Below are 137,321 nucleotides of genomic sequence, written 5' to 3'. Positions count from 1 at the left end.
TGGCTTATTATATTTTTTGTCATACATACCTAATAGGTGTGTGTATATGTATATACACAATGCGTCTACATTGCATTGTTAATGTTTAATAAATAAGAAAACAACCAGCCATGTATCTACCAGATTAGGAAATGAAACGTTGCCATAACTGTTGAACGACCCTCTGTGTCCCTTCCCTGTATCTTTCTCTCTCAATCTCAACCACTATTCTGAATTTTGTCTTTATCATATGAATGTATCCTGAAAAATATATGATTTACTTATGTATGTCATTTAACTTTATATAAATGGGTACATGGCCTGTTTATCCTTACTCCTCCTGCACATCCTCCACATACACACACACTGCCCTGCTCACAGTAGGTGCTTGGACTAGCCTGGCCCTAGCGTGACCAAGAAAGCCTCTGTCTGCTCACCATGCTCCCCAAAGAATTGAAGAAGTCTGCTCAGAGGTTGGAGTTGGGTTCTGGCTAAGAAAAATCGTAGAACAAAACAGCTCAGGGCATCCAGCTGTGTCGCATGCCCATACTGCCACTCCAGGGGAGTCCCTTGTAGTCCCAAATCTGATCTATTCAGGGGGATAGTCCCAGTGGACTGTCTCATTACTTGAAGCTGGAGTCCCACTTTGGAGCTCAAAAGTGTCTTCTCTCAAGGCTTTTTCTGAGTCACAAGTGGCAAGTACCACCCCTTAATGACCTTGTACCCTCTATTAACCCAACTTCCACTTCCTTACACATTTCCCTCTTAAATTCCTGGAGAATTTATGACACATTTTAACAACCATTTAAACAATGCAAGCAGTTTCTGCAAACCTTAAGAGTGGCACTTTTCAAACTGTGGGCCATGAACCATTAGTGAGTTGTGAAGTCAATCTACTGGGCTCAGACCAGGATTTTTAAAAATTGACATAGAATTGAGCATTACCTGGTCAAGAAGCTAGGATTACAAAATATCAGCATGCGTTCCCGGTAGCAAGCGGTAAATATTATCTTGTGAAAGTTCACAGAGGGATCACCTTGTGGTTTGGATGGGCTCTAGGTGTTTGAGTGTCCATGACTGACCTTAACAATTACCGTAATCCCAGCCAGTTGCCATATGGTTGGTTCAGGGATGGACAGTAATCCTCGGCCTCAGCCAGTTAGGATGTGTCACTCCCTGGCCACAGTTGGGGGGACACACGTCCCAATTAATCCAAGGATCTGTCTCTTAGGGAATCCAACCAAATCCTTTGACGGGCCTGGAAATTTCACAGATAAATACTTTGGAGATGCCAAAAGTATTTTGGCATCTGGTCTGAAACACAAAAGGGCTATTCACTGTTCACCCCACCTCCATCCCAGGTCAAAATTTGCTGGGGAGGGAGGAGAGACCAAGAGCAAACAAATAAGACACAGGGTAATTTCCAAGTTACATCATCAGTAACCTACTTATAAAAGTCATGGTTTTGCTGCCCTAAAGAGAGCTTTGTAGGCAGCCACAGGTCCGTCTCAAGCTCCAGGTAATCCTAAGGAGTACTTTACATACTGGAATTAAATATATAAAAATATATTATATACTGGATACTTAGGAGGCTGAATTCCTAGGGAAACAGGGGTTTGGGAATCAGCTGCATGCCCATGCCAGGGGTGGGTGGCAGGCAGGGGAGCATTTGAGGTTGTCCAGGAAGGACTGTAAGTTGAGTCAAAGTGAGAAGATGTGGGACAGACCCCAGGGAGAGCAATAATGCTTGGGGATGGACAGAGAGAAGAGTGGTAAGAGAGAAGGCCGCCACCACCACACTTGTACTGTTGCATCGTGGTGACACAAACAGGAGCAAATTGTCCCTCCTGCCATCTCTGGCAGCCTGCCAAGACCTGGTCCACATTTGCCTGTCAGATTCCCAAGGCTTTTGGGATAGAGAACTGGGTAGCGGGAGAAGTGGAAGGAGGAGGCTACTGGATATGCGTTAGAATGGATAGAGGGCCTCTCGGAAAGAAGGAAGAGCATGGGGTGGCACAGGATACATTGTGAGATTTCAATGTAATCCTTCTGGCACCATTAACAGTTTTTCTTTTCAGTAAAAACTTATATGACTTTTTTGCGTGTGTGGGGAAGTCAGACCATTGTTTCTTTTGATGAAACATTATGATAAAGGGGGCTAGGAGGTGGTCCAGCTCTACTGGAGTTATGACACTACAATAGGTATTAATCATGTGTAGCCATCTCCCTCCCTATACTATGAGCTCCTAGAAGGAAAAAAGAGCTAGGCTAAAAGGAGGTGACCTGCCTATGTTTGAGAAGGAAAGAACAGTTGAGTGGAAAGATCTTATGCTGAAGTCTCGCCCCTCCGGGGATACCCGCCCTTCCCCCACTCAACTCTACCCATAAGGACTAGGAGAGAGAAAGCAGTGCGTCCAGGAGACCTGACCCCATACTGGCTTTTGGTTGGAATTGGGAGGAAGAAACCCACCTCAGAAATACTACGGAGTCATGCATAAAAGGAACTCTCAAATAGAGTGTGGAATAGAACCTTCCAGAAGCTGAGACACAGATCCTATAAGCTTGGTGGGTTTACAGCATTTTCTTCTTTCATTTCCTTTAGCGTCACAGTTAAATTCCTTTGGAAAGTACCACGCTGTCTCAACTATCTTAACGGAAATGAGGAAGGAGTCTGAGTTACATTCTGGAGTCTGAAGGAGGAGTCAAGAACTGTCCTCTGGGGCGCTGGGTGTGAGACCCCGGGGGTGGAGTTAGCCATGCTAGTGTGCTCTGTCCCCACCTGAGCAGCGCTCATCCAACGCTCAGCTCTCCAAAATCTCTTCGAAAAATATGTCCTAGCTTTTGCTTTTGACTTATACGAGATGCTTCCCAGAACCTGGCTCCTGCAGCCATGTGCCTCATCCCTCAGCTCAGCTGTGGAGCCATGAAGACACTGGGACTCCTCAAGAAACAACCCCTCCTTCCCTTTTTCTCAGAACTCTGAAGGTGGCCAGGGCCCTGGGAATGCCACATGGCCTGGTTCTGATGGGCTCACACAAGAGAAACAGCACTTGCCCTGGTGTGATTAGTCTGCAGAACCTCCCTCGTGGCTCTTGTTTGGTCCAGCAAGTTCGGTCCAGCTGACTGTTGGTGCTGACTGGGGACGTAGGGACCCTCAACCTCTTGGGGACAAAGTCCAGGGAGCATGTAGAGGAGTCAAAAACACAAGGGACCAGGAGGGCCTCCATGCCAGGTGAAGGGGGATCGGTTTTGAGCTGGAGTCCTGAGATTTAGGATGTGGAGTGACTGAAGCCTGGGGACTGGTTGGTGGAAGGCGGATGGTAATGATTCACCTTGGGAGCACTCACGTTTCCCCTGAAAGATGGGGGCAGAGGCCTGCAAGCAACAGCCGTGGGGCTTTGTCTGCATAGCATCCCTTCTGCTAATAGGAACCTGGTGAGAATTCCTTTGGGAAATGACTCCTGCCCAACCACCGGTGCCTTATGTGTCTGGCAGGGTTGCCAAACCCAATGGCCCATCCATCCTGATCTCCACCACAGGAAAGGGCAGGTGGCAAGGGCACCAATCACCATGCCCCGAGACCCTGGCTTCACTGTCTGGCACAAGGCAGTGGTTCTCCACATAAGGCAGTATTGCACCCCACAGCCCTGGCCTTGGAAAGGGAGGGGTGTGCAGTTTGGTGGTGGTTGTCACAATGACTGGGGAGCACTTTGGCATCTAGTGACTGGGGGTCCTAAACATTAGCAACTCCCAGGACAGTGCTCCATAACAAAGAATTGTCCTATTGAAAGGCTAGTAGCGTCTCTGTTGAGAAACCCTGACCCAAATGATGGGCACCTGACCCCAGCTGGGCCATTCAGAGTCTATCCCTGGGATTTTTTTTTTTTTTTTTTTTTTTTTTTTTTTGCGGTACACGGGCCTCTCACTGTTGTGGCCTCTCCCGTTGCGGAGCACAGGCTCTGGACGCGCAGGCTCAGCGGCCGTGGCTCATGGGCCCAGCCGCTCCGCAGCATGTGGGATCTTCCTGGACTGGGGCACGAACCTGCGTCCCCTGCATCGGCAGGCAGACTCTCAACCACTGTGCCACCAGGGAAGCCCCTATCCCTGGGATTTTGTTTCAGAACGTCTGGCAGGAGAAGGTGGTGCTCATCCCCTCTACCCCAATACTTGCAAGAGTATGTCTGCAGGAGAGAATGAGGACCAGGCAGAGAAAAGGCTGAGATGAGAGATGAAGAAAAAGAGAGCTTGAGAGCTAATGACATCATCTGCCCTTGTTCTTTTCTGGTATTTCAGCCAAGTTTTTCTTCTTTTGTTTTTTGCTTAATGCTTTTGAGTTGGCTTTCTCTTGTAAACCAAAGAATCTCCACTAGCAGAGGCTTTAGGAGGCAATGTTGCTCCTCCCTGGCCACAGGTGTAGGGGATCCAGATTTTAGAAAGCAGCTTTAACTCTCCCTCTAGTCTTCCCAAGCATCCCTCCATACTTTCCACAGATAAGGAAACAGATCCAGAGAAGGGTCAAAAAGCAATACGTCAAGGCTTCTGCCTCAGAGCTCGGAAAAAAACAGAACAGCCTACTCTTATTTAACGAGATCAAATCTAAGCTCCGGCTATTGAGTTGGGGGTGCGATTATGTCTTTAACGTGCCATTTGGCATTCAGGGGAATGCTGAGAGACACCAAGGGGAGGTTCACCAGGAAATTTCAACCTGGTTGGGGCCAGCATGGCTGCTTGGATCCTGTTGGTCTGGCTTAAAAAGTGGCATATTCAGATGGAACTGGAAACACGGGGCACCCAAACTGAAGGGCAGGGAATTTCAAGCCCACTAAGGCTCACCCTCCTTCATCCTAGTTTTTCCAGTTCAGGTAACTTAACAGGTCTGTAGGTTCTGCCATTTCCTTTGCAAAAGACCTTCAGAAAAGAGTCGGCATCCCTCTTGGGCCCAGAGAATTTTTAGAGGTTGCTTGTGGCCAAGATACTATAATTAGATGAATGGGATCCTTTGCCCTTGCCCTGTAGGTTGGAAGGAGTTGTAGGGCTGGTGCTTGCTGACTTGGGTGGAGGCTGCCCTGGGGGCTGTGGGCCACCTGCTTGCCTGTAAGTGCAAACTTCCATCCCGACCTGTTGGGAGATCTGACCCGTTGGAATGTCCATTCTCCACTCTGCCCCCCACCTTCCCACTCCCCGTCTCCCCACCCATTGCACAAACTTAAAAGTCACCGTCAGTTTTTTCTGGCACTGAAATAGTCTTCATTGCTATTGGTATCGAAGGGAATTCAAACAAAAGCTATTGGCAATACAGTACAAGAGAAATTCAGCTTCTGGTGTTATCTCCCCTTCTCCAACTGTGAGAACATGCTCACAGGCTGTCGTTCCTCCTCCCTCTTTCAAGCTGATGTCTCCAAATGCTTGGGTTACTTTAGGAAATTTTTGTAAGTGGTTTTTGAATTTGTTTTCACTTGAACTTTTGTTACAAATGCCCAACTTTAAACACACCAGAGACAGGGATTTATCCTCTACTGTTGCTGCTTTGGAGGAATTTGTTGAGGTTTCTTCATGTATGATTCAGTTTTGTAAATATCCCATCGATACTGAAAAACAGAAGTACTCTGCATTTTGCACAAGTGACCTTGTGTGTGTTGGTGGGGGTGGGGTGGGGGGGAGTGTGAGCGCTTACTCAGCCTTGGTATTTATCCTTGATTGTTTTTTGACTGCTTGATCTGCCACTTAGAGTTGTATTAAGCTCTCCCCAGTGCTGCTGTGTTTCTGTTGAATTCTCTCATGAAATGTGGGTGCTGTTTTTTGGATGTATAGTTCTAAATGTGCAAGTGAATTTGTATGTGTGTGTGTCTGTGTGCGTGTGTGTGTGTAAAATTAAACTTGTGCAGATCTCCTACAAAGAGGCCACATGGCTATGTGCTCCATATCTTCTGGCTTTTTTTTCTCTTTATACTTTTTAAGAACGTGTGGTTAAAGGGAAATTTGATCCAAGGGGAAGGGGTAGGGGCAACCTATTGAAAACCTTCAATTTGTCTTGCCCACACGGAATCTTCCTGGCTGACCAGGGGGAAAAGCTGGGCTCTCCCTGAGACAATGTAACTGGGTAGGGCAGACCAACCCAGAGGAAGGGTAAGCGACCTTAGCGAGGCACCGAGTCTAGTCAGGGCAGGCGCCAACTGAGGGAAGAGTGACACATGACCACGTGCAGACAGTCCACTCTGGAGATTCTAACAAGGAGCAAGACGCTTCCGCAGACGAAGAGAGAGCAGCAATGGGTACTTGAAAAGCGGAGGCAACCACATTAGGAGGTCCGTCTGCATGGAGCAAACACTCATCCACTGAGCTCGGTTTTGGCCAGAGATTCCAGTCTTGAAAAGGGGGTGATAAAAAGGAGTCTGGGCCAGACGGAGGGTGTAGGCAACACAGGTGACCAGTGCAGCAGCCTAGACTTGAGAACAAGGCAGAACCTAGTTATCAGCCCACTGGAGGCCGAGTCCCGGAGAGGGAGGCCGGGATTGCTTAACGTCCAGCTGTCTGAGAGCAGGACTGGTGCAAACAGAGCCACAGTCTGCAGCTTGGGACTGTTTCTCGGGGCCAGAGAGAAGACGGCTCCAGCCTGCTAGCCCCCAGCCCTAACTCACAGGGGCCAGGAGATTGGCATTACTTTTTGGCTCTCTTATGGGGTAAGGAGGGTGGTCAGGCCCAGAAGATGTGTCTCTGGGGAAAGAGGAAAGCAGGAAGGAGAGCTTAATGTACCTGTATCTGTCTTTGCAGATCAAGCAGTCAAAATGAGCAATGGTAAACTACCAGGATTAGATATACACACACACACACACTCACAAATTCATGTGAGCAGAAAGAGTCCACTTCTGTTTTCCAGTATCTGTGGGACGTTTACTTAATTAATCTAAATAAATAAATAAGTTCTTCAAAGCAGAGAAACTTTCCACAGAGCAATCCTTTGTCGGTAGCGTGTTTAAAATTAGACTTTCATAACAAAAGTCCAAGTGAAAACAAAACAATAAAAAACAAAAACAAAAACATTTTCTTAAAAGTAACCCAAGCATTTGGGGAAACCAGCTTGAGAGGCGAGTGGGGAGAGACAGACTGTGAGTATGTTTTTAATGTTTGAGAAGGGGTAGAGACACTGCCAGAAGCAGGGTTTTTCACATACTGTATTGCAAAACAGCTTTTGTTTGAACCCCTGTGAGACCTATAACAGTTACAACTGCATTCTGCTCTAACAGAAAACTGGATAGCGATTTTCAAGATGTCTGCAGGATGTTAGGTAGTAGGAGTTCCATTCCTGATAACTGGTGGATTGACCCTTCCAAGGAAAAAATTCTAAATGCAGAGGCAATATATCTTCCTAAATGCATTTATGAGCTGGCAAGAAAGTAAGAGAGTCTCAGGCAAAAATCCTAAGTGAGTACTAAGTGAAAGAAGGACTGCGCTGGCTGTGGCTCTGAGGGCATTGATTGAACCAGGTGGACTTGAGCTTCTGTTGTCGGGCCTCACAGAGGACAGAGAATCATGAAGTACAGAGACCAGGGCCATCCAAGGCCCCTAGACACCTCGTCCGTAAAGGTGAGGTGTCTAGGGGCTCAAATGTCAACCCCCAAATGTCTACACTCCCAGTTTGTGTAAATGGGAAATAGCTACTAACCCCATCAACCACCAGGGGGTTGCAAGACCCTAGGTGCTAAGCAAAAAAAGGGAAATTAATGTCATTACGGAGCCTGTGGGACCACAATCTGCCCCTCATGTAGTTTGAGGCTCAAGTTCATATTACCTGTGTGTTCTAAACAGTAAACAACAAACAACCCACGCCCCCCAAACTCAAGCCAATAATTTGTTAGGTTAATCTGAGACTGGTAGTGGTACAGGTGGCAAGAACTAGTGCAAATCCTTGATAGAGGAACCTACCTTTATCTCAGACCTTAAAGAATTTCCACAAATAAAATCTCAAGGAAATGCACAGCTTTCAATAAAAAGGAACCATCCTTACACAGAGGCACTGTAAATGAGAAAACAGACAGAAGAAATAGACCCACAAGAATTCAAATACTGGAAATATCATACACAAACAAAAGTAGGAAATAACTATGATTGCTATATTGTTTTTTTAAAAAGAACAAATTGAAAAACAAGGAGATATAAGGAAAGATCAAGCAGATTTGGAAAAGGTCCAAATATGACTTTTACAAATGAAAAATCAAATAAAGTGAAAACTTAATGGAAATGACAAACGATTAGAAAATGAAATTTAAAAATTAATTACAGGGAATTCCCTAGTGGTCCGGTGTTTAGAGCTCTGTGCTTTCACTGCCTAAGGCCGGGGTTCAATCCCTGGTCTGGGAATTAAGATCCCACAAGCTGTGTGGTATGGGCCCCCAACCCCCCAAAAATTAATTAATTCCACTTACAATAATGTACAAATTTACCTAGAAATAAATTTAACAAATGTTACAAAAGGCTTGTAGCAATAAAAACTACAAAACATTGTTGAGAGGAATTAAAGACTTGAATAGATGGAGAAATATACCATGCTCACAAATTAGAATAATCAATATTATAAAGATGTACATTCTCCCAAAATTGAGTTATAGATTCAATGCAATTCCAATAAAAATTCTAGCAGGCTTTTTGGAGATATTGACAAACTATCATTAAAATTTACCTGGAACTGTAAAGGTCTTAGAATGGGCAAAACGACATTGAAGAAGAACAAAGTTGGGGGGGTTACTCTACATGATTTTAAGACCTACCATAAAGTGTAGTAATCAAAACAGTGATATTGGCATTAAGACAGACAAATAAACCAATGTAAAAGAAAAGAGGATCCAGAAACAAACCCACAACCAAATGATTTTTGGCGAATGTACCAGTGTAGTTTTATGAGAAAAGAACATTTTTTTCAAGTCATGCATCGACCGAATGTCAGTATGGAAAATATTGAACCTTGATTCATACCTCACATCCTACACAAGAGTTAATTCAAGATGGCTCAAAGACTTAAATGTAAAAGCTAAAACTATAAAGCATCTAGAAGAACGTATAGGAGAATATCTTTGTGATTGAACGTAGGCAAATATTTTCTGGACAGAACACAAAAAGAACTAACTATAAAAGAAAAAGTTTAAAATTACTGCTCTTTGAGGATAACAATAAAATAACAGTCAGAGTGAAACTATTTACCATACACACATCTGACAAAGGACTCATATCCGGATTATATAGATAACGCCTATAAATTATTAATAAAAGACTTGGGTGAAAGACTTGGACAGACACATCATAAAAGATGATACGCAAATGAGTAACAAACACAGATGCTCAACAGAGAGCAGCGCTCAGCGAGCCTGCAGCTGCTAGAATTTGCAAGGCAAGAGTTCAGGAGAGAAAGGAGCTATGTAGGATGTTTAGAAAGCTGCATAGGGGGTCTGTTTGAGTCTGTGGTTGAATATTCATCTACGCACACAGGGAAGGAAACCCCACAAAGCCAGCAATAACAACTTTAGAGGAAAGAAAAATTACTGAGATGCTATAATGTTCTCAGGTAATTCTGAGCTCAGACCAGGTCAGGAATCATTTGAGCTCTCTCCAGCCAGAGTAGAGACACTTTGTTGAATATATAGAGCATTTAACAGAGATCCCAGAAAGGCCGTACCTTACAAGTGAGGAAAAATTAGTCTTAGATTAATGGCTACTTCGGACTTGTCCTAAAGGAGTTTTAAAATAAGCCTCAAAAGAATCAAATGAATCTGCAAGTAACCTAGCTCACTGTCAGAAAAATTTCAAGATTCTTTAAAGGAATACAAGAAAATCAAGCATGTCACACCCTAAAATTTGCAATGTCTGGCATCCAATAAAAAAAGTCACTAGAAATACGAAGCAGTAGGAAAATGTGAGCCCAAAATATCAGTAAACAGAAACAGACCCAGAAACAACAGAAATGATGGAGTTATCTGACAAGTACATACATTAAAACGGCTAGTATAGCTATGCTTCATATGCTTAGGGATATAAAGAAATATGTGGACGCAATGAGAGGAGAAATAGAAGATTTTTTAAAGAACCAAATGAAGCGTCTAGAGATGAAAAATTCAACAAAATAAAGCATCCAGATATGGAGCAACAGGACTCATTCATTGCTAGTAGAGATGCAGAATGGTATAGCCACCTTGGAAGACAGTTTGGCAATTCCTTACAAAACTAAACATACTTTCATCATATGATCCAACAATCATGCTCTTTGGTATTTACCCAAATGAGTTGAAAACTTATGTCCACACAAAAACCTGCACTCAGATGTTTACAGCAGTTTTATCCGTAGTTGCCAAAGCTTGGAAGTAACCGAGACATCCTTCAGTAGGTGAATGCATAAGTAAACTGTAGTAAGCCTGTAGAGTGGAATATTATTCAGTGCCAGAAAGAAATTAACTATCAAGCTATGAAAAGATATGGGGGAAACTTAAATGCGTATTGCTAAGTGGAGGAAGCAGACCTTAAAATACTACATATTGTATGATTCTGACTATATGACATTCTGGAAAAGGCAAAGCTATGGAAACAGTAAAAAGTCAGTAGTTGCCAAGTGATAGGGGGAGAGAGGGAGGAGTAGGCCAAGCACAGAGGATTGATACTATATCAATACTCTGTATGATACTATAATGGTGGATACATGTCATTATACATTTGTCAAAACTTACAAAATGTTCAATACCAAGAGTGAATTCTAATGTAAACTATGGACTCTGGGTGAGAATGATGTGTCATTGTAGGTTCACTGATTGTAATTAATGTACCACTCTGATGGGGGATATTGATAGTGGAGGAGGTTATGCGTGGAGAGGGCAGGAAATACATGGGAACTCTATGTAATTTTTGCTCAGTTTTGCTGTGAACCTAGAAAATAGGTATTCTTATTTATTATTTATACTTTATTTATAAAATATAAAGGCTATTGAAAAAGCAGAGAGAAAAGACAGATTACCTACAAAGGAGAAATCAACTAATATCTGATTTCATAAAAACAACAGTGGAAGCCAGAGACAGTGGGATTATGTCTTCAATTGTTGAGAGAAAACAATTATCATCCTACAGTTCTATATCCAGTGAAAACACTGTCCCATAATAAGGATTAAATATAGACATTTCAGTCAAACAAAACTAAAATTGTTTGCCACTAGTTAACTCTCACTAAAGGGAATTCAAAAGGATATACTTCAGGCAGAATGAAGGTGATTTGAGATGGAAAGTCTAGAAGTAAAAAGAATGAAGATCAGAAAAAGTGGTAAAAAGTGTATTCAAAAATGGCCACACTTATTCCCCTCTTGGTCTCCACGCCCTTTTGCAATGTGATTTTGCAGATCCTTTTATCAAGAGAGGGAGTCTATTTCCCCACCCTTTGAATCTGGGCTCAGCTCAATTCATGCCAAATCAATGGGATGTGGCAGAAATTATGTTGTGCCAGTTGTAAACTTCCATTCACTATTTTGGACCCCTGAACTGTCATGTTAACAAGTTCAGACTAGCTTGCTAGGATTAAAAACCACGTAGAAAAGCTGACCGAGACTATTATAGACCTGTTCAGCATCAAGTTGATCTGCCACCCGACAGCAGATTCATATGGGAGCTCAGCTGAGATCAGCTTAAATTTGCCTAGACCAGAAAAACTGCCCAGCCTATCCACAGTCTTGTGAGAAATAATACATGGTTACTATTCTAAGCCACTAAGTTTTGAGGTGATTTGTTATTCAGTTAGGAGCACCAAGAGTTAGCAATAGATAATAATGGTATAAATTGATAATGTCTTATGGGTTAAAAAATAAGATAGAAATAAAATATACAGCAATAGATAGATAGCATATGACTAGAGTTGAAGTGTTCTAGGGTTAAAAGAAAAGATGTTTATTTTTCTCATGTAATAAGAACTCCAGGGATAAGCATTTCAGAGCTGGTTCAGTTGCTTAAGGAATTTATCAAGGACCCAGACTGTCTCCATTTTTCTCTCTGTTATTATTAGCTATGGCCATCATCCTTATGTTCACAAGATGGCTGCTGCACCTCCAGTCATTGCAGCTGTGTTCCAGGCAGAAAGAGGATGAGAATATGATACGTCTGTCTCTTCTTTATGAGGAAAACAATATCTTTCCCAGAAGCTCTACCTGGACCTCTGATTATATTTCATTGGCCAGAAATCTGCCACATGGCGATATCGAGGTGCCAGAAGCCTGGGAAATTTTTAGTTAAGTGAACTGAAAATGAAAATGAGGATTCTGTTATAAAGTGAATGTAGCAGTGGATGTAGATTAGGCAACTAGCAGTCTCTGCTCTCTACTTAAGAGAAAACATCTTCCTTGAGGGAATAATACAAAATGAAAAGCAAAGCAAACAATGTACTTAGTATAGAGATGGAGAGGTAGCATTGTGCAGGGGACAGGGCACTAGAGTGAGAGTCTCCTAGTCCTGGCTCAGAAGCTGACTTGCTGGGGGACGGTACCTCATTTTCTTCCCCTTTAAATCACGACGTTGGAGTAAACAAACTACACATTTTTGAGGGCCTATAGAGACTGTGAAGGGAATTAACGTTTATGATAGATTCTTCATGTGCAAGAGCACATTTAGACCTTACAACAAATATATGAGTGTCATTATCCCAGTTTACACTGGGGATGTGAAATCTCAGAGAGATCAAGTAGGGTGCACAGATCCCACATCTAGTAAATGGCAGAGCCAGAATTCCAACTAGGGCCTGCAGACCTCCAAAGCCAGAGGCTTCCTTCGATTGCCCATTCGTTTCCAGAAGGTGAAATAAGCACATGCATTTTTATTTACTGAGTTTTAAGGTCACACTTCCTAAACGAAGTGTCTTTTAAAGCATGACCTGGTAACACTTCCCCTGGGGGTATTTATTACATACGCAGACTCCTGGACCTCCTTCAGATGAACTGGAGCAGACTCTCTAGGGCTGACACCAGGAATCTGCGTTTTAAAAAGCTCCCCTAGAGACCTCCCCGGTGGCATGGCGCAGTGGTTAAGAATCCGCCTGCCAATGCAGGGGACACGGGTTAGAGCCTTGGTCCGGGAAGATCCCACATGCCGCGGAGCAACTAAGCCCATGCGCCACAACTACTGAGCCTACTCGCCACAGCTACTGAAGCCCGCGTGTCTAGAGCCTGTGCTCCACAACAAGAGAAGGCACAGCAATGAGAAGCCCACGCACCACAACAAAGAGTAGCCCCCGCTCCCGCAACTAGAGGAAGCCCGCATGCAGCAACGAAGAACCAGTGCAGCCAAAAAATAAATAAATGAATAAAAATTTAAAAATAAAAAAATTAAAAGCTCCCCTAGTAATTTAGAGACATTTTAAATTGGAGAACCATGATTATAAACGTATAATGTATTGCTCCATTCTAATGTAGTTTATTTATAGATCAGTGGCTCATGGAAATTTCCTCCAAATATCAGGAAAATAAAATTTAAAAATAGTCTGTTTCTCCTTCCTGTTCCTTAGTTTCCTAATGAATATGCTCAATTCCATGGAAATGTGAAGAACCTGGAAGTATGTCATAGAAGATATCTGATTAATTGAGGCTCTGTAAGGCAAAGGCACGGATTACTGTGAATGTGAACGCTGATTAGAATCACACAAAGCTGGAAGGGGATGGGCAAAGGAAATGACGTTACTAAATATTTACTATGTTCCAGACACTATTCAGACACATTATGTCATTTAAGTGGTCTAAGACATGTGATTCGATCCCTTTTATTTATAAATGGGGCAGGTACTATTATACTTCCATTTTAGAGATGAAGAACTTAATGATGAGAGAAGAACAATCACTTGTCTGAGATGACTCATTCATTCATTAACTCATTCACACAGTATCTCTTGAGGGCTTATCTTAAGCAAGATATTGAGACCAGAGCAGCAAAAAAAAAGCAGTCTAGAGACCTCAGCTGTCACAAGGCCCTGACCTACCCACCAGGTCTCCACTGAAGAAACCAGAACTGAGAAAGCAGATTGGGGCTGAAGCCTGGCAGAAACAGGCTCCCTGGGCTTGGACTGCCTGCTGCAGGGAGCAAGAAGAAAGCTTCCTGCTGGTGGTCTCAGGCAGCCCTAGAGAGCAGGCGGTAACCTTGGTTCCAGCAGTAGCTGCATCCCTGGTTAGGTGGTTCAGTGTATGTATACCAGACCCTTACTTGCCCAGAGGAGAGGAGCAGGTGAGGGGTCCGATGAGAGAGAGCCTAGAAGTAGAATTTGAAAGGGAAGAAGGGGAGCCCCCAAATCTGAACATATCCTCTCACTAACCTTGGGAGATAGATATTATTTCCATTTTATAGATGAAGAAATGGAGGCTCAGAAAGGTTAACTGACTTTCTCAAGTAAATGTTCAAGCCAGAAGGGGAATAGTGCCCGTCTTAGACCTCAGCTCCAACACCTCCACCTTGCCCCTTTAATGCTCAGGAGGGAGGTCTTCACAGGGTTGTAAAATGCTCACCAAGTAGTGCTAAAGTAATTTACAAAGCGATACTAGAGGCTGGTTCTGATTCCTGTTACTAAGGTTTTTTTAACTCCAAGTTCAAATCGCACAGAAAATAAAATTTTCTCCCTGAAAGGTTCTGTGGAAAATGTTCTCTGTTCTATGTAACAGCCTCCTCATCTGTGTTTGTGTCTGAAGAGAGGACTAGTCTGACAGGAAGAGTGATAAATCTGGAGCTTGTTTTGGCGTCCCGGAGGAAAGGTGGGTGGAGCGTCTCACAGTAAATTAGGAATTCAGAATGAAAACGTAGCCGAGTTTATTTGGGTTTCTAGTGACACCTCAGAATTATTGTGCAGGCGTGTCAAAGGCGGCCCAAAGTAATGACTGCTCCTCCTCCGCCCCCGGGATGCTGCGTGCTAAGAAGGGGGAATGCCTCTCCTTTGGGGATGAGGGTGGGAACCTTCCCTTTCCCACCTGAATCAGGAAGGGACAAGAGGAAAGGATTGTGGTTTGGAGTCCAGTCTGGCTCTGCTGAGTTCCGGAGAGGGGCGGGAGGCAGTTCGGGGGCGTGTCTGAGCTCGGGATTTGAGGTCTGACGCCAGGATTTGGAGACTTTCTTCAGAATTTTTTTGGGGGGGTATCTATGTTTGGGGGTGGACGCTGACAGTGGGAGGAAACAGGAGACTGGGTCGTATCTGAAAGGCACTGAGGTAGGATCTTGGGGCGGGGGGCGTTGAAAGTTGAGGCGAGGATCTGGGGGGTGGAAGTTGAAGCCTGCCTGAAGGTACTAAGGATGTGGGTGAATGTGTCGGGTATTGATGGTGCAGGGCTGTGAATGGGAATCAGGCTCAGTACCAGATCTTAGGTGAGAAGTAAAGAGGCTAGAAGAAAAGAGCGTCGAGCAGCCACAGCCTTTTCCTAAAGCGACTCACACCCAGACACACCCATCGTCCCAGACACACCCAGTGCCCTCGGTGGCTGGAGGCAAGGCAGTACCGGGGCCGGCTAGACCCTGCTCCCACCGGGCCTTCTCCGAACTCCCAGCGGCTTCCACAGCTGCAGGGGTCTGGCGGGTCCCCCCAGCGGGGAGTCTGAGGGCGTGGCCAGCGGCCCGGCGCCCGCGGCTCTGGATTGGCTGCCCAGAGGGCCCGTAGGCGGGGCTCTGGGTTGGGTCCCGCTCGGCTGTTCGCAGACGGCGGGGAGGCGGGGCCGGCGGGAGCCCGGCAGCCAATGGATGCGCAGCCCCGGAGCAGTTACAAAGGGCCGAAGCGAGGCCGCCGCGGCGGCGGGGGAGGTGGGGCGAGGCGAGGTTTGCTGAGGCGAGGCGGCTGCCGGGCCGGGCCGGGCCACAGGCGGTGGCGGCGGGACCATGGAGGCGGCGGCCGCTGCTCCGCGTCCCCGGCTGCTCCTCCTCGTGCTGGCGGCGGCGGCAACGCTGGTCCCGGAGGTGACGGGTGAGCGGCGGCGCGGCGGGACTGGCGGGCGGCTTCGGGGCGCGCGGACCGGGCCCGGCCTCTGGCTCGCTCCTTCTCTTTCTCAAACATGGCGCGGGGCCGGGGGCGCAGGTGGCGGCGCCTGGGCCGGGGCCGGGCTTTCCTGCTCGGGCCGCCGCCACGCTAGCCGCGGATGGGGAGCGGAGGCGGGGCTAGGGCCTGGGTCCGAGCGCGGGTGGGCTTGCCCGGCAGCCCGCGGCCGCCCCGGCTGCCGGCTCTCCGGAGGAAGTGGCGTCGGGCGAAGCCGTCCGGGGTCGGGGGCTGCCCTCTGGGGAGCGAGTGGGCGCGGGCCGACGGCCGGAGGGTGTGAGGCTGGCCGGGACCGGCAGAGCTGGGACTGCTCCCCATTCCCCTCGGGGCGCTGTGTGGCGTTGTCCCGGGCACCGCACCCCGAACGAGTAGGTGCTCCAGGCTCCGGGGTCCCGGGAGGGATTGGGGTCCGAGGAGGCTTCCAGGGCGGGGTGTGAGCTCTGAGCCTCCAGGGCCTCCCCTAGCAGTGGGAGGGGGGGATGTGTGGCAGAGACCCCCGGGTCAGCAGGGCCGCCCTGGCCTTTGGCGCCGGCCTGACCCCGCCGAGAGGGGCCGCTTCTCCAGACAGGGGTGGCTTTGGAAGGGGAGCTACTGTGAAGCTTTGTGTGAGGACAAGGAGGCACTAACATGTGCGGAGTGCTTCTTCTTTCGTGCTTCTGGGGAAGTGTTGAAGTGAATCCAGTAACCAGAGGCTACAGATTGTTTTCGTAGTAGAAACTTGAACGTTTGCTCACTCTGCGGGGGTTTGGAATGTTTGAATGGAAATGACTCTGAATTGATCAAACGCTTTTATTTCCTCGAAGGAACATCGCTAGAGATGTTCCATTTCTTGAGTGACAGTAGTTTGAATCAGTCGTCTGTGTAGCTGGTTTTCGAGGGAGTGTTTCCTGCGTTTTCCAAAATATTAAATTAGGATGGGGTATGGTCGTCACCTACCTCGCGGAAGGAGAAGTGAAAAACTTTGTTAGCATCCAAGTTATAGTACTAGAAACTGAAATATAGAGCCTTAGTGTAAGCAACTAAGATAAAGTGAAAGTACGTTTCTGTGTCTGTAATTGAACACCAAATGTTTTTAAAACAAAAAATTCAAGACTTAGGGTGCCAATTAGTATTAATAGCTACTGTTTTTTAAGAGCTTACTATGATGCAGATGCATAAAGTACACCAAAGTACATTATCTAATCCTCACAACTAAACCCTTAGGGCTATGTGGCATTTGCCCCATTTTATTTATTTATTTATTTATTTATGTCTGTGTTGGGTCTTCGATTCTGTGCGAGGGCTTTCTCTAGTTGCGGCGAGCGGGGGCCACTCTTCATCGCGGTGCGCGGGCCTCTCACTGTCGCGGCCTCTCTTGTTGTGGAGCACAAGCTCCAGACGCGCAGGCTCAGTAGTTGTGGCTCACGGGCCTAGTTGCTCCGCGGCATGTGGGATCTTCCCAGACCAGGGCTCGAACCCGTGTCCGCTGCATTGGCAGGCAGATTCTCAACCACTGCGCCACCAGGGAAGCCCTGCCCCATTTTATAGATGAGAAAACTGAGGTGTGGAGAGGCTAAGTACTCAATTATTAAGAGCTGGAGTTAGTACACTGAGGGGTCAGTGTTTCCAAAACCTATACACCTTAATATATACACCTCACTGTCTGGCATAGCCCATTTTTCTTTTTTAGTCCTATAATAGTGATCTTTATTATTCACTTTTAGATTTTTGTCCTCACAATTAGAAAAACAGGTTGGCTTCTTTCTGACTCCTAGTACATTCCTTTTTTCTGGCCCTGCCACACAGTGGTATCTAAATTCCCCAACCAGGGATCGAACCCGTGCCCCCTGCAGTGGAAGTGCCAAACCCTAACCACTCCTAGTACATTCTTGGAGTCCCTACACACTGGGCCTACATTAGAGGAAACAATGGAGTTTTGACATTGGCCTGAGAAGGGGGACAAGATAAATGTGTGGACAGGTGGGAGAATCAATATAGTTATGCATCAAGCATAAGTAACATTTCCACACCACTATTAACTCAAGTAGCGTAGTTCACTCTTTTCCACCTAGCTTAGCACACAAAGTGTTCGTGTATTCAAGCATCAGTATTGGACTTAATAGATGTACAGAGTATTGCTCAGCCTATGCCCTGGAGGAGCTTACAGACTACCCTGGCATGCCTACAATACAAAGCCGATCCAGGAGCTATTACTATGCTTAAGCCTAGACTACCTCAATTGGTCTGCCTGTTCTCCTTGATTATGTTGATGTTTCCATTCATCCTTTCATATATTCTGAAGAAGCGCAAATGCTTTTTAAAATTTATAATTTGACTTCCTTTTTAAGAGTTTGCAGTTGTTCCTTATTGTCTCGGCATCAGTTTTGTATTTCTCTGCCCAGCTTCTGCTCTCTCCAACATAGATTTCTCTAGGGAAATTGGTTCCTTGTCCGTGGTACACAGTTTAGTACCACTATGTCTACATATATATCCTGTGTGAGAATGCTTCCTTTCTGCCATTTCATAACCTTTTCTTTCAAAACATGCCTAAAACCCAACTCTTATTTACATTAATGCCTCTTGAATGTTTTGTCCTTTCTTCATATGCAGCCATCAGTTTAGTCCTGCCTGTTACCCCTCAAATCCATTTGCTTTCCAGAGTTTCTCTCACCTAGGCTTTTTTATAGGCTGCTGCCAAGCTAATCTTCCTTAGCCATCCCCACAGAGGGTTTACGAGATTTCCCATTTGTATTCAGTGCTTAGAGCAGTACTTGAGGCTTATGATTAGGGCCATCTCTGTGTATCCAACCAGAGATCTCACATCCCACTACTGCAAACCCTCGATTCCAGCGTTTTCTATTTTTCCACCCACTCCACTTTTCAGCCTTTTCACTACATATTTAATTTTGCCCCTTTTGGGAGTGTGAGGAGAGAAGTTCTCAGTCCTGACTTCCTATACTGCTTTAGTTTGTGAACTCTTTATTTCCCTGAACTGTATAGAACTTACACTTTGTGTTGTCTGTTTCTACCATGTTGCACTGTTACTTAAAAATACTCTCTAACGTGTTATAAGTACCCAGAGGGCAAGGATCATGCCTTTTATTTCTTTTATGGTCTCAGAACCTAGCACTATGTTTTATATTCTGTTCCACTTAAATGCTTGTTGTTTAAATTAATTCTGTTTGACTTGAGTATTCCTTTAGTGTTTATACTGTTATATGTAAGTACAGTTTATACAATATTAATTGAGAATTCTGTGTACAATCAGGAAAAGTCATGTGATGTGGTAAAAGAAGCAGTTGGTTATTAGATTTGGTTATTAGCCCCAACTTCTAGATATGCAGAAAATGGGGATGATACCTACTTTGTCTAGTTTATGAGATTGTGAAGATCAAATGAGAAAATTGTATTGGCATTTGAGGTTGCTATTTTGTATTGTTATTAATAGGAGGGCTGATGTTCAACCAGCAATTCCCACTGGGCCACGTGTGTTTTGATTGGTTAGACATTCTTTCTGATTGGTTGGTACCACTGGGGTGCTAGTTGTTAATACTTTTAATATCACCCCTGCAGAGAGGCATCAGTATTCAAAGAGGGAAGTGAGTATTCTAGACTGAAGTGACTGGGGGAGGCTTCCTGGACACTTTAGGACTTAAACTGACTTTGAAGGGTGGCTAGAATTCAGTTGGGCAGAGAGGGGGATTTGATGAGTGTTAAGCTCTCTCTTTGTAAGCTGTGTCCCCCAGCTCCCCTAGGGCAGGAAGCAAAAGCTTCTATTGTCTGGCTGGCAAGTTACTCTTTATAGAGTTAATTTCCTTATTCTGAAATGTGGGGTTTGGATATATTAACCACTGTTATTTTTTCCCATATTCTAAAAATTCTCTAATATGTGACTGGAAACAGAAAGGTAATCTAAGTGGGATGAGTAAGGGAGAGTAATATAATGGGATGCCCACCAGGGCTAGGCATTCAAATGTTGATAGTCATAAATCACTGAGTTTACAGATGGAAAAGCATAACTCTAGAGATTAGGTGAATTTCTCAGGGTTGGGCAGAACCAGGACAGGAACTTTGATTTTTCTGATTCTAGATCTTGTGTCCTATATGGCAGTTTAAAATGTGAAGGATTTGGAGGGGGGAGGAACAGAGTTAATGGAGTGACTTACCTAAGTGAAGTTACCTTGAATTTCACAGAGCTTAAGAAAAGTGAGTTCTGAAAGTGGGAGGGAGGGGAAATAATTATAGGTTATAAAGTCCTCAATAGAAGGTCAGTACCTTTTTTATACTGCTGAAAAAAGGGCCTGGTGTAGTGCTTTTTTTTTTTTTTTTTTTTTTTTGCGTTACACGGGCCTCTCACTGTTATGGCCTCTCCTGTTGCGGAGCACAGGCTCTGGACGCACAGGCTCAGCAGCCATGGCTCACGGGCCCAGCCGCTCTGCGGCATGTGGGATCCTCCCAGACTGGGGCATGAACCCACGTCCCCTGCATCGGCAGGTAGACTCTCAACCACGCAGGGAAGCCCGTGTAGTGCTTATTGATCGAGAAAAGTAGGCTTATAGTAGTTTGGAAATTTTGGTTTAATTGAAGTGGGATGTAATTGAAAGGCCTTGTAGCACATGGTTAGGTTTAGAATTTTAGATGATCTACTTTGTTGTTGACATTAAATGGGGAGGAACTTCCCTGGTGGCACAGGGGTTAAGAATCCACCTGCCAATGCAGGGGACACGGGTTCGAGCCCTGGTCCGGGAGGATCCCACATGCCGTGGAGCAACTACTGAGCCTGTGCTCTAGAGCCCGTGAGCCACAACTACTGAAGCCCATGCTCCTCAATAAGAGAAGCCACCTCAATGAGAAGCCCTTGCACCGCAACAAAGAGTAGACCCTGCTCACAGCAACTAGAGAAAGCCCTGGCACAGCAACGAAGACCCAACACAGCCAAAAATAAATAAATTAATTTAAAAAAAGAAATTAAATGGGGAATGGACATGTTCAAAATAATGAAGAAGGAGATAAATCTTGTTCCTGTGGGGAAGGATGCTCCTGTGAAGACTTTTGTTGACAGCTTCTCCTAGGCCTAATTGAAACAGTTGCCTGAACTCAATGCTGTTCTTTAGTACAGTTGTATTGGATCAGATATGTTCATGTCTAATGAAGTGGGTTTTGAAAATGCCAGTATCCTATGGATGGCCCTTTTGATATGAGAACATGTCTTTTCAAACCACAGAATCGCCTGCACATGTCAAAAAACCTCATGCCTTTTGCTGTTCTTTCTTGGTCATGGCTTGCATAATGCAACTTTTTCTGAAAAGATGGACGCTGGTTTGATACCATGTGATTGGGTCACATCTTTGCCTCCTGGTTCTGGAATTGACAGCAGATGCTGGCATGTTTCTCAGGAATTTTCATGTCTTGTTACATAGAACTGGCTGAAAAAAACTTTTGGAATCTTCTCAAAATTTATAGTCTGTCTTGACCCAGCCTAACTGCAATACTTAGGATAATATTTAATGCATTATTTAATGTAATTTTCTCAATATCAAATCTAAGCAGTTTCCATAAACATTAAGATTTGCTGCTACGCTGAATTAGATCCAGGTTTAGCTCTACAGTTTTAGTCCAAAACTGCAAGTAAGTTTCTTATGGTTACCCTTTTTACATGTGAACTTAACGATTGATTGACTTGTAGGCTTTTTGCCTTAGACACTTTCTCAAACACTAGGTAGAGTAAGTCTGATTGGTTTTATGGGTCAAATTTTATAGATCACATCTGGCCTTTTGTAAAGCTGCTCTTTCATTTTGGCAATCTGAGAGCAATATACATTATACAGAATGATTTATAACAAAAATATTATGACTTGCAGGATGTACACACAGGTTGCTTTGACATTTCTGTGAAGGTTCAGTGGTCCTTGCATCATTTTATCAATCTGTAAGGAATATATTTTAAGAATGTGCTAGGAATTCTACCTGCCTTGTCTCATTTAATTCTCATAACCAGCCTTGGATGATAGTTGTGTAATAGTACAAAAGCTTCTTACTTTCGTACCAGTTAATTTCCAAAAGACTCTCTTTTTTAAAAAAAAAATTAATTAATTAATTAATTAATTTTTTTGTGGTACGTGGGCCTCTCACTGTTGTGGCCTCTCCTGTTGCCGAGCACAGGCTCCGGATGCGCAGGCCCAGCGGCCATGGCTCACGGGCCTAGCTGCTCTGCGGCATGTGGGATCTTCCCAGACCGGGGCACGAACGCGTGTCCCCTGCATTGGCAGGCGGACTCTCAACCACTGCGCCGCCAGGGAAGCCCTGTCGTTCATATTTTAATCATAAATACATTTGTAAAAGGAAGACACTGCTTCAGATGGAACAGATAGTGACTAACAGTAGTCCAACCACTGAGACTCAAATGATTGTGCATTACCATTGTGCATTACCATTAACTCCATCAGCCTGGGTAGGCAGAGTTGTCAGGATTTTGCTCAGATTGGAACTTAGTTTGTTCCTTTGAAAGTATGTAAATAGAAGAGCTTCTGTGTTTCCATTCTACAGACCAGGAAACTGAGGTCATGATGTTAATGAATGATGGAGCCTGTGTTTAACCTTTGCAGAGTGTGTACTCTTTCCTCTACATCATGCTGCTTTCATACACAGTAAATATCTTTTTTTTTTTTGCGGTTCGCGGGCCTCTCACTGTTGTGGCCTCTCCCGTTGCGGAGCACAGGCTCCAGATGCACAGGCTCAGCGGCCATGGCTCACGGGCCCAGCCGCTCCGTGGCATGTGGAATCTTCCCAGACCGGGGCACGAACCCGTGTCCCCTGCATCGGCAGGCGGACTTTCAACCACTGCGCCACCAGGGAAGCCCAGTAAATATCTTATAATGCTCATTTTGTCAGGAAGGTTTTCTTCCTTCCTTCCTCCCTCCCTCCCTTCTTTCCTTCCTTCTTTCCTTCACCATGCGAATATGCTTCAGCTTGTCTTGATTACAGTTTGCATCTTTGCAGCTTACTCAGATGCTTGCAGTCTTTCTTTGACGTTATATTTTTAGGTAATTCGAATCTCTCCAATGATTCTAATGATGGTTGATCCCTCACTATTTGTGTTGATTTATTTATATTCATAGCAAACTCTTTGCTTCTCAAATTAACATAGGCACAGATCTGAAAATTTGAATCAGAGAAGAGAAAAAAGCTATCATTGTCCATCGTTAACATTTTGGCTTATTCTATCCCTTTGCATTTTTTTGTATAATATAATCATTCTTTAATCATTCTGTCTCAATAGTTTATCAAAGCTAAATAAATATGTTTTTAAGATGGCAGAGCTTTGGCTTGTAGAAGAAATAGCTCATTTAATCTTAGCAAATATTTAGTAATGGTCAACTCAGTGGGAGGTATAGAAAAAGACGCACACTTGCTTTCAAGGAGTATGATGCTGGGGAAATATGAATACAGATTCAGTAATAGCAACCACAGGGATTGCTCTCTAAAGGTGATAGGACTTGATCTTGTGCCTTGCAGAATAGGTAGGGTTTAGAGAGGATAAGGGGCAGAGGGAAAGTACTCCTAGGTAGGGGAGGATGATGTGAGTGAAGAAGGAGCATGCTAAGTTTAAAAATTTTAAGGGGAGGAATGGAAGTTCATGATTTAAAGGGTGGGCTCAGAGAATTATGAACCTTGAAAATCAGGAAAAAGAATGTTTAATGGAAATGGAGTAGGGTGGCTACCTAGGAGGTTTTGGAGTAGGTATGATGGCCTTGGGAATGGAGTGAATGGGTGGCTCTGTGACATTTTAAAGAAGTAGGAGCAGCTGGTAGTCATGCCTTTGCATGGCTGTTGCCTTGCCTGCAGGCTCTTGGCTTCCTCCCTCACCTCTTCTATGTCTTTGCTCACATGTCACCTTTTTCTCAAAGAGACTTACCCTGACCACCCTTTTGTAATTGTCATTACCTTGCTTTGCTTTTTCTTTCTTTTTTTTTTTTTTGCGGTACGCGGGCCTCTCCCATTGCAGAGCACAGGCTCCGGACGCACAGGCTCAGCAGCCATTGCTCACGGGCCCAGCCGCTCTGCGGCACGTGGGATCTTCCCAGACCGGGGCACGAACCCGTGTCCCCTGCATCAGCAGGCTGACTCTCAACCACTGCGCCACCAGGGAAGCCCTGCTTTTTCTTTTTTTTAACACTACCTTCTGAAATACAGTATTTACTTATCATATTTACTTATTTACTATGTTTATTGTTTCTCTCTAACTACTAGGATATAAGCTTCATGAAAGTGTATATCTTTGTTTTGTTAATCAGTGTATCTAGAGTGCAAAGAAAGTGCCTGGTGCATCGTAGGCACTCAGTAAATATTTGTTCAATGGCAGTCAGTGGCTCTTAACTGTAAAAAGGTGGAGTACAAAAGTTAAGAAGGACTCTATGAAGTAAAAAAAGAATGACTCCAGGATTTTTATACCTATATAATGCCTTTAACTAGTAAGGAATTTGGTGAGAGAAAGATAGAAGGGTAGTGAATTCTGATTTGAGCATGTTGAGTTTGAGGTGAAAGTAGGATAGGCAAGTGAAATGGTTCAGTAGGCAGCAACAATATAAGACTGGAACATGGTTGGAATGGGAGAGGACCTTAGGCAGAGAAATGATTATCAGCATTTCCTTCCACCCCATTCTTTTGGATTCTCATGCCCCGCAAACCACCTTAAGTGGAGTATTTATTTTGATCCTGAATTCCTGGCTTAGATGTGGAGCCTTGCTCAGTTCACTGTTAGATTCTTCACTCCCTGTTGCAGGTCCATGTTTTGTTACCCACCCCCACCCCCACCCCCAAGCCAAAGAAGTATATATTCAGAATCATTTGTGAACTTCTGGTTCTACTGAAATTGGCCTTTAGGCTATGCTGCTTTCTCTGCAGTAATATGACTGACTTCCTGGGAATCTGCTCTGGTTCCTGGCTGAGGTACAAGAGAGGGAGTTTCTTGTTTGAGGCCTGCATTTACTCCACTGGCTTCACGTCACGGTTGTGACGTTAATAGGTATTACCTTACTGTCTCTTGGAGCTTCCTGATGGCAATATTGTTAAACGCTTTTCATGCTACTGTTTTTCTCTGTGAACCAAACACTGGTGCACTTGTACATATCTCTAGACCATCTTTATTTTTCTCTTTGGATTGATCTAACTTATTTGTTTTCCTTCCAATTTTGAAGGCATTTAAATCATGTGACTTGGTTGCCAGAAATGTAATAAAATCTTTATGGGAACAGGTATAAGAGCCCCCACATATTTGTCTGGCATTAGATTCTAATCAGTGTGTCTCTTTGTCTGGCATTAGATTCTAATCGGTGTGTCTCTCTGGGACTCACTTTTCGCAGGAGGATAACACCTAACTTAAATGATGATTGTGAAAATAATATGTATCAATAGTAGTGTTTATAGAGTACCTAGCACATAGCCTGATACTGATAAATATTCAATAAATGAGACATACATTTAAATAAGTGAAGAAATGCCTTTTGGAAGAGGAAATACATGTCTGTGTAATGAAGAACTATGATTAATTGGTAGACTGAGAGGCAGATTTCACTCAATGTAAGAAAGGACTTTGTATCAATGGGAGCTGTCATGAAGTGGAACATTATAAGGTGTTATGTTCCCTGTCACTGGAAATATTCAGGCAGAGGTGGGAGGCAGAGATAACCTTCTGTCCAAGAAGTTGTAGAACACATTTCTTGCATTAGGTGAGAGGATGGAATTGATTATCTCCAAGCTCTTCTTCTATCCCAGAATTCTGTACTTACAGGTGTAGTCCAGGCTTCCTTGCTCATTGCTTTTAGCCAGCATACAGGCTCTCAACTTCCCTAGCATTCACGGCTTCAAGATGAGCACTGTTTTATAACTTTATCTTATGGTATGGGAAAAATTTATTCAGGCTTGGCTTGTCCTCTGGCCATTTTCTATAAAAGAATTTAGGACGCTTGAAATAAAAATATATGCAGTAAGACCAAAACTAGTGATCAGAAGGATAAGAACCAATAAGTAAAAGAGGAAAAGAAAGAGAAAAATTAGCTATAACTTTTACCTGAGGAAAGCTTTAGTAGTTGAGCACAATAATTAACTTTGAGTTTTCCAGGATTGAGGGCAATAAGGGAACCCTGAGAGTTTGCATAGATCTCATTGCCTGTTGTTGAGAACACATGAGGAGGCTGCCACCTTCCTTAATAAAATGGAGCCCCCAAACACGAAGACTGCAATGCAGGGAGAATTTCCAAGTGTTAAAAGAGTTCCAGGACCTGGCAGCCCTGATTCTTGTTCTCAGCCTTCCTCTTTAATATGTTTGAGGATTCAGTTTAGTGCTGCTGCTACCATTTTTATTCTGTACTCTAAGGACACACTAGTTTTACCTTAATGCCAGTGAAACAGCTGGTATAAGGCTGGAATGTTTAAATCAAGCTATCCTAAAAGCTATGGATAGAAAGCAACATAAAACTATTCATTCTGGTTTACAAAGACTCTGTCTTCAGGTCCTTATCTTTTGGCCTGTCTCCATTTGGCAGACAGAGTCTGAATACTGCCACCAAGTGAACTGAGCCAGACATCTACCTCTTTTCCCACAGGCCCAACTCAGCAAGGTCCAGAGTGTGTCTTTGCTTGGGTTTCCTGTTTGAAGAACTGCCTCCTTTCTGGGTGATGAATTATGGGAATGATGACTTCCTTTAGGAGAGACTGCACTTACCTAGAGAGCATATGTTGGTTGTATAGTAACCCAATATTCATATGAAAAATACCCACGTATGTTACCATAAAGGACATTCTTTGGTTAGAGACATGCTTATTTCACTGGGGAAAACAAGTTTCTCTCTGCTCTTGAGCATAATCTATTATAGAAATCTTTGTATAAGGGGCATTGGGAAAAAAGTGAAGAATTTGGGTTTATCACTCTCCATGACTTGAATGAATTCACTTGCCTTGCGTATTCTGCAGTTGCAGAGTTACTTTAGGCGTGTTCCAGTGTTTCCTTGTTCTAATCAACAGGCTGAACCTCCTTATTTTTGTTCACTTGCTTCAGGATAACCATTCCATCTAGATTTCCGAGGTGTGAACCTCACTGATTGCATAATAGTGTATATTTATAGTTCTAGGACACCTTGTACAGGCATCCTGTTACATTTCTACAATATAAGATCTTTAAATATGTATGGAAATAACAAATAGCTCCCATGCAGAAAAGCAAAGACAAATTTTTTTTTTACTAGAAATAAGGACTAATATACATATATCAGAGCACTGAACATAGAGTAGATAAACCTGAAGAGGAATATAGAGATAAAAGCAGTAACGGTGGCTTTTCATTTATACAAACACACAAACCCTTACCCTCTCTCTCTCCTGTCTCTCTCCCTCTCCCTCTCTCTCTCTCTCCCCCCCCTCTCTCCTCTCTCTTCTCTCTCTCTCTCTCTCTCTCTCTCTCTCTCTCTCTCTCACACACACACACACACACACACACACACACACACACACACAATGTGTGTATGGGGCTTTTTTTTTTCTTGATGTATTCATTCCCAAACCAAACTATAATGTGCTCTAATTGAGTCTCTTTGTTTAGCACATGGCTATTGATTTGAGTACTTTCTCCAATTGAAAAACTGACATTTAAATTTTGTTATTCAGTGTACAACTGATTTGAATAAAACACCAAGATTGTGTATTATAGATTTCCTTCAACAATAATTATATGTAATTATTTTACCAAAATAAACAAGTTAAAGTAGTTTTAGCTATTTTATCTCATTTCACATTTGGGGAAAAAATTACAGACCAGGGATAGAGTTTGCTCTTGTTTCTCAATGAGGAAAGCTAATTTCTGATTGCTAGTTCCAGCTGGTTCCACCAGAGAAGTGTATAGTTGATGCTAGTAAAGAGCACTGAGCATGTGGAGAGGAAGCGCAACTGGAAATAGGTCAGGCTGGCCACATGCTGCTAAAACAGGTGACAGTTTTCATGAGTGTGGTATCTCAGAAATTTTAAGGAACCTGTGAAGATTAACTGAGTTTATGCTCCTAAATTTGGAGCATACTTCCTGGCACATAGAAAACATGAAGTAAATGATTGTTATTAAGAAAATTGTTTTTTATAGAATCATAGTATTTTTAGACTAGAAAGGACCATGAGACCGTGATTATCATTTTGTCTAACGTTATAAGTTAGGAAACTGGAGCTCAGACATTACGTGGTATTTCAGGATAAGCAGGATAATTTCAGGATAATAATTCAGCTAATGACTGAACAGGAATCCACTCCCTCCTCACAATTTTATTTAGCATCCCTTTTCTGACTCAAGCCTCCATTAGGGAGAATGATGTTTTTAAAATCGCCTAACTTTGTGGAAGATTTCTTTAAATACTATCAAATCAGACCCTAACAGATGGATGCATAGATGGATACATAATGATAAAATCAGTATAGCAAAATAGTAGCAGTTATGGAATTTAAATGGTGGTTATAGAGGTGTTCACATTTCTGTCAATTTTTCTGAATGTTTGAAAATGTTCATAATATAATGTTGGGGGGGGACTAAAAAAAATCTATACCATCTCCTCACCCCAGATATGTTTCTATTACTGATTTCTTTGAACACAGACCAACCAGCGGTACTTGCTACAGCCAAAGGAAATAAAACAACTGGGGGTCCAGGGCCCTCTGGCATGCACATTCTAGGCCCTTTCCTTGACAGTCTCCAGGGATTGAGAACCACAGGTCTGTTTCAAGTTTTTCTGTCCTTTTCTTTCTTTTCTCTATCCTTTTTTTAAATTACAAGTGATAGTTGTGCATTGCAAATTTGAAATTCCCTACTCACCAACAAACAAGCCAATTAACACAATTAGCACTATAGGTGACTTTCCTATGAACAAAGGCTCTATTTTTTTTCTTTCTATTGTTTTGCTTTCTCCCTTTCCGTGGTAAATTTTACTTTTGTTCTTTTCCTTCTTATTTTTAATGCCTTTATAATCTTGAGTATTTCTATTCTTATATAATCTTTCTCCCCAAGATCACAATTGTTTCTTCCACCTTATCCTTTAAAAACAAAACAAAAACAAAAATGTGGCCACATAAATATTCTTTTAGCTGGGGCCTTTCCGCCCTTTCTTATATATCACCTAAGTTTTGTCAGATCCAGCCTACCCTTGCCTTGTGATGGGAGAAGGCGAAGCAGGGAGTTTCAATAAATTGGGTTTTAGGACTCAGGCAGAAACCTTAGGGGATACTCTTCAAGGGTCAGCAGACTCAGAATTAGCTGTGCATTGCAAACAGATGGTATGCCCTAAGGAAATAGTTGCTCTAAGCAATTGGGTCCTTGCATCTAATTTAGCTTAGAGATCCTGGAACAGGGAAAACAAGTCTCATGAAGCAAATGAGTATAATCACCTATGAACCATTATAAACCATAGCTAGGGCCTAATAACTATTAACTTATGTATAGACGTCATAACTGTGCCGCCATATACACATGCTGCATAATTCTGTACAACATAATTCTGTGCTGTATCTTCTATTCTCCAAAGGATAAGTAACATCAAGCCTTAGCAGACTCTAACCAAGCCCCTGCTAGAGGCCTTCTTCAGTAACCAAAATGGTACTAGTAATTGGAAAGCTGAATTCCTAATGCTAAGTCTTGGGACGTCTAGATTTTGAGGTCTGAAAACTTTTAGGTTGATTACAGTACATCCCCAAGCTCCAGTTTTTATATACACATAGTTTAGTCTTAAAAGGGTAGTGTTCCTCAAAGGAGTTCAGACAACCCTAGCTGCTTGCATCCTCATGCCCCAAGGGAGGCCATGGATTCAAAGGTTAGAAATATTGTAACAATATAACTATTATAAAAGCGTCTCATTTTGAGTGGGCTTTTCTGCCCTTGCTTGGTTTAGTTCAGGTTTCTCTAGGAGACTGTAACTAGAATTGAACTGCTTTCTTTGACTTTTTATTTGACAAGGGAGATGACCATTTCAGACTAGGGAAGGCAAGAAGGTTATAGCCTGTGTAAGTTGTGGTTCACCAAGTCTCAGATTTCTAACAGTATCTATCATCTTCCTTTTGGCTAAATTCTGTTATTTTTTCCTTTGTTTTGCAAAGGGGTGGGAATGACATAAAGCTAAATACCAAGAGACTCAATTAAGAGTAGAAAATGTGATTGCTTCTGTGGAGCGGGAAATAGGAAGGGTTGATTGTTCAGGAGTTGTTACCTTTTTTTTTTTTTTTTTGGTAACAGTCTTGTAGAACTATTTGACACCTTAAACTCTATACATATACAACTTTGATCAAAATAAATCTAAGTTAAAAAAATTAATGGTAAATATATGGCAGTTATAAATCCATGAGTGCTTAGTAAATATGAAGGATTGAATTCCCCTGTTGAAAAGACAGACTCTTAGATAGGATTAATACAGACACAGAGGCCTGCAGTCTAACAAAGTTTTTCAAGAGACACTTAAAGTGACATCAAAGGTTGAAAGAGTGGAATAGAAAAAGGCAAATCTGACCCAAAAAAAAGTAGGTATGATAAGATTAGTACCTGACAAAATAAAATTCAAACTACAATAGCATTAAAGGGAAGAAAGAGATGTATTATATTTTATTTTGATAAGAGGTACCATCTCTTAAGACATGTCATGAATCTTTATGCAACTAATAAAATATTGTCAAAATATGTAAGGCCAGAATTGTTAAAAATACAAGAAGACATTGATAATTTCACTGTTTGTAGATTAAGAAAGCAGTGCTTGAATAACATAATAATAAATAATGTATTCCAATTTCATAATCATGAATAATATTTTTGCAAAATAATTCTGCAATTTTCCAGGAAATTGATGATTTGGAAGTCTATAAAGAAAGGTCAGATTAAAAATTAACAACCAAAAAAAAAAAACCAAAATAAAAAATGTATCTACTTGGAAATGTAAGATTATTCTTCTAAATAATCCTCAGGTTAAAGAAGAAATTACAATTGTAAATTACAAGCCATTTAGAAATGAACAAGAGCATATCAAACCTAGTGGGAGTTTTGCTGAAGGAGTACCCAAAGGAAAATCTGAAAGTAAGAATATTCAAAATCAAGCCATAGACCAAGTAAATACAAAGAAAATAAGGATTTAGAAACAAATTAAAAAAAACAGATATGATACATAGAACCCCAAATCAGTTCTTTGTAAACACATTATTAAAATAGACAAATATTTGGTAAATCTAAAAACAGAAAGACATGGATAGAAAAATGGCAAAGGAGAATGGTGTCTTTTTGTTGAACTGTAATGTATTTTAATGTCCAATTTCAGTTTTTTTCTCTTTAAGGTTAGTGCTTTTTGAATGCCATTTGATTAATATTTCCAGATTCAATGTCTTGACAATGTTTTTCTGTGTTTTCATCTAAAAGGCTTCTTGTTTTACCTTTCACTTTGAGATGCACAGTCCATTTGGAGTTGATTTTTGATTATGGTACGAGATTTTATTTTATTTTTTTCATTTTAAAAATATGTATGCCCAGTTGACCCAGTACTATTTGTTGGTAACGCCTTCCTTTTCCTAGTACACTGTGTTGTCACGTGTACTATAAATCAAGTAGTTGTATATGTGAGTCTGTTTCTGGAATCTCTATTCTATTTCATTGGTCTATTTGCCGTTGTGCCAATACCACACTGTCTTAGTATTATAATGTTATAATGGGTCTTGATATCTAGTAGTTAGGTTTTCCAAAAGCATTGTTTTTGAAGATTGCTTTGGCTGTTCTTGGGATGTTTTTCCACATAAATTTTAGAATCACCTTGTCAGTTCACACACACACACACACACACACACACACACACACACACACCCCAACCTGTAGGATTTTTTTTTTTTTTTTTTTTTGCGGTACGCGGGCCTCTCACTGCTGTGGCCTCTCCCGTTGCGGAGCACAGGCTCCGGACGCGCAGGCTCAGCGGCCATGGCTCACGGGCCCAGGCGCTCCGCGGCATGTGGGATCTTCCCAGATCGGGGCACGAACCCGTGTCCCCTGCATCGGCAGGCGGACTCCCAACCACTGCGCCACCAGGGAAGCCCAACCTGTAGGATTTTGATTTGATTTTGTTGAATGTACAGATCACTTTGCAGAATATTGACATTTTTACAGTATTGAACCATCTAGTGAGGAGGCTGGCATGTTTCTCCATTTATAGATAAATACATTTTATTTTATATTTTTCATAATGTCTATCAAGTATTGTTTTGAAGCTTTCGCTGTAAAGGTCTTACATGTTGTTTTTTGTTAGATTTATTCCTAGACATTTGATTTTGGGGGATGCTTTTGTGAATGATAATATTTTATAATTTGTGCTTTCTATTTGTTGCTGGTTTAAGAAAAGGCAATAACTTCTTTGTATAGTGACTTTGCTTTATCTTGAATAGGTGTTGAATTTTATCCGTATTTTTGTTTATGTGATCTATTCACATTTTCCTAAACTGCCTAAATAACTCTCTTATTCCTGAGTCTACATACAATATCTTCGTATATCACCGCCCTTGAATGACCTCCTTTCCTTTTTTAGCCTTCCATAAGCCTCAGTTGAGATGTCATCTTTGAGATAAGTCTCCCATTTCTGTACTGCCTCTGCACTTTGTCCATATTGCCCTTTATCAGTTGCATGTTTGTTCTCCACATTACATTGTGAGCTCCTTGAGAGTAGGAGTCTCATCCTAATCATCTGTCTTCCTAGAGGTGTGTTCTTTCTTCCTTCACAGATGACAACACAGTGTTCTTTTCTGGTAAAAGGTGTTCAGGCCTTATTCTCTGCTTCTAAAATTACTAACTACACAGGCCTTCGCCTCATATCTTCAACTATGGCTCTAGTAGGTCTTTTGCCTTTTGCTGGCCGAGGTGAAACTCTCCTCTGCCCTTAATTCAAAGGCAGCTGGTGGGTGGTTCCCACTTCATTCTCTTACCACAGTTCTGTTTCATACGTCGTTCCCCTATTCCAGAATGATATGCTACTTTCATTTAGGTTCATCACCATATCTTGGTATGTATGCAACCAACTCACAATGTCTCCTACAGCCACTCTTGCTTTCCAGAGGGAAAGGGTTGAATCCTTTGTCTTGTTCTACTTGGGAGAGATCACCCTAGATTATCTAATAATCCTTTTTTTCTTTTTGTGCTTTTAGAATAAATCTAGATTACATTGGTATAACTTTTAGGGCACTCCTGTTTACTCATCTATAAAATAAAGGGTTAGGATCAGGTAATTATCAGTTGCCTTCCAGCGTGAACATTTTATGGTTTAATGAATTATGATTCTTTATCATTTGGGGGTATTACATATAAATGTGTATACTGGATGTGTCCCAACACTTTGTTAATTTGGGTTGGAACTGAAAACGTACTTCCCTGTAGGTATCTCTCACATGCTACAAGAGTGAAGTTCTTGGGTTAATAACCCTGTTCAAGCAGTCACATTGCTGAAAAGCTCTGTATGGATATTTGTGAATGGAGAGAGAAACAGCTACTATGAATGCTCGCTTAGTGCTGTATGTGTGCATGTTTATATTATATTGTGTCAGTGTTGCCTCCTAGAGCTGTATAAAGGTTTGTGTTGGTTCTCTGTCCAGCATCTAGAACAGGAACTGGCACATTGTAGGTATTAAAAATACTTGTTGAATGAGTGCATAAATGAATTTTTGAGCATTTTATTATGTGCTAGGCACTGTTACTAAATCTTCTGTTATCTCATTTAACCCTCAAACCTTCTGAGATTGCTATTGTTATGCATTTAGGAAACAGGCTCTAAAAGTTAAGCAACTTCCTCTGAATTACTTAGAGGCTGATTGGCAGAGATAGGATTCCAACTTGTTTGTTTGTTTGGTCTCTGAATTTCATGAAAAAATGAAATGAATTACTCTTCTCTTGTAATACCCACTAGTCAACATAGAATCCAGTGAGAAACTGTATAAAAGTGTGTTTAGATTGGGGAAAATAAGAAATTTATTTATTTATTTTTTAGCACTCCCCATCATAAATACTAGTTTGTCCATTTTTTTCATGGGCTAGGGTGAGGCAGAGTGCACACATCTGCTCTGTATATTAACATACCCCCTCAACTCATTGCAGTGGAACAAAAACAAGAAGATCACCTGATAGGAATGGAATTATAATCACTTTGTATACAGCTTTAATAGTAAGATCATTCCTTTGTCCTTAAACATACTTCTATGAAGTGTCAGCTTTAATGGCTATATAGTGTATAACTTACAATTGTATCATAATTTATTCTGTCATTGCCCTGTTGTCACTCATATAGGTTGTTTTCAACCATAAAATGCTGTAACAAACATCTGTGTGCTTATATCTTTGCTATCATCTATTGTTTCCTTAGACTAAATTTTAGGAAGTAGAATTAATGAATTAAAAGATATAGACTTTTTTTGTGTGTGTGCGGCACGCGGGCCTCTCACTGTTGTGGCCTCTCCCATTGCAGAGCACAGGCTCCGGACACACAGGCTTAGCGGACATGGCTCATGGGCCCAGCCGCTCCGCGGCACATGGGATCCTCCCGAACCGGGGCACGAACCCATGTCCCCTGCATCGGCAGGTGGACTCTCAACCACTGCACCACCAGGGAAGCCCGATATAGACTTTTTAAAGGCTCTTACTATATCTTTGCAAATTATTTTCCAGAAAGAACAGTTTGAAATTGACAATCCTTAGGGTTAAATATCCTGAGTTGGAGTTTTGAAGACAAGATAGGGAAGAGGGATGGAGCACAGAGGGGCATATTAAACATTTTTTATAACTTTGAAGAGATATAATACAGTCACATTTTTCAAAATTCAAAATGTGTAAATGGATTTATAGTGAAAAGTCTCCTTCCACTCCTATCTTCTGGGTACCCAGTTCCCTTCCTTGGAAGTCAGTGTTACCTGTTTCTTTTATATCCTTCCAGGGAGATATTTTGTAATATTTGCAAGCCAGTATATGTATGCATTTTCCTCCCTCCCTCCATTCCTTCTTCCTTCCTTCCTTTTTCTAGCACAAATGTTACTATCTCTGTGATGACCTAGATGGGTGGGATGGGGTTGTGTGGGAGGGAGATCCAAGAGGGAGGGAATTAATGTATACATATAGCTGATTCACTTCACTGTACAGCAGAAACTAACACAACATTGTAAAAAATTATACTCCAATTAAAAAAATAAAATTTATATTAAAAAACAAATACAGTGTTGTGCACTATGTGGATTTTCACTTAATATGTCTTCAGGTAAGTCTACAATGTAGTACATAGAAAACATCGTATTTTTGTGTGTGTTTGTGGCTATATGATCTTCCATTTCATAGTGGTACCATTATTTTACCAGTTCTATTGATAGATGCATAGGAAAGATTACAGTCTAGTATAACTGATTAGGAAATTAATAACCTATTATGTAAGTAAATGTAAGCCACTTTACACATGTACAAATTTATCTATAAGCTATTTTCCTTCTGGGTCAGAGGGTATGTTCATTTGTAATTTTGAAAGTGTTGGGTTGTCCTCCATTTATATGATGAGAGAAGTTATTCTGGGCAATAGGATATTTTACATCAAATGGGCTTGAGAGGTACCTACATGGGAATTTTGGACAGTTGAAAGGAGAGCACTGAGAATTGGGGAAAGGATTTCAAAAATGAAGGTAGTAAGGGATAAAAGAGAAAATTTGCTTGCTTGGCCATTTTATTGAGGACCCTGCTAGTAGCAACCAGCCACATACTAAAGAGATATTCCTTGGATGTTTTTTTAAGAAACACATACTAGATCTCTCCTGTGTGCCAGGATCTAGGGATGCAGAGATGCTTAAAGCATTAAACTAGTTCCTGACCTGAAGCAGTTCATAATTTAATGGAGGAAAAAGAATAAACGATTATAAAATGAGGTGCACTGCTGTAGTTATTGCACCTTGAAGATGTTAAGTTGAACTAGGTCAAAAAATGAAAACATGGATATTTAACATTTGATGTAACTTGTAAAATAATAGAATCTTACTATTTAAAGGATTGTTGAGTTTTGGACTAACTTTTCATTTATTACAGAAGATCCCTACTTCACGAACTCTGGCTGTTGGTCATTAAGCCTCTGCTTAAATATCTCTAATGACAGGGAAGTCATAACCTTCTGAGCAGCCAATTCCATTGTAGGGAGGAGCTGTAGTTAGGAAATGATTCTTTATGAAACAAAATTTACCACATCCTGACCTCATGATTTGATTTAGTATTGCAGTAAGATAAATTGACTCAGTTGCTACATCTATAAAATGAGATTGTCTTCACAGCGATGGTATCTTTCAGATCAAACTTTGCTGAATTAATTCTTTGATTCTCTGACTCATTTACATGGCAGATTGATATTCAAGTAACACTTACTGATTAGTTGTTATATTGGACATTTGTGGGATTTTGTGCCCAGTTCTCCCTCTGTCTCCCCCATCACCATGGCTACAGTTAACAGTAAATGTTGTTGACTCTTTTTAAATCTGTTCTTAAACAGATTCCCCAAATCTACTAAGCAATTATCCTGCACTTGTGCAGTTTATTTTGAACCTAAGTGAAGGCCTTTGTAGTAATTGCCCCTATTAAATCTCATCTTGCCATTTAGGCAGCCTTTTCGTAGTGTGCTTTTCTCTGATAACAGTTAACATTATATCAGCTAATTCTGTGGAGCTTTGGAGACTAGAAAATGGAGGTATTGTGAAAATCAAGTGATTGAGAATTTCAAAGTGCCCTCATTCATTTGTTGAATTATATAAATTATTCTTCTTAAGTGCTTTAAAGGTGACAGAAGTAAATGGAATTTATCTGAAGAAATGTTTGGATAAGTCAGGTTTTTGTTTTGAAGCCCAACATTTTGGAGTGAAATGTTATCCAGACTAAAGGAGAACTTACTTTCACAATGTATGGTGCTGTTATGTTGATAAGCTTGCGTTGACATTACTGCTGCAGAGCAACCCAGAGGGTGTGGAGTTAAGAAGAACCACTGAATCCTTTGAGGAACAAAGCCCTTAGCAGCAGGGTTTTGGCCTTGTTTATAGAGATATGCAGCATATTTTAAAAAGAGGAAGAGAACCTATGTGGTTCCCTAGACTTGGAAGAGGGAGAAGAGGAGAGGATAGGCCTCCTTGAGATGGGAGTGGAGAGAAGAGAGAAAGGTGGTTTACTCAGAGAAGCTTGAGTAGACCAGTAGACTAGATGGTAAATTGACATTAGTACTGGAAAGGATTTAACTTTGAACTTTTGCCTTTGCCTTTGCCAGCAATGGCGTGATCTTCTGCTTTTAAGCTAGCTAAGCGGACTGAATGAAAGGCATTGTGCGTGTTAGTTCCTTTACCTGTCTGTTGGTGTGTATTTGTTATATTTGGAAATACTGACTGTGCTGTAAAGAATAACTGTGCTGTAATAGACAGGGTAAGGGAAAGAAGTGTCGTTACCAGCAAAGTCAGAGTGGTGAAAAGATTGGAATCCAGTGTCTGGTGAGAGCAGTCTTCATCCTCCTGTTCCTTTTTAGCTGCTGATCTGTCTTATGTCTTAGCAAGAAAAAACCTCTGAATCCTTCCAGGGGCCTTTTTTATCACAGGTACTACTCTTGGAGGAATAGTGCTGTATTTGGTTTTGAATGTGTTGACTCTGCACTAACAGGTAAGACAAAGTACGCCCTGGAAGGCAGTTAGAAAAGGAGTTTGGAGCACAAGTGCAAGGAACGGGGAGTTTAGAGACAGATGTGAGCTGCAGCAAAGGGCTGAGTGTGCTGGTGGGCGCAGTGTCATGTGACTGAGACAGAAGGTTGTTAGTGTGTCTCATGTCCTAAAATATTTAGAAAAGGATGAATTCAATCAAAAGGGCATCACGAGTGAATTTCAATGAGATGTTTCAGTCTAGTTCTTGTTGGGAGAAGATGGGTGATGGAAGGATAGAGAGACCAAATAACAAGGGTTGAAAAAGGAGAGAGTATTTAAGGGTATGCCTAAAAAGAAGGGTAAGTTGTATAGACACTCTAGGCCTGGGAAGACAAAGTTTCTGGTACTAATTTTTATTTCATCAACAAGGCTCATAGAAATGCCTGTTCCATATAGTATTCACAGGCTGTCTACCTCTCCACTGTCAGATATAAGGGCTCGTGAATCAACCCTTGGTAGCCCTGGTATTATTAGGTAGAAGTAATAATGCCTTGATATGTGACTGCTGGATACACTGAAATGAAGGAATCATGGAAATTTCCTTTATAGGTGGGACCAAGAGCCAGAATCTCAACTTGGAATTTATCCCTCTGATACTAGAGTATAGTGAAAATGATAACCCCAGGGGTTCTGCTCTTTTTACTCTTCCCACTTCCCTTGACAGCTAGATGTTTGGTTTCTGACAGTCCTTCACGTCACACCAACATCTTCAAACTCAATAATTCTATGATCTATTCTGCAGTATTTGGAAATTTCTACTGCTAATAATTGTATTCTTGGCCTGGGACTGACAGTTTTCTGTGAACACAGTAACTTTTCATTGCAGTGCTGAATCACAGAGAAATCTTTGTGAATACATTTTAATAGGAATCAAGCTTAAGTTAAATTTTAGTTGCAGGAGAGCTACCAGTGCAAATAGTTAAAGTGATAATTAACTGAGTAATACCTTCCATGCATAGGCAAGTTCGCACATGCATAGGTTGTAACAAGTACATCATGTCTTACCTTTCTGTCTAGAGGCTAGAGTTTTGTGTTTTGTTTGACCTTGATTGTGACACGAGTGCAGATTTCCAAAATGTTAAAGTGTGGGAAAATGTGCATCTTAGAATTGAGGAAGCTGTGGCTACTAGTCGAGATTGGGGCACAGAAGCAAAAGGTGGCTAAGGTAGGAGAAAGGCACTAAACAGGGAGTTTAGTTCTTACCTTTGCAATCAAGCAGAAAAGTCAAAGGAAGCTGTACTATTGAAAAGTTTTGAGTTACTTCACATATGGATACCAGTATAGAAAAGAACCACATATACTTATTCAGGTTCATGATGATAATTTACTCACATCCACCTTAGGCTGGGTAGAATATTGTTATAAGTCATTTTGTACTCCTAAGTTTTGGTTTCTTCATTAATAAAATGGTAGAACTGCATTAGAACTAGATAACTTTCAAGGTTTTGTGTGGTTCTGTCAGTCCAGGATTCCACAGTGGAATTTAGGCACTACATTTGGGAATAGGTGTTTCTTTGGTGGCCTACAGATAAAAATCATGTTTGGAACAATGCTATGTATTGTACGTGATAATTCTGTATGTTCACATAATTTATATTAGTTTCAGAATATGTTAATGTATCTCATTTGATAATCTCAATGAGATGATGAAATAGGTCAGGAAGGTATTATATTCATTTTGCTGATGAAAAACCATTGTGGTTAGCATATTGAATAGTTATTTAAGTTTGATGATCTTATTAACACTTGAGATACTAGTCACGAGGATGAAATCTTGCCGCTGAGGAAGAAAACCCTGTCAAAACAACTTCCCTACCTTCATCTATCTGGCAAATTTACATATTCTCCAGTTCTGACTTGAATATCCTGCAAAGCTTTTCTTGATCTTTCTTATACCTCAGCATATTTGAAGCACTTTGATCAGCCTGCTCAGGACTCTGGATTTGAATGATCTGTTTAATGCCTTACTCATTCACCCTAGTGAACTCCTTAACTCCAGATACCTTACACCCCACAGCCTACATAGCACCTGGCATATAGAGATGCTCAATGAAAAACTGCAGAATGAAATGAAAGAGCCCAGTTGATGGGCTGGTGTTAAAAGGGTGCTGTGGAGGAGGGGAAACTTGGGCTCTGGGGTGGGAATAAGACATCTTGTATACTTTTTTTTTTAGATAGAAATTTTGCCCTGTACATGGATTTAAAAATTAAAAAAACAAAACAAAACAATAACCTAGTTTAATAAAAGGGAGGTAGCTAGGGATCAGATCTATTAATGAAATAATTTTGGATTTTTAAATAATGGGAATTAAAGCTCATGAATTCATAGGAATTTTTAAATTTCTGTTTTATTTTTTCCCTAAACTACATTACTATATCATACACATTTAACAGCAACTTTATATTTAATTAAGACTGATTTAGAGTACTGCAATAGAATTTTTAAATTCCCTCAAGAAATAAACCCGTACCTGGTTAAGCACTGTGTTATATGATGTTTTTATTTATCTAGAGACCTGTTCTTCTTATTGAAAGACTCTTGTTAAGAGAAGCCCTTTTTTAGCACTGACTTTCTCAAACTTGCCATAATGTAATGACCCCTTTTAAAAGAAAAATACAAATGTATTTTTCATAGTAGTTGTATAGACATGAAAGTAGATATAAAATCTTTGTTTTTGGCTCATTGACAACTATAAACCAAGTCTGCAAATTAAATATAAAGACAATTATACAAAGCCAAAAAATTCAAATTAATACAGTTATTCAGTGTGACGGATGATATTTAGGTTTCACAGTAGAAAAAAATAGCCTTGGGTTTGATTTCATTTTAAATCTGTTTCTATATTTTAACTTTAGTGATACTGAAAGCAGCAAGTGCTGATTCTCAGATGTAATGTTGTGCAAGGTGGTATTAATTTCTGCAAGGCTTTGTAAGTTCAGGTTTATCAGACCTCATACCTAACCAAACACTTGCCCGCACACATTCCTCAAATACCAATTTTAATGAGATGTCAACGGTTACGTTCACTTGCTGATGAGGTTAACATTATGACATTATTGAAATCTTTGTTAAATGGCTCTATAACACAATTAATGCTGGAAGTGAGAATGGAAAAATGTCATTGCATACTTAAAACCACATTTACTGCTAATGAACTTTTGCAGATTGTACTACAGAGGTGGGACCCATGTAATACTTGTAGCGTGTATTTGGTATTGGCTTTTGAAAATACCATGAATATACCATGCCTATATCACCATATGCTTTGATGATTCAAGTTCCCTGTACTTTTCACTCTTTCAATTACAATTACTATGAAACGCTTGCTCGTAGAATGTGCCATGAGGACATTTGAAGGAGATCTTAACCTAGCTGAAGAAGCAGCAGTGAAAGCCTACTGACAGTACTTGTTTAGATAGCAGTTACTCATGATCCAGAATGTTTATCATTCATCTTAGATTATCTTTTAAATAAAAATATTAAAAAAAATTTGGGGGGCTTCCCTGGTGGCACAGTGGTTAAGAATCCGCCTGCCAATGCAAGGGACATGGGTTCAAGCCCTGGTCCGGGAAGATCCCACATGCCGCAGAGCAACTAAGCCCGTGTGCCACAACTACCGAGCCCGCGCCCTGCAACTACTTAGCCTGCGCTCTAGAGCCCGTGCTCCAGAACAAGAGAAGCCACTGCAATGAGAAGCCCACACACCGCAATGAAGAGTAGCCCCCGCTCACCACAACTAGAGAGAACTGACAGCAATGAAGACCCAACGCAGCCAAAATTAAATAAATAAAATAAATAAATTAAAAAAACAATTTCTTTGTACACAATTTTAGACTCCCCTTCTTCTCCCAACATATTTGTGACCTCCTGTTTGGGAAACACTGCTTTGGCAAAAACAAAAAATTTTTTTTCTTTTTTTTTTTTTGGCTGTGCTGCACAACATGTGGGATCTTAGTTCCCTGACCAGGGATGGAACTTGCATCCCCACTGCAGTGCAGGCACCCAGTCTTAACCACTGGACCACCAGGGAAGTCCCTGGCAAATATTTTTATTTCTTTTAAAGAAATGTTTTTTATTTTATCTTTTTACTTTATTTATTTATTTTTGTTTGTTTGTTTTTGTTTTGTTTTGTTTTTTGCGGTACGCAGGGCCTCTCACTGCTGTGGCCTCTCCCGTTGCAGAGCACAGGCTCCGGACGCGCAGGCCCAGTGGCCATGGCTCACGGGCCCAGCCGCTCTGCGGCATGTGGGACCTTCCCGGACCGGGGCATGAACCCGTGTCCCCTGCATCAGCAGGTGGACTCTCAACCACTGTGCCACCAGGGAAGCCCCTTACTTTATTTTTTTAACATCTTTATTGGAGTAAAATTGATTTACAATGGTGTGTTAGTTTCTGCTGTATAACAAAGTGAATCAGTTATACATATACATATATCCCCATATCCCCTCGCTCTTGGGTCTCCCTCCCACCCTCCCTATCCCACCCCTCTAGGTGGTCACAAAGCACCAAGCTGATCTCCATGTGCTATGCGGCTGCTTCCCATTAGCTAGCTGTTTTACATTTGGTAGTGTATATATGTCCATGCCACTCTCACTTTGTCCCAGCTTACCCTTCCCACTCCCTGTGTCCTCAAGTCCATTCTCTACGTCTGCGTCTTTATTCCTGTCCTGCCCCTAGGTTCTTCATATCCATTTTTTTTTCTTTTTAGATTCCATATATATGTGTTAGCATACGGTATTTGTTTTTCTCTTTCTGACTTACTTCACTCTGTATGACAGTCTCTAGGTCCATCCACCTCACTACAAATAACTCCATTTCGTTTCTTTTTATGGCTGAGTAATACTCCATTGTATATATGTGCCACATCGTCTTTATCCATTCATCTGTTGATGGACACTTATGTTACTTCCATGCCCTGACTATTGCAAATAGAGCTGCAATGAACATTGTGGTACATGACTCCTTTTGAATTATGGTTTTCTCAGGGTATATGCCCAGTAGTGGGATTGCTGGGTTGTATGGTAGTTTTATTTTCAGTTTTCTAAGGAACCTCCATACTGTTCTCCATGGTGGCTGTATCAATTTACATTCCCACCAACAGTGCAAGAGGGTTCCCTTTTGTCCACACCCTCTCCAGCATTCACTGTTTGTAGATTTTTTGATAATGGCCATTCTGACTGGTGTGAGGTGATACCTCATTGTAGTTTTGATTTGCATTTCTCTGATGATTAGTGATGTTGAGCATCCTTTCATGTGTTTGTTGGCTATCTGTATATCTTCTTTGGAGAAATGTCTATTTATGTCTTCTGCCCATTTTTGGATTGGGTAGTTTGTTTTTTTGATACTGAGTTGCATGAGCTGCTTGTAAATTTTGGAGATTAATCCTTTGTCAGTTGCTTCATTTGCAAATATTTTCTTCCATTCTGAGGGTTGTCTTTTGGTCTTGTTTATGGTTCCTTAGCTGTGCAAAAGCTTTTAAGTTTCATTAGGTCCCATTTGTTTATTTTTGTTTCTATTCAATTTCTCTAGGAGGTGGGTCAAAAAGGATCTTGCTGTGATTTATGTCATAGAGTGTTCTTCCTGTGTTTTCCTCTAAGAGTTTGATAGTGTCTGGCCTTACATTTAGGTCTTTAATCCATTTTGAGTTTATTTTTGTGTGTGGTGTTAGGTAGTGTTCTAATTTCATTCTTTTACATATAGCTGTCCAGTTTTCCCAGCACCACATATTGAAGAGGCTGTCTTATCTCCATTGTATATTCTTGCCTCCTTTATCAAAAATAAGGTGACCATATGTGTGTGGGTTTACCTCTGGGTTTTCCATCCTGTTCCATTGGTCTATATTTCTGTTTTTGTGCCAGGACCATACTGTCCAGGTTACTGTAGCTTTGTAGTATAGTCTGAAGTCCAGGAGCCTGATTCCTCCAGCTCCGTTTTTCCTTCTCCGGATTGCTTTGGCTATTCGGGGTCTTTTGTGTTTCCATACAAATTGTGGAATTTTTTGTTCTAGTTCTGTGAAAAATGCCATTGGTAGTTTGATGGGGATTGCATTGAATCTGTAGATTGCTTTGGGTAGTAGAGTCATTTTCACAATGTTGATTCTTCCAATGCAAGAACATGGTATATCTCTCCATCTGTTTGTTATCATCTTTAATTTCTTTCATCAGTGTCTCATAGTTTTCTGCATACAGGTCTTTTGTCTCTTTAGATAGGTTTATTCCTAGGTATTTTATTCTTTTTGTTGCAATGGTAAATGGGAGTATTTCCTTAATTTCTCTTTTAGAATTTTCATCATTAGAGTATAGGAATGCAAGAGATTTCTGTGCATTAATTTTGTATCCTGCTACTTTACCAAATTCATTGATTAGCTCTAGTAGTTTTTTGGTAGCCCCTTTAGGATTAGTAAACAGTGTAAACAGTGACAGCTTTATTTCTGTTTTTCTGTTCTGGATTTCTTTTATTTCTTTTTATTCTCTTATTGCTGTGGCTAAAACTTCCAAAACTATGTTGAATAATAGTGTTGAGGGTGGACAACCGTGTCTTGTGCCTGATCTTAGTGGAAATGGTTTCACTGTTGAGAACGATGTTGGCTGTGGGTTTGTCATATATGGCCTTTATTGTGTTGAGGCAAGTTCCCTCTATGCCTACTTTCTAGAGTGTTTTTATCATAAATCGCTGTTGAATTTTGTCAAAAGCGTTTTCTGCATCTACTGAGACGATCATATGGTTTTTATCCTTCAGTTTCTTAATGTGGTGTATCACATTGATGGATTTGCATATATTGAAGAATCCTTGCATTCCTGGGATAAACCCCACTTGATCATGGTGTATGATCCTTTTAATGTGCTTTTGGATTCTGTTTGCTAGTATTTTGTTGAGGATTTTTGCATCTATGTTCATCAGTGATATTGGCCTGTAGTTTTCTTTCTTTGTGACATCTTTGTCTCATTTTTGTATCAGGGTGATGGTGGCCTTGTAGAATGAGTTTGGGAGTGTTCCTCCTGCTGCTGTATTTTGGAAGAGTTTCAGAAGGATAGGTGTTAGCTCTTCCCTAAATGTTTGATAGAATTCGCCTGTGAAGCCATCTGGTCCTGGGCTTTTGCTTGTTGAAGATTTTTAATCACAGTCTCAATTTCATTGCTTGTGATTGGTCTGTTTATATGTTCTATTTCTTCCTGGTTCAGTCTCGGAAGGTTGTGCTTTTCTAAGAATTTGTCCATTTCTTCCAGGTTGTCCATTTTTTTGGCCTACAGTTGCTTATAGTAATCTCTCTAATCTTTCTAATTCTATTGATTTGAGTCTTCTCTCTTTTTTTCTTGATGATCTGGCTAATGGTTTATCAATTTTGTTTATCTTCTCAAAGAACCAGCTTTTAGTTTTATTGATCTTTGTTATCGTTTCTTTCATTTCTTTTTCATTTATTTCTGATCGGATCTTTATGATTTCTTTCCTTCTGCTAACTTTGGGGTGTTTTTTGTTCTTTTTTCTCTCATTGCTTTAGATGTAAGGTTAGGTTGTTTATTTGAGATGTTCCTTGTTTCTTGAGGTGGGGATGTATTGCTCTAAACTTCCCTCATAGAACTGCTTTTGCTGCATCCCATAAGTTTTGGGTCATTGTGTTCTCATTGTCATTTGTTTCTAGGTATTTTTTGATTTCCTCTTTGATTTCGTCAGTGATCTCTTGGTTATTTAGTACTGTATTGTTTAGCCTCCATGTGTTTGTATTTTTTACAGATTTCTTCCTGTAATTGATACCTAGTCTCATAGGGTTGTGGTCGGAAAAGATACCTGATATGATTTCAGTTTTCCTAAATTTACCAAGGCTTGATTTGTGACCCAGGATATGATCTATCCTGGAGAATATTCCATGAGCACTTGAGAAGAAAGTGTATTCTGTTATTTTTGGATGGAATGTCGTATAAATATCAATTAAGTCCATCTTGTTTAATGTATCATTTAAAGCTTGTGTTTCCTTATTTATTTTCATTTTGGATGATCTGTCTATTGTTGAAAGTGGGGTGATAAAGTCCCCTATTATTACTGTGTTACTGTCGATCTCCCTTTTTATGGCTGTTAGCATTCGCCTTACATATGAGGTGCTCCTATGTTGGGTGCATAAATATTTACACTTGTTATATCTTCTTCTTGGATTGATCCCTTGATCTTTATGTAGTGTATTTCTTTGTCTCTTGTAATAGTTTTTGTTTTAAAGTCTATTTTGTCTGATATGAGAATTGCTACTGCAGCTTTCTTTTGATTTCCATTTGCATGCAATATCTTTCCCTCCCCTCACTTTCAGTCTGTATGTGTCCCTAGGTCTGAAGTGGTCTCTTGTAGACAGCATACATACACGTCTTCTTTTTGTATCCATTCAGCCAGTCTGTGTCTTTTGCTTGGAGCATTTAATCCATTTACATTTAAGGTAGTTATCGATAGGTATGTTGCTATTACCATTTTCTTAATTGTTTTGGGTATGTTATAGTAGGTCTTTTCCTTCACCTGTGTTTCCTGCCTACAGAAGTTTCTTTAGCATTTGTTGTATAGCTGGTTTGGTGGTGCTGAATTCTGTTAGCTTTTGCTTGTCTGCAAAGGTTTTAATTTCTCTGTCAAATCCGAATGAGATCCTTGCTGGTAGAGTAATCTTGTTTGTAGGTGTTTCCCTTTCATCACTTTAAATATGTCCTGCCACTCCCTTCTGGCTTGCATAGTTTCTGCTGAAAGATCAGCTGTTAACCTTATGGGTATTCCCATGTATGTTTTTGTTTTTCCCTTGCTGCTTTTTTTTCAATTGTGAAAAGATATATGTATTTTTTACATCTTTATTGGAGTATAATCGCTTTACAATCATGTGTTAGTTTCTGCTTTATAACAAAGTGAATCAGTTATACATACACATATGTTCTTGCGTCTCCCTCTCTCCCATTCTCCCTATCCCACCCATCCAGGTGGTCACAAAGCACCGAGCTGATCTCTCTGTGCTATGCATCTGCTTCCCACAAGCTATCTGTTTTATGTCTCGTAGTGTATATATGTCCATGCCACTCTCACTTTCTCACAGCTTACCCTTCCCCGACCCCATATCCTTAAGTCCATTCTCTAGTAGGTCTGTGACTTTATTCCCATCTTACCCCTAGGTTCTTCATGACAGTTTTTTTTCTTAGATTCCATATATATGTGTTAGCATATGGTATTTGTCTTTCTCTTTCTGACTTACTTCACTCTGTACAACAGACTCTAGGTCCATCCATCTCACTACAAATAACTCAATTTCGTTTCTTTTTATGCCTGAGTAATATTCCATTGTGTATATGTGCCACATCTTTTTTATCCATTCATCCAATGATGGACACTTAAGTTGTTTCCATCTCCTGGCTATTGTAAATAGAGCTGCAATGAACATTTTTGTACATGACTCTTTTTGAATTATGGTTTTCTCAGGGTATATGCCCAGTAGTGGGATTGTTGGGTCATATGGTAGTTCTATTTGTAGTTTTTTAAGGAACCTCCATACTGTTCTCCACAGTGGCTGTAAAAATTCACATTCCCAGCAGCAGTGCAAGAGGGTTCCCTTTTCTCCACACCCTCTCCAGCATTTACTGTTTCTAGATTTTTTGATGATGGCCATTCACCACTGTGAGATGATATCTCATTGTAGTTTTGATTTGCATTTCTCTAATAATTAATGATGTTGAGCATTCTTTCATGTGTTTGTTGGCAGTCTGTATATCTTCTTTGGAGAAATATCTATTCTTCTGTACATTTTTGGATTGGATTGTTTGTTTTTTCGTTATTGAGCTGCAAGAGCTGCTTGTAAATTTTGGAGATTAATGCTTTGTCAGTTGCTTCATTTGCAAATATTTTCTCCCATTCTGAGGGTTGTCTTTTGGTCCAGTTTATGGTTTCCTTTGCTGTGCAAAAGTTTTTAAGTTTCATTAGGTCCCATTTGTTCATTTTTGTTTTTATTTCCATTTCTCTAGGAGGTGGGTCATAAAGGATCTTGCTGTGATTTATGTCGTAGAGTGTTCTGCCTATGTTTTCCTCTAAGAGTTTGATAGTTTCTGGCCTTATATTTAGATCTTTAATCCATTTTGAGTTTATTTTTGTGTATGGTGTTGGGGAGTGTTCTAATCTCATACTTTTACATGTACCTGTCCAACTTTCCCAGCACCACTTATTGAAGAGGCTGTCCTTTCTCCACTGTACATTCCTGCCTCCTTTATCAAAGATAAGGTGACCATATGTGCGTGGGTTTATCTCTGGGCTTTCTATCCTGTTCCATTGATCTATATTTCTGTTTTTGTGCTAGTACCATACTGTCTTGATTACTGTAGCTTTGTAGTATAGTCTGAAGTCAGGGAGCCTGATTCCTCCAGCTCTGTTTTTCGTTCTCAAGATTACTTTGGCTATTTGGGGTCTTTTGTGTTTCCATCCAAATTGTGAAATTTTTTGTTCTAGTTCTGTGAAAAATGCCATTGGTAGTTTGACAGGGATTGTATTGAATCTGTAGATTGCTTTGGGTAGTAGAGTCATTTTCACAATGTTGATTCTTCCAATCCAAGAACATGGTATATCTCTCCATCTATTTGTATCATCTTTAATTTCTTTCATCAGTGTCTTATCATTTTCTGCATACAGGTCTTTTGTCTCCTTAGGTAGGTTTATTCCTAGATATTTTATTCTTTTTGTTGCAGTGTTAAATGGGAGTGCTTTCTTGATTTCACTTTCAGATTTTTCATCATTAGTGTATAGGAATGCCAGAGATTGCTGTGCATTAATTTTGTGTCCTGCTACTTTACCAAATTCCTTGATTAGCTCTAGTACTTTTCAGGTAGCGTCTTTAGGATTCTCTATGTATAGTATCATGTCATCTGCAAACAGTGCCAGCTTTACTTCTTCTTTTCCGATTTGGATTCCTTTTATTTCCTTTTCTTCTCTGATTGCTGTGGCTAAAACTTCCAAAACTATGTTGAATAAGAGTGGTGAGAGTGGGCAACCTTGTCTTGCTTCTGATCTTAATGGAAATGCTTTCAGTTTTTCCCCATTGAGGACGATGTTGGCTCTGGGTTTGTCTTATATGGCCTTTATTGTGTTGAGGAAAGTTCCCTCTATGCCTACCTTCTGCAGGGTTTTTATCATAAATGGGTGTTGAATTTTGTCGAAAGCTTTCTCTGCATCTATTGAGGTGATCATATGGTTTTTCTCCTTCAATTTGTTAATATGGTGTATCACGTTGATTCATTTGCGTATATTGAAGAATCCTTGCGTTCCTGGGATAAACCCCACTTGATCATGGTGTATGATCCTTTTAATGTGCTGTTGGATTCCGTTTGCTAGTATTTTGTTGAGGATTTTTGCATCTATGTTCATCAGTGATATTGGCCTGTAGTTTTCTTTCTTTGTGACATCCTTGTCTGGTTTTGGTATCAGGGTGATTATGGCCTCATAGAATGAGTTTGAGAGTGTTCCTCTGCTATATTTTGGAAGAGTTTGAGAAAGATAGGTGTTTGCTCTTCTCTAAATGTTTGATAGAATTTGCCTGTGAAGCCATCTGGTCCTGGGCTTTTGTTTTTTGGAAGATTTTTAATCGCAGTTTCAATTTCAGTGCTTGAGATTGGTCTGTTCATATTTTCTATTTCTTCCTGATTCAGTCTTGGCAGGTTGTGCATTTCTAAGAATTTGTCCATTTCTACCAGGTTGTCCATTTTATTGGCATAGAGTTGCTTGTAGTAATCTCTCATGATCTTGTGTATTTCTTCAGTGTCAGTTGTTACTTCTCTTTTTTCATTTCTAATTCTATTGATTTGAGTCTTCTCCCTTCTTTTCTTGATGAGTCTGGTTAATGGTTTATCAATTTTGTTTATCTTCTCAAAGAACCAGCTTTTATTGATCTTTGCTATCGTTTCCTTCATTTCTTTTTCATTTATTTCTGATCTGATCTTTATGGTTTCTTTCCTTCTGCTAACTTTGGGGTTTTTTTGTTCTTCTTTCTCTAATTGCTTTAGGTGCAAGGTTAGGTTATTTATTCGAGATGTTTCCTGTTTCTTAAGGTAAGATTGTATTGCTATAAACTTCCCTCCTAGAACTGCTTTTGCTGCATCCCATAGGTTTTGGGTCGTCGTGTCTCCATTGTCATTTATTTTTAGGTATTTTTTGATTTCCTCTTTGATTTCTTCAGTGATCACTTCGTTATTAAGTAGTGTATTGTTTAGCCTCCATGTGTTTGTATTTTTTACAGATCTTTTCCTGTAATTGATATCTAGTCTCATAGCGTTGCAGTCGGAAAAGTTACTTGATACAATTTCAATTTTCTTAAACTTACCAAGACTTGATTTGTGACCCGAGATACGTTCTGTCCTGGAGAATGTTCCATGAGAACTTGAGAAAAATGTGTATTCTGTTGTTTTGGGGTGGAATGTCTATAAATATCAATTAAGTCCATCTTGTTTAATGTATCATTTAAAGCTTGTGTTTCCTTATTTATTTTCATTTTGGATGATCTGTCCATTGGTGAAAGTGGGGTGTTAAAGTCCCTTACTATGAATGTGTTACTGTCGATTTCCCCTTTTATGGCTGTTAGTATTTGCCTTATGTATTGAGGTGCTCCTATGTTGGGTGCATAAATATTTACAATTGTTATATCTTCTTCTTGGATCGATCCCTTGATCATTATGTAGTGTGCTCCTTGTCTCTTCTAATAGTCTTTATTTTAAAGTCTATTTTGTCTGATATGAGAATTGCTACTCCATCTTTCTTTTGGTTTCCATTTGCATGCAATATCTTTTTCCATCCCCTCACTTTCAGTCTGTATGTGTCTCTAGGTCTGATGTGGGTCTCTTGTAGACAGCATATATACGGGTCTTGTTTTTGTATCCATTCAGCCAGTCTGTGTCTTTTGGTGGGAGAATTTAATCCATTTACATTTAAGGTAGTTATCCATAGGTTTGTTGCTATTCCCATTTTCTTAATTGTTTTGGGTTTCTTTCTTTCTTTTTTTTTTTTTTGCGGTACATGGACCTCTCACTGTTGTGGCCTCTCCCGTTGCAGAGCACAGGCTCCAGACACGCAGGCTTAGTGGCCATGGCTCACAGGCCCAGCCGCTCCACGGCATGTGGGATCTTCCCGGACCAGGGCACGAACCCATGTCCCCTCCATCGGCAGGCAGACTCTCAACCACTGCGCCACCAGGGAAGCCTGGGTTTCTTATTGTAGGTCTTTTCCTTCTCTTGCGTTTCTTGCCTAGAGAAGTTCCTTTAGCATTTGTTGTAAAGCTGGTTTGGTGGTTCTGAACTCTCTCAGCTTTGGCTTGTCTGTAAAGGTTTTAATTTCTCCATCAAATCTGAATGAGATCCTTGCTGGATAGAGTAATCTTGGTTGCAGGTTTTTCTCCTTCGTCACTTTAAATATGTCCTGCCAGTCCCTTCTGGCTTGTAGAGTTTCTGCTGAAAGAAGAGCTGTTAACCTTATGGGGGTTGCCTTGTGTGTTATTTGTTGTTTTTCCCTTGCTGCTTTTAATATGTTTTCTTTGTATTTAATTTTTGATAGTTTGATTAATATGTGTCTTGGCATGTTCCTCCTTGGATTTATCCTGTATGGGACTCTCTGTGCTCCTGGCCTTGATTAACTATTTCCTTTCCCATATTAGGGAAGTTTTCAACTATAATCTCTTCAAATATTTTCTCAGTCCCTTTTTTTTTTCTCTTCGTCTTCTGGGACCCCTAATTCAAATGTTGGTGAGTTTAATGTTGTCCCAGAGGTCTCTGAGACCATCCTCAATTCTTTTCATTGTTTTTTCTTTATTCTGCTCTGCAGTAGTTATTTCCACTATTTTATCTTCCAGGTCACTTATCCATTCTTCTACCTCAGTTATTCTGCTATTGATCCTTTCTAAAGATTTTTAATTTCATTTAGTGTGTTGTTCGTCACTGTTTGTTTGCTCTTTAGTTCTTCTAGGTCCTTGTTAAACTTTTCTTGTATTTCCTCCATTCTATTTCCAAGATTCTGGACCTTTACTATCATTATTCTGAATTACTCTTCAGGTAGACTGCCTATTTCCTCTTCATTTGTTACGTCTGGTGGGTTTTTACCTTGCTCCTTCATCTGCTGTGTGTTTTTCTGTCTTCTCATTTTGCTTAACTTACTGTGTTTGGGGTCTCCTTTTCTCAGGCTGCAGGTTCATAGTTCCCGTTGTTTTTGGTGTCTGCCCCCAGCAGGTATGGTTGGTTCAGTGGGTTGTTTAGGCTTCCTGGTGGAGGGGACCAGTGCCCGTGTTCTGGTGAATGAGGCTGGATCTTGTCTTTCTGGTGGGCAGGTCCACATCTGGTGGTGTGTTTTGGGGTGTCTGTGGCCTTATTATGATTTTAGGCAGCCTCTCTGCTAATCGGTGAGGTTGTGTTCCTTTCTTGCTAGTTGTTTGGCGTAGAGTGTCCAGCACTGTAGCTTGCTGGTCGTTGAGTGGAGCTGGGTCTTAGCATTGAGATGGAGACCTCTGGGAGAGCTTTTGCCATTTGATATTACATGGAGCTGGGAGGTCTCTGGTGGACCAATGTACTGAACTCGGCTTTCCCACCTCAGAGGCACAGGCCTGACACCCAGCCGGAGCATGAAGACCCTGTCAGCCACGCAGCTCAGACGAAAAGGGAGAAAAAAAGAAAGAAAACAATAAAATAAAATAAAGTTATTAAAGTAAAAAATAATTATTAAAAATAAAAAAAATTAAAGAGTAATTTAAAAAAAACAAGAGAGCAGCCAAATTGAAAAACAAATCCACCAATGATAACAAGCACTAAAAACTATACTTAAAACAAAACAAACGAAAAAAGCAAAAACAGACAGAACTGTAGGACAAATGGTAAAAGCAAAGCTATACAGACAAAATCACACAAAGAAGCATACACACACACACTCAGAAAAAGAGAAAAAGGAAAAATATATATATATCATTGCTTCCAAAGTCCACTACCTCAATTTTGGGATAACTCATTGTCTATTCAGGTATTCCACAGATGCAGGGTACATCAAGTTGATTGTGGAGATTTAATCCGCTGCTCCTGAGGCTGCTGGGAGAAATTTTCCTTTCTTTTATTTGTTCGCACAGCTCTTGGGGTTCAGCTTTGGATTTGGCCCTGCCTCTGCATGTAGGTCACCTGAGGGCGTTTGTTCTTCGCTCAGACAGGACGGGGTTAAAGGAGCTGCTGATTAGGGGGCTCTGGCTCAGGCCAGGGGGAGAGAGGGGTACGGAATGCGGGTTGAGCCTGCGGCGGCAGAGGCCAGTGTTACGTTGCAACAGCCTGAAGTGCGCTGTGTATTCTCCCAAGGAAGTTGTCCCTGGATCACAGGACCCTGGCAGTGGCAGGATGCACAGGGTCTTGGGAGGGGAGGTGTGGTTAGTGACCTGTGCTTGCACACAGGCTTCTTGGTGGCTGCAGCAGCAGCCTTAGCGTTTCATGTCTGTCTCTGGTGTCCATGCTGATAGCCGCGGCTCGCACCCTGAAACAATGGTCTCTTGCTTCTTAGGCAGTTCCAGACTTTTTCCCGGACTCCCTCCCGGCTAGCTGTGGCGCACTAGCTCCCTTCAGGCTGTGTTCACGCAGCCAACCCCAGTCCTCTCCCTGGGATCTGACCTCCAAAGCCTGAGCCTCAGCTCCCAGCCCCCGCCCATCCCGGCGTGTGAGCAGACAAGCCTCTCAGGCTGGTGAGTGCTGGTTGGCATCGATCCTCTGTGTGGAAATCTCTCCGCTTTGCCCTCTGCATCCCTGTTGCTGTGCTCTCCTCCATGGCTCCACAGCTTCCCTCCCACCATACCCTGTCTTAGCCAGTGAAGGGGTTTCCTAGTGTATGGAAACTTTTTCTCCTTCACAGCTCCCTCCCAGAGGTGCAGGTCCTGTCCCTATTCTTTTGTCTCTGTTTTTTCTTTTTTCTTTTGCCCTGCCCAGGTACGTGGGGAGTTTCTTGCCTTTTGGGAAGTCTGAGGTCTTCTGCCAGCATTCAGTAGGTGTTCTCTAGGAGTTGTTCCACATGTAGTTGTATTTCTGATGTATTTGTGGGGAGGAAGGCGATCTCCACGTCTCACTCCTCTGCCATCTTGAAGGTCTCCCTTGCAAATAATTTGCTGATCACTGCCTAGGAGTACAGGATTCAAAGATGGGAAAATAAAACAAGTTTTAAATCTTGGCCCTTCTTAATGTAATGAGAGACACTTTAACGGCAAAGTGTAAATAGATTGATTTGTGCTAACCTAAAGGTATGCAAAGAGGGCTATGGGAAAAAATTGAAAGGAGTCACCCAGTTGTCTTATGGGTAGGGGAGAGGTTTAGATCACATCATGGAAAAGATCTTGTTTGAATATGGTCTTAAAAGATGAGAGGGTGGTTTCAAGTAGGCAGAGAGATAGTATGTGTAAAGACCAAGGTCATGAAAGACATGATTATCATAATAATGAGATTTGTATGGCCCAGGATAGCATTTGTAATGTGAGCAATAAGTTGGAACCCCAAAGTAGAAGTTTTCATTGTTAGACCCACTGTTTAGCTCTTATTTCATATACTCTAAGGGAGCCATGAAGATCATAGAAAAGGGAGAGGTATTCATGGTAGTATTTTTATATATAGCGATTACCATAGTGTATTGTAATGTTCTCCTTCACTGGTTGTTGGAGTTACTCAAGGGCTATGACCATGAGTTATAAATTTTTGTATACTAAGCTTTTGGTAGAGCAGCTGTTAAAGCTAATGCTTAGAAAACATTGGTTGAATGACTAATCATGAGTAAAGAGGATTCGGGAGAGAATAATGACAATCTCCTGTGGTGGTTTTAATTTTTTGTGGGTGATAGACCACTTTGTGGTTCTGTTGAAAGCTATAAACCTTCTCCTTGAAAAGGTAAATACGTACAACATTTGGCCTACAGTTTCATGGGATCCTTGTATCCCTGAAGCCAGTCCGTGGATTCCTGGTTCAGAATCCCTCCTTAGGAAATTATACCCAGGGAACCTACAATCACTGCCAAACCTCACCATGAATAAGCTACTGTCTCTTTTAACAGTCTTTTAAATGTTAGATTATAACTGTGTCTTTTTCTTATAATTTTCTTGAATTCTCTTCATGCTTGGGAGGATTTAGTTTAAAGAACTGAATTATCTATGGAGAAAGAAAATAATTTTTATAATGATTGAGGTAAAACTTTGCTGGTCTGTAAAGATAATAGACAAGCATGCTAATTAAGCTAGCAACCAGGAAGCAGCTGCTTGAGGCAATGCTGATGTTCCTTGAGTTTGGGTTTAGCAAGTGAGTTAGGGGTCCTCAGGACCATCCTCTAGCTTGATGATTTGCTAGAAGAACTCACAGGACCCAGAAAAGCTGTTATACTCATGGTTTTTATTTATTACAGTGGAAAGATACATATTAAAATCATCTAAAGGAAAAGGGACACCTCATGGGGCAAAGTCCAGGAGAAACCCAGTACAAGCTTCCAGCTGTCCTCTCCCAGTGCAGTAGCACAGGTGCACTCCATAGCTTAGCAATGATGTATGACAGCACATGTGAAGTGTTGCCAACCAGGGAAGCTCACCAGAGCCTTGGTGTCCAGGGTTTTTACTGGGGCTCAGTCACAAAGGGTTTGCAGCATTCTTATCAGGGAAAATATTTCAAGGTGTCAGAGCTCATCTCCCAGGAACTGGCCAAGGGCCAGTCCTGAAGACAGGCCTTTCTTGGGGATGTGTAAGGTTTGAGCAACTTGGGCCTGCTGAGTGAACCCTTTCCTGCACACCAAGTTAGCTGTTCAGAGTTAGCTAGCTTTCTTCTGGCCTGCCCGCCTAGCCACTCTTTTTCTAGTTACAGTAGGCCTCTCATCACAGATGGCCATTCTGCAAACCTGGACTCTTCCCTTTCCCTTACCAACATGTAAAGTTTGATTGGACTCAAGGACATATGTGTGCTTTGTTGTTTCATGAGATCCTAGTGATCTGTCACTCATTCAGCACTTTTTGAATGTTGCTGTGTACCAGGCCTAGTTTTAGATGTGGATCATGAGGGAGAGGAAAAAATAACAGTTCTGGTAAGCAGTGTATGCTTTGGGGAACACTTAATCTTGTTGGAGCTTAGTGAAAGGTTGTGTGTGTGTATGGGAAGGTGTTGGTGATAATTAGAAGACTTCCCTTAAGTTGAGTATAAATATCAAATAGATAAAAGTGGGCATGGAGCTAGTGTTTCTCCAGTCATTTCTGTAGCCAGTTGCCTGTGTGATTGGAGCACATATGTATTGTTACCTTGCTTATGAGAAAGTACCCTAATCCTAGTTAGAAGATACATGTCTTTTGGGGATTTGCAAAGGAGAAAGGAATGTCTGGCTCAATACAAATCTATTTCCATTACTCCATTACCATAAACTTACCCTGACATTTCCAACCTACAGTGAGGAGGTGGTAGTATTTTCACATTGCTCCCCAGTCGGGGGAATATATGAATGCCTAGTTTTGGACCAATAAGAATAAGTATAACCTTTATAAATTTCAGTGTACTTTGTTTCAAATGGGAGGGCAAATGCTTGCCTTACATTGATGAAATTGCACGTAACAGTTTTTCTATACTTGGAAGCCAAAAGTTTTAGGAAAAAGCCTGGGTCCAAATTTCAACATGTTTGGCTCCTACATATGTGTGCTTCTTAACAGAATTTGGAACTTCTCAGGTTAACAAAGAGTTTGGTTTTTTGAACAGAGCAAAGAAATTGTATAATTATAATAGAATCAGGAATGTATTAGTACAGAGAATATGGGATAATTTAAAATTGTTAACCTTGAGAATTTTTTCTGACAGGATCTTTTCTTTCCCCCCCAGCATTACAGTGTTTCTGCCACCTTTGTACAAAAGACAATTTTACTTGTGTCACAGATGGGCTCTGCTTTGTCTCTGTCACAGAGACCACAGACAAAGTTATACATAATAGCATGTGTATAGCTGAAACCGACCTAATTCCACGAGACAGGCCATTTGTATGTGCACCATCTTCAAAAACTGGGTCTGTTACTACAACATATTGCTGCAATCAGGACCACTGCAATAAAATAGAACTCCCAACTGTTGGTAAGTTGTTGTATAAGTTTTTTCTTGATACTACAAGAAAAGCTCTTAGACTCTATGATTTTAGAGCTGGAAGGGATCTTAGAAATTGTCTATCCCAGTTTATTCAGTATAGAGGCAAGAAGTAACTTGTCCAAAGTAGTAGAGTTATAAGGGTAGCCAAGATCCTGACTCCTGCGTGTGTGTTGAGAAGGTGGTTCCAAGATACTTTCTCTGAGGTCTGTTGTGCCTAAAAGGGTAGCCTCTTTAGAGAATACTGATAAAGCCCACCATAGCAATATGTCCTCAGAGTGAAATTTTTTCCTTGTATAATGCTCCAGTCTTTTAAAGCAGTCAGTAATGGGAGGGAATTGAGAACAGCACTAAACAGTCCAGGTGCCTTCATTTTGTAATATCACCTTGCCTTATGATCTTTATGTATAAATTATTATATACGATTTCTAGGTTTTTGGTCCTTCACCATAGTTTACATTTTAAAATGTCCTGGAAGAGCCAGGAATTTGAAAGCTTCATAAATGCTTAGGATTAGATTAATTTTAAGGTTCTGATTTAAGATGCCAGTCTAAGCTCATCTGTTTAACTCTTCTGACACTTTCCCCAAATCCAAAATACCTACTATAATAATCAAAGGAATACAAAAATGAGGAAAACCTATATTAATGCTAAGAGAATTAATGGAAGAAATGCCACCCACTTGCCTATAGTTGTGAGGAACTCTGCAGTTTATAGTGCAGATTATAACAGACTAGTGAAGAACTGACTAACTATAGGAAAACAAGTAGGTGAAAGACCCTCTTGCAGAATCCCACCAATACCTTAAGCTGAGGGGCTGGGTGTGAGGCTAGGCTACAGGGGCAAACTCTCAATTCTCCTTTAGGAAGCACCTGCTTTCAGTGCTCACTTTCCACTCAGAGTTGGTCTAGGCATCATGCTAATTAAAGTAGGAAGCACTGCTGTAGCTCAGAGGAAAAGGGCCAGTCCTGCCAGTTGTAGAAGGAAGGCAGTCCTCCACCTAGTTCGAGTGATAACAGCAAAGTAAAACCAAATCTTCAGCATGATAGAGAAGGTCCCTGTGGCAAAGCTCTGTCAGACTGTAATTTTTCTTTTTTATAGGCATCTGCAATTCTAATATGACAAGGAGAATGATAATTCCAGAATTTCCCATTTCCATTATTTGAAATAGCTTGAAATATCAGAATGGAGACTCACAAAACCTTATGAAGAGCTCACTTTATTTTTAACGCTAAAATACACAAGTACCTCATTCCCAGGTCCCTGATAATCAGACAGCAAAAAAATTTATCAAATGGAAAGATTGCATGGTTCAAAAGAAGTGAACTGAACTGGATAAATGAGAGTAGATGTCATCCTATGAAATACACTTACAACATGTTAGGGAAGAACTTTCAGACAGTCCAAGGTCTGTTTTCAGTTGTTCACAATGAAATGAGAACATTTCACAGTTGTTAAGATCGCTTTCAGATGAAAAGCTCAATTGATGAATTATTTTTAAAAATGCAGTATTGAAAGTGAACAGCAGACTGGATGTTGTAACTTTATTGTCAAGTGTGAGACAAGCTTAAAGCAAGACAAACTTGAGAAATTGTGTTACAATTCAGAGAAAAAGATAGTTGGTGAGCAAATTAAGAGACATAAAGGACAGATCTAGGTGATCCAATATGCTTAGCATAAAACCAGAAAAAGGCAAAAGGACAGAAGAGAGAAGAAATACTATGTAAAATTAATGAAAAAATACTTAACCAAATATATATAATGAAAAAACTATCAGTTTTCAAGAATAAAGAAAAATTGTGCACACATTCAGTACAAGTGAACACTGGTTACCTATAAAAGGAAAAAAAAAGTTCAGATTTTTTCCTTTTTTTAAATACCAGAAGGCAATGGAATATCATAACACTGCTTGTTACCCAAAATTCTTTAGATGAGCCAAGATTTTTCATATATAAAGGCAACAAGCATCTTTAGATAATTAAGTATTCAGTGTATAAGGACCCATATACTCTTTCTGAAAGGAATTACTAGAATTAGGATTCTTTATCATATGAAATCAATCCATATAAAGATCTCAAGAATGATAAAGATGTGATGTGAAAGAAAGGGTGGTGAGCCATGAACCAGCATGTGTCAGAATGAATGCCAAAATAGCTGTAATTAATGTTTCTGAAACAATGCAAATTGTTAATTGTTAAAAGAGATTATAAAAAAAGATCTTTAATTAAAAGTCTAAGTGATTAAAATAAACTAGAAAGTATACACATGCAAACTATTAAAAAGAGGATATATTTTTGCATGAAAAAAATTGGTGGAGATATATACACAGGTGAGTTTGGGGGGATGGTGAGGCTGTAGTTAATTTTTTTTTTAAATTTTGCTCATCTGTATTTATATTTTTTAATTTTTTTTCCTGCTATGAGCATATACTAGCCTTGGAATAAGAAGATAAGACAAACTACTTTTTAATAAAAAAGAAAAAGAAGACAATGACTTAAGAAGAAATATTTAATGGGAGTTGTTCCAGATTATTGGTTCTTCTATTAGCGATCTGACAGGGCTAAGGGGGGTAGGTGGTGGTCCTACAGTGTTTGTGGTAGCTGGCCTTGTTATTTAGGGGATGGCTCAAGACTTCAGGAAGACTAAGTGGATTTTCATAGCGATCATAAAAGGAGAGCCAATGGGAGAAGATTAAGTGCTTCACTTGTTACGGGTTTGAGCTTTATGAGCTGCTGTGATGAGGCTCTGACTAATGGTAGTAGTGGCCAACTGCAGGAAATGTGGAGGATTTAGGAAATTGTGGATGCCACCTACAGTGTTATTGTTGTTGATGTTTATTTCACTTGAGGCCCTTTTCCAGGAAAGCCATCATCTGGCCTTGGTCCTGTCGAACTGGCAGCTGTCATTGCTGGACCAGTATGCTTCGTCTGCATCTCACTCATGTTGATGGTCTATATCTGCCATAACCGCACTGTCATTCACCATCGAGTGCCAAATGAAGAAGATCCTTCATTAGATCGCCCCTTTATTTCAGAGGGTACTACGTTAAAAGATTTAATTTATGATATGACAACATCGGGTTCTGGATCAGGTAATGTATTTGTTTTTTTCTTTTTCCTAAGATGTCTTTTTAAAATTAACTGTGTTATTTATTAGTTGGCTAAGCCAGTTGGCTTAGTATGTTAAAACTTGGGATAGTGTGAATACTACTCCAGCTTTGAACCTAATAAAGGTCTTTAAGCTAGGTCTGTATCTGACTCTGGCTAGTTTAGTAAGGACAAATAAAATTGACTGACTTATTTGAGCAGTAAAAGTAAGTCACCTTCACATTTGTGTAACTTTCAAAACATTCTCACCTTCTCATGACTCTGTGAGAATAAGGACAGTTATTCCTCTGTAGCTGAGGCCGAAGTTCACAGATGTTCAAATAATCTGCAGTTTACCCATTCTCTTCAGGACTGTTTAGCAGCTTTATTTTTGTATTGAAAGCAGGCATGACAGAGAGTGTGTTTGGAATTGTGAAGGTTATTTGCTTTTTCAACATTAAATTGCTGTCTCTGGCTCAGGGCTAGTTTTTTATTAAACTAATGAATTTTTAGTCATTTTCTCACTTTAGAAAAAAGTCTGACCACCTTGTTATTTAATATAGCTTTATGGATCCATGGCTCTTCTGATATTTGCTTTTCTCAGTTCTCTTTGCTTTTTGTGGGATCAGAAATAGATTATCTAATTACCTGAAGCAAATTTTGGCATAGCAGTCAGTGCTTCATATTTAAATCAAAAGGGAATTTAATTTTCACTTTTTCTTACATGTGCTTTGGAAGGATACTAAGAGAAGATTCCTATCCTCTACAGTATTGTAATTTGACACTTAATGCCTAGCCAGGAATTAAGAGATCTAGATTCCAGTGCAAGCTTTGTCATTGATTGGCTGTCTGATCTTGGTTAAACCATGTTTTCTCCTTGGGCTTCTGTTTCCTCATCAGAAATATGGGACAGATACTGTTGATAATAATACTTAAAGTGGTTTGTTAGGACTTTTAAATGAGATGTACTGTCCTTTAAAAAGTATAAATTAACTTCAAATAAGGGCTAGATTCATGGATAAAAAGATTTAAAAATATATGTATAATGAATTTTATAATCAAGTGATTAAAGGAACTTTATTGGTTTTTTAAATTAATTAATTTTAATTTTTGGCTGCGTTGGGTCTTTGTTGCTGCGCGCAGCCTTTCTCTAGCTGTGGCGAGCGGGGGCTACTCTTCATTGTGGTGGCTTCCCTTGTTGCGGAGCACGGGCTCTAGGTGCGTGGGCTTCAGTAGTTGTGGCACGCGGGCTCAGTAGTTGTGGAGCACGGGCTTAGTTGCTCCATGGCATGTGGGATCTTCCCGGACCAGGGCTCGAACCCTTGTCCCCTGCATTGGCAGGCAGAGTCTTAACCACTGCGCCACCGGGGAAGTCCCTGAAGGAACTTTAAAGCAGAAATTGTGATTGGGGGAGGAATATGACTCTGAAGCACAAAATCTCACCTGATGATACAGAAAGTTCACATAATGACAAGTGTCTTTAAGGGAATGAAGGTATATTCATGTATATATATGTATGTTTATTCATTTAAATATGAAGAAACTGACTTCATGGCATAAAGTTTTCTTCTGTAGAATTTGGCCGTACATATTCAGTAAGTGAGTTCTGCCCATGACTGCTAGGATACATACAGGCTTACGGTGGAGCCCGGGTCTCTTAAGGCAGCCTTTAGGGATCCCTGTGACTGTTGTGAGGAGGGAGGCAGTGACTGGCTGGATTGAGATGGAGCAGCCTTAGTACTAAAGATGTGACAGTCTTTGGGCAGGAGTGGTGGAGGAGTGGAGAGAGATTATTTTAGGGTTCCCCTTTGATTCTGAGTTAGTTCAAAGGGTTCCCAAAGAATATCTGGCTCATTCTAGAAGCTAACCTGGACCAACAAAATATGATAAGCAAGGGCCAAAGTCACAGAAAATTAGGGTGGCTTTAGATCATTTGGAATTAATCCCTTGGACCTGCTCTCTTGTTGCCACACTTACACCCAGGGAAATCAAAGCAGCTCCTGCCACTTGGCACAGTGGTATGTATCAGGCCTCAAGGAGAGCAAGCCTACCTAAAGGATTAAAACAAATTGCTGTCTGGATGGCAGTTTGTTTCTGAATAAGAATATATTTATTTACCTTTTAAGATACAGACGTGAAGTAAAGAATGGAATTGTAGTAAAGAATGGAATTGTTCTTTTTCCATTTTATCTATATTTCTATATATGTCAGGGACCCAGCTCTATTGTTGAAAGCTTCTCTCCCTCCTTTTATGCCTCCTTTTACACCCTGCAAAAACTTGTCTGCATTGTTTGCCAGCTCTGTGGCTTTGGGCAGTTAGCTGATGTCTCATGCCTGAGTTATTTCGTCTTTAAAATGAAAGTAATGAACCCTGCCCAGTGTACATTACTGGATTGTTGTGAGGTTCAAATGAAACGAGATGTTTGTGTGAAAGCACTTAAGCACTTGGTAGATTGTAAAGTTATATCCAAATGACAGGTGTTATTCTTATTGAAAAGATATTTGGAAAAAATCTGATATACAGTATGAATTTGCTGCATTTTACAAAAAAACTAGTTTAAGGCCTCCTTCCCTGTCATAGTTTATTCTGTGTTAATGGCTTTCAGATTTATCCAGACAGAAGCTATCTTCTGTTGAATGACAGCAGAAAATTCCATTGCTTTTCCTTCTATTTATTATAAAGACTGAATGCCATTTCATGAATGGGACTCATGCCTCTGAGTAAGTCAAATGTCTGTGTATAATATCCTTTTTAGTTCTTTCACTCATTGAGGAAAAGATAAAACATTTTATGTTATGAATTCAAATGTTTATTACTCAGTACTATGACCATAATTGAGGAAAGGCCCTATCTCTCTCTTTCAAAGACTGTACTTTTAACTTAGGAATTGCAGGGAGACAATGGAGAGATGTGTTCTGGAACCTAGCTCTAAACTTAAAGCTAATCGTATCCCTGTTGCATTTATTTGAATCACAGGTTGTGCATGTGCCCATATTTAAGCTGTCATTAGATTGCAAAGTATGTGGGAACACGCAAACATGTGCCAGATTTATTTATTTGGTTGTGCAGGGTCTTAGTTGCGGCAGGCAGGCTCCTTAGTTGCGGCACATGGGCTCCCTAGTTGTGGCACTCACACGGGATACAGCTCCCCAACCAGGGATTGAACCCGGGCCCCCTGCATTGGGAGTGCGGAGTCCCATCCACTGCACCACCAGGGAAGTCCCCTGTGTGCCAGTTTTTGAGAGTGTGCATCTCTTAGGCCAATGTTTATTATGTCTCATTCATGCTTACGATCTCTTTAATGCATGCATGTCCTTCAGGTCTTATTTTTGTTGTGCACTGCATGTAAAGGTGCTTGGACCCTGTTTCCCCATTGAAGTTTTCGCTCAAGCAGTTCTAAAAGGTACAGAAGTAAAGCAGAGAATATAGAGATCTGAATTAGGCCTGTTTATTTTTGTCTTTAGAAAAAAACTATTACTTTTTAAAAAATGCTCAGATTTTCATGTGGGTTATGGTAACCAAATACAGATAATATGATAAATCTAGATTTGATTTTTAATTCTAGTTCTGCATCTAGAATCCAGTTGTGAAGGGGAAGACAAAGACTTTCTTTGTCCTGTTAGGCTTTCTCGACCCTGCGTGAGTCCTGAATGTGTCAGGCATTTTCAGACTTCCCATTTGCTATTCCCTTTCTTCTTTATTCCCTGCATTTCTAACTTCCAGATCAGCCTCCTGAAATGAACTCTTAAGTATACTTTAAATCTTTAAGTACATGGTGTGGCCCTGTTCAAAGGCTTTAAGAAAATTTTGTAAGTTAGTGTCTACTGTAAACAACATAATTAGGAATTGGTTATTCATAATACAAAAGAGCTCCTTGACTTAAATAAGGATTTTTCACAGATTTATTTTTAACCAGTAGTCTCCTTATAAAAACAATTGTTTACAATTAGACTGCTAACTACTTTGCAGGAAGTACGGAGGATGGATAGAGCAAGGGGAAGGAAGGATCTATTTGAGAAACTTAAAGATGAAAAGAGACAACTTAAAGATTTAACATTTGGATTTATTAGTATTTCACACCAGAGAATCAAAGAGACCAGATAATTTTATTTACTTCCATTAGTTTAATTTGATCTAGCAGGCAATTCAAGATAGATTATAAGTGACACCAATTTATGTGTATTAGACTAAAAATACTGTAGAACACGATGTACACTGATATTTTGTCAGTGTCAGTATAATTCGACAGTTCTTAGTCCATGGGGAATTGGACTAGTCCCAAATATAGTGTTACTTAAATTTTGTAGGTAGTTAGTAAATACTTTTATGTAAATGAAATAAGTGTGGTAATATTTAAAACTATGTATTTTATAGTAAGGTAAGTTCAGTTAGTGAGAAAATTGCCAATGTTTCATCACCAAGGTAAGTTACTTGGCATCTTTCCTTAAGATATTAGTGTTGCCTAGGCAGCCAGTTCCTGGCACGTAAATTGGTAAATTGCTTGCCTTGAAATGGTTTCTGTGATAATTTTTACTGATTTATTAAAAGTTAGACCAGAATTTACCTCTTCATTTCTTATGCTTACACACTTTTCTCCTCCTTTTCTCCTTACACACTTTTCTCCTCCTCCTTACACACTTTTCTCCTCCTCCTTTTGTAAAACTGTTACCAGACTCATCTTTCTGAAATAAGATTTTTAAATTATTTCTTTCCAGTCATGAAATGAATGGAAATGTTTACTAGTTCCTCTTTCACCCACAGCTCTCATTGGTCATCTTGAGCCGGGCATTCAGTACTCTTCACATTCTGGTGCAGCTTCTCTTCTACTGTTTTACTACATACATATTTTTTTTTTTTTTTTTTTTTTTTGGCAGTATGCAGGCCTCTCACTGTTGTGGCCTCTCCCGTTGCGGAGCACAGGCTCCGGACGCGTAGGCTCAGCAGCCATGGCTCACGGGCCCAGCCGCTCCGCGGCATGTGGGATCTTCCCGGACCGGGGCACGAACCCATGTACCCTGCATTGGCAGGCGGACTCTCAACCACTGCGTCACCAGGGAAGCCCCCCATACATCCTTTTTCTGCTTATCTATCTAAGCTGGTTCCCTAAACATGTATCATCCATTTCTTCTACTTTTGCTTGCATATTCCTCCTACCTAAACACCTTACCTCCTTGTCTTCTTCTTTGTCCTATCCCTTCTGTAAAGGACAATCTAAATTCAGCTTATCTTTTAAAGCCTACCTTGACTCTCTAGGCAGGAGTTTCTGGATTCTTTTATTGTATTTATTATTTTCCTTTTATCATGAATTATTGTTTTTGCAAATTTACTCTATATTTCCTCAGTGAGATTGTAAGTTCCTTTAAGGAGTTAAACCTTTCTGAGTCACTCTTTTAACGCCTATCGTGGTGTTAGAAACAGGTACCGATATTGGTTGTTTGTGTCGAATACTATTTATTTTTATCTTTAGGTTTACCATTGCTTGTTCAGAGGACAATTGCGAGAACTATTGTGTTACAAGAAAGTATTGGCAAAGGTCGTTTTGGAGAAGTTTGGCGAGGAAAATGGAGAGGAGAAGAAGTTGCTGTTAAAATATTCTCCTCTAGAGAAGAACGTTCATGGTTCCGTGAGGCAGAGATTTATCAGACCGTCATGTTACGTCATGAAAACATCTTGGGATTTATAGCAGCAGACAATAAAGGTGAGTAACATTTGCTTCTCCTTTGAGTGTTACAAAATATACTTAATCCTTTCCACAAAGAAGACTATTAAACATTGTCATATTTGATGAGAAATGGATGTTTGTAATATAAATTAGACCTATTAAGTAAAATAGAATATATTAGAAGCCTTTAGGAACAAGAACTTCTTAAAGATTTTCTTGACTCTTGACAACATGCTCCTAAACCTCTAATTGCTTTATAAAATGTAAAGAGCTATTTAAAAAAAGGTTACATGCTGTTGTTGTTTGGTTCTGGGAAGTTAGTTACTGAGGATAGTCATAACGTAGAAAAAAAATTTATCAACTCTGGTTGCCCAGAGTTTTGAGATAGGCTAGAGCTCATATGTTTCCTTTTAATCTCTTCCTGACCATTAGGGCATTCTAATATTTCTTAATGACCTTATGTATAGGGAGAGTAAGAATAACTTCTCAGTGTATTCTGTGTTTAAATTGCTAGGCTAAATAGATTAATCTTTTAAGTAAACTCACTTAAATAGAGAAATGGTTTCTCCAAAACCACCTTGCCCTTAGTAACCATGTGGACCTTTTCTTGCCTGTGGTACACAGGTGCTTGAGGCCTGGGGGCAGATGCTGAAGCAAGTGAGGAAGCCATGTCAGTAGACAGCATGAGAGGTGACTGTGAAAAGTGAAAAGTGACTTCAGGCTGCACTTCATTTACTTTCCTGGCTTCAGTTATTATAGTAGTGCCCACAATCGTACCTTTATAGCTTTTGTCAGAGGCTTGTATTGGGTTGGCCAAAAAGTTCATTTGGGATTTTCCATGAGATGTTACAGAAAAACCCAAATGAACTTTTTGGCCAACACAGTATTACAACTCGACTCTCATCACACCCACCCTGAGTCAAATGTATTTCCCAGCTTTCCTATTTTTTAAAAAAAAATGCTATCATCTTTTTTAAAGGCCATAACCATAGTCATCTTTTTACTTCTCTCCCTTCCCATTTTCTTCAACAATGTTTATTTCTTTGAAATATTAACAATGTTTAATCTGTTTGTGTTCATGGGTGATTTTGATTTTTCTTTTTGCTTCTCTGTATTTTCAAATTTATTTACAACAAACATTTATTACTTGTTTTTTTAAACTTTTATTTATAGAAAATTTCCAGTATATAGAAAAGCAGAGAATAGTATAATGAACCCCCATCACCCAGCTTCAACAATTATCAGCTCACTGCCAACCATATTTGAGCTCTGATTCCACCTACTCTGCCCCCTCTGAATTATTTGAAGCTAATCCCAGATAGCATATCTTTTCATCCATAAATATCTGTTTGTATCTTTAGATTATGGGGAATCTTTTTTTGTGAAACATAACAATACTACCATTGTCAATTTTTTAAATGCCATCAAATATCTAGTCAGTTTCACATTTCTGCAGTGGTCTCCCCCTTTTTTTTTTTTTTAACAATTGGTTATTCACTTTAGGACCCATTGCATTTGGTTGATATTTATCTTAAATCCCTTAAAATTACTAGGGTTACTCTTTGTCTTTTTCTTCTCGGAGTTTATTTGTTAAAGAAACTGGATTGTTTGTCCTATAGGGCTTATCATTAATTGAATTCTTATAGTATCTCTGAACTTGCTCCTTGTATAATTTGAAAACTGGTAGTTAAAATTAGAGACTGAATCTGATTATTTTATTGGTTTCCTGAAAATATATACGTTCTACATATTCTTTCTATTGCATCAAATCAGGAGGTGTATAAGTGTGATTATCTGCTTTTCGTGACTTAGGGGCGGTGATGGATGTAAGCAGGGATTATCAATAGATACTACCAATTCAGTATTACTTAATTTAAAAACAAAACAAACAAAAGCAGTGATCATAGTCTGACCAAGTCCTTAGTTTTCACTTTCTTCTGTCTTCGACACCATTTAGCTTCTCCCCCAACCCTTAAAACAACCTTTGTTTTCTGTGACTCTGGACTTTCTTATTTCTTAATAGGTGTTTTTGTTTTCTGAAACTCTTCTTAATACATATGAAGGCTCTAATTCTACAAATAGTAATTTCTCCCTCAAAGAACTTACCCACATTTTTGCTTTCAAACTCAATGGTAGGTAGTGGTGACTTTCAAATATACATTTTGAGGTTCAACCCTTACCCAGGCCCAGCATGTTTTAGGCTTCTTCCAAGTTGTAAACACACTAACTGACACAAAATGTTCCTGCTGCTGTGCCCTGAACTCTTCCCTTTTGCTCAGGCAGCAGCCAAGCTGTTACTGTCATCTGGAGGTTACCATGGGAACTGACAACCCTGCTGGCTTTTCCCTACACCTCCTTTCTTCTTTGTCAGGGTTAATGGACTTTGCCTAGAACCTAGCCCCTCCATCCCCTATTCCCCTTTTCTTTATCTTTCTCATACTGATTTAGTTAATTCCACCTTAGACAACCCTTTATGTGGGCATAGCCTCTAATATGTCCTTCTTCCTTCCACCTCTCTTGTCACTTACCTCAGAAAACCTCCCATTCTTCCATCTTGCTGTGTTCCTATTTATTTCTTGTATTTGTGAGCCTTTCTGAATTCAGGTATGGTTAATAAGCATGCAGATAAAGCTAGTGATGTACCTGTATCAAGGAAAGGTATAAGTTTGAACAGAATCAGTTTACAAAGTTTATGAAGAAACAAGTTGATAAAGAACTAGTATCATGAATATTTAAATCCTTTCGAAAATACCCAGAAATCTCCTCCAGAATCTTCTGAAAACATTTCATTCCTTAATCTTTTCTAATCAGAATTGCTTTCTTTCAATTAACAACCTTCAAAATATAGAAATTGTTTTATGTCAATCAGTTTTTCTTTTGTTTTACAACTAATGGGGAAGTTCTTATGTGCCATGCATTGTACTGAATGCTTTTTAAAAATCTATTATCCTATTTTTAAAATCTTCTTAGTAGTCTCACAAAGTAAGGTATTCTTGTTGTGTAAAAGAAGGAACAAAGGCTCATTGGTTAAGAAACTTGTCTGAGGTCATGTAGTCAGTGACAGCCAGGCCCTGATTCCAACCCAGGTCAGAATGACTCCAAGTGTGCATCTTTTACTGAATTGTCCTGCCTCCTAGTATTGTTGTAATATTTTTGCTTTCATGATTTTGTGAAATATATGACTTGCCAGCTACTCCTAGGTTAAATTGGCTTTTGTGGACCAGCCTAGCCTAGAAGCCCAGCCAGAACCTTTACCATGATTCTCATGGGAACATACATTTCCAATTCATGTACTGGCTTACAAATGAACTTTTGGAAGGACACATATTCCTAGTTGTTGAGGTTCAAAATCACCTTGTGTAAAACTGCATTCAGTCCTAGCCTTTTCTCCTCATGACATTTTTAGCTCCTGTCTCAGCTTCCCCATGTGTCAGTGATACCACTATTTTTATATTTTTCTAATCTGGAAACCTTGGAATTGTAATCTTTTCTGGCTTCTTTGTGAACGGTACACACAGTCTGTTTGTCATTAAAGCTTGCAGTTCTCATTTAAGCTCCCTTTCAGTTTCCAATAATATTCCATTCCCACTATAGCCACACTAGGTTCCAGGTACTTCTCATCTTCTTCCCTCCCTCCTCCCTTGTTTCCCTCCCCCCTTCCAGAAACAATCGTTGAGCACCTAACCTGAACCAGGCACCTAACTTGAACCAGGCATTCCTCGAAGCATTATCCCAGCCCTGCTACCATCTGTGTGGACTCAACATCACCATTTTTTAACTATGATTCCCTCTCTCTTGAATGGGATTAGTTATCCTTGCCTTATCTCAAGATTAAAGGGGCTTACTTTAAGGATCTAAAGGATACATACGTGAAAGTATAAGAAAACTGAAATATAAGAAAATATGAAAGAAATATATACAAATTTGAGGTACCAACATATTGCAGTTGTGTGATTCAGGATTGAGTAAAAAATGATAACTTTTGAATAAATCATAAATGTTCTATAGCCCATCTGAAATATTGTTATTCTACTTGGCAGACAATGGTACATGGACTCAGCTCTGGTTGGTGTCAGATTATCATGAGCATGGATCCCTTTTTGATTACTTGAACAGATACACAGTTACTGTGGAAGGAATGATAAAACTCGCTCTGTCCACAGCAAGTGGACTTGCCCATCTTCACATGGAGATAGTTGGTACCCAAGGTAACTCAAAGCAATCCTGTTATTTAAGCTTTAAATTCCCATGGATCTAATGTCTGTTCAGAAAATTTTTGCAAGAAGTCAGCTTAATTGGAGATATTTAAAATGAGTTTTTAGATGAGAATATTTTACCTTTCTGTTGAAAATCTAAGGTGGAGTTATGAATCTGGGAATTTGTTCAGAGATTCTCCAGTCATTGTAACAATACTGATATTTTTGTAAGTTCTTAAAAGTAGTAGCGTTTAGTCTTTCTTGTGATTTTTGAGGATCTTGATTTTGGAATTTAGTTTATGTGCAGTACCATATGAAATGTGAAAAAGCTTTGTAAACATCAACATGCTCCATAAATGCTATCTGGCTATCTAATAATTATATTTGACCCTAGGATAAGGAGACTGCATGAGACAGTTTTACAGTTGAAAAATTGAATACTAAGTTTATGAAATTTTTATGCTTTGATTTTGTGCCATATAAGATATCAGATGCCAATATATTCTCTGCTGTAATGATTATCCACTTGCTACCTGATGACTCCCCCAACTCCCAACTTTACAACACACATGCTGTTTTACTATCTCAGCCAGCCCCATCTTTGTAAATTTTATTATTGTTGATTATAATAGCTTTATTGAGTTATAATTTACCCATTTAGTATACAATTCAGTGGGTTTTAGTATATTCACAGAGTTGTACAGCTATCACCACAATCAGTTTTAGAACATTTTCATCATCTTAAAAGAACCCTGTAGTTCTTAGCAGTCATTCCCCATTTCCCCCCAAACTCTTTAGCCTTAGGCAACCTCTAATATACTTTCCATCTCTATAGATTTGCTTATTCTGGACATAGCATACAAAAGGAATCATACAATATGTGATCTTTTGTGACTGGCTTCTTTCTCTTAGTGTATTTTCAAGGTTCAGCCATGCTGCAGCATTCATCAGCAATTCATTCTTTTTTATGGCTGAGTAATATTTCATTGTATGGATATACCACATTTTGGGTATCCATTCATCAGTGATGGACATATGGGTTGTTTCCACTTTGGGCTGTTATGAATAATGCTGCTATGAACATTGTTGTACAAGTTTTTGTGTGGACATGTTTCCAGTTCTCTTGGATATATACCTGGGAGTGGAATTACTGGATCATATAGTTACTCTAAAGATTTGTGAAACTGCCAGACTTTTTTTTCCAAGTGCCTGTACTATTTTACATTTCCATCAGCAGTCTCTGAGGGTTCCAAGTTGTCCACATTGTAATTATTACTTTTTAATTTTAATTATTTTTAAATTATTTTTAAAATTTTATTTTTTTCATTTTAGTGAGAAGACTAAATAAATAGATTAAAATACATAGTCCCTGCATAGTACAACTTTTTCTAGTGGTATTAAGGTATTATACATTTAGTGAGTACATTCCAGTTGATAGACAAAGGAAGTGATTGAGATTCTTGGTTTTTGAATTCGAATATCAGTGACTAGGATTCCTGTAAAAAATTCATAGGGTATCAACAAACTAGTATCTTTAACCCCCAGTCTTTGCATATTAGACTTATATTTTTTGAGCATCCATTTTCTTTGAAGAAATGTAATTTCAGCAACTTTTTGTGTAATGATTCCCTTAAGGTGGTTTAGTAATGGCTGAGGTATTGCGGTGATGGGGGTTGAAATGCTTCGACACTGGGATGGGAGGAGAAGCTTTTGAACCTAAAGGTGAGATTTGTGATTGGTATTACCCTTTAAGCAACCATGTTTAATCTTTTTCTTTCTTTAGGAAAACCAGCCATTGCTCATAGGGATTTGAAATCAAAGAATATCTTGGTAAAGAAGAATGGAACTTGCTGTATTGCAGACTTGGGACTGGCAGTAAGACATGATTCGGCCACAGATACAATTGATATTGCTCCAAACCACAGAGTGGGAACAAAAAGGTATACTTATGGCTACACAGTGATTAATATGTTCTGAAATTGACTTCTTTTCCTTCTCATTTCTAGATACATATTTTTTCTGAAACTCGACCTTGTACTTTATTAGATTGCTCACAGGTAGAAGATCTCATGGTCTTGCCTGCTCTGAAACCAAGGTTACCTGACTTAAAAAGGTAACTGCTGATGAAAGGTGGCCTTTCCAGAAAATATTACCGTTATCATAATAGTAGCTAATGTTTATGGGGTACCTACTATGTGCCAATCTTTTTTTTTTTTTTTTTTTTTTTTTGTGGTATGCGGGCCTCTCACTGTTGTGGCCTCTCCCGTTGCGGAGCGCAGGCTCCGGACGTGCAGGCTAAGCGGCCATGGCTCACGGGCCCAGCCACTCTGCGGCATGTGGGATCTTCCTGGACCGGGGCATGAACCCGTGTCCCCTGCATCGGCAGGTGGACTCTCAACCACTGCGCCACCAGGGAAGCCCGCCAATCATTTTAATGGGTCTTTTATGTATATCATTTATTGTTCTCTACAAATGTTGTGCTGTAGTTAGCCCAACTGTTTTCATATTTTTATCTCCTGAAAACATGCCTTTCTCTCTTCAAACTTTCCCATGTGCTGTATCCTAGAGCATAGTTTCTGCTTTTATTTCCCTAGCTTGTACTTAGTCTTCCTTTCTCATAGAAATCCTTTTCTGGACTGTTAGATGTCCTTGGCAAGGGCCCTCACTGCATGCTGAACTTGGACCATTGAGGCACTTAGCACATTATAACTGTCCATTTATTTATCTGTATATTCCATTGGATCATAAGCTGCTTGAGAGCAGCCTTGTATTCCCAGCATCCATTTGTGCCTAATACATAGTAAGTCCTCAATAAATATTTGTTGAGTCTATGAGTACTCAAAGGACCTAATTAGGTAGGTATCACTACCCTCAATTCAGAGATGAGGAAACCGCCTTGTGGAGGTTAAGTAATGTGGCCAACCAACCTCATGGATGGTAAGCTGAAGAGCCAAGATTTGAACCTGGGCCTTTCTGACCCAAAAGGCTTTGCTCTGTGTATCACACAGCATTTGCCACCACATATCTTCAAACTGCTACCTTGGACTTGAATAGAGCCAATGTTCTATCTCAGTCATATTTGTGACTTATGGATTCGACAGGGACTCTCAGATCTCTTGACTCAGTGTTCCAGGCAGTGGTTGCTGCAGGTCTTTGTGAGTCCAGGGACTTTTGAAGCCTCAGAACTGTGCAAGGTGGTATCAATAGGAGAACTGGCATTCATTTTTATCTATTATTTTGTTCCCTGGAGTATGTCTTTGTCTTTCCTTTTATCCTGTATTAGTGAGAAGACTTCTAGATTAAAATATAGTACATAGTACATAGCCAAGTAGGTGGTGTACATTAGGACACCTAGGATAGTCAGTTATTACTTGTGGGTCATTGGAAACTTAGATCATAAGGCAGATAGCATAAAATTGCTGTTTCAGCTTTTCATGGGATTTGGTTGACATCATTAATTTGCAAACTAGTTGGGATATTTAATATTTTTCTTGAGTCTAATATGATCTCAGTTATGTGTGGAAGCTTGAGCTTCAGAGATCAGACCCAGGGAGAGGACAGGGGTGGGCTGTGTAGAAACAGTCTGAAGGGGCTGGAGGCTGGTGCAACTGACTGCACCTGAGGTTATACACAGAGGAAGCCTGGGCTGCCTTAGAGGCCAGGTGCCATTGTGTGGGCAGTGCATGAGGGGAGGGTTGGGACCTGCCATTACAGCCTTTTTCCTGGCATGAGCTCTCAGGCAGCAGGACACAGCCTACACAAACTCCTGGAGCAGTCACAATACATACCCCACCCCTCCACCCCAGGCTCCAGGAGCGATCGATCGTGAGCTGCCTCTGCTCCCCTCATGCGCTCTGGGGGCACACGTGAGCTGCCACCACCACCAACCCCAGGACCAGGCATCCGCCGCCACATCTGCACACCCTCTTTCAAGGGGATAACTGCCAGCACATGCTGAGGAAAGAGGTGACAGGCGTCCACCTGCAAGGTGGTGACTTTTGGTGCAAGGTGACAGGCCCTTGCACCAAAAGTATTAAACCCACACAAGGTACACAGGGACACCCCCACATATAAACAGTCTTCCAAGATCACCATCAATAACTGTTTCTCCTAAACTCACAGAATAAGAAATACAAGTAAAGTGAAGAAGCAGAGGAACCACTCCCAGTTAAAAGACCATTAGAATTCCCCTGAAAGAACAAACAATGAAACAGACCTCTTCGGTCTAGGGGACACTGATTTCAAAAAGGAAATCGTGGAAATACTGAAGGAATTAAGAAAGGCTATCAACAGAAATGCAGAGTACTATAAAAAGGAACTAGAAACCATAAAGAGGAACCAAGAAAAATTAGAAGAAAACTCACTTGTTGAGACGAAAACTAAAGGCAATGAATAGCAGAATAAATAATTGAGAAGAACGAGTAAGTGAACTGGAAGATAGAATATGGAAATCACCCAATCAGGATGGCAGACAGACAAATGAAAAAAAGAGACCTATGGGATAATATAAAGCATGCCAATCTAGGCATAATAGGGATTCCAGAAGGGGAAGAAAGAGAAAAGGGGATTGAAAATGTATTTGAAGAAATTATGACTGAAAACTTCCCAAACCTAAGGAAGGAAACAGATATCCAGGTACAGGAAGCACAGAGGGTCCCAAACAAGGTGAACCCAAACAGATCTACACGACGACCTATTATAATAAAAATGGCAAAAAGAGAGGATTCTAAAGGCAGCAAGAGAAAAACAAAGAGTTAATTACAAGGGATCCCCCATCAAGTTATCAGCTGATTTCTCTACAGAAATGTTGCAGGCCAGAAGGGAGTAGCAAGATATATTCAAAGTCCTGAAAGGGAAAAATCTGCAACCTAGGATACTCTACCCAGCAAGATTATCATTGAGAATAGAAGGAGAGAGAAAGAATTTCTCAGACAAGCAAAAAACTAAAAGAATACAGCAGTACTAAAGCTATCCTAAAGGGAATATTGAAAGGTCTTCTCTAAATAGAAAAGGAGTAACAGTCTATAGGGAAGAGAAAATCACAATTGGAAAGCAAATTACCTAAATAAGCCAGTACACACACAGAGTAAAAAAAAAAATTCTGTGAAAGTAATGGTAACCACAATGAACAGCAAAAGGATGAACATGAAGATGTAAAAGAGGACATCAAACTCATAAAATGTGGGGAAGGAGGGTAAGAAAATGTAGATTTTTTTTTTTTTCATTTCCTAGATGTGTTTGAGCCTGTATGACTACCAGTCTAAGGCAAGTAGATATAGGACGGGGTTAATATATTTCAGAAACAGAGTAAACACAAATCAAAAACATATAGTAGATTGACAGAAACAAAAAAGAAGAGAATGTCAGTGTAATACAAGAGAAAATCATCAAATCACAAAAGGAAAAATAATAGAAAAGGACAAAGAAGAAATATAAAATCAACAGGAAAACAAGGTCAAAATGGCAATGAATAACATATCTATCAATAGCTACTTAAATGCCAATGGACTAAATGCTCCAATCAAAAGACAGAGTGGTAAGCTTCTGCACAGCAAAGGAACCCATAAACAAAACAAAAAAACAACCACAGAATGGGAGAAAATATTTGCAAACTATGCAATGGACAAGGGCTTAGTCTCTAAAATTTACAAACAGCTCATATGGCTCACTATCAAAAAAAGCAACCCAATCAAAAAATGGGTGGAAGACCTAAATTGATATTTCTCCAAAGAAGACATACAGATGGCCAAGAGGCACATGAAAAGATGCTCAGCTAATTATTAGAGAAAAGCAAATCAAAACTACAATGAGGTATCACCTCACACCAGTCAGAATGGCCATCATCAAAAAAATCTACAAACCATAAATGCTGGAGAGGATGTGGAGAAAAGGGACCCCTCCTACAACTGCTGGTGGGAATGTAAATTGGTACAACCACCATGGAGAACAGTATGGAGGTTCCCTAAAAAAACTAAAAATAGAACTACTATATGATCCAGCAATCTCACTCCTGGGCATATATCCAAGAAAACCATGATTCAAAAAGATACATGCATCCCAATGTTCATTGCAGCACTATTTAAAATAGCCAAGACATGGAAGCAGTCTAAATGTCCATTGACAGAAGAATGGATAAAAAAGATGTGGGGTGTGTGTGTATTCACACACACACATGTATATATACATATACACACACACACACAATGGACCATTAGCCATTAAAAAGAACGAAATAATGCCATTTGCAGCAACATGGATGGACCTAGAGATTATCATACTAAGTGAAGTAAGTCAGACAGAAAAAGACAAATATCATATGATATCACTTATATGTGCAATTTAAAAAATGATACAAATGAACTTATTTACAAAGTAGAAACAGACTCACAGACTTAGAAAACAAATTTATGGTTACCAAAGGGGAAAGGTAGGGGGGGAGTGATAAATCAGGAGGTTGGGATTAACATACACAATACTATATATAAAACAGATAATCAATAAGAACCTACTGTGTAGCACAAGGAACTCTACTCAGTACTCTGTGATAACCTATATGGGTAAAGAATCTGAAAAAGAATGGATATATATATTAACTGAACAACTTTGCTGTACACCTGAAATTAACACATTGTATATCAACTATACCCAAGTATAAAATAAAAAATTAAATTAAAAAATAATAAAAATATACTCTCTCTCAAAAAAAGAGATCTCTCAATATCCTGTGGTAAACCATAATGGAAAAGAATATGAAAATATATATAAATATATATGTATATCTGAATCACTTTGCTGTACAGTAGAAATTAACACAACATTGTAAATCAACAATACTTGAATAAAATAAATTTTTTTAAATAGAAAAAAAGAGTGGCAGATTTGATAGAAAAAAACAAGAGCCTACAATATGCTGCCTACAAGAGACCCACTTTAGGGCAAAGGACACACATAGATTGAAAAGTGAGGGGATGGAAAAAGATTTCATGCAAATGAAAATGAAAAGAAAGGGGAGGTTGCGATACTCATATCAGACAAAATAGACTTTCAAACAAAGCCCATAAAGAAAGATAGAGAAGGACACTATATAATGATAAAAGGATCGATACAGGAAGAGGATTTTATACTTGACAACATATATGCACCTAATAATATAGGAGTACCTAAATACATAAAACAAATACTAACAGACATAAAGGGAGACACTGATGGGAATACAATAATAGTAGGAGACTTTAACCCCATTCACATCAATGGATATATCTTCTAGACAGAAGATCAATAAGGCAACAGAGATCCTAAATGACACAATAGAACAGTTAGGCTTAATTGACATTTTCAGGACATTACATTAAAAAAAAAACAGAATAAACATTCTTTTCAAGTGCACATGGAACATTCTCTAGGGTTGACCACATTACTAGGGCATAAAACAAGCCTCAACAAATTTAAGAGTATAGAAATTATCTCAAACATCTTTTCTGACCACTGCAGCATGAAACTAGAAATCAACCACAGAAAAGAAATGAGAAAAAAAAAAAAGATTACATGGAGACTCAATAGCATGCTACTAAAAAACCAATGGGTCAATGATGAAATCAGAGAGGAAATTTTAAAATACCTTGAGGGACTTCTCTGGTAGTCCAATGGGTAAGGCTCCGCACTCCCAATGCAGGGGGTCTGGTTCGATCCCTGGCCAGGAAGCTAGATCCCACATGCATGCTGCAACTAAGAAGTCCACAAGCCGCAACTAAGTCTGCATGCCACAACTAAAGATCCTGCGTGCCACAGCTAAGACCGAGCGCAGCCAAAATAAATAAAATAAATATTTTTAAAAATACCTTGAGACAGATGACAAAACACAACCATACAAAATCTATGGGATGGCAGCAAAAGCAGTTCTTAGAAGTTCATAGCAATACAGACCTTGCTCAAAAAACAAGAAAAATCTCAAACATCCTAACCTACTACTTAAAAGAATTAGAAAAAAGGAAAAAGGAGAACAAACAAAACCTGAGAGCAGAAGGAAGGAAGTAATAAAGATCAGAGGGAAAAATAAGAGATTTTAAATAAAATAGAGATTTTTTTAAAAAAATAGAAAAAAATCAATACAACCAAGAGCTGGTTCTTTGAAAGGATAATCAAAATTGACAAACCTCTGGCCAGGCTCACCAAGAAGAAAAGAGAGAATCCAAATAAAGTAAATGAAAAAGGAGACAGACATAACAACTGATACTGCAGAAATACAAAAAACCATAAGGGAATACTGTGAACAATTAAATGCCAACAAATTTGACAACCTAGAAGAAATGGACAAGTTTCTAGAAACATACAGCCCACCAAAACTGAATCAAAAAGAAATAGATACATACAGCTGATTCACTTTGTTGTAGAGCAGAAACTAACACAACATTGTAAAGCAGTTACATTCCAATAAAAAAATAGATAATTTGAACAGACTGATCATTAGAGGTGAAACAATCTGTAATTTAAAAACTCCCTACAAACAAAAGTCCAGGACCAAATGGCTCCACAGGTGAATTCTACCATACAAAGAAGAACTTACATTGATCCTTCCAACTCTTCCAAAAATTGAAGAGAACACTCCCAAAGACACTCTATGAAGCCACCATCACCCTGATACCAAAACCAGACAAATACACCAGCAAAAAAGAAAATTACAAGCCAATATCATTGATGAATATAGATGCAAAAATTCTCAACAAAATATTAGCAGACTGAATCCAAAACACACAAAAAAGACCATACACCATGACCAAGTGGGATTCACTGCAAGTTCACAAGCATGGTTCAACATTCACAAATCAATGTGATACACCACATGAACAAAAGAAAAGACAAAAACTGCATGATTGTCTCAATAGATGCAGAAAAAGCATTTGACAAAATTCCATTCATGATAAAAAAAAACTCTTACCAATGTGGGTACAGAGGGAACATAACAAAAGCTATTTATGACAAACCCACAGCCAATATAATACTCAGTGGTGAAAAGCTGAAAGCCTTCCCACTAAAATCTGGAACAAGACAAGGATGTCCACTCACACCTCTTTTATTCAACCTGGTATTGGTAGTCCTAGCCACAGCAATCAGACAAGAAAAAGAAATAAAAGATATCCAAATTGGAAGGGAAGAGGTAAAGTTGTCATTATATGCAGATGACATGATTCTACATATAGAAAATCCTGAAGACTCCACACATCGATTACTAGAACTGATAAGTGAATTCAGCAAGGTAGCAGGATACAAGATTAACATACAGAAACCGGTTGCATTTCTTTACACTAACAATAAAACATCAGGAAGGGAATGTTAAAAACAAAAAACAAAAAACTTTCAAAATTGCACCCTCAAAAATAAAATACTTAGGGGCTTCCCTGGTGGTGCAGTGGTTGAGAGTCCGCCTGCCGATGCAGGGGACACGGGTTCATGCCCCAGTCCGGGAGGATCCCACATGCCGCAGGGCGGCTAGGCCTGTGAGCCATGGCCACTGAGCCTGCGCGTTCAGAGCCTGTGCTCCGCAATGGGAGAGGCCACAACAGTGAGAGAGGCCCGCGTACCGCGAAAAAATAAAAAACAAAATGCTTAGGAATAAACCTGCCCAAGGAGGTGAAAGACTTGAGAACTCTAAAACATTAATAAAGGAAACTGAAGATGATTCAAAGAAATGGAAAGATATCCCATGCACTTGGATTGGAAGAATATTGTTAAAATGGCCATACTACCCAAAGCAATCTACAGATTTAATGCAATCCCTACAAAATTACTCATGACGTTTTTCACAGAACTAGAATAATCCTAAAATTTATATGGAACCATAAAAGACTCAGAATTGTCAAAGCAATCCTGAAGAAAAAGAACAAAGCAGGAAGCATAACCCTCCCAGACTTCAGACAGTACTACAAAGCTACAGTAATCAAAACAGCATGGTATTGGCACAAAAACAGACATATGGATCAGTGGTACAGAATAGAGAGCCCAGAGATAAACCCACACCACTACAGTCAGTTAATCTTCGACAAAGGAGACAATAATATACAATGGAAAAAAGACTCTCCTTCAGCAAGTGGTGTTGGAAAAGTTGGACAGCTGCATGTAAATTGATGAAGTTAAAACACACCCTCTCACCATACACAAAAATAAAACTCAAAGTGGCTTAAAGACTTAAACATAAGACATTACACCAAAAACTCCTTGAAGAGATCACAGACAAAACATTCTCTGACATAAATTACACCAGTGTTTTCTTAGGTCAGTCTCCCTAGGCAGTAGAAATAAAAACAAACAAACGGGACCTAGTCAAACTTCCAAGCTGTTGCACAGGAAAGGAACCATTAGAAAAATGAAAAGACAAGCTACAGAATGGGAGAAAATATTTGCAAATGATGCGACTAACAAGGGCTTAATTTCCAAAATATACAAACAGCTCATACAACTCAACAACAAAACAACCCAATCGAAAAATGGGCAGAAGACCTAAATGTGCATTTCTCCAGGGAAGAAATACAAATGGCCAACAGGCACATGAAAAGATGCTCAATTTCACTAATTATTAGAGAAATGCAAATCAAAACTACAGTGAGGTACTACCTCACACCAGTCAGAATGGCCATCATTAAAAACTCTACAAATAAAAAATGCTGGAGAGGATGTGGAGAAAACAGAACCCTCCACTGTTGGTGGGAATAATGTAAGTTGGTACAGTCACTATGGAGAACAGTATGGAGAAAACTAAAAACAGAATTATCATATGATCCAGCAATCCCACTGCAGGGCATATATCCAGAAAAAACTAATCAAAAAAGATACATGCACCCCTGTGTTCATACCAGCACTATTTAAAATAGCCAAAACATGGAAACAACCTAAATGGCCATCGGCAGATGAATGGATAATGAAGATGTGGTATACAGATACAATGAAATACTGCTCAGCCATGAAAAAGAACAAAATAATGCCATTTGCAGCAACATGGATGCAACTAGAGATTATCATACTAAGTGAAGCAAGTCAGAAAGAGAAAGACAAATACCATATGATATCACTTATATGTGGAATCTAAAATATGACAAATAATCCTATCTACGAAACAGAAACAGATTCAGGGACAAAGAGAACAGACTTGTGGTTGCCAAGGGGGAGGGCGTTGGGAGAAGGATGGAGCGGGAGGTTGGGGTGAGCAGGTGTAAGCTATTATATGTGGAATGGATAAACAACAACGTCCTACTGTATAGAACAGAGAACTATATGCAGTATACTATGATAAACCATAATGGGAAAGAATATTTAAATAAGAATATATATATGCATAACTGAATTTCTGTTGTATAGCAAAGTGATTAACACAATATTGTAAATCAACTATACTTCAATTAAAAAAATTTATTTTTAAATTTAAAAAACAGCAGAAGCATAGTGAAAGGGGGAAAAGGTCAAAATTAATATTGACCCTCCCCCCACCTCCCCACCCAGGAGTAAAAGGAAGTTTATGAAACAGTTTAAAAGTAATGTCACTATTACATAAAATAAAATGCTGACTTCTTTTTTAGGTACATGGCCCCTGAAGTTCTAGATGATTCCATAAATATGAAACACTTTGAATCCTTCAAACGTGCTGACATCTATGCAATGGGACTAGTATTCTGGGAAATAGCTCGACGATGTTCCATTGGTGGTAAATCTCTCTCCCCTCCCCCAACATTTTGTCATGAACAAGTGGTTCAAGAATTGCCTTTTTTATTGAATGAAATTGTTTACCCAGTGATCACTGAGAGTGCCAGAAAAAATGAAAGAGATAAATGACATGACATGCTTTATCCTAGTGTATAGTTTTATCCTAATACACAGCTTTATTCCAGTGTAGTCTTTTTCTATTTCCACTTGAATTTTGGGAAGCAACAGAAACCAACCCCTTGTTATGTTGCAATATAGACATTTAGAATGGATGACTACTTGAGAGGCCACCCAGGAAGCTATTTCTAGCATGTACCTGAGTCAGACTGATTTTTTCCCCCTGAGATTATGGTTATTTTCTCAATCTTGAGAGCTGGAAATTACATATACAGAATACATATACTGCGTTGCATTACTTTTTTAAAGTAAGTTTGTGTTAGACTGAGCACTTTCAATGTTTACTTGAGAAATAGTCTCTTATCCTTGAGGACCAGGCTCACCAGACTAGTGCCTCAGGGTTTTGAGGCAGTGAGGGGTGGAGTAGCAAATAGGACAGGTTATTGACAGATGCAAGTAGAGGAAGGGACTTGCACCTCAGGCTTGCCTTGTAAGATTCACACCTTAGTGATAGAGTGTGTGTATCCCCGTACCAACTGAGAGGCTGTGCACTTGTAGAATAAAAGGTTTCATTTCTTGCACATTAGGGTTCTGGGAGAAAATCTCGTCATCACAGCTCATAGTTAACCATCATTAAAATAGCCTTTGCTGATCCCATGGCAATACTTAGTTTCAAGGTGTGGGCTCAGTACTGACTCAAGGAGGTGGGTTGTTGATGGAGATGTGGATGAGAGACTGCAGTCTGTAAGCTGTGTTCCATTTACCTCATTTAGTAATGGGACACTGTAACAGGACTCTCAGCTGTTCTTTTTCTGTCTGGTCAAAGAATGCTCTGACATTATCTGAGTAAATCCTTCAAAATAGATTTTTTTTTCTCTACCAATGTAGGAATTCATGAAGATTACCAGCTGCCTTATTATGATCTTGTACCTTCTGATCCATCAGTTGAAGAAATGAGAAAAGTTGTTTGTGAACAGAAGTTAAGGCCAAATATTCCAAACAGATGGCAGAGCTGTGAAGTGAGTATTTATTTTGGATACTACACAGTTCTCTAAACTGCTTCTGGTTAGTAAGTGGAAATTTGCTACTTTAAGGAAAACAGACATTAAGAATCCCCATTCCTTTATTTTTCATGGCTGTTAAACCAGTGAGTAAAAGTAGAATAATTTGTTTTTTATGTTCAATTTTAAGTATATTGAAAGGGCTGTGGAACGTTTTCAGTGGCCATTAGTGTATCAGAACAGTGTTTAGATCTGCCAATGAAACAAGCCTCCTACATTTTTAATTAAAGCTTCCCTTCAATCAGGGCAGCCCAGAATAGTGGGATGAGTGCTGGATGGAATTAGGAGGCCTGTATTCTAGATCAGCCTGGCTACCATTTCAGAGTCTGACTTTGGGCAAACCACTTCTGTTTTCTGGACCTTAATACGCCTTTTTGTAAAATGAGGGATTTGGATGATTATGAAGATGGTTCAGATGATTTTACATTTTATTCATCTCACTGCCCATATGACTATTCACCAGGAATTTGGGGAAAGTGCTTTACAGCAGTGCCTGAGCTTTTCAATCCCAGCTCTTACAAAAAGTTTTAGAAATATTTTTGTAGTTGTACCTTTAAAGAATTCATAAGAAAAATTTTATTTAATCTGTCCTTAATTGCTAGCTGTTACTATTATAATACTATTATAATATTGGTGAAACAAAGCATTTCCCTCCAGATTTGATGTTTTGTAGTTTAGGAAGAATAAAAAGCTGGTTACTTAAGTAGTTGATTTTACATCTTAAAATAATGTAGGCCTTAGTAGACACCTTTGACATCAAGAGAGTTCCTTGGCTACCTCCAACCAAATCAAGTATCCAGGCCCAGATAAAATATATTGTGTGCTCACAGAATCTGCATGTTTTAACGAATGGAATTGGGCTAGATCTTGTCTTGTAAAATTTGATCTTGATACTACAAAGCAGTTACAAATTGGAATTACTCATGTACTCATTCAGTGATTAGAGCAGATTAGTATTAAACAGATGGCTTTTTAAGCATGAAGGAGAGTTAGCAGTTAACATTAAAAATGCACATGCAATTTGCACTTACTCTCACAGCATGCTGAATTAATGCCATCACTGGCATTTTTGTTTTTTTCTCCATTTGGCTAGTTTTCTATGTACTTATCACTAACTCAATCTTTCACTTTTCTAGGGTTTTACAAATCTCTCAATAGCTGAAACACATCAAGAATTTGAAACTGATAGGATACCTACAGAAGTATCTTCAGAACCGTCTGACTTTTTCCAGTCTGGACTGGTTGTTCTCTAGGCCAGCTTTCATCTTGGGATATCCCTCACCTTTCACCCGTGATTCCCTTTGCCTCTTTTATGGTGAATCCTCCTTCCTGGATCCCACATCTTCCTGTTTCTTGGTTTGCTCATTTTCCCCCTCTCTCAGCTCTCTGCTCAGATGTTACCCTGTCAGTGAGACATTACCTCTCAACCTATTTAAAATAGCACCTTCCTTCCCTGGCATATTTTATCTCCTTCTCTAAACGATGTTTCTCCTTATCACTTACCATTGACAGTCCATGTATTTTGCTTATTTATTAATTATATGCTTTAGCCTTCTAGAATATCAGCTTTATGAGAGCAGAAATTTTGTCTGTTAGTTCACTGCTGTTAGTTCCCTAACACCTAGGATGGTTATCTAGTAGACTATAGGCACTCAGTTTGTTGGATGAATTCATGTATGGGCTGGGCCCTTGGTCATTTTTATCTGGAAACAAATGTTCATTTCTAGGGAATTTTCCTCAAGTATTTCCTTGATGTGTTCCTTTCCATTTTCCTCTGTTCTTTTTGTTCAACTCTGGTTATGAATGTAGATGTCCTGAACAGGCATTCTAATTTTCTTATCTTTTCCCTCCTATTATCCATCTCTTTGGGGGGTTTTTTCTCAACTTTCTGGGAGATGTATCAGCTTTTATCTTTTGAGTTTTTTATTATTATTATTCAGGTTTATCTTCTAGTTCTGTAAAGTTTTTCTAAAACCAAACAAAACCCAAAAAATTATTGATAAGTCCAATATCAGTGTTTTCTTTTATCTCTTTGAGGATATTAATGATAGATTGTTGATACTGTCTTCTTTCTATACACCTTCTGTTTTCTCCAAGGTGCTTTTTTCTGTTTTTGTCAACTTCTGCATTTCATATTACTTTCCTCAAATGTTTGATCAAGCTCATACTCTTCATGTATAAAAGGGGCACTGAAAGCTGATGGGAAGCTTTGTGCACACGAATGGAGCTTATCATCATCAACTGTGATGTGAGCGTGATGTAACTGGGTTGCTTCCTTGGGGAACCACTGATGTCAGTCTCTTCAGGCTTTTCCTCTTGGGCGAAAGACTCTTCCAGTCTCTTACCTGGAGGATTATGTAAAGTCAGTGGCCGTGTTTTCGGAAGAAAGTTTATGGTCTTAGCGTTCAGTGTGTTGTCAGTGTGGAACTTCGCCATGTTCCCCAAGACAGAAATCTCAGTTCTACTCTCTCAGGTGCGAACCTCTCGACTTCTGCTGGGGTGGGGGTAGGGCAGTCACCCAGCTGTGTGAGGTTGGGCGGGGGGCGGGGGGGCAGCTATCTGGGGTTCTAGCTCCTTTGGCTGATCCTATTTTTAGCCTGAACTCCACCCCAGGGGTACTTGATGCAGTTAATTCCTCACTTCTGGGGGGCATTTCATGGTGAGTCAGGTTCCTTCTTTGCCTTGAACAACTCTGCTTTAGTATTCAGCCTTTTCAGTCTACAAAGTAAATCACCCCTTGTCCATCTGCTTTCCAGCTCCTGGCACCAGTACCCTGTTGATGGGTATTTAGGTCATTTCTACTCACTTGCTATTACAAGTAATGCTGAAACAGAAATACTTGTATATATGTTATTTTAAAAGAAAATTAACAGGTAAAGATTATTATCCAAATCAGTGAAAAGTGGTGCATGCGTTAATGATCTTTCTTGTCTTTTCTTGTAGGCCTTGAGAGTGATGGCTAAAATTATGAGAGAATGTTGGTATGCCAATGGAGCAGCTAGGCTTACAGCTCTGCGGATTAAGAAAACATTATCACAGCTCAGTCAGCAGGAAGGCATCAAAATGTAAATTCTGCGGCTTTGCCTGAACTCTACTTTTTCTTCAGATCTGCTCCTGGGTTTTAATTTGGGAGGTCAGTTGTTCTACCTCACTGAGAGGGAACAGAAGGATATTGCTTCCTTTTGCAACAATGTAATAAGGTCAATTAAAAACGTCCCAGGATTTCTTTGGACCCAGGAAACAGCCATGTGGGGTCCTTTCTGTGCACTATGAACGATTCTTTCCCAGGACAGTTAACAAAATGTTGTGTGGTCTACCTTTATTTTTTATTAACACAAAACGTTTTTTTAAATGATTGCTGGTCTTAACTTTAGGTAACTCTGCTGTGCTGAAGATCATCTTTAAGGGTAAAGGAGCTGAATTGCTGAGTTATATGAAACATTTCTTATTTTTAAAGAAAGTGATTTACTCCTGGTTAGTACATTCTCAGAGGATTCTGAACCACTAAAGGGTTTCCTTGATGCAGACTTTGAATGTACTGTTCTATAATTTTCAGGATCTTAAAACTAACACTTATAAAACTCTTATCTTGAGTCTAAAAATGACCTCATATAGTAGTGAGGAACATAATTTATGCAATTGTATTTTGTATATTATTATTGTTCTTTCACATATTCAGAACATTACATGCCTTCAAAATGGGATTGTACTATACCAGTAAGTGCCACCTCTGTGTCTTTCTAATGGAAATGAGTAGAACTGCTTAAAGTCTGTCTCTGTGTGTTAAAACGTGTAGTGTTTTAATTCAAAAGTTTATTTACCTGGATAACCCAGACTTTTTCTGTTTTGTTTTTTGGAAGAGTTTTTCTGGTATGTCATTTGGTATTCCATTTTGAAAATGCCTTTTTCCTACCAAAATGTGCTTAAACCACTAAAGAAATGAAGTGGCATTAATTGGTAAATTGTTATCATGGTCATGTTTGAATATTCTCATGTCACGCTTTTGCATTTTAATTGTGTTGTCTAAGTATACTTTAAAAGAATCAAGTGGCACTCTAGATGCTTATAGTACTTTAATAATTTAAAATCTGTAGCATACAGACTAATTTTTCTAAAGGGAAAGTTTGTCTAGCTGCTTGTGAAAAGTTGTGTGGCATTCTGTAAGCCATTTTTTTTCTTTATCTGATCAAAGACAGTGTTATTTTTTTAAGAAATGAGCTACGTTTAAAATTAGAATATGGTTAATGTTAAATGATAGGCCTTTTTCTTGGAAGGTAAAGGTAGTTAATAATGTGGATAACAGTGTGTGAGAGAGTCACATTTGTTGTGTAGGAGTCAATGTTCTGTGGATTTTCTGTCTTTGTACCTAAGGTTAGAGTTAGTGTGGTTTTGAGGTCTCACTACACTTTAAGGAAGGCAGCTTTTAATTCAGTCTTTCCTTCTCTGTGCAGATACTGCAAATGCCTAATTCACATGGTTATGGAATGAATTCGGTGCACCCTTGATATTTGGGAAAGTGGTAGCTAAGGAATATTCTGAGGAGAGGTTCTCCATTTACAGATGTTTTTGGTCAAATTAAATGTTTAAGGCAAATTTGTCATGGTCTTCTCACATTAAGTTGAAACTAGCTTATAATAACTGGTTTTACTTCCAGTGTTTGTTAGAAAGTCTGCAAGATTTTTACAGTTTTCGAAATCCTCTTTATCACTGTGATCTTAATCTGGGGGTGGGGGTGGGGGTGGGGAACCTATCATAGCTGTGAGGCAAGACGTTCACCTTATAGTGCTATCAATTTCCTGATGAAAGGGTCAGAATAACCTGTACAGTATTTTGGTAAGAGATAGTGGCCACTTATGCTGACTGAGCTGCATTCTGTTAATGTCTTATCTCTTATACATAGAACAAATCTGAAAGACTATTTGGTCTTAAAGCCAAAGTAATTTCAGAATGAATGACATATTACATAGGAATTTAGTGTCAATTTTATGTGTTTAAAAACGTCATGAGGAAAATATGTTTAGAGGTTAATATTTTGAGTCCAAATTTGAGGGGTTTTTTGTAGTTACCATGATTTCATCAAAGCAAATGAGTGAGTTTGAGAGGTTTGTTTTTTGTAATTGTGTTATATTTCCTGTTTATTAATCTCTAGCTCTGTGATCAGGTACTTTAAAAAATTTTTTTGGCCATTTACAAGCCTACCAGATCTGCTTTATGAAATCCAGGGGACCAATGCATGTTAATCACTAAAGCTATTTTTATATAATTTTAAGAACATACCAAAAGTTCTCTGATTTAAAGTTGTGATACATGATTTCTCACTTTCATATAAGGTAATCAACTTTTGCTGAAGATATTCTTCATTAAGTCAAAAAATAAGTTACAATTTTACTGTTCTTGCCTAAATGGATAAAATGTACTTTTGATGAATCAGGGAATTTTTTAAAAGTTGGAATTTAGTTCTAAATTGGGTTTACATGTTACTCTAGATAATTCCATTTTCTTGGCTAATGATGGTTTGATAACCCCAATTAGCTAGTATTGAAAATGAAAGTAACTTAAAAGATTTATAGATCATGATTACTGTGGCTATAACTGCAGAAAAATTTGAGAATGAATTTTATTATTTAAAAACACAAACCTTTGTTTATACTGCCTATCTTCAGATGCTCACTTTCCAAGTTTCAGCTTGGCTAAAATATACCTTCAGGCAAATTATCTGTCCACGTCCACTTTGTTAGTGTCCCCAGAGGAACGGGGATGGGGGTCGGGTATGACCTAGTGGGGTGTAGACATTCCTGGTCCTTTCTTAATATCTCAGCTCTCTCTCTCCCAAACTGCCTTCCTGCTGGTCCCTGACTCAGATTGGGATGGCAGCAAGGTGGTAGCTGTGGCAATGAAGCGGTAGCCAGTTGTATCTTCCATAGGACAGGGTAAGGTCCAAAGAGCTGAGCCTCTAGTTATGCTGTAATGATAGTGTTCAGGAAGTGCCTCGAGTCAGGATACAGTGCCATGGTCATCAGAAATTCCAAATTTCAGTTCTTAAGAACTTTCATTGGTCACTTGGCCATTTTGCAGCTCATACATGGATTACCTTTTTTTTCCTCCTCTACATTAAAGAACTGTCACATACAGAATATTTTGTAAAACAAGATGGCAAAGTGCTAATTAAAATGCACAGCAAAATTAGTATTCCATTAGACATGTCATATCAAGAGTTTATTTTCATGCCTGCACTGAAAGAGTGGTTGTAAGTAAACTGTTTCTTGACCATGGCAGTGTTCTGGCTCCAGATGGTAGAGAGTCCAAATACTGGTTCTGTCACAGCTTGGCAGAAATTGCCAATTCAGATGTTTTTGAGAGTCTAAAGAATAGCTCATGACATGTACTACAGCTTCTTGAGTGTTTTGTAATGCTGGGATGCCCATGGGCCCTCTCTCTAGAAATGCTGGACTTCTAGGACATTCTGAGGATTGTCAGTACATTTAAACTTTTCAACCCTATTATGCAGTCTTATTTGTAATTGTAAACTTTAAAAAATGTGGTTAATAACATTCAACCAGTTTCTTAAAGCTTAAAAAGAACTTCAGTGAATGTTTTCATTTTTAAATGAATTTTGTGAATTGAATATCATGAACCATGTTTTGATATCCCTTTTTCACATTGTGCCAATGGAATGGGGTGTTTGGTATTTCTTTATATGTCAAGGAGATGCTTCAAAATGTCAATTGCTTTAAACTTAAATTACCTCTTGAGAGACCAAGGTACATTTACCTCATTGTATATATGATGTTTAATATTTGTCAGAGCATTCTCCAGGTTTGCAGTTTTATTTCTATAAAGTATGAGTATTATGTTGCTAAATTACTCAAATGGTACTGTATTGTTTATATTTGTACCCCAAATAACATCTATACTTTGATTTCTATATTTTATTGTATTTGTGCAAAATCCTTTTGGCTTTATCACTGTAATCTCTGGCCTATAAGATGTGTACAGAAAATGTCCATATAAATTTTCATTTAAGTTGGATGATTTTGAGAATCCTCTAAAGAGGAGAGAAAATACAAAAACTGCAGTTCCCCATAAGTTTTTTTAAACTGTATATTGTATTTGTAGTAATATTCTGAATGAACTGTAAATAGGAAGTAGAGGAATAATGCTTATGTCAAGTCCTAACACTACAGTAGAAAAATGGAAGCAATGCAAATAAATTACTTTTTTTCCCAAGTGCTAGTGGCATAATTTAAAATAAAGTGTGTATATTGGAGTGAGCCATGCTGTTATGAAATGCAGTTGCTGTAAATAGAGACTAGAATCTTTGGATGACTACCTGGTACAGGTTACAGTATCAGAACATGTTTGAGAAGTCCCCACAGGTGCACACAGGTGCATCTGTGTGTGTGGAGGCTTCTTTCCACATGCTTGGAGGTTATTGATCTGTCAGTGGACAGGATGGGACATGTCTACATGTGAACTGCTTTGCCTCTGGCTCAGCAGATTTTGCTAAGTTTGTGTTAAAGTGGTGTTTAAGTTTTTCAATGATTTTCAAAGGAAATTTAGAGTATTTTCATCTTCTAAGTTTTACCTTATTTTTCCTTCTTTTCCTAATTTAAGGATTTGTGAGAAATAATTTGTAGAAATAAGTTTTGTTTGTTCTGTTTTTTGTTTTTTTAAGTAGATTTGAACAGTCTCCTGGGAGTGAGAACTTGGCTGATAAAAGAACTAAGGAAGTAGTGGTAGAGAGGGGAGATGTCATCCCCAAGCCCTCGATGGACTCTGGGAGAGGTTTTGCAGATGAGATTGTTCTTGCATTAAAGACTAGTCACTTCAATTCAGAGACTGGATTTAGGGATTTTTTTTTTCCTTCATAATAAAGACGTATCACTAGGAGGTAGAGCTTTTGTTGGAAGTTAGAAGTAAGAAAGATTATTTTTAAAACATTATATAGATTCAGAGAAAGCAGAACTAGCTTTATCTCTTTATCACCTCTTCTGCCCCTGGGGTTTCGTAATTTGGAGAAAGTGATTTTACATATATGGCCTGCAACTCTGCTTTTTTTGTTTCATAATTGAGGATTTAGAAAACAGTGGGGCTATTCCAAAAAAGTGAGTAGAAAATCTGATGTTACAAAAGCTAGGGCTCAGCCATGTATGACTTCTACGAATTAGAAAATATTCAGTTAAATAATATTAAATCATTGTGGAAATAAAGGATTCTTAGTGTGAGTTGAAGAGAAATGGAAAAAAGAAGAAACTTAAGATGACTATTTTCTTTCCTATTATGAAAGAATAGAATTATAAAGGGATATTGGCAACTTAAAGTATTTCAAAGAAGGGAAAGGGACCCTAGACTGTTGAGAATTACAGGATTTGGATACAACTAAACCAGCTTTCAAAAACGAAAACCAAAAAAAGAAAAAAAGTGGCAAAGTAAGACTAAAATGATTTGTTCTCTGTAGATCTACCTTACAGGAAATACTAAAAGAAATTCTTCAGAATGAAAATGATACCAGGTGGTAACTTGAATCCACAGAATGAAATAAAAAGTACTGGAAATGGGAAAGATAAAAGACTGTATAAAGGTATTGCTGCTGTAACAAATTACTACAAATGTACTGACTTAAAATAACACCTACTTATGATGATGTCACATTTCTGAAGTCCAGGTATAATGTGGCTCAGTTGATTCTCTGCTGCATATTTCGGAAGTCCAAAAAAAAAAAAAAATCAATGCATTGGGTGTGCTACATTCCTTTCTGGAGGCTCAGGATGAATTGACTTCCAAGCTTATTCAGGTTGTTGGCAGAATTCAGTTCCATGTGGTTGTAGGACTGACATCCCCATTTCCTTGGGGACTATCAGCCAGGGGTTGTTCTTCGCTTCTAGAAAGCGCTTACATTCCTTGGTCCCCACTGCCATCTTCAAGGACAGCAAAAGCAGTTCCAGTCCTTCTCACACTTCATCTCTCTAATCTCCCCTTCTCTCCATCTTTCCTCTGCTTCTCTTTTCCACCACATCTCTCTCCAATGGAATCTTCTACTTTCTTCTTTGCCTTTTCAGGGATCATGTGGTTACATTAGCCTAGATTATCCAGAAAGGCCCAATCTCCCTATTTAGTAACCTCAATTTCATTTGTAAAATCCTTTCACAGCAGAACCTTGATTGAATAAACAAAGGATGGGAATCTTGAGGAGACATCTACCTACCACAATACCTATTTTCTCTTTAAATGGCATGTTATTGTATGACACAAATAATAATACTGTATTGTTGGTTTTATTACATAGATGCAATGTACATTACAATAGTAGCACAAAGGAGTGGGTAGGAAATGGAACTATACTGGAACAAAGGGGGATTCTGTATTTTATTGAAATTACATTACTATTAATCTGAAGATATTGGTTAATTAAAATACATACTGCAGTCCCTAGAGCATCCACTAAAACACTCAAAATACAGTTGAAGAAAACAAATCTAAATGGCACACTAGGGACTTCCCTGGTGGTCCAGCAGTTAAGACTCCATGCTCCCAATGCAGGGGGCCCAGGTTCGATCCCTGGTCAGAGAACTAGATCCCACATTCTGCAATCAAAAGATCCCACATGCCACAACGAAGATCCCGTGTGCTGCAACTAAAGACTCGGCGCAGCCAAATAAATTTTTTTTTTTTAAATGGCACACTAAAAAATATTTAACACAAAAGAAGGCAGCAATAGAAAGATGGAGGTGCAAAAACATTTGAGACATTTAGAAAACATAGTAAAATGGTAACCATAAATCTAACCATACCAATGATTTCATTAAATTTGATTCAAGTATTTAGTCCAATCATAAGGTAGAAACTGTCATAATGGATAAAAAAGCAAGACTTAACTATATGATGTCTACAAGAGACACTTTGGATTCAAAGACAAATAGTATAAAAGTATGGAAAAAAATATATACCATGCAAACAGAAACCATAAGGGAGCCAGAATGGATAATGTCAGACAAAGTGGGATTTGAAACAAATTACTAGAAATAGAGGACATTTCAAATGATAAAGGGTCAGTATATGAGGGAGATATGTTACCCAACCAAGCTTGGGTTCGCTCTCCTGCATGTGGTAAAGCCAATCTAGTGACACCAGGTTGTGGTGAAGGAAAGTAGTGTTTATTGCAAGGCACCCAGCGTGGGGCCAAGCAAGAACGGGCAGCTCGTGCTCGAAAGACTTGAACTCCCCCGTGGATTTTAAGGAAGGGTTTTTAAAGACAAAGTGAGGGGGCTTCCCTGGTGGCGCAGTGGTTGAGAGTCCGCCTGCCGATGCAGGGGACAAGGGTTCGTGCCCTGGTCCGGGAAGATCCCATATGCCGCAGAGCGGCTGGGCCCGTGAGCCATGGCCGCTGAGCCTGCGCGTCCGGAGCCTGTGCTCTGCAACGGGAGAGGCCACAACAGTGAGAGGCCCGCACACCGTAAAAAAAAAAAAAAAAAAAAAGACAAAGTGAGGGAGGGGGCCATAGGGTCAGTGATCAGTTCATGCATAATTCTGACTGGTTGGTGGTGAGGCAACAGGGTGATGTTTTGGGACTCTCATCAACTTTCTGGTTCCCAATGGTCTGGGGTCTACATGCTTGTGGTCAGAATGCAGTTAACTTCTTCTAGCTGGTAGGGGTTCTATCTGCAAAACAATTCATGGATATGCCTCAGGATATTATCTATAGCCCTTGAGGAGGAACTAAAGGTCCTTGACTTTGTTTTATATATATATTATTTTGTCTTGTTTGACTGTTTTCTTTTGTTTCTGCATTTTCTCACTTCTGATTACATTTGCCCTTTGGTATTTGGGGAAGGCCTTGGAGGCTGAAACTTTTCTACAAAGAAGGCGTGGGGGACACGGGTATCTGTCCCTGGGAGGGGACTGCAGGGTCCTGCTTGGTTTCAGATATAGCAGCTATTAATGTATATGCACTTAAAAACAAATACATGGAGAAAATAGTGACAGAACTGAAGGAGAAATGGACAATTCAGCAATGATATTTGGAGATTAATATCACATTCTCAATAATTGATAGAACTCGACAAAAAGCAAAAAAGAGAATATCATCACCCAACTTGTTCTGACATGTGTAGACCAACCACCACAGCAGAACACACATTCTTTTCAAGTCCACATGGAACATTCTCCAGGAAAGAGCACATACTATGCCATAAAACAAGTCTCAATGAATTTGAAAGGACTAAAATCATAGAAAGTGTATTCAACCATGTTGAAATTAAGTTAGAAGTCACCAACAGACATTTTGCAGACCCTCAAATATGTGGAAATTTAACACATTTCTAAATGCCTGTGTATTGAAGAAATCAAGGGAAGTTAGAAAATTTTAATGGAATGAAAAAACAGCATATTGAAATTTACGGTATGCAGCTAAAACAGTACTGAGAGGGAAGTTTAGTTTTAAATACCTATATTTGAAAAGGTATTTAAATTCCATAAAGATAGATGCAAAAGTCCTTCACACTATTAGCAAACTGAATCCAGCAACAAATAAAAAGGTTTATACACAAGGACCAGATAGGATATATCCTGGAGCTGCAAGCTTGATTTCACATCCAAAAAGTTGTATACCATATTAATAAAATGATAAAACCCATACAGTCAACTAGACACAGGAAAAAGCATTTGACAGAATTTGACACCCATTCATGATAAAAACCCAAACTAGGAATGTAAGGCACCTTCCTCAACCTAAGTGAAGAATTCTTTCAATCTATGAAAATTCCATAGCTAATAAACTTAGTGATAAAAGAGAGCTTTTCTTCTGAAATCAGGAGCAAGCAAAAATATCCACTCATTTTTATGCAACACTGTAGTGGAGGTTCTATCCAGCTCCTGATCTTCCTCCCCCCAACCCCTCCCAAAGATGAAAGGAATTCAAATTTGAAAAAGTAAAACTATTCACATGATCTTGTATGATCCTAAGACATGATCTTGTATGATCCTAAGGAATCCACAAAAAAGCTACTAGGATAAATTGCAGGGTTGTATGATACAAGATCAATATATAAAAATCAATTGAAATTCTCTATTAGCAATGAGCAATCCTCTTAAAATTAAAAAACTTCCACACACAATAGCATTAGGAATACAAGAATAAATTTCATTGAAAAATTATAAAAGTTTCTGAGAGGGGCTTCCCTAGTGGCACAGTGGTTAAGAATCTGCTTGCCAATGCAGGGGACATGAGTTTGAACCCTGGTCTGGGAAGATCCCACATGCTGCAGAGCAACTAAGCCTATGCGCCACAACTACTGAGCCTGCGGGCCACAACTACTGAGCCCGCGTGCCACAACTACTGAAGCCTGCGTGCCTAGAGCCTGTGCTCTGCAACAAGAGAAGCCACTGCAATGAGAAGCCTGTGCATGGCAATAAAGAGTAGCCCCCACTCGCCACAACTAAAGAAAGCCCATGTACAGCAATGAAGACCCAATGGAGCCAAAAATAAATAAATTTATTTTTTTAAAAAAAGGTGCTGAGAGAAATTAAAGATCTAAATAAATGGAAAAATGTCCCACATTTGTGGACTAAAAGATTCAGTACTCTTATAATGGTAATTCTCCCCAAATTGTTCTCTAGCTTCAACTCAATCCCTATCTATATTCCAGCAGGCTTTTTGGTTTGTTTAGAAATTGATAAGCTGATCCTAAGACTTGCATGGAAATACAAAGTATCTAAAACGGCCAGAATTATTTTTTTAAAAAACTGAGGAATTACCCTACCCAATTTCAAACTTATAAAGCTGTGATAATCAAGACAGTGTTTGTTGGCATCAGGATAGGCAGATAAAGCAATGGAACAGGATTAACAGTCCAGAAATAAACCCTTACATATACGAAAAATTGATTTGACATATGTGCCAAGACATTTCAGAGTGAGAAAGATCAGTCTTCAATAAGTGGTGCTGGGACTACTGGACACCAATATGGGAAAGAAAAAAAAAAGACAGGAAGAGAGAGTTATTTAGACCCTTAGCTTATTATAGACCTAAAGATAAAAGCAAAGGCTGTACAACTAGAAGAAAATGGGAGAAAATCTTCATGACCTTGGGTTAGGTAAAGACTTCAATGTGACACAAAAAGCAAAATTAAAACCATGTTGATAAACTGGACTTCAAAATTAAAATCTTTTGGGGCTTAAAAATAATTACTGTTGTCTGTGATCAAGGTGGTGGAGGAGTAGGACGTGAAGCTCACCTCCTCCCACAAAAACATTAAAAACACACCTCCAAGTAGAATGATTCACACAGAACATCTGCCGAATGCTACCAGAAGACCTCTGACTTCCAGAAGGGCAAGAAAACCTCCAAGTAACTGGGTAGAACAAAATGAAAAAGAAAAAGAAAGGAATTGTGACGGGGCCTGCACCCCAGAGAAGTAGCTGTGAAGGAGGAAAGGTTCCCGCATTCCTGGGAAGCCCCTCACCAGTGGGGAGACCAGTCTGGATGGAGGGGGAGCTTCAGAGCCTAGAAGGAGAGTGCAGCAACCAGTCTGAGAACGGCAAAATGGGGAGTAATATGCACAGAAGGTCAGCACCACCACCCTGCACTCCCCAGCATGAGAGGCTCATCTGTCGGTGTGGGTGGGGGCTGGGGGCTGAAGCTCAGGCTTCAGAGGTCAGACCCAGGGAGAGGAGCAGGGTTGATTGAGAGGAGACAGCCTGAAGAGGCTGGACTGTGGCAACTGAGAAGGAGCCTGGGCCCACCAGTGAGGCAAGGTGCCATTGTTGGGGGGCATACAAGGAGCGAGGTGGGACCACCATAAGGGCTTCTTTCCCTGTGAGTGCTCTCAGGCAATAGGACACCACCTACGGGAGCTCTGGGGGTGGGGGCAGGTTGCCGCCACCATCGTGGGCTCCAGAGGCAGGCATGGGCCGCCGCTGCCATTATGAGACTCGAAAGCAGGTGCCAAGCCTTGCCCCCGCCATCCCAGGAGCACACAAGTGCCACTCCACCTGCACACCCCACATCGAGGGGATAATGGCCAACACATGCTGAGGAAAGAGGCAGCAAGCATCCAAACTAAAAGCAGCCCCTCAATTCTGGACAAGATGGCAGGACTTCAGCTCACCTTCTCTCACAAAAACACCAAAATCACAACTCACTGCTGAACAACCAAACAAGACTGGAACCTACCGAAAAAAGATATTTTACATTCAAAGACAAAGAAGAAGCCACAATGAGATGCTAAGAGGGGCGCTTCTGTGACATAATCAAATTCCATACCCACCAGGTGGGTGACCCACAAATTGGAAAATAATTATATCACAGAGGTTCTCCCACAAGAGAGTTCTGAGCATCATGTCAGGCATCCTAGCCTGAGGGTCTGGCATTGGGAGGAGGAACCCCCAGAGCATTTGGCTTGGAAGGCCAGCGGGGCTTGAGTGCAGGAGCTCCACAGGACTGGGGGAAACAGGGGCTCCAATCTTGGAGGGCACACACAAGGTTTCACATGCACTGGGACCAGCACAAAGCAGTAACTCCATAGGAGCCTGGGCTAGACCTACCTGCGAGTCTTGGAGGGTCTCCTGGGGAGGCAGGGGTTGGCTGTGGATCACTGGTGGGGGCCAGGATGCTGGTGGTAGAGGCCCCAGGAAATACTGATCAGTGTGTGCTCTCCAGGAGGTCACCATTTTGGCACCAAGACCTGGCCCTACCCAACAGCCTGCAGGCTCCAGTGCTGGAACACCTCAGACCAAACAACCAGCAGGATAGGAACACAGCCCCACCCAGCAGCAGACAGGCTGCCTAAAGCCGTACTGATCTCAACGCCACCTCTAGACACACTCCTTTACACAGCTCTGTCCACCAGAGGGACAAAGACCCAGCTCCACCCACCAGTGGGCAGGCACCAGTCCCTCCCAACAGGAAGCCTGCACAAGACCTAGGACCAACCTCACCCACCAGGGGGCAGACACCAAAAGCAAGAGGAGCTACGATCCTGCAGCCTGTGGAAAGGAGACCACAAACACAGAAAATTGGACAAAATTAGATGCCAGAAAAATATGCTCCAGATGAAGGAACAAGATACAAACCGAAAAGAACAACTAAGTGAAGTGGAGATAGGCAATCTACCTGAAAAAGAATTTAGAGTAATAATAGTAAAGATGATCCAGGATCTTGGAAAAAGAATGGAGACACAGACCGAGAAGATACAAGAAATGTTTAACAAAGAGCCAGAAGATTTAAAGAACAAACAAACAAAGATGGACAATACAATACTGAAATGAAAAATACACTACAAGGAATCAACACCAGAATAAATGAGGCAGAACAATGAATAAGTGAACTGGAAGACAGACTGGTGGAAATCATTGCTGTGGAACAGAATAAAGAAAAAAGAATGAAAAGAAATGAGAACAGTCTCAGAGACCTCTGGGACAACATAAAACACACCAACATTCACATTATAGGGGTCCAGAAGGAGAAGAGAGAGAGAAAAGCCTGAGAAAATATTTGAAGAGATTATAGCCAAAAACTTCCCTAACATGAGAGAGGAAACACTCAAGTCCAGGAAGTGCAGAGAGTACCGTACAAGATAAACCCAAGGAGGAACACACCCAGACACATATCAAACTCACAAAAACTAAAGACAGAGAAAAAATATTAAAAGCAACAAGGGAAAAATCGACAAATAACATACAAGGGAATCCCCATAAGGTTGTCAGCTGATTTTTCAGCAGAAACTCTGCCGGCCAGAAGGAAGTGGCACAATATATCTGAAGTGATGAAAGGTAAAAACCGACAACCAAGAGTACTCTACCCAGCAAGGCTCTCATTCAGATTCAACAGAAAAATCAAAAGCTTTACAGACAAACAAAAGCTAAAGAATTCAGCACCACCGGACCAGCTTTACAACAAATCCTAAAGCAACTTCTCTAGGCAGAAAAGGCCACAAGTAGAAACAAGAAAATTACAAATGGGAAAGCTCACCAGTAAAGGCAAACATAAAGTAAAGGTAGGAAATCATCCACACACAAATATGATATGAAAACCAGCAACTGTGGGGAGAGTACAAATGCAGGATATTGGAACGGCATTGGAAATTAAGAGACCAGCAACTTAAAACAGTCGTGTATATACAAAGACTGCTATGTCAAGACCTCATAGGAACCACAAACTGAAAATCTACAATAGATACACAAAAAAGAAAAAGCAATCCAAACACAACACTAAAGATAGTCAAGAAATCACAAGAGAAAAGAACAAAAGGGAAGAAAAAAGACCTACAAAAGCAAATTCAAAGCAATTAACAAAATGGTAATAAGAATATACATATCAATAATTACCTTAAATGTAAATAGATTAAATGCTCTAACGAAAAGACAGAGACTGGTTAAATGGATACAAAAACAAAACCTATATATATGCTGTCTACAAGAGACCCACTTCAGATCTAAGGACACATACAGACTGAAAGTGAGGGGATGGAAAAAGCTATTCCATGCAAATGGAAATCAAAAGAAAGCTGGAGTACCAATACTCAGCTGACAAAATAGACTTTAAAATAAAGACTGTTACTAGAGACAAAGAAGGACACTACATAATGATCAAGGGATCAATCCAAGAAAAAGATATAACAATTGTAAATATATATGCACCCAACATAGGAGCATCTCAACATTTAAGGCAAATTCTAACATCCATAAAAGGAGAAATCGACAGTAACATAATAATAGTGGGGGACTTTAACACCCCACTTTCACCAACAGACAGATCATCCAGACAGGAAATCAATAAGGAAACAAGGACTTAAATGACACATTAGACCAGATGGACTTAATTTATATTTATAGAACGTTCCATCTGAAAGCAGCAGAATACACTTTCTTCTCAAGTGCACATGGAACATTCTCCAGGATAGATTCCATCTTGGGCCAGAAATCAAGCCTCAGTAAATTTAAGAAAATTGAAGTCATATCAAGCATCTTTCTGACCACAGTGCTATGAGATTAGAAATCAACCACAAGAAAAAAAAATGTAAAACATGCAAACACGTGGAGTCTAAACAATATGTTGCTAAACAACCAATGGATCACTGAAGAAATCAAAAAGGAAATTAAAAAAATACCTAGAGACAAATGACAACAAAAACATGACAATTCAAAACCCATGGGACGCAGCGTAAGAGTTCTAAGAGTGAAGTTTGTAGCAATACAATCTTACCTCAGGAAACAAGAAAAATCTCAAATAACCTAACTTTACACCTAAATCAACTAGAGAAAGAAGAACAAACCAAACCCAAAATTAGTAGAAGGAAATAAATCATAAAGATCAGAGCAGAAATAAACGAAATAGAAATGAAGAAAACAACAGAAAAGATCAATGAAACTAAAAGCTGGTTCTTTGAAAAGATAAAGTTTATAAACCTTTAGCCAGACTCATCAAGAAAAAAAGGGAGAGGGCTCAAATCAATAAAATTAGAAATGAAAAAGAAGAAGTTACAACTTACACCACAGAAATAAAAAGGATCATAAGTGGCTACTGCAAACAGCTATGGGCCAATAAAATGGACAACCTAGAAGAAATGGACAAATTCTCAGAAAGGTACAAACGTCCAAGACTGAACCAGGAAGAAATAGAAAACATGAACAGACCAATCACAAGTACTGAAATTGAAACAGTGATTTAAAAACTTCCAACAAACAAAACTCCAGGACCCGATGGCTTCACAGATGAATTCTATCAAACATTTAGAGAAGGGTTACACCTATCCTTCTGAAACTCCTCCAAAAATTGCAGAGGAAGGAATACTCCCAAGCTCATTCTATGAGGCCACCATCACCGGCTACCAAAACCAGACAAAGACACCACAAAGAAGAAAATTACAGGCCAATGTCTCTGATGAACATAGACACAAAAATCCTCAACAAAACACTAGCAAACCAAATCCAACAATACATTAAAAGGATCATACAGCATGATCAAATGGGATTTATCCCAGGGATGCAAGGATTTTTCAATATACACAAATAAATCAGTGTGATAGTCCACATTATTAAACTGAAGAATAAAAACCATATGATCATCTCAATAGATGCAGAAAAAGCATTTGACCAAATTCAGCACCCGTTTATCATAAGAACTCTCCAGAAAGTGGACATAGAGGGAACTTACCTCAACATAATAAAGGCCATATATGACAAACCCACAGCTAACACCATTCTCAAAAGTGAAAAGCTGAAAGCAATCCCTCTAAGATCAGGAACAAGACAAGCATGTCCACTCTCGCCACTTTTATTCAACATAGTTTTGGAAGTCCTAGCCATGGCAATCAGACATGAAAAAGAAATAAAAGGAATCCAAATCAGAAAAGAAGTAGTAAAACTGTCACTGTTTGTAGATGACATGATACTATACATAGAAAATCCTAAAGATGCTACCAGAAAACTACTAGAGCTCAACGAATTTGGTAAAGTTGGAGAATACAAAATTAATACACAGAAATCTCTAGCATTCCTACACACTAACAATGAAAGATCAGGAAGAGAAATTAAGGAAACAATCCTATTTACCATCACATCAAAAAGAAATACCTAGGAGTAAACCTACCAAAGACCTGTACTCTGAAAACTATAAGACGCTGATGAAAGAAACCAAAGATGACACAAACAGATGGAAAGATATACCATTTTCTTGGACTGGAAGAATCAACATTATCAAAATGACCATACTACCTAAGGCAATCTACAGATTCAATGCAATCCCTATCAAATTACCAATGGCATTTTTCACAGAACTAGAACAAAAACTTTTAAAATTTGTATGGAGACACAAAAGACCCTAAATAGCCAAAGCAGTCCTGAGAAAGAGAAACGGAGCTGGAGGAATCAGGCTTACTGACTTCAATAATCAAAGCTACAGTAATCAAAACAGTATGGTACTGGCACAAAAACAGAAATATAGATCAATGGAACAGGAAAGAATGCCCAGAAATAAACCCATGCTCCTATGGTCAATTAATCTATGACAAAGGAGGCAGGAATATACAATGGAGAAAAGAAGCCTCCTCAATAAGTGGTGATGCGAAAACTGGACAGCTACATGTAAGAGAATGAAATTAGAACATTCTCTAACACCATACACAAAAATATACTCAAAATGGATTAAAGGCCTAAATGTAAAGCTGGATGCTATAAAACTCTTAGAAGAAAACATAGGCATAACACTCTTTGATATAAATCACAGCAATATCTTTTTTGATCCACATCCTAGAGTAATAAAAATAAAAACAAAAATAAACAAATGGGACCTAATTAAACTTAAAAGCTTTTGCACAGCAAAGGAAACCATAAAACGAAAAGACAACCCACAGAATGGGAGAAAATATTTGCAAATGAAGTGACCGACAAGGTCTTAATTTCCAAAATATACAAACAGCTCATGCAGCTTTATACCAAAAAGCAAAAAAACCAAAAAACACCCAAACAACCCATTTGAAAATGGGCAGATCTAAATAGACATTTCCCCAAAGAAGACATACAGATGGCCAAAATGCACATGAAAAGGTGCTCAACATCACTAATTATTAGAGAAAAGCAAATCTAAACTACAATGAGATATCACCTCACACCAGTCAGAATGGCCATCAAAAAGTCTACAAACAATAGATGGAGAGGGTGTGGAGAAAAGGGAACCCTCCTACACTTTTGGTGGGAATGTAAATTGGTACAACCACTATGGAGAACAGTATGGAGGTTCCTTAAAAAACTAAAAGTAGAACTACCATATGATCCAGCAATCCCACTCCTGGGCATATATCTGGAGAAAACCGTAATTCGAAAAGACACATGCACCCCAATGTTCATTACAGCACATTTACAATAGCCAAGACATGGAAGCAACCCAAACGTCCATCGACAGATAAATGGATAAAGAAGATGTGGTACGTATGTACAATGGAATATTACTCAGGCATAAAAAAGCAAAATAATACCATCTGCGGCAACATGGATGGACCTAGAGATTATCATACTAAATGAAGTCAAAAACAAATATCATATGATATCACTCATATGTGTAATCTAATTTAAAAATATGATACAAATGAACTTATTTACAAAACAGACACAGACTCAAAGATTTTGAAAACAAACTTATGGTTACCAAAGGGGAAACTGGCGGGGGTGGGGGTGGAGGGAGGAGGAATAAATTAGGAGGCTGGGATTAACACATACACATTACTATATATAAAATAGATAACCAACAGGACCTACTGTATAGCACAGAGAACTCTACTCAATATTATGTAATATCCTATATGGGAAAAGAATCTGAAAAAGAATGAATATATGTATAACTGAATTGCTTTCCTGTACACCTGAAACTAACACAAAATTGTAAATCAACTAAACTGAAATAAAAAATTTTTAAATTACTTTCAAGAGAAAAGATGAACCAAAGATTGACAGAAAAAGTTTACAAATAATGTAGCTGATAAAAGACTTGTATTTAGAATACATAGAGAATTCTTATAATTCAAGACAAATGATATAATTAAAAACGGTCAGAAAGCTTTATAGACATTTTGCCAAGATATACGAATGGCTAATAAACAATTTCTTATGACTATTGATAAAATTAAAACCATAATAAGCAACTACTCCATACTAGAATGACTATAGTAATAATTTAAAAAAAATACTAAGTGTTGGTGAGGATGAGAAACTAAACTCTTCAAACATTGATGGAATGTAAAATGTTACTACAGTCCCTTTGGAAAACAGTTTCTTTTCTGAAGGACAGTTTCTTCAAAAGTTAAATATAGACCAAAGGGGCAGGGATCAAGATGGAGTAAGAGGATGTAGAGCTCACCTTCCCCCATGAACACATCAAAAATACACCTACATTTGGAAAAATTTTCATGGAAAACTATCTGGAAACTGGCGGAAGAACTATACAAACAAGGCTTAAAGAAAGATTCCCAAGTAGCCAGGTAGGACAGGAAAAAAAGCACTGAGTTGGGACTTGTGCTTCCAAAAGGGGTCTAAGGGGAAAAGAAAGACTGTGCAGGCAGACTCTTGCCCTGGGGAGTAAGTGGGCTGAACCACAGACTGGGTGTCCCAGTCCTGGGGTCCTACACGGAGGAGACAAGCACCCTTGGCTGCTGAGAGAACCACTGGGACAGAGAGAAAGGTTGGAGAAGCCTAGACTCCACTTGCTAGGAGTTCATGGATGCTGGCTTGCCAACAGACAGGGTGGAGAGAGACCTGCCCTAGTGGGTGCTCCTTCACTTCATTTCCCAGTCCATGCTGGGCAAACACCCTGGCTCTACCCACTCCATATATGGCTTGGCACAGGATCTAGGGCAGCCAGGCCCTGGGAAAAGACTTTATCTAGTGACACAGAGGTGGGCTGGACTGTGGTCCAGGTGGGGCCATTGTTGGTACTTACTCAAACAGCGCCAGGAAAGCAGCGCTGACCTCCAACAGCAGTGCAGCCACTTTAATTCTTGCAACCACATGCCCCAAGCCTCAGTCCCAGCCTAGTGAACACTCTGGCCCTGCTCACTCCATGCCACAACGTTGCACTAGATCTGGGACAACCACAACAGGAAAAGACACAACCTTGGGCTGTGACTGAGCAGAGCCTAAGATGCCTACACAGGGAGCACATCAGACCTCTGTAAGCACGCAAGTGTCACTTAATTCATTGCTCCCCTCCTTTGGGCCAAAAGCCCTAGTGTGGGGAGAAGGAAAAACACTTAAAAGGAACAGAGCCTGCTTGAGTCTGACCCTGAGGGCTTCTGCTCCAGCAACTTGGGAGCTGACCCCAAGCCCTGGCAGGGCTGTGGCAGATACTGAGCAGGGAAGAAATCCCACCTCACACCCTGCACAGGATTTAGCTCCTCCAACACTAGCCATACTCTCTATCAAACTGATAGTGGCCAGCAGACCCTGAAGAAAGATGTGGCTGTGTCCACATTAAATACAGCTCTCACACCAAAGACATTAAACACATACCATCTATACAGGGATATTCCCACATAAAAACACCCCTTCAAGATCACAATAGAGAACTGTTTCATCTAAATTCACAGAGAAAGGAAAATGAAAAGGCAGAGGAAGTACTCCCAATTGAAAAAGCAAGAGAAAACCCCTGAAAAACAATTAAACAGAGGTAATCAGTCTACCAGACACTGAGTTTAAAGATTAGTAATAAAAATGCTAACTGAAGTAAGAGTATTGATATAAACAGTGGTCATTTTAACAAGGAACTAGAAACTATAAAGATCTAATCAAAAATAGATTATTCAATTTTTGAGATAAAAGCACTCTAGAAGCAATGAATAGCTGAATCAGTGACACAGAAGAATGAACAAGTAAGCTGGAAGACAGAATAAAGGAAAATTGCCCAATCATAACAGTAGACAAACAAATGAAAAAAAACATGAAAGCAACATATGAGATCTATGGGATAATATAAAATGTGCCAACATATGCATAACAGGAGTTCCAGAAGGTGACAAGAGAAAGAAGGAGATAGAAAATGTATTTGAAGAAACTACAGATGAAAATTCCCCAAACCTCAAGAAGGAAACAGATATCTGGTACTGGAAGCACAGGAGGTCTCAAACAAGATGAACCCAAACAGGCCCACACCAAGACATCATAATTAAAATGTCAAAAGTTAAAGATAAGGAGAGGATTCTACAGACAGCAAGAGAAAAACAACGTTAATTACAAGGGAACCCCCATAAGTCTATCAGCTGATTTCTCTGAAGAAATTTGCAGACCAGAGCCCTGAAAGGGAAAAACCTGCAACCTAGGATGTTCTATCTGAAAGATCATCATTTAGAATAGAGGTGGAGATAAAGAATTTCTCAGATAAGCAAAAACTAAAAAGAATTCAGCAATACTAAACATATCCTAAAAGAAATGTTGAAGGGTCTTCTCCAAATGGAAAAGCAAAAATCTATAGGAAAGGGAAAATCCCAATAAGAAAGGCCAGTATATAGTAAGGATTGAAGATCACTTAAATAAGCTAGTACATTGATTAAAAAACAAACAAAAAACTGTAAAAGCAACTATAACTGCAATAAACAGTAAAGGGATAGGCATGAAGATGTAAGATATGGCATCGAAAACAATGTTGGGGAAGAGAATAGAAAATGTAGATCTTTTAGAATGTGTTTGAACTTAAATGACTAACAGTTTGAAGCAAGTAGACATAATTATGGGTCAAAATATATGAACCCCATGGTTACCACAAAATCAAAACCCTACAATAGATACAGAAAAACCAAAAAGAAAGGAACTCAAGCATATTACAGAAAAAAATCAAACCACAATAGGAAAAACAATAAAGAAATGAACAAAAAACAACTGGAAAATAAGGAGTAAAATGGTAGTAAGTACATACCTATAATTTAAGTGTCAATGGACTAAATGCTCAGTCAAAAGTCATAGGGTGGCTGACTGGATAAAAAAAGACTGTTCAATATGCTGCCTATAAGAGACTTGATTCAGGGTGGAAGACAGACACAGACTAAAAGTGAGGGGATGGAAAAAGATATTTCACGCAAATGGAAACAACAAGAAAGCTGGGGATAGCAATACTCATATCAGACCAAATAGACTTTAAAACAAAGGCTATAGAAAAGACAAAGAAGGGCATTATATAATGATAAGGGGATCAATACAAGAAGAGGCTATTATACTCATTAACATATATGCACCCAATACAGGAGCACCTAAATATGTAAAGCAAACACTAACAGGCTAAAGGGAGAAATGAATAAAGTAACAGGTGACTTTAACACAACACTGACATTAATGGACAGACCATCCAGACAAAAAGCAATAAGGCAACAGAGATCCTAAGTGACACAACAGACCAATTGGACTTAATTGATATCTACAGAAAACTATACGCAAAAAAAGAATACACATTCTTTTCAAGAGTGCATGAAACATTATCCAGGATAAATCACATACTAGATCACAAAAGCAGCCTCAGTAAATTTAAGAAGATAGTAATTATATCAAGCATCTTTTCCGACCACAATGGCATGAAACTAGAAATCAACTACAGAAAGAAAGACAGGAAAAGAACAAACATACAGACTAAACAGCATACTGCTAAAAAAAACTAATGGGTCAACAATGAAATCAAAGAGGAAATCAGAAAATATCTCGAGACAAATGAAAATGAAAACACAATTTTCTGAAAATCTATGGGATGCAGCAAAAGCAGTTCTAAGAGAGAGTTCATAGTGGTACAGTTCTCTCTCAAGAAACAAGAAAATTCTCAAACAATCTAAACCTAAAAGAACTAGAAAGGGAACAAAGCCCAAAGTCAACAGAAGGAAAGATCAGAGAGGAAATAAAATAGAGCTAAGATGAAAACCAAGAAAAGATGAAACCAAGAACTAGTTTCAAGAGCTAAAGTTTTTTTTTTAAAAGATAAACAAAATTGATAAACCTTTAGCCAGGCTCACCAAGAAGAGAGAAGACCCAAATAAAGTAAGAAATTAATGAGGAGAAATAACGAATATGACAGCAATTCCAAAACAATCATAAGTAAGTATTATGAACAGTTATGTGCCAACAAAATGGACAACCGAGAAGAAATGGACAAATTTCTAGAAACACACAGCCTGCCAAGACTGAGTCAAGAAGAAACAAACAATTTGAACAGACTAATCACTGGAAGTGGAATAGAATCTGTAATAAAAACAAAACAAAAAAACCCCAAAACAACAACAAAGCTTTCTGCAAACAAAAGTCCAGGACTGGACTGCTTCACTGGGGAATTCTACCAAACATATGGAGAATTTAGACCTATCCTTCTCAAACTATTTCAAAAAAATTGAGGAGGAGAGAATATTCCCAAATTCATTATATAAGGTCACCATTACCCTGATACCAAAACCAGACAAAGACACTACAAAAAAAATTACAGGCCAATATCCTTGATAAATATAGAAGCAAAAGTTCTCAAAATATTAATATTAACACACTGATGACAACAATACATAAAAAGATTCATATACCATGATTGAGTTGGATTTAGTTCAGGGTCATGAGGATCAATCAACAATCACACACATGGGGGAGCTTCAAGATGGCGGAAGAGTAAGACGTGGAGATCACCTTCCTCCCCACAAATACATGAGAAATACATCTACATGTGGAACAGCTCCTACAGAACACCTACTGAACGCTGGCAGAAGACCTCAGACCTCCCAAAAGGCAAGAAACGCCCCACGTACCTGGGTAGGGAAAGAGGAAAAAGAATAAACAGAGACAAAAGAACAAGGACGGGACCTGCACCAGTGGGAGGGAGCTGTGAAGGAGGAAACGTTTCCACACAATAGGAAGCCCCTTCGTGGGCGGAGACTGTGGGTGGCGGAGGGGGGAAGCTTCGGAGCCGCGGGGGAGAGCACAGCAACAGGGGTGCGGAGGGCAAAGCGGAGAGACTCCTGCACAGAGGATCGGTGCCAACCAGCACTCACCAGCCTGAGAGGCTTCTCTGCTCACCCGCGGGGCGGGTGGGGGCTGGGAGCTGAGGCTCGGGATTCGGTCGGAGCGCAGGGAGAGGACTGGGGTTGGCGGTGTGAACACAGCCTGAAGGGGTTAGTGCACCACGGCTAGCCAGGAGGGAGTCCGGGAAAATGTCTGGAGCAGCCGAAGAGGCAAGAGACCTTTTCTTACCTCTTTGTTTCCTGGTGCAAGAGGAGAGGGGATTAAGAGCGCTGCTTAAAGGAGCTCCAGAGACGGGCGCGAGCCACGGCTAAAAGCACGGACCCCAGAGACGGGCATGAGACACTAAGGCTGCTGCTGCAGCCACCAAGAAGCCTGTGTAAAAGGACAGGTCACTATCCACACCTCCCCTCCCAGGAGCCTGTGCAGCCCGCCACTGCCAGGGTCCCGTGATCCAGGGACAACTTCCCCGGGAGAACACACGGCACACCTCAGGATGGTGCAACATCACGCTGGCCTCTGCCGCCGCAGGCTCGCCCTGCACTCCGTACCCCTCCCTCCCCCCGGCCTGAGTGAGGCAGAGCCCCCCAATCAGCTGCTACTTTAACCGTGTCCTGTCTGAGTGAAGAGCAGATGCCCTCAGGTGACCTACACGCAGAGGCAGGGCCAAATCCAAAGCTGAAAGCCAGGAGCTGAGCTAACAAAGAAGAGAAAGGGAAATCTCTCCCAGCAGCCTCAAGGCATCAGATTAAATCTCCAGTCAACTTGATGTACCCTGCATCTGTGGAATACCTGAATAGACAACGAATCATCCCAAATTGAGGAGATGGACTTTGGGAGCAACGATATATATATATTTTTTCCCTTTTTCTTTTTTTGTGAGTGTGTATGTTTATGCTTCTGTGTGTGATATTGTCTGTATAGTCTTGCTTTTACCATTTGTCCTAGGGTGCTATCTGTCCAGTTTTATTTTGTTTCTTTTTTTTTAGTTTACTTTTTAAAGTTTGTTATCATTGGTGGATTTGTTTTTTCATTTGGTTGCTCTCTTCTTTCTTTTATTATTTAAAAAAAAACTTTAATAATATTTTATTTTAATAACTTCATTTTATTTTATCATCTTCTTTCGTTTTCTCCCTTTTATTCTGAGCCATGTGGATGACAGGCTCTTGGTGCTCCAGCCAGGCATCAGGGCTGTGCCTCTGAGGTGGGAGAGCCAAGTTCAGGTCATTGGTCCACAAGAGACCTCGCAGCTCCACGTACTATCAAACGGTGAAAATCTCCCAGAGATCTCCATCTCAGCGCTAAGACCCAGCTCCACTCAACGACCAGCAAGCTCCAGTGCTGGACACCCTATGCCAAACAACTAGCAAGACAGAAACACAACCCCACCCATTAGCAGAGAGGCTGCCTAAAATCATGATAAGGCCACAGACACCTAAAACACACCACCGGACATAGACCTGCCCACCAGAAAGACAAGATCCAGCCTCATCCACCAGAACACAGGCACTAGTCCCCTCCACCAGGAAGCCTACACACCCACTGAACCAACTTTACCTGCTGGGGGCACAACCAAAAACAAAGGGAACTATGAACATACAGCCTGCGAAAAGGAGACCCCAAACACAGTAAGTTAAGCAAAATGAGAAGACAGAGAAATACACAGCAGATGAAGGAGCAAGGTAAAAACCCAGCAGACCTACCAAATGAAGAGGAAATAGGAAGTCTATTTGTACAAGAATTCAGAGTAATGATAGTAAATATGATCCAAAAGCTTGGAAATAGAATGGAGAAAATACAAGAAACGTTTAACAAGGACCTAGAAGACCTAAAGAGCAAACAAACAGTGACGAACAACACAATCAATGAAATTAAAAATTCTCTAGAAGAGATCAATAGCAGAATAACTGAGGCAGAAGAACGGATAAGTGACCTGGAAGATAAAATACTGGAAATAACTACCGCAGAACAGAATAAAGTAAAAGAAATGAAAAGAATTGAGAACAGTCTCAGAGACCTCTGGGACAACATTAAACGCACCAACATTCGAATTATATGGGTCCCAGAAGAAGAAGAGAAAAAGAAAGGGACTGAGAAAATATTTGAAGAGATTATAGTTGAAAACGTCTCTAATATGGGAAAGGAAATAGTTAATCAAGTCCAGGAAGCAGAGAGAGTCCCATACAGGATAACTCAAAGGAGAAACATGCCAAGACACATGTTAATCAAACTATCAAAAATTAAATACAAAGAAAAAATATTAAAAGCAGCAAGGGAAAAACAACAAATAACATACAAGTGAATCCCTATAAGGTTAACAGTGGATCTTTCAGCAGAAACTCTGCAAGCCAGAAGGGAGTGGCAGGACAAATTTAAAGTGATGAAGGGGAAAAACCTACAACCAAGATTACCCTACCCAGCAAGGATCTCATTCAGATTTGACGGAAAAATTAAAACCTTTATAGACAAGCAAAAGCTAAGAGAATTCAGCACCACCAAACCAGCTTGACAGCAAATGCTAAAGAAACTTCTCTAGGCAGGAAATGCAAGAGAAGGAAAAGACCTAAAATAACAATCCCAAAGCAATTAAGAAAATGGGAATAGGAAAATACATATCAATAATTACCTTAAATGTAAATGGATTAAATTTTCCAACCAAAAGACAAAGACTGGCTGAATGGATACAAAAACAAGACCCATACATATGCTGTCTACAAGAGACCCACTTCAGATTTAGGGACACATACAGACTGAAAATGAGGGGATGGAAAAAGATATTCCATGCAAATGAAAATCAAAAGAAAGATGCAGGGGCTTCCCTGGTGGCGCAGTGGTTGAGAGTCCGCCTGCCGATGCAGGGGACACAGGTTTGTGCCCTGGTCCGGGAAGATAACACATGCCGCGGAGCGGTTGGGCCCGTGACCCATGGATGCTGAGCTTGCGTGTCCGGAGCCTGTGCTCCGCAACGAGAGAGGCCACAGCAGTAAGAGGCCCGTGTACCACAAAAAGAAAAAAAAAAAGAATGCTGCAGTAGCAATTCTCATATCAGACAAAATAAACTTTAAAACAAAAACTATTACAAGAGACAAAGAAGGACACTACATAATGATCAAGGGATCAATACAAGAAGAAGATATAACAATTGTAAATATTTATCCACCCAAGAGAGGAACACCTCAATACATAACGCAAATACTAACAGACATAAAAGGGGAAATAAACAGCAACACAATCATAGTAGGGGACTTTAACACCCCACTTTCACCAATGGACAGATCACCCAAAATGAAAATAAATAAGGAAACACAAGCTTTAAATGATACATTAAACAAGATGGACTTAATTGATACTTATACGACATTCCAGCCAAAAACAACAGAACACACTTTCTTTTCAAATGCTCATGGAACATTCTCCAGGATAGATCATACCTAGGGTCACAAATCAAGTCTTGGTAAATTTAAGAAAATTGAAACCGTATCAAGTATCTGTTCCGACCACAACACTATGAGACTAGATATCAATTACAGGAAAAGATCTGTAAAAAATACAAACACATGGAGGCTAAACAATACACTACTAAATAACCAAGAGATCACTGAAGAAATCAAAGAGGAAATCAAAAAATATCTAGAAATAAATGACAATGAAAACAGGATGACCCAATACCTATGGGATGCAGCAAAAGCAGTTCTAAGAGGGAAGTTTAGAGCAGTACAACCCTACCTCAAGAAACAAGAAACATCTCAAATAGACAACCTAACATTACATCTAAAGCAATGAGAGGAAGAAAAACAAAAACCCCCCAAAGTTAGCAGAAGGAAAGAAATCATAAAGATCAGATCAGAAATACATGAAAAAGAAATGAAGGAAACGATAGCAAAGATCAATAAAAGTAGGTTCTTTGACAAGATAAAAAAAATTGATAAACCATTAGCCAGACTCATCAAGAAAAAAAGGGAGAAGACTCAAATCAATAGAATTAGAAATGAAAAAGGAGAAGTAACAACTGACACTGCAGAAATACAAAAGATCATGAGAGATTACTACAAGCAACTCTATGCCAATAAAATGGACAACCTGGAAGAAATGGACAAAGTCTTAGAAGTACACAACCTGCCAAAACTGAACAAGGAAATAGAAAATGTGAACAGACCAATCACAAGCACTGAAATTAAAACTGTGATTAAAAATCTTCCAACAAACAAAAGCCCAGGACCAGATGGCTTCACAGGTGCATTCTTTCAAACATTTAGAGAAGACCTAACACTGATCCTTCTCAAACTGTTCCAAAATATAGCAGAGGGAGGAATACTCCCAAACTCATTCTATGAGGCCACCATCACCCTGATAACAAAACTAGACAAGGATGTCACAAAGAAAGAAAACTGCAGGCCAATATCACTGATGAACATAGATGCAAAAATCCTCAACAAAATACTAGCAAACAGAATCCAACAGCACATTAAAAGGATCATACACCATGATCAAGTGCGGTTTATTCCAGGATTGCAAGGACTCTTCAATATACGCAAGTCAATTAATGTGATAGACCATATTAACAAACTGAACGAGAAAAACCATATAATCATCTCAACAGATGCAGAGAAAGCTTCCAACAAAATTCAACTCCCATTTATGATAAAAACCCTCCAGAAAGTAGGCATAGAGGGAACTTACCTCAACATAATAAAGGCCATGTATGACAAACCCACAGCCAACATCATCCCCAATGGTGAAAAACTGAAACCATTTCCACTAAGATCAGGAACAAGACAAGGTTGCCCACTCTCACCACTCTTATTCAACATAGTTTTGGAAGTTTAACCACAGCAATCAGAGAAAAAAAAGAAATAAAAGGAATCCAAATCAGAAAAGAAGTAAAGATGTCACTATTTGCAGATGACATGATACTATACACAGAGAATACTAAAGATGTTACCTGAAAACTACTAAAGCTAATCAATGAATTGGGTAAAGCAGCAGGATACAAAATTAATGCACAGAAATCTCATGCATTCTTATACACTAATGATGAAACATATGAAAGTGAAATTAAGAAAACACTCCCATTTACCATTGCAACAAAAAGATAAAATATCTAGGAATAAACCTACCTAAGGAGACAAAAGACCTGTATGCAGAAAATGATAAGACACTGATGAAAGAAATTAAAGATGATACAAATAGATGGAGAGCTATACCATGTTCTTGGATTGGAAGAATCAACATTGTGACAATGACTCTACTACCCAAAGCAATCTACAGATTCAATGCAATCCCCATCAAACTACCAATGGCATTTTTCACAGAACTAGAACAAAAAATTCCACAATTTGTATGGAAACACAAAAGACCCCGAATAGCCAAAGCAATCCGGAGAAGGAAAAACGGAGCTGGAGGAATCAGGCTCCTGGACTTCAGACTATACTACAAAGCTACAGTAACCTGGACAGTATGGTCCTGGCACAAAAACAGAAATATAGACCAATGGAACAGGATGGAAAACCCAGAGGTAAACCCACACACATATGGTCACCTTATTTTTGATAAAGGAGGCAAGAATATACAATGGAGATAAGACAGCCTCTTCAATATGTGGTGCTGGGAAAACTGGACAGCTATATGTAAAAGAATGAAATTAGAACACTACCTAACACCACACACAAAAATAAACTCAAAATGGATTAAAGACCTAAATGTAAGGCCAGACACTATCAAACTCTTAGAGGAAAACACAGGAAGAACACTCTATGACATAAATCACAGCAAGATCCTTTTTGACCCACCTCCTAGAGACATGGAAATAAAAATAAACAAATAGGGACCTAATGAAACTTCAAAGCTTTTGCACAGCAAAGGAAACTATAAACAAGACCAAAAGACAACTCTCAGAATGGGAGAAAATATTTGCAAATGAAGCAACTGACAAAGGATTAATCTCCAAAATTTACAAGCAGCTCATGCAGCTCAATAACAAAAAAACAAACAACCCAATCCAAAAATGGGCAGAAGACCTAAATAGACATTTCTCCAAAGAAGATATACAGATTGCCAACAAACACATGAAAGGATGCTCAACATCATTAATCATTAGAGAAATGCAAAGCAAAACTACAATGAGATATCATCTCACACCAGTCAGAATGACCATCATCAAAAAATCTAGAAACAATAAATGTTGGAGAGGGTGTAGAGAAAAGGGAACACTCTTGCACTGCTGGTGGGAATGTAAATTGATACAGCCACTGTGGAGAACAGTATGGAGGTTCCATAAAAAACTACAAATAGAACTACCATACGACCCAGCAATCCCACTACTGGGCATATACCCTGAGAAAACCATAATTCAAAAAGACTCATGTACCAAAATGTTCATTGCAGCTCTATTTACAATAGCCAGGACATGGAAGCAACCTAAGTGTCCATAAACAGATGAATGGATAAAGAAGATGTGGCGCATATATACAATGGAATATTATTCAGCCATAAAAATAAACGAAATTGAGTTATTTCTAGTGAGGTGGATGGACCTGGAGTCTGTCATACAGAGTGAAGTAAGTCAGAAGAAGAAAAACAAATACCATATGCTAACACATATATATAGAATCTAAGAAAAAAAATATCATGAAGAGCCTAGGGGTAGGATGGGAATAAAGACAGACCTACTAGAGCATGGACTTGAGGATATGGGGAGGGAGTAGGATAAGCTGTGACGAAGTGAGAGAGTGGCATGGACATATATACACTACCAAACATAGGGTGGATAGCTAGTGGGAAGTAGCCGCATGGCACAGGGAGATCAGCTAGGTGGTTTGTGACAAACTAAAGGGGTGGGATGGGGGGGTGGGAGGGAAGGAGACGCAAGAGGGAAGAGATATGGGAACATACATATATGTATAACTGATCCACTTTGTTGTAAAGCAGAAACTAACACACCATTGTAAAGCAATTATACTCCAATAAAGATGCTAAAAAAAAAAGGATTATACACTGTGATCAAGTGGGGTTTATCCCAGGAATGCAAGGATTCTTCAATACATGCAAATCCATCAATGTGATACACCATATTAACAAACTGAAGGAGAAAAACCATATGATCATCTCAATAGATGCACAGAAAACGTTCAACAAAATTCAACACCCATTTATGAAACAACCCTCCAGAAAGTAAGCATAGAGTGAACTTACCTCAACATAATAAAGGCCATACATTACAAACCCACAGCCAACATCATCCTTACTGGTGAAAAACTGAAAACATTTCCACTAAGATCAGGAACAAGACAAGGTTGCCCACTCTCACCACTATTATTCAGCACAGTTTTGGAAGTTTTAGCCACACCAACCAGAGAAGAAGAAATAAAAGGAATCCAAATTGGAAAAGAAGTAAAGCCGTCACTGTTTGCAGATGACATGATACTATACACAGAGAATCCTAAAGACGCTACCATAAAACTACTAGAGCTAATCAATGAATTTGGTAAAGTAGCAGGATACAAAATTAATCACAGAAATCTCTTGCATTCCTATACATTAATGATGAAAAATCTGAAAGTGAAATTAAGAAAACACTCCCATTTACTACTGCAACAAAAAGAATAAAATATCTAGGAATAAACCTACCTAAGGAGACAAAAGACCTGTATGCAGAAAATTATAAGACACTGGAGGGAGGGGTAAGATGGCGGAAGAGTAAGACGCAGAGATCACCTTCCTCCCTACAGATACATCAGAAATACATCTACACGTGGAACAACTCCTATAGAACACCTACTGAACGCTGGCAGAAGACCTCAGATCTCCCAAAAGGCAAGAAACTCCCCCCACGTACCTGGGTAGGGCAAAAGAAAAAAGAATAAACAGAGACAAAAGAATAGGGAAGGGATCTGCACCAGTGGGAGGGAGCTGTGAAGGAGGAAACGTTTCCACACACTAGAAGCCCCTTCCCCGGCGGAGACTGCGGGTGGCGGAGCAGGGGAGCTTCGGAGCCGCGGAGGAGAGCGCAGCAACAGGGATGCAGAGGGCAAAGCGGAGAGATTCCCGCACAGAGGATCGGTGCCGACCAGCACTCGCCAGCCTGAGAGGCTTCTCTGCTCACTCGCCAGGGCGGGAGGGGGCTGGGAGCTGAGGCTTGGGCTTTGGTCTGAGCGCAGGGTGAGGACTGGCGGCGTGAACACAGCCTGAAGGGGTTAGTGCACCACGGCTAGCCAGGAGGGAGTCCGGGAAAAAGTCTGGACCTGCCGCAGAGGCAAGAGACTTTTTCTTACCTCTTTGTTTCCTGGTGCAAGAGGAGAGGGGATTAAGAGCGCTGCTTATAGGAGCTCCAGAGACGGGCGCGAGCCGCGGCTAACAGCGCAGACCCCAGAGACGGGCATGAGACGCTAAGGCTGCTGCTGCAGCCACCAAGAAGCCTGTGTGCGAGCACAGGTCACTCTCCACACCCCCTTCCGGGGAGCCTGTGCAGCCCGCCACTGCCAGGGTCCCGGGATCCAGGGACAACTTTCCCGGGGAACGCACGGCGCGCCTCAGGCTGGTGCAACGTCACGCCGGCCTCCGCCGCTGCAGGCCCGCCCCGCACGCCATGCCCCTCCCTCCCCCCCCCCCCCGGCCTGAGTGACCCAGAGCCCCCGAATCAGCGGCTCCTTTAACCCTGTCCTGTCTGAGCGAAGAACAGACGCCCTCCGGAGACCTACATGCAGAGGCGGGGCCCAATCCAAAGCTGAACCACGGGAACTGTGCGAAAGAAGAAGAGAAAGGGAAATCTCTCCCAGCAGCCTCAGGAGCAGCGGATTAAATCTCCACAATCAACTTGATGTACTCTGCATCTGTGGCATACCTGAATAGACAACGAACCATCCCAAATTGAGGAGGTGGACTTTCAGAGCAAGATTTATTATTTTTTCCCCTTTTCCTCTTCTTGTGAGTGTGTATGTGTATGCTTCTGTGTGAGATTTTGTCTGTATAGCTTTGCTTTCACCATCTGTCCTAGGGTTCTATCCGTCCTTTTTTTTTTATACTTAAAAAAAATTTTTTTTTCTTAATAATTTTTTTTACTAACTTTATTTTATTTTACCTTACTTTATTTTATTTTCTTTTATCCTTTCTTTCTTTCTACTTTTTCTCCCTTTTATTCTGAGCCATGTGGATGAAGTGCTCTTGGTACTGCAGCCAGGAGTCGGTGCTGTGCCTCTGAGGTGGGAGAGCCAACTTGAGGACACTGGTCCACAAGAGACCTCCCAGTTGCATGTAATATCAAACGGCAAAAGTCTCCCAGAGATCTCCATCTCAGCACCAGAACCCAGCTTCACTCAACGACCAGCAAGCTCCAGTGCTGGACACCCCATGCCAAACAACTAGCAAGACAGAAACACAACCCCACCCATTAGCAGAGAGGCTGCCTAAAATCATAATAAGGCCACAGACACCCCAAAACACACCACCAAACGTGGACCTGCCCACCAGAAAGACAAGATCCAGCTTCATCCACCAGAACACAGGCACTAGTCCCCTCCACCAGGAAGCCTACACAACCCACTGAACCAACTTTAGCCACTGGGGACAGACACCAAAAACAACGGGAACTATGAACCTGCAGCCTGCAAAAAGGAGACCCCAAACACAGTAAGATAAGCAAAATGAGAAGACAGAAAAACACACAGCAGATGAAGGAGCAAGATAAAAAGCCACCAGACCTAACAAATGAAGAGGAAATAGGCAGTCTACCTGAAAAAGTATTCAGAATAATGTTAGTAAAGTTGATCCAAAATCTTGGAAATAGAATAGAGAAAATGCAAGAAACATTTAACAAGGACCTAGAAGAACTAAAGATGAAACAAGCAATGATGAACAACACAATAAATGAAATTAAAAATACTCTAGATGGGATCAATAGCAGAAAAACTGAGGCAGAAGAACGGATAAGTGACCTGGAAGATAAAGTAGTGGAAATTACTGCAGAGCAGAATAAAGAAAAAAGAATGAAAAGAATTGAGGACAGTCTCAGAGACCTCTGGGACAACATTAAACACACCAACAATCAAATTATAGGGGTTCTAGAAGAAGAAGAAGAGAAAAAGAAGGGGACTGAGAAAATATTTGAAGAGATTATAGTTGAAAATTTCCCTAATATGGGAAAGGAAATAGTTAATCAAGTCCAGAAAGCACAGAGAATCCCATAAGGATAAATCCAAGGAGAAATACGCCAAGACACATATTAATCAAACTGTCAAAAATTAAATACAAAGAAAACATATTAAAAGCAGCAAGGGACAAACAACAAATAACACACAAGGGAATCCCCATAAGGTTAACAGCTGATCTTTCAGCAGAAACTCTGCAAGCCAGAAGGGAGTGGCAGGACATATTTAAAGTGATGAAGGAGAAAAACCTACAACCAAGATTACTCTACCCAGCAAGGATCTCATTCAGATTTGATGGAGAAATTAAAACCTTTACAAACAAGCAAAAGCTGAGAGAGTTCAGCACCACCAAACCAGCTTTACAACAAATGCTAAAGGATCTTCTCTAGGCAAGAAACACAAGAGAAGGAAAAGACCTACAATAATGAACCCAAAACAATTAAGAAAATGGGAATAGGAACATACATGTCAATAATTACCTTAAATGTAAATGGATTAAATGCTCCCACCAAAAGATACAGATTGGCTGAATGGATACAAAAACAAGAGCCATATATATGCTGTCTACAAGAGACCCACATCAGACCTAGAGACACATACAGACTGAAAGTGAGGGGATGGAAAAAGATATTCCATGCAAATGGAAACCAAAAGAAAGATGGAGTAGCAATTCTCATATCAGACAAAATAGGCTTTAAAATAAAGACTATTAGAAGAGACAAAGAAGGACCCTACATAATGATCAAGGGATGGATCTAAGAAGAAGATATAACAATTGTACATATTTATGCACCCAACATAGGAGCACCTCAATACATAAGGCAAATACTAACAGCTATAAAAGGGGAAATCGACAGTAACACATTCATAGTAAGGGACTTCAACACCCCACTTTCACCAATGGACAGATCATCCAAAATGAAAATAAATAAGGAAACACAAGCTTTAAATGATACATTAAACAAGATGGACTTAATTGATATTTATAGACATTCCATCCAAAAACAACAGAATACACATTTTTCTCAAGTTCTCATGGAACATTCTCCAGGATAGATCATATCTTGGGTCACAAATCAAGCCTTGGTAAGTTTAAGAAAATTGAAATTGTATCAAGTAACTTTTCCTACCGCAATGCTATGAGACTAGATATCAATTACAGGAAAAGATCTGTAAAAAATACAAACACATGGAGGCTAAACAATACACTACTTAATAACGAAGTGATCACTGAAGAAATCAAAGAGGAAATAAAAAAATACCTAGAAATAAATGACAATGGAGACAAGACGACCAAAACCTATGGGATGCAGCAAAAGCAGTTCTAAGAGGGAAGTTTAGAGCAATACAATCCTACATTAAGAAACAGGAAACATCTCGAATAAACAACCTAACCTTGCACCTAAAGCAATTAGAGAAAGAAGAACAAAAAACCCCAAAAGTTAGCAGAAGGAAAGAAATCATAAAGATCAGATCAGAAATAAATGAAAAAGAAATGAAAGAAACGATAGCAAAGATCAATAAAACTAAAGCTGATTCTTTGAGAAGATAAACAAAATTGATAAACCATTAGCCAGACTCATCAAGAAAAAAAGGGAGAAGACTCAAATCAATAGAATTAGAAATGAAAAAGGAGAAGTAACAACTGACACTGCAGAAATACAAAATATCATGAGAGATTACTACAAGCAACTCTATGCCAATAAAATGGACAACCTGGAAGAAATGGACAAAGTCTTAGAAATGCACAACCTGTCAAGACTGAATCAGGAAGAACTAGAAAATATGCACAGACCAATCACAAGCACTGAAATTGAAACTGCGATTAAAAATCTTCCAACAAACAAAAGCCCAGGACCAGATGGCTTCACAGGCGAATTCTATCAAACATTTAGAGAAGACCTAACACCTATCCTTCTCAAACTGTTCCAAAATATAGCAGAGGGAGGAACACTCCCAAACTCATCCTACAAGGCCACCATCACCCTGATACCAAATCCAGACAAGAATGTCACAAAGAAAGAAAACTACAGGCCAATATCACTGATGAACATAGATGCAAAAATTCTCAACAAAATACTAGCAAACGGAATCCAACAGCACATTAAAAGGATCAAACACCATCATCAAGTGGGGTTTATTCCAGGGATGCAAGGATTCTTCAATATACGCAAATCAATCAATGTGATACACCATATTAACAAATTGAAGGAGAAAAACCATATGGTCATCTCAATAGATGCACAGAAAACTTTTGACAAAAAGTTTTGACAACACCCATTTATGATAAAAACCCTCCAGAAAGTAGGCATAGAGGGAACTTACCTCAACATAATAAAGGCCATATAAGACAAACCCACAGCCAACATCGTCCTCAATGGTGAAAAACTGAAACCATTTCCACTAAGATCAGGAACAAGACAAGGTTGCCCACTCTCACCACTCTTATTCAACATAGCTTTGGAAGTTTTAGCCACAGCAATCAGAGAAGAAAAGGAAATAAAAGGAATCCAAATCAGAAAAGAAGAAGTAAAGCTGTCACTGTTTGCAGATGACATGATACTATACATAGAGAATCCTAAAGATGCTACCTGAAAACTACTAGAGCTAATCAATGAATTTGGTAAAGCAGCAGGATACAAAATTAATGCACAGAAATCTCTTGCATTCCTATACACTAATGATGAAAACTCTGAAAGTGAAATTAAGAAAACACTCCCATCTACCACTGCAACAAAAAGAATAAAATATCTAGGAATAAACCTACCTAAGGAGACAAAAGACCTGTATGCAGAAAATGATAAGACACTGATGAAAGAAATTAAAGATGATACAAATAGATGGAGAGATATACCATGTTCTTGGATTGGAAGAATCAACATTGTGACAATGACTCTACTACCCAAAGCAATCTACAGATTCAATGCAATCCCTATCAAACTACCACTGGCATTTTTCACAGAACTAGAACAAAAAATTTCACAATTTGTATGGAAACACAAAAGACCCCGAATAGGCAAAGCAATCTTGAGAATGAAAAACAGAGCTGGAGGAATCAGGCTCCCTGACTTCAGACTATACTACAAAGCTACAGTAATCAAGACAGTATGGTACTGGCACAAAAACAGAAATATAGATCAATGGAACAGGATAGAAAGCCCAGAGATAAACCCACGCACATATGGTCACCTTATCTTTGATAAAGGAGGCAGGAATGTACAGTGGAGAAAAGACAGCCTCTTCAATAAGTGGTGCTGGGAAAACTGGACAGGTACATGTTAAAGTGTGAGATTAGATCACTCCCTAACACCATACACAAAAATAAGCTCCAAATGGATTAAAGACCTAAATGTAAGGCCAGACACTATAAAACTCTTAGAGGAAAACATAGGCAGAACACTCTATGACATAAATCACAGCAAGATCCTTTTTGACCCACCTCCTAGTGAAATGGAAATAAAAACAAAAATAAACAAATAGGGACCTAATGAAACTTCAAAGCTTTTGTACAGCAAAGAAACCATAAAGAAGACCAAAAGACAACCCTCAGAATGGGAGAAAATATTTGGAAATGAAGCAACTGACAAAGGATTAATCTCCAAAATTTACAAGCAGCTCATGAATCTCAATATCAAAAATACAAACAACCCAGGCTTCCCTGGTGGCGCAGTGGTTGAGAGTCCTCCTGCTGATGCAGGGGATACAGGTTCGTGCCCCTGTCTGGGAGGATCCCACATGCCACGGAGCAGCTGGGCCTTGAGCCATGGCCGCTGAGCCTGCATGTCTGGAGCCTGTGCTCCGCAGCGTGAGAGGCCACAGCAGTGAGAGGCCCGCATGCCACCAAAAAAAACAAACAAAAAAACCACCCAATCCAAAAATGGGCAGAAGACCTAAGTAGACATTTCTCTGAAGAAGATATACAGATTGCCAACAAACAAGTGAAAGGATGCTCAACATCACTAATCATTAGAGAAATGCAAATCACAACTACAATGAGATATCATCTCACACAAGTCAGAATGACCATCATCAAAAAATCTACAAACAATGCTGGAGAGGTGTGGAGAAAAGGGAACCCTCTTGCACTGTTGGTGGGAATGTAAATTGATACAGCCACTGTGGAGAACAGTATGGAGGTTCCCTAAAAAACTAAATATAGAACTACAGTATGACTCAGCAATCCCACTACTGGCCATATACCCTGAGAAAACCATAGTTCAGAAAGAGTCATGTACCACAATGTTCATGGCAGCTCTATTTACAGTAGCCAGGACATGGAAGCAACCTAAGTGTCCATCAACAGATGAATGGATAAAGAAGATGCAGCACATATATACAATGGAATATTATTCAACCATTAAAAGAAACGAAATTGAGTTATTTGTAGTGAGGTGGATGGATCTAGAGTCTGTCATACAGAGTGAAGTAAGTTAGAAAAAGAAAAACAAATACCGTATGCTAACACATACACATGGAATCTTAAAAAAAAAAAAAAAAAAAAAGGTCATGAAGAACCTAGATGGCAAGATGGGAATAAAGACGCAGACCTACTAGAGAATGGACTTGAGGATATGGGGAGGGGAAAGGGTTAGCTGGGACAAAGTGAGAGAGTGGCATGGGCATATATACACTACCAAATGTAAAATAGATAGCTAGTGGGAAGCAGCCGCATAGCACAGGGAGATCAGCTCGGTGCTTTGTGACCACCTAGAGGGGTGGGATAGGGAGGGTGGGAGGGAGGGAGACACAAGAGGGAAGAGATATGGGGATATATGCATATGTATAACTGATTCACTTTGTTGTAAAGCAGAAACTAACACACCATTGTAAACCAATTATACTCCAATAAAGATATTTAAAAAAAACAACAACAATCAGACACACACAAGAAAAGCAAACAAAAACTGTGACACACCACATAAACAAAAGGATAAAAGTCATATGATCATCTCAATAGATGCAGAGAAAGCATTTGACAAAATTCAATATCCATTCATGATAAAAACTCTCAAAGTTGGTATAGAGGGATCAACATAATAAAGGCCGTTTACAACAAACCCACATCAACATAATACTCAATGGTGAAAAGCTAAAAGCCTTCCCACTAAATTCAGGAACAAGACAAGGATGCCCACTCTCATGATTTCTATTTAACATTATATTGGAAGTCCTAGCCACAGCAATCAGATGAGAAAAAAATAAAACACACCCAAACAGGAAGAAAGAGGTAAAACTGCCACTATTTGCAGATGACATAATACTTTATATAGGGAACCTTAAAGTTTCCAACCCAAAAACTATTAGAATAAATGAATTCAGCAAGGTTGCAGGATACACAGTTAATATACAGAAATCTGTTGAATTTCTATACAATAATAATAAAATAAGAGAACGTAAAACAATCCCATTTAAAAATTGCTTAAAAACAACCCAGGAATAAACTTAACCAAGGAGGTGAAAGACCCATACTCTGAAAACTATAAAACACTGATAAAGGAAATTGAAGATGATTCAAAGAAATGGAAAGATATCCTGTGCTCTTGGATTGGAAGAATATTAAAATGGCCACACTACACAAAGCAATATACAGATTTAATGTAATCCCTATCAAAATACCCAGGACATTTTTCACAGAACTAGAACAAATAATCCTAAAATTCATATGGAACCACGAAAGACCCCAAATTTCCAAAGCAACCCTCAGAAACAAAGAATAAAGCTGGATGCATAATCTCCCAGACTTCAGACTATACTACAAAGCTACAGTAATCAAAATGGCATGTTAGCATAAAAACAGGCATATAGATTGATGGAACAGAAGAGAGAGCCCAGAAATACCGCACACCTATGGTCAATCAATCTAAGACAAAGGAAGTAAGAATATACAATGGAGAAAAGACACTCTTCAAGCAGTGGTGCTGGGAAAACTGGACAGCTACATGTAAAACAATGAAATTAGAACACTCCCTCACACAACATACAAAAATAAACTCAAAATGGTTTAAAGGCCTAAATGTAAGAATTGAAAGCATAAAAATCCTAGAAGAGAACATAGGCAGAACACTCTTTGACATAAACCATAGCAATATTTTCTTGGATCAGTCTGAGGCAAAAGAAATAAAAGCAAAACCAAACAAACAGGACTAGATTAAAGCTTTTGCACAGCAAAGGAAACCATCTAAGTGAAAAGACAACCTACGGAATGGGAGTAAATACTTGCAAATGTGCAACTGACAAGGGGTTAATTTCCAAAATATACAAGTAGCTCATACAGCTCAATATCAAAAAACAATCCAATCAAAACATGGGCAGAAGACTTGAACAGACATTTTTCCAAAGACATGCAGATAGCTAACAAGCACATGAAAATATGCCCAACATTACTAATTAGAGAAATGCAAATTAAAACCATAATGAGGTATCACCTCGCATTTGTCAGAATGGCCATCATCAAAAAGTCTACAAATAACAAATGTTGGAGAGGATGTGTAGAAAAGGCCCTGGTCTCTGCTGTTAAAAATTTTGGAGGCAATTTCAAAAGTTGAGACAAGCATTCCTAAAGCCCCTTCCACCTTTTGCACTATCCTCTGTTAGGGATGCTCTGACCAATAAAAGTCATAGTAACCATCTTTAATTTTAAATTCTCTGGGGCCTTAGGGACTGTATCTGTATATGCCCATAGGCTTTAAAGATCCTCTCTAGAAATTCTGAAGGCTCCTCATTCCGTTTCTGTATTCCCTTCTGTGTTTTATTAAGGCTTCTTTGTTTCGGCCCCCTCTTCACAATCCTGCAAGAATGCAGTCTCGATAATGTCCAAGTTTGGGCCTATCCCCAGCATCCCAGTTAGGATGCACTGCTGGTTCAGCTGTGCTGGCAGCAGCCTGTATCGGGCCGCCAGGGGTTTCTTTTTTTTTTCTTTTTTCTTTTTTTTTTTTTTGCTGTACGCGGGCCTCTCACTGTTGTGGCCTCTCCCGTTGTGGAGCACAGGCTCCAGACGCACAGGCTCATCGGCCATGGCTCACGGGCCCAGCCGCTCCGCCGCATGCGGGATCTTCCCGGACCGGGGCACGAACCCGTGTCCCCTGCATCGGCAGGTGGACTCTCAACCACTGCGCCACCAGGGAAGCCCCGCCAGGGGTTTCTGAATGAAGCTCACCTGCCTCCTCCCCAGCTCTACCCAGCACCATTCTACATGCTCCTGAAATGAGGAGGGTGGTTAATAAATTTTGAACACTGGCCCAGGTCGGGTTGTGGGTTGCAAGAAATCGATGAAAGAAAGTTTTCCATTCTTTTTGGGTCATCTCTATAAGTTGGCATATTTTTCTTGCAATTAAATAAATCTGAAATTGAAAAAGGAGAATGGACCCAGGTCAATCCCATCGGCTGCTCCATTTCAGCAATCACACCTCCAGTGGGGACTTGCCTTAAGGGATTTTGCCCCATCTGAGTTTGGGTAGCTCCCTGGCCAAATCGAGTACCCTGGCAGGTATGAGAGGGGAAGACTGCTCCTATTTCCTGTTTCTCTATCCTCAGAGACCAGCGGGGGCAGGAGTGGGGTGGGATGAGCCTGAAGCAGCAGCAGCACCAGCATGGGGGATGGGAAAGGAAGAGTCGAAGTGTTTGAATTCACAGCAAGTCCTCCTCCTTTGCTTTACAATCAAGTGAAACAAGTTTCTTTGCCTTCCCTTCCTGTTGGGCCATAATCTTACATTTTATGACACAATAACATAAAAGACTGTACAAAAGGTATTTCATAGCATTTTCCTTCCCATTTACAAAATAAATCTAGTTGCAAGATTTTATTGTAATTTAAGGATCTATTTTCAGGCCATTTTGCTCTGGAGTCTAAAGGATAGTGTGGCTATACAGTGTTACAAAAAATACCATCTTTTTCTTTCTCTTCTATGGATTCGTAACTGAAAGTCATCTACTTTTGGAGAATGCAGGCTAGAGGGCTGCAAGAGGGAACCGAATCAACATTGCCCATTTTGAAGGGGCTTTGCTTCCAATTGCATCAACGAAACCTCTCTACAGGCTCTCTCTGCTTGGTGCTTCTTGGGCACCAAGAAGCTCAATCCCCAATAGCCAATTCCTAACAATTAAGACAATCAGACCTAGACAGACAAGGGCAAACAAAAGCAGAACAAAAAAGACCAAAAAAAAAGTCCTGGGCCTTTAACCCAGGTACCTCAGCAGCTGTAACCTTTTATATTGTCTGCCCACATCCCACCAGCCGAGTCTCCGACCCACTACTCGGTCAGGATCGCACAAACAACCTGTGCACAGGTGCGTTTCTTTAACGAGGTTACCCAGAAGGCGTCTTCCAAACCCAAACCCCCCAAACCGTTTTTTCATTGCAGAGCAAAACTTAAGCGCCGAAGGTCTGTGGCACCTCACCTGGGAAATCCAAGGGACGGTCCCTGGAACTAATGGACCAGGCAGCTGCTTGGACTCATGCACAGGCTCTCAGTACCCGCGAGGGGCCCACGAACCACGGGCAAAAGCTCCATTTGGACTTACCTCCTAGCTGGCTCGTCTTGCCGGACACAGCAAGCCAAAACGCTGAGATACCCAGGCTTGCAGCAAAGAGAGGGCTTATTCACAAGGCAGCCAGGCGAGGAGATCAGAGGACAAATCTCAAATCTGCCTTCCTGAAGGCAAGGGCCTCGGGTGTTCGTGGGATAACTAAGAAAGCAGCAGGGTGGTCTGAGGCCAGGAAGCACTTATATCATTCTGCGCAGGCGTAACCAGGCTACAAGCCTCTGCGCAGTCAAAACGTCACACTCGCGCATGCCCAGTTGAAGGGTTGGTGGTCCTATCCAGTCTTAACTGGCTTAGCTTGAACTAGACGCAGCTGACCGCAAGTTCCTAGAAAATAAGTGAGGCAAGCATCCTATTGTTTGGACTACCTGCCACTTGGAGAACGTGCAAGTCTTTAAATGACCTTGATTAGAGAAGGCAGGTGAAATGGATTTAACCCGTGGTTTCAGGTATCTGCCTTTACTTGCTAAGCATGGCAACCCTAATTCAAGAAAACTGAAGACATTCACACGAAGAATTGCCGGTGAATGTTCACAGCAGCTTTGTCCGTCATAGCCAAAAATGGAAGCAATCAAAATGTCTACCAGCTGATAAACGGATTCTTTCTTAAAGTGCTATATTTATTCGGTGGCTTACTATTCAGTGATCAAAAGGGATTGACTGCTCGTACACGATGCAACATGCATGGGCCTCAACACCATCACAGCTAGTGCAATAAGCGTGACCAAAAGACTATGGGTGGAAACCAGTGGACTTCTTTGCAATGAGGGGAATGTTCTGAAATTGAATTTTGGGAATCAATTCACTACTCTATAAATTCAATAAAAAATCATTAATTATACACATATAATGGGTGATTATATACTGTGTAAATTATACCTCAGTAAATGTGTTAAAAAAAAAAAAAAAAACTCTTCTGCCACTCTTCCTGGCCCCAGCATACTTTAAGTGCCAGTCCTAAGAACTCATCCTTCTGTCCCCCAGCATACCCTGCTTCTTGCCTCTGTGCTCAGGCTCTGCTGGCTGCTGGGACCACGTGTGCCCTTTCCTCTGCCTTGCTAACTGAATCATTCCCCAAGGCCCAGCTCAAATGTCATTTTCTCCACCTGCACTCATGCTGCCTGTTGGTAGATCACTGATTCCCGGTAGTATTTCCAAGTCACTTGCCTCAAATTCTAATTGTGCTTCATTCCTGATTTAACCCCCTTGGGGATTTTTAGAACTCTTTTCCTCTTCACCTTGAAGGAAGCAGAGGGTTTTCACACTTTTCCCTTTCCAAGCACCTAACATCAGGACTCACAAGATAGGTTCCAGGATTATTTGGATGCGAACTCTGCTGGACCTTTGGCTTTGCAGGGAGCCTGTCCTGAGTTTGATGTGCCTGTCAATCACAGTACCGCTTCTGGGGGTGTCATCTCTGTGTCCCCACCACATTCTGTTTACGAAGCCATGTCATATGTACACACTCTGCCCTTTAAGCTCTTGTATAAATTTTGTGTCCTTAAGTGGTTCCGAGGTATATCTCTGTCAGCTAGATAGGAATACCTCAAGAACGAGGACGTGTCTCATCCATTTGAACCTCTTGCCTAGCCCAGAGCTGAGCAGGTCCCAAGAAGACTTTGGTGAATGAATGAACATCCAGTTAAAGGAATCCTGAAAGAATATAACTGATCTGACAGAATCCAGCTACGGAGCTGGTTATTTACTTTACAAAAGCAAAGTCCTTCACTCCAGTGATCCCCAAATGGAGGGCCTGCCAGCTTTTTATAGACATTTCCAGCTCTAATATTTTATGATTCTAATATAGGTTTTACTTTTTTTCTTTCTTAAACCAATAAGTGAATGAAGTCTGCTTTGATCTTATTGGGATGTTAATATTTTCAATCTTTACTTTAAAAAGGAACAGGAGTTCGGTTCATTAGACTGCCGAGCCTGGGTTTTTAAGGAATGTGTCCTAGGTGTGGGTAAGCGTGATATGGAAATCCAGTGCTTGCTAAATACTGGTTGGATTTGGCAGGATGGCTCACCAGATATAGTTTGATTCCTCTTGGACTCTTTGGTTCCTTGGCTATGTCTGAGTCATTCCATAAGTCAGGCCGTGGGTCTGTGACTCAGGGAGCAAGGGGACTTGCACAGTATGTGACATATAATAGACACTCGATAAGTATTTGTTGGATGCCTGCCTGCCAAGGCCACGTGCTCTAACTTCTCTCAGACATGCAGACACTCTTTTGCTACTTTCCAGGATAGATGCTTCGCCTGCCTCTCTGGGGTACCCATTTTCAGTGACCAGGGGTGCATCCCCTATTTCATGGGACAATATGTGATTTCGGGGAAGTAATACTTATTAAAAGGTCTTTCTGGTACACTATCACTCCTTTTCATTGGTCCCACACATCAAGCCTTTGCCCCAGGACAGCCGGGTCAGAAATCAAGACCATGTCCCTTGGGTCAACTCTTTGCTTGGGTGAACAAACTGCACTTCTGAAACTGCTGTTCATGCTTTCCCAAGCGTCTCTCTGAATGATCCTGATTTCTTACTCTATTGCTACTAATCCATGCTCCTGGAGAAGATAAACCAGATTTCAGGTCTGTGTGGGTCTCAAAAGGTAATGATATTTATAAAACAAAACAAAAAGCCTTCCAATGCAACCTATTCTCCAAACATACTCAGTAGATGGCAGTGTTGCTCTTTCACCGGTATTTGGTCTTAGGGGTGTTTTTTTGTTGTTTTTGTTTTGCTTAGTTTTTATAAGATTTAGAACAGCTGAAGTTTCTGTCTAGCTTAGATTGTGGGTTCCACAAAATGTAGTTCTTTTTACTCAATCAGTCTTTTTTGTTCAGGGCCCTACCAAAAACCCTAAGTCCCTTGGGCAGACTAATAATTAAGTAAATCTTCAAACTAGTATTCTATTTAAAATTTTTTAATTACAAAAGTTAAGACATGGTTGTAAAAATTCAAAAGACACAGAAATGTAGAAAGTAAAAGTGAATGAAAGTTTTCCAGGTGTTTTACTATGCATATAAAATACATATATAACATTACATATATTTATGGGGTCATACTATTCATATTATTCTACAACTCACATTTGCTTCTTTACATAGTGTGTGTTCCTCCACATCAATACGTACGATCTTCATTCTTCCCACTTTCATGGTTTATGACATTTACATTCTGTTCTGGAACTATAGTCAAGTCTTCAAGGCTTGAACTTCTGAATACTTAAACGCAATAAAAATAATATTTAACATATTGTGGTTATATAAATATTAATCACTGCAGAACAAAATGTGATCAGATCTACAGAGAAGAAAAAAAAAATCCATGTACTTAACCCATACCATACAATTGTCAAGATTCAAAGCTGTTTTTTAATTTCATTTTATTTAAAAAAAATTTTTTTGCAGTACGCGGGCCTCTCACTGTTTTGGCCTCTCCCGTTGTGGAGCACAGGCTCCAGACACGCAGGCTCAGCGGCCATGGCTCATGGGCCTAGCCTCACCGTGGCATGTGGGATCTTCCCGGACCGGGTCATGAACCCGTGTCCCGTGCATCGGCAGGGGGACTCTCAACCACTGCACCACCAGGGAAGCCCTAATTTCACTTTTATTTTCCTCACTTTTACTCAGATGTCACTGTTTTTTATTAGTTTGTTGAATCTCACGTTTCTTGAAATCTCATTCTTTTCTCCCTTTTGCTTTGCTCAAGTACCTCCCTGAGTAATCCGTAAATTTTAGTACATCTGTTATAAGCTTTCTCTGCAGAGCTGAAAATATCTTTCCCCCACTGATTGTTTGCTTGGCCTGGAGTTTTTAGGCTTAAATTCATATTCCCTTGGAATTTTAAAGACATGGTTTAAAAGTGTTTCTGATGGAAAGTCTGATGTTAGTCAGATTCTTATTCCTTTGTAGCTGACCTTTTTTTTTTCCTGTCTGGAAGCTTTTAAGACTTTCATTTTTCCTGGGGTTCTGAAATTTCTACGAGTGTCTAGGTATGGGTCTTGTTTTTACTTATCCTGCTTGGTACCTGGTGGGCTCTTTCAATCTGAAGATTTGTCTTTTCCCCTAGCTCAGAAAAATTTTCTATTATGTCTTTGGTTCTGCTTCCCAGCCCCACCTTTTTTTTGGTTCTTTCGCAAACTGCAAACTCGTATTGAATGAATGGGTGCTGACCTCCTAGATCTTTCCTTTGTCTCTGGATTTTTCTTTCATTTTTCACTGCTTTGTGTTTTTCCTGTGTTCTAGGAGATTCCATTGACTTTTAGATAACTGGTCAGGTTTTCAGTCTTGACCATTCTATTATTCCTTTGTTTGTTGGATTTTCTAAAATTTTGACAATTTTAAATTTCCAGAAATGATTTCTCCTTCTCTGATGCCTCCCTTTTTAATGGCAGCTAGCTCTTGTTTTAGAGGTTTCAAATTCTGTCAAATCTCCCCAAAGATAGAATTTTCTTCTTGAACATCCCCTACTATGTTTTGCTTTTTTCCAAGATAACTTCTGTTTGTTCATCTTTGTTTAGCTCTTTCATGCTCTTGGTTTCCCTGAAGTGTTTGGCAGCCCATAGCTGTTCATCCACTTTCATAAATGAAGGTCTAGATTAATTTGTCTAGATAGCTGGTAAGGCCCGTTTCCCCAGGAGGCCTCTCCCTTGAAGGAAGGGCTGGCTGCAGGCTCATCAGTGGTTGGGCCACATCATCAGCAGGCTTTACCTCGGGCTCCCCACACTTGCCAGTGTACGGAGAGGTTTAAAGAATGCACTGGAGCACTTCACTATGGTTTCTTCTTAGGCAGAGAAACACCCTCCTCCCCTTGACATATATGTCTATTGCAGATGTCTAGAGCGATTTTAAGCTCTCTTCTGCTCCTCTCTTGAGTTTTGACACACATATTAAGATCCCTTTCTGGATAGATGACCCACATTTTTTTTGGATAATAATTCTTGGATCCTAGGGGCCCAAGAGACAAAATTTCCACTACTAGTTGCTTTTTATGGATTGAGAGTATGTTGGGGGGTAGGGGGAAAGAGAAATGTGGGAGCCCAAACTGGCCCAGGTACTGTGTATGCAGTTCTTTGCTCAGTTATTCTGCCGAGGCCCTGTGTTTCTGTTTTCTAGTTCTTGGCTCTGAGTTGGGAGTTTCTCTGGAACTCCCTTGAGAAGGGAAGTTCTTGGTCCTGGTGTTCGGGGCTATGGTTTACCTTTGCTCTTTCTCTGTCAGTCTGATCCCATCTGCTTTCCAGCTTCTTGCATTTTCTCAGACTGTCTGACCTGCTGGCACCCTCTCTTATTTTCTAGCACTGATATAATTCTTTAAAAAATACCTTATATGGGACCCTGGTATGGTGGAGTGGTTAATGCATGTACTCAATTTGTGACTTCCGATATAAGTTTTTCAAACTTAAGAGTTTTTCTTAATTTATGAGATTCAAAAGGTATAAGACAGATCTATAAAGTGGAAATATCCCTTTCATCCTGTTCCAGATAAAGACTACTAATTGTCCCCTTATATCTTTTCTCCCCTTCTTCCTTTAAGAAACAAAGCTCCAAATCTTAGCTGGGCTCGTGACCGCTCAGCTAAGGAGGACACTTCCTGGGTGTGGCCATGTGACTGAGTTCTGGCCAATGGCAGGTGAGCAGAGCAGCTGCTCAGTCTCACTCTGGCTCCTCTAAAGGGCGTGGACGTGCCTCTGCTTCTTTGATTTCCTCTTTGCTCTTGGCTGGAATGCAGACAAAGTGGGGAGCCACCCTCATCTATGCAGGGGAGGGCGACACTGTAGGGATGGTTAGAGCATCAGATGCAAGGAGCCTGGGGAGTCCCTGACACTTCATCACCAGCCCTGGTTTCTGAGAGAGAAATGAAATGCTGTCTTGTTTAAGCCTTGTATTCTGAGGTCACTTTTTGCAGCAGCCTATCCTATCTCCTAACTGAGACAGTCCCTGGGCTATTCAGTTCTCCTCCCTGGAAGCAACCCATGTGAACATATTGCTGGATCCTTCCAGGGATATTTCATGCATAGACTAATACATACGTGCATGAGTGCACGCATACATACATAAACGTACATACACACATGTAGCCCCTCTCTATTTTTACGTAAATGGTGCTGTAGCAAAAAGCTGTTCTTTAGAGAAGAGGCCAAGCTCTGTTTGAGAAGTATTGCTGGTGACAGCCCTCAGCTCAACCTTTCCTCTTCGGTGCTGACAATTTGAGCTCTGTCTCCAAACGTGCATACCGCCCCCCCACAAAACCAAAGCGCAGCTCACTCTGCTTTGTGATGGTTTCTTACAAGCATGTTCCTCAGAGGACTCATTCCTTTCTCCCTAAAAAGAAAGATTTATTGAAATGTTGCAACCACACAGAATAATCTGTGTGGAGTTCCAGTAAATTCACTTTTCCTCCCATCTTGTGTCTTTCTGGGGCCTTTGTATGATAGGGTTTGGTGCTCCAGTGGCTGCCCAGTGGTCTCATCCATTAGCCCAAACCTGGTGCTGTCTGTGGAAGCTCTGAATGCAGATGTCACAGCTGAAGAATGAAGCAGACTGTTGAATGCTCCTTGAATGGTCTGTCCACTCTCTGCCCATTTCCCCTCCCCCCACAGTCATGTCCCCATGCTGGATTCCAGTGCCCTGAATTGATCTTGTGAGGGAAAGCACTGGAGACTGGACAGCATCTCCTCTGAATTTTTTACGCTTTTTAAAAAGAAGAGAGAAGCCAGGAATCCACCTGGGTTGGTGGGGAAAGGGAAAAGGTGTGTGTGTTGGGAAGGGGGAGGGGTGAATGAGATCACTCTCAGAGCAGAGAGGTGATCTATTAATAGAGGGCTGCTTGTTTATTTCATTTATAGTGGTGTGTATCTGTTAACCCAGAGTCCTAATTTATCCCTCCCCCTCCTTTCACCTTGGGTGACCCCAAGTTTGTTTTCTACGTCTGTAAGTCTACTTCTGTTTTGTAAATAGATTCATTCGTATCCTTTTTTCAGATTCCACATGGGATATCATATAGCTGTCTTCCTCTGACTTACTTCACTTAGTATGATAATCTCTAGGTCCATCCCTGTTGCTGCAGATGGCCAGCACATCTTCATGGATAGCTGACTCTCAGAACAGACCAGTGGGAAGAGAGCTGACTGGCTGGTCTCCCAGGTGAGGAGCACACCACCGGCTTGTTCGTAAACCCAGTTAGATCCGCTGGGAGTTTTCTCTGCCTTCATGTCGGTCATTGAGGGGTTAAGCCTATGCAGACCCTCGGGGGTTTCAGCCTGGACTCCCAGGCCATTCATCATTGGGGACCAGGGCTTCAGGAACGACGCTGACTAGCAATTAACCTACACTAAAGGGAGCATTGCCCACCCCCGCATGTCCCTTATCTGCACGCCCAATTACTCTACATTAACACTTACCAAGAAAACTGCCTGTTAATTGGAAGGGCAGTAGAAAGAAAGGCCACACACCTACCCAGTCTAACTTAATAACCTCAAAAGAAGCCATTAATTAATGGGAAACGTTGCACATTCAGATCTTGTTTGGATGGTTTGCCGCTGTGAGTTTGTGTTTCTGAACTCGGCTCTGCGCTCCCCCCTCCCTCCCCTCCAGCACCTCAGGTTATAAAAGACACACTCGTAAGTGAAATTGCACTTTGAAGAATGTCCGCACTGACCGGTGTCCTTACAGATTCCTGGGAACAATCTTCTTATTGTCTAGATGGGGAAACTGAGGTGGCGAAAAAAGGAGAGAACTGCCCAGAGTCGCAGGTTCCGACAGCAGCTGGCTGCCTCCCTGGCCGGGCTTCTCTTCACTGCCCTGTGCACTGGCGGTGGTCTGAATGTAGCGGCAGCCTCCTCTCTGGTGCCCAGGTGCCAGACAATCAGGTTTGTTAGCTTTCATGCGGACTGATGAAGGGTGAGAAGCAAGAGTCTTCTCGGAGGGGATCAGGAGGGTGGGCAGCAGGCGCAGTGTCCCCGGGCAGCCGGCTCTAAAACGCCCGTCAAGGCTCGCTCCCGGGCCCTCCCCAGGTGCGCCGTGGGTTGAATGGCACCTACACCCTGCAGCCCAGCGATCCGAGGGTCATGGCGGACACTTCTCCCTCACCCCACCCCCACCTGCCATCAGTTCCCACGTCCTGCCCATTTGAATCCTGGGCATCACTCAGACCCAGCTCTTCTCTTCCTGCACACGTTCCTGGTCTCCCTCCCAGCTGGGCATCCTCCTGGCCTGGCAGTGCCCGAGGTCACCTCTCTCTCTCTTCCATTCCCCCCAGCGACTGTTTCATAATTTCCTGACATGCCTCAAGCCCTTCACCCATCCCTCCATGTCCTTATCAGATAACCTCACCTCCCTCCCCAAGAAAGTAGACACCATGGGGGAGGGGGTTCTGCTTAGTTCCCTTCCTTCCTGCTGGGACTGGGCCTGCCCTGCCTACAGGGCTGCCCTTTAGTTGCAGAGGTGTCCTGGGTCCCCCACCTGGGCTCTGAGTCTGTGCCTCCTCCAGGACCTTGCTCCTCTCTGACTTGACCATCGCACTCTCTCCTGCATTCTTCCCACACATTGGAAGACTCTCAAATGACTCCCATCTTAAAAGGGCACTGCTTCCCCAGCCCCCCTCCTCCAGCTGTAGTCCCCTCCCTCCCTCCCTTCCTCTTCCTCTTTTGTGTTGAGCCATCTACACTCCTTGTATATTCTCAACCTCCCACCCACTCTCAATTGCCCCATAGAGACAGTCTTTCCTAAATTCAAAATAAGCTCCTTGTTACTAAATCCAGGAGACATGTTTTCGGTTTGGGTTTTTTAACAAAATATGACCCTTTTTTTTAGAATTTTCTATGGTTGATGACTCCCTCCCTCCTTCCCGAAACTCACTGTCCCTTGGCTTCCGTGGACCCACTCTTCATTTTCCAGCCATCCCTCTCTGTCTTTTCCTCATCAAGCGTTCTCCATGGGCAGCCCCATCCACTCTAGACGATGGCGTCCGTTCCCAACTAGATGCTGCTGCTGCTGCTGGTGATGGGTGGTAATGACGATGACTCTTGAATTATACTGAGTCCAGATCTGCTCCTGAGCTCAGGCTCATCTCCAGCCGCCTGGCAGACATCTCACTTGGGAGTTTTATAAGCATCTCACACTCACCATGTTCAAAATGAGCTCATTATCTTCCCTTTGTCTGCTTCTCCCCTAGGGCTTCCCATGCACATGGGAGTCATCCCTCCCCCCATCTCTCCTTTCCAATCAGTCAATCAATTAATCATCAAGCCCTATACATTTCAGTCTCCAAGGGGCCTCTCTATTCCCACTGCCATGACTTGAGCTGTGACAAATTCCAGTCTTACCTCCCTACCGCTAGAGTGATCTTGCTAAACCTATATTTTATCAAATGGCACGCTTCAGTAGCTCAGCACTGCCCCTGGGTCAAAGGTCAAGCTCTTTAGAACACCCTACAAGCCAGACTCTTCCAGACCACCAAATGGGACTACACATTGGAAAAACCCATGGATTAGGACAAGAGCTCGCAACTCGGCCTCAATTTTCTCATTTTTAAAAACCAAACGAACATCCCTTCAGCAATGTTGGTTCTTAGAACTTTGATATCCATTTCTTGATTTAAGGCATGAAACACTTCCATGAGGTAGGCACTATTGCCCCCATTTAACAGATGAGAATAATTGAAACTCACAGAGTCTGAGGTCACAAAATAATTAAGGCAGGATGTGAACTCCTGCCTGAGACTTCTCACACTCTTCCCACGACCCCAGAGCTCAACAATCCAAGGGAGCAGAGAAGGGGTCTTCCAGTAACTCAGAGACCACTCTGACGGTGTCACAGATCTGAGAGACCTTCTCACGTTGCAGACATCATTTCCTGTGTGCACTGTACCTGGGGCCTGAGCCCCTACCCTGAGTTCTGGGTCAGAGAGAACTGCTCCCACACCTAGTCTCAGATGGGGTAGGGATGATGGACGAGCAGAGGATCAATAGCCATCTGTCCAGCTCCACTGACAAGCTAATCTTTTCAGTACACATTTCATTAGCTCCTGCCAGGCTGCTCGCACCTGCTGACGGAGAGGCAGAACGGGGGGGGGGGGGGGGTGAGGGGTCTCTGCTTTATCATATGTCTCAGATGTCATGTTGGCAGGGGGTCTCCCGGCCCCTGAGATCCAGCTAAGCTCGGCTAGGTCACCGGTGCCACGCACGGGTGGAATCTGAATCATTCCCAAGGTTTTTGTAAATTCCTAGAGACTAGTCTTCTTTTAGTCCCCTCTAGCTCTTCCCCAAAGCAGCATTCACGACCCACCATCTAAATGAGACCTCCCTCAGCCCCACCCCACAAATTTCTTCTTCCCTTCATTGTGCTCTTACTACCGCTGCTGCTGCTACTGTCAGTCATACTACTAATAACAACAGCAAACATCTAGTGAGCGCCCACTGTATGCCGGGCACGGCACTAAGCGTCTTGCATGCCTTACAGCAGCCCTGCGAGGCAGGGCTGTTACACGTGTCCATTTGGCACATGAGCAACAACTCTGTGAGAGGCTATGGGGGCGACTGTGTCCACCTCCAAAGTCCAAGCTCTTGCCCACCATGTCACATTTGCAATTTG

At 40.3% G+C, this 137,321-nt stretch overlaps 1 protein-coding gene across 6 annotated transcripts; it reads left to right on the top strand.

Annotated features, from left to right (window-relative positions):
* The first annotated feature begins 15,789 nt into the window (after positions 1–15,789).
* TGFBR1 (transforming growth factor beta receptor 1) lies at positions 15,790–91,226 on the top strand. 6 transcript variants are annotated; one of them, XM_060154753.1, is made up of 9 exons: positions 15,790–15,919; positions 56,519–56,764; positions 59,634–59,864; positions 65,328–65,558; positions 69,563–69,730; positions 71,502–71,658; positions 81,286–81,410; positions 82,415–82,545; positions 85,531–91,226. In XM_060154753.1, exons 1-9 carry the CDS (start codon positions 15,835–15,837, stop codon positions 85,654–85,656), a joined length of 1,500 nt encoding a protein of 499 aa, XP_060010736.1. In that variant the 5' UTR covers positions 15,790–15,834; the 3' UTR covers positions 85,657–91,226. The 6 variants fall into 6 exon arrangements, with proteins under 6 accessions (XP_060010736.1, XP_060010735.1, XP_060010737.1 ...); XM_060154752.1 differs by having other exon boundaries at positions 59,622–59,864; XM_060154754.1 differs by lacking the exon at positions 85,531–91,226 and adding an exon at positions 85,344–85,392 and having other exon boundaries at positions 59,622–59,864.
* Positions 91,227–137,321: the final 46,095 nt, after the last annotated feature.

This window comes from Lagenorhynchus albirostris, chromosome 7 (genome assembly GCF_949774975.1).
Source record: "Lagenorhynchus albirostris chromosome 7, mLagAlb1.1, whole genome shotgun sequence".
NCBI classification, from domain to species: Eukaryota; Metazoa; Chordata; class Mammalia; order Artiodactyla; family Delphinidae; genus Lagenorhynchus; species Lagenorhynchus albirostris.
The sequence above is the reverse complement of the archived record's forward strand: the minus strand, read 5'-3'. Positions and strand labels throughout refer to the sequence as shown.

Coding starts and splice junctions, on each gene's coding strand:
- TGFBR1 (XM_060154752.1), top strand. CDS start 15,835: ATGGAGGCGGCGGCCGCTGCTCCGCGTCCCCGGCTGCTCCTCCTCGTG. Junction 56,765..59,621: donor AATAGAACTCCCAACTGTTG/GTAAGTTGTTGT, acceptor ATTTCACTTGAG/GCCCTTTTCCAGGAAAGCCA. Junction 65,559..69,562: donor TATAGCAGCAGACAATAAAG/GTGAGTAACATT, acceptor TCTACTTGGCAG/ACAATGGTACATGGACTCAG.